We start from the raw sequence: 141847 nt of genomic DNA on the forward strand, positions 1-141847 counted from the left end.
AAAGAAGTGCACCAAAACCCAGAGCTTCCAGACTTTGTGTCACACATCAGCACTCAGCATTTATTATTGAGTCACAGACAAACCTCCTGATTATAAGAGTTCAAATGAATTGAGGCTTTTTGGTTCTAATGCTGCTCTTCAGACATTTCCTAGATGTTTTTTTCAGGAACCTGGACCTGAAGAGCCTCAGAGAGCGTACAGCAGGAGATAGTTTGCATGTAGCCACTGCGGTGGCTGCTTTGGCCGTCACTCAGATGCTCATCTACCCGTGATGGAGAGAGAAGCAACTCTGAAAATGGAAAAGGCTTCAGTCCCCTGATTCAGCCTTTAAGCTGCTTTAGAGGATTGCTGGGTATTTTTTCTCTTGCTCCCTCTGAAATAGACAGCTGATACTGGCTCTGAACCAGAACAGGAGAGGGCAGCCCGCTCAGTGCGGGGTTGCAGACTCAGAGAAGAAAGCGTCCAAGCTGCTTTGTCTTGGCTTTATTATCTGCTCCCGGGAGACACATGACAAGAGGGGCCGCTGCCCCCACTGGGGAGGCTTATTGGGCATCTGTCCTCAGCTGATTAGAGACTTTGTTTGGGTCAATCCAAACATTTCACTGAATCAGAATTTTCTGTTTTGCAGTGGCATTCTTGGCGCATATCCAACAATACCGAAGAAGAATGGAAAAGTGGATGGCATTAATGTTTTAGTCTTGCAGCAAACAGGACAGAAACTGTTTTCTGCTTTGTTGAATTCCTCATGAATGCTTTCATACCTTCTACAGGTTAAGCTTATAGCGAGAAGCAGCATCTTCAGAACATAGTAAGCTTGGTTCCAGCGAGGCTGGAGAAGCTAAGCAAAAAGCAAAATAAGAAATGATGGTGTGATTTTTTTATGCAACATGTTTAAGAACAACAATTCTTAAACATTGAGATGTGCTTACGGTTGGCCCCATCTAATAAATGACTTTGGAATATCTTATATATACTACATGTTTATTCTAAAGTGTATGTAAAAAAGATATGGGACAAATTAGCTTCACTGCAGTTTAGGTTTAAATATCTTTGTTGTTGTTTTTTTGTTTGTTTTTTTGTTTGTTTGTTTGTTTTTGTTTTATTAGTTAATCATTTTTTTCTGTTCCTGGAACTTAAAAATTAATAAGCAGGTAAAAAGCAATAATCTGGTGTCGTACATCTTTTGTCTTTGAGCTTTGTTTTTATGTACATTGCCATATACGAAGAAACAAATAATTTTATATGATCGCTTATTTAGTCTTTACTTCAGTTCAGCATTTTATATTTGACGTTTTGTTCTTTGGTTGTCTGGCAAAAATGTTACGAAATCTGTCCAATAGCGCCTGTCAGTGTACGTTTGATATTAATGCACTGTGGTATTTCACTTCTGCCTCTGAGCACAGGGTGGCGCTATTTGGAAAGACATCTGTCGCCGGAGAGTTGCGAATGACAGCGGGAAAAGCCGAAGCGGAGCCCCGGAAGCTTCGTCGTTACTGGTCACTGTCAGCCTGTTGTTTGAGCGATGTGCTCAATCTGCCGATGCTCCGCCGTGTTGTCTGCGGGTTTAATATAAATGGAAATAGAAATATACTGATAAGGAGTTCCTCGCGTATGAGGTAAAGTCGGCAAAGGTATGTAATTCAGCTGACAGTGCTGAGGTATTTGCATACAAAGCTAGCATGCTATCGTTTGTTAGCTTCTTTCAGCGGCTAGTTAGCCAGCGAGATCCAGCAGCCAGCTCGGTGTGATGAGGGGTATTGGGGCAGATGGAGACGTCTGGGCTTAGCGCGTCTGAGAGAGCCCTTTCAGTTATTATTAACTCTTAACAGGAAGGGGAAAATGCAAATTCTGCGTATGACTTATTGAACATTGCTCATACCTTTGCCACACCGACATCAGATGATATAACTGAAGGTGGTGAGTAGAGAGCTCAGGTTATCTGTCTTCTTGGTTTATTACTACAAAGGTTATTTTGACTGACAATGAAAATAAGGAGGGAATTAGACCAAACCTTTGGCAGCGACATGGTCTGTAAAACCTGAGCACACTAGTTGGGGGGAAAAAAAAGAACAAATGCAGTGTCACTTTATTACAAAAAATGATGGGCGTGTTTCCTGAGTAGTTGGCAAATCCTACATGACATCCAGAGAGGAAGTCAGGTTTCTGTAAATATCTAAAATGAAAGCGTGAGCTGACTTCTTCAGTACAACGTATAATAATGGTGTAGTTTGTGGTACTTTCTTTCTAAGATTTACTGACATATTTAGTAAACAAAAAATGCTGACAGATACACGTTGGTGTTTCAACTAGTATTTTTTACAGTAAATCTTCAACTTTTTGAAGGCATTTGCTCTGCAGTGACACATTTTCCATTCTCCGTCCTTTTCAGGTCTCAGCCAACACTCCCATCTCTGCACATGTGCTTCTTCCTTAATGGTGCTCAGCACACCACAGCGTGTTGTTGTAAAGCTCAGTAATATCAGGTATGTTGAAAGTGACATTCTCACATTCCTTAAAACCAACTAATAAATACTAGCTCTTTTTGTCTTATTTAAAAAGTGGGAAACTTGCATTCCTTACTCTTAAGTGTGGCTTAGAAAAATTAAAACATGGGTAGATGCATGATACAGTCAGAAAGAAAAGGATTATTCAAAGGTCAAGTTTTTCTTGATAAATTCTGGCTTTGGTCTCACCTGTTGATTCCAATTTTTACCTTTCCAGTTTGTCTTAAGGGTATACAATAACAAAGAAAAATTCCTGGAGGTATTTTCATGAAGGAAGTATTGTTTTTAAATTGATGGTGTTCCAAGTATCCTCATTTTGCACTTAAGCAAAATGTGTTTATTTGAGCAAAAATTAAAAAGAGTATTATATTAAGGTAAATTCTACTGTATTTGTATACGAGTTTAAAGACAAGAAATTGTGAAATTACTCAGATTTTTCATTGTTTGAATTACTGATTATCAATGAGAAATCAGGAAACTCACTAATTTAATTGGTGCATTTTCAATACTTTGATATTTTATTTCTTGATGTGACTCTTAAAAATCAGCCTCCGTTTGTATCAGAATAAAGGGAATTTTACTCGGACAATAGTCTCAGGAAAATATGTCTTTATTCTTTCTTGGACTTCAGCAAGGGTGCTTTTTTTATTTTGTATGTAGTTGGATTAAGTTAAGCTATCAATATATGATTACATTAAGTTTATTTATAAAATATCAATTTACAACAAATGTAATCTCAAGAGACTGGACAAGACAAACGAATTCAATACACAATCCATTCCAAAAGGCAGCTCTGTTACAGACATTTCAGTTCAACTCTCGTTCTATAAAAGTGCAGTAAAAATACCTTTATGATCCCAGATGATAAGCAGTTCTCTAAAAAGCCCAGCTGAAAATGGCAACAGTGGAAAGGAACAACTCCCTTTTAACAGGAAGAAACCTCCGGCAGAATAAATCACAATTATAATTGTTTTTTCTTGGTGTTGATTTCCATGTGGGCTGATGTTTAATGAAAATGTGTTATGGGCACATTGGATGTGCTGACAGCAGCGATCTATTTTGTAAGGTGGTCTTGGCCAGATGACGCTTGCTGGGTGTGTAAAGAAAATATAAGAGAGACAAATATTTTTCCCTGAGACTTGGCCGGCTAATCAGCTGGACAATCATTTGGTGGGACTCTAATTGATCCTTCTTGACTTCACTTCAAGAAAGTCAATACTGTTGTACTGCTAAAACTATCTTCTGATTCATATGTGGACAGTAAGAAGGAATTTACTGTAGTTTGTCAACTGGCCATTTTTTCCTATTACTTATTTAATAAGCAAAAAAACTAAACTCGTTTTATTTTCCGTTTCCTTTTCCAAACATCTAGAGGCTTGTCTGCAGCTCTTACACCAAGCCTGGAGCAAAAGCTGATATATGCTGCTGGGAAGTTAACGTTTCAGCATAAAATATGCAGCCCACATTAGTTACACAACTGAAAAGAAGAATCCTTAAACACTCATTCCTGTTGTTCCTCATTCAACAGGAATATACTGTATAAGTTATAATATATATAAATTATCTAAATTACAGGTAATTTTAAAACAGCGGGTGGGGTCTGATGCAGTAAAACTGGTCTCACTAAGAGAACACCCACAGTCAGGGAAGCAGGACAAAAATCTTTTGAGTCTTGCTTTCCATGTTGCAGAAGAAGTGAGTGGATGACAAGAAAGACAAACATCTGCAAGACTGCTGGCTAAAGGTTGACAGCTCTGCACCAGCCATGTCACTGGAAATGTTTCATTTACTTTAGAGAAATGAGTCACATTTTGCTGAATGTACCAGTTCACCAAACTAGAAGTTGTTTACGACTTAAACTAGTTTTTTCTACCACATCTTCGAGCAGTTATCTAAATTATCTCTAATAAAAATAGCAGGCCAACATTTACATGTTGCATTTCCCCTGAAATTTGGTGTTTAGCTAATTGAGAAAAAGTAGTTATACTGTTTTAATGATGATTTCCACTGCTCCTGTTTTCTGCTACTATGCATTATATTTGGGCAATTTTAAGTTTAAGCTGTAACTTTTTTTACAGGTTAGGTTCATTTTTTTATTTTTTTTATTGGAGAATGACAAAACATTTCTTCCCTGTTGTTTTTGACATAAATGCTAGTTTTGCTCAGATTCCAAAACAATCTGTAGCTCATATCTCTGTTCAGTTCCTAAAAACATCAGCAAATACAGACACCTGCAGTTGAGTTGTGCATATCGGTTGTGTGTAAGATGATGTCAGACTTTTAAAACCTGAGCCTAGTTTTACTGCCATGTCTAAGATTTCAAACCCTTTACCGCTTCCCAGACATGTTCTCATATTTTTGATAAAGAGTGAAATTAAAACAATGGAAAAAAAGAATCAATGTCAGTGTATGTAGCAACAGCAGCTGTGTGTTTTGAAGGTTAGTAAGGAGAAAGACTTCCCAATCTGTTCTGAATTTTGGGATTGGTTTATTTAATTATTTCTAATATTAAAACAGTCCTTATTTGGTCTTCATCCTCTCCAGTTGTGGCACATGGTTGTGAGGATAAAATATTTACAACCTCAATTGATCCATTTCAATTGTTGCTGAAGCATTGCAATTTAAAGGAGATGTGAGAGTCATTAATCTTTTAAAGGAACATTAAATATTGGGAGGGGGGGTTGGTAGAAATTGAATTGTTGGATTTTTTTTCCCCCTATTTTGTTACGGTTTGAGTTCCGATGATGTTTTAATACAGACAGGTGGATGCTTTTAGAAATGACCTCTAAGTAAATTGCATTTCGGGTTTCCTCTTTTACTCTAGAAAAACCTGAAACTCTGTTTTATTCAGTTCTATGGGTCAATAACAATCAGGCCTGGCAGCAGCAGCAGATTATTATTAGCCCATATGAACTGCAGCCTTTGGATCAGTTTTCCAAAGAGACATGGGTAGCCATTGATTGATCTTGAAGCTGTGGACTTTGTCTTCCTGTTTCTACTGAATGTTACAGGCCGACCTTGGCTTGAAAACAAAATTTAAAAGCTTTGGTGACTCATGCTTCTGACAGGGGGAGCTGCAAGCCAAACTGAGAACCAGTGACCATATTTTAAGCATTTCCTAAAAGTGTAAAATAAAATAACTGCAGACAGCAGTCAATTTCTAAATATGTCTTTCACTTAAGTAGTTTTATCTCCGTTTTAATTACGTCCTTTATAGTAATTAAAACAGAGATAAAAGTAGTAGTTTGTCAAAAATGAAGCCAGAAGACTAAAGTCAGTTTTTGTTTCTTCCACAGGGCACGATGCAGTCTTCAAACCACCGACTACGAGACATGGAGCAGCACCACCCGCTGCTGGCCGCCGGCACAGACGTAGAGGCGGGCAGCCTGGGAACCGGGGTGATAGTCGGAGGTCCAAACGCAGGGCACTCAGCAGGGAACCGCACGGTCTGGTTCATTCAGGACAGCTGCGGCATGGTGTGCGCCACCATGACCTGGTTTCTGGTCCTGTATGCAGAGTTTGTGGTGAACTTTGTCATGCTTCTGCCTGCTAAGAACTTCTGGTACTCTCTGCTGAATGGGGCCACCTTCAACTCGCTGGCTGTGCTCGCGCTGGCATCACACCTGCGCACCATGTTGACTGACCCAGTAAGGACTGTCACGCTCAGTACAATAGGAAGATATGAGATGTATTAAACACTTAGATGCAAAGGGGAGTAAAGAAAGAAGTTTCAATTAGCATATTACTGTACATGAAAAGGAAGGTATATACATTTATTCTGGTTTTTGCAGTCAGAAGAGTTTAAATTACAGCCCCGGTACAGAGCCAGTCATTTGCTGATATAATGTGGGACACCGAGCTGGGAGTCGTTTGCTGTAGGATGTTCTGTGCATAGACTCTGGAGAGTAGCTCGTTTAACCAAGACTGAGTATCAGCGCTTTAATGTAATTCAACATCAGAGTTCACATTTTCACCTGGCTGATAAATGAGGAGTTTTCCCTTCATTTCCATATGAGTTTTTAACATTTTCCAGTCAAACAGTTAATTTAATAGAACTACATTAATTTCATTACTGATGGTGCTTTTTTATTTAACTACGATTTGTATTTAGTAGAGCATTCATTCCCCTGCAAACTGAATATTTCCTCCAAAATGTTGCAAAATCTTACTTCCACTTTGTTACTGGAAATAATTTGGTCTCTTCAAGCTTTGATGACAAACCAGTTAATGTTACTCAAATAAACCAGAAGCTCCCTGGGAACTGTACTGGTGTTCTTCCTACAAAATATGCCAGTAAGCAAATCTCCACTTAAAACTATAAACCAGACTGGTTTGAAACCTCTTTATTAATATAAAGTCCTGCACAATATAACTGCACACAAAAAGCACAGCCCAGAAGTAAAAAAAAAACAAAGTTAAAAAAGAGGAATAAAAAACAAGTGAACTATTAGAAGGAGAAAAAAAAATAGTGTACAGCATAGTTTATGTCTTATACTGTGTCAAAGGCCAGAGAGAAAAGATGAGTTTATAAAGAAGAGTTACATTTAACAATTGAAGTTATAAAGCAGTTCAAACCTCAAGGGTCTGGGAATCTTTAGACATTTTCAGCTGCTTACCAGTCAGAGGGATATGATCTGATATATGTGGAGCCAGCGAACGGATGCTAATATTAGTTAGACTTGCTCTCTTTTAGTTGTACCAGTTTTAATGGAGACTTAAAATCACAATGTAATATAATAAAATTATGCATCAACTGAAGACAGTTGTCTTGCTGCCTTTGCCACCCTTTAGGGTGCAGTTCCTAAGGGCAATGCAACCAAGGAGTACATGGAGAGCCTGCAGCTGAAGCCTGGAGAAGTCATCTACAAGTGTCCAAAGTGTTGCAGCATCAAACCTGAAAGAGCACACCACTGCAGGTCAGTGTGACACAGCGGCAACTTTTGGAAAGCTGTTTATCCTTTCTTCTGCCTAGCAATGGGATGGTTTGAAGCATTAATGCTTAAAAAACTCTCACTTGTGTTTGACAGCACTCAAACTGCAGCAAATTTCCAGTGTAGTCAACAGTTTTTTAAAGACAGCAAACTTAAAACAAACTTTCAGCTGAACCAGTTGGTCTCTGAACTAGTACTACTCACACATACAAACTCTTTCGTATGTTGAAATTAAAATTGCTTAACCCAGCTTAACAGAAGACAACTCAACAATATGGATGTTTATTAAAGCTGTGTTTATGAATATATTCCTGTTTTCACAAACTAACCTGTGTCTCCTCCCTGCAGCATTTGCAAACGATGCATCCGGAAGATGGATCATCACTGTCCCTGGGTCAATAATTGCGTAGGAGAAAAGAATCAGAGATTCTTCGTTCTTTTTACTGTAAGTACACAGACGTTAAAGAAGGAAGTGGTGAATCTTGCAAGATGGTGTGGCACAGATCACCAGCTCTTTTGAAATGTTATCACTGCTGTAGTAAAGTGTGCATGTCGCTTGTTTTGTTTCTTAATTTCTAAATTAAGAAACATATTTCTGACAAATATGACTAAATTTGAAATTGTCAGAGCTTACAACATTTATGATACTATGCTTATTTTGTGGACGCAGAACCTCCCTTTCATCAGCTGAAGTTCTGAGTTCTGTGCTGTAGTGTAGAGCAGGAGCAGGCCTACATTAAATGTGCACTCGCTGCCATCTGGGACTCCCTTGATAAGATCAGCACTTTTTATGACTTCCAACGCTGACTGGATTATTCTGAAGACAGAAAAATAAAGCTGCCATCTATGGCTGGGCGTTGCAGCTTCCCCTGCCATTCACACTTTCCTTGATAGAAAATTAAGCTATAAAACAGGAACTTTGTGTGAATTGTCTTATTTTTTCATGTAGAAATTTCATGTTTCTGTTTTTTTCCCCCACTGTTTTTGCTCCACAGATGTACATAGCCTTGATTTCTGCCCATGCTCTGGGCCTCAGTGGGATGCATTTCTTCACATGTATTAAGGTGCAGTGGAATGGTAAGAACTCGTAAGATAAGTTTGCATTAAAAGATGTTTCAAAATGTGAAGGGAATTTAGAATTGCATCTTAAAATACAGAAGTGGAGATGCAGAGATCAGAGGAAATAAAGGTATTGCTCCAGCTTCTGTTCAGAGATCACCAGAATTGTTTCTCACAATCCTAATTCACTTGTTATTGCTCTTTATGCTTCACTGTGGTCTGTAGGAATGAATCAGCAATTTTTTAGTATTCAAATTACACTGCATCTCTTGGCTATGAAGAAAATGCTTTTCTTTTGCTTTGTAAACAGTCTCTGCAACCGACAAGATTGCTGCATGAGTTTTTCTACGTCTGTCAGTAGATTACCAACTCCCACTGCTTTATGAGATGAAACCTCAGGATTGTGTCTTCTTGCTATTCAGATTTACACAGCCTGCTTTAAGCATAGCAAAAATGTTCATTTGAAACTCATTTCAGTCACTCCTCTAACCTGTACAAACCTCTAATTTGTTCTTTTTTTTTTTTTTTTTTTGTCCTGTTCAGAGTGCAGTGACTTCTCACCGGGGGTGTCGGTCTTGTTGCTGATCTTCCTCTGTCTTGAAGCCATCCTCTTCCTCACTTTTACAGCTGTGATGTTCGGCACACAGATTCACTCCATCTGCAATGATGAGACGGTCAGTATTCATGCAAACTCCGTCACCTTTTGTTGCTCTTGGTTTAGATTTGTGATTTCCAAGCTGGGTAGGCGTAAAGCTGGAAGGTCGACCAAACTATTTGTACATTATGCACATATGCATAATTAGACAGACTGATAAGAAGTCTGCATGAAACTTTAATTGAATATATTACACTTGCCTTTTATAAGTCTGTTTGTAAAATTTGTGATCTACAATAATAAATAAAGCTGCTTTATAGTAGCTGTTTGGTGTAAAAAGTTAGAGTAGCATATATGCTAAACCGGTGCACACACATACAAAACAAGCTTTGGTTTTAGGTTCTCAAGTCAGAATGACTGATTTCAGGTCATACTTATTGTTCTGTTCTAGTTCCAGGTAAACAGGTATAAATAAATTAACTGAACATCTAGATGGGTAAAAGACAAGTAGGTCAGGTTTCTGTTATGCTACTGAGGTTTTGTTACGGGAACAGAAATGTTAGAAATTCACTTGAGATCATTTATTCAAAAGTCACACAATTTGAGTCTTCCTGAACTGATTTCAATGTCTTCCAGGAGATTGAACGTCTTAAAAACGAGAAGCCAACATGGGAACGTCACATGAGATGGGACGGAATGAAATCTGTTTTTGGGGGTCCGCCGTCCCTTCTGTGGTGCAACCCATTCACAGGCCTGCGTCTGCGCCGTCTGTTGGTGGTGACCCAGGGTCGCCGCGGTGGCTCCGAGTTCTCCGTCTGACAACCTGGGCAGTGATGGAGCTCACACATGTTAGCTGTCTAAAGCTGGATTTCTTGTTATGCGGGGGCTAAGATGGACCTTTTCATCCAGAGAGCCCGCCTATGGAGGGGGTGACACACAGGCTGCTACAGCAGGACCCTGGAGCATCACAACTCTTGACTCACACCGGCTGTTTAACACCCAACACTATTTGTGTTGCTCTGCACTTGTGTTCCCAATAATTGGGCTGTTAGTCCTTTTTGATTTGTTTGTGTGGATTTTGGGAAAGCATGAACAGAACTAGAGAGTTTTTATTCCTCACAATGAAAAGTAATGTTGGAGATGCAAATATGTGATTTATAGCGAGCATCTTCGTCATAAGGGAGGTGAACAGAGTATGTTTTATTGTCTCTGGAAGAAGGCAAAAGGATCTCAAGGGGAAAAATGCTCAGTACTCCTCTGGAGCCAGACATGGGAATCACAGTCCAGGAAATGCACTACATTGTTTAAAACAGCTTGTTGTGTAGAGCACAACGAACAGCAGTGATTGAACTGTGTGCTCCAACATGCATGTACAACAAACCAATCAGTCAGCCTGGAAATGGCTGCCTTTTAAAGAAACAGGCCATGGTGAACTCAAGCCTTATTTTTAGTCAAGAGGACCAAATGGCTTTTCTCCTCAAGTCGTCCTCTTCGTCTTGTAGTTTTCCTCTGAGCTGACTTTTTTGTGTGTGTGTGTGTGTGCTTACGGGAGCCTGTAAAAATATTCCATTTTTGAGTGACTGCTGACGCCTTATCACCATGACCACTCCTCCTCAGCTAACCGTGACGACTCACAGGAGATGACTACTGCTGGTCTGAGTCCACGTTTGGATTAGAAAGTCATTTTCCATGTCTATAGATTTGTCATTCATCCCTGCCTACATGCTGCTTAACGTCTCTGGAGCGTTTCTGAAACAAATGGTCAGATCACTGATATGCCTCTCTGTATTTTCATTACAAAATAATTCAGGCCCTGGATTGATTGTTACCGAGTCTGAATTGTTTTCCTTTTGGTGTATTTTTTTCTTCGTGCTGTGAACTGACGGAGACTTTAATGTCTGGTAGGATTATACAAGAACATGATAATGAGATTACATTGCATTCAAGCACTGAAAACAACCACTCAAGCTGTTCAAGACGGAGCCAAGTCTGAGACATGGCTGCTTTGCATGCTGCTTGGCAACTGTGTGGTGCTTTTTTTGTTAAACAGTTTTTCTGAAAAACTAGCACAACATTATTGGGTGACAAAACCAAGCTTTTTTTAATTTCATTACACAATCTTTAATGGTGAACCATAACTTGAGCAGCTCAACAGATTCTTTCAATGCCTTTTTTTTATTTTTTCCACTCTACAAATTTAAACCCCTATAATATCTGTCAGCAGAGCAGGAGTGTATCAGAGCATTAAAGCTGTTAAAATGATCTATCGTGTGTATGAAGATGCCCACCTTCACATTACCCTGTGGCAGGAATGATCAGCCTGTATGCACTTGAGGCCAATGCTTCCTGAATTTATAGTTAAATATTGTCTAAAAAGCTGGTGGTGCTCAAGTATTGTCAAATTAAATCTTTTAAGTCTCATATCTTCAGTTGTTGTTATTATATACTGCTGTCTGTTTTCATCTGTGGTGGTCAGGAAAGAAAAATTCCATCTGTTTACATATTAAAACCTTCGAGGACATAATGATTTTATTTTTTTAATGTTTTGTTTTTTGGAAAACGCTATCATAAGAATGTAAAAGCTACCTACGTTAGGAGCAGGGGACGAACACTGAGCACACAGTGACATCAGGGGACTTTCCTAATGCTGGCCTCTTATTTCTCCTCTAATTTAGCTGCTCTTTAGGACGATCACAGCATAATATTGGTATACTACTTGCTTATATAAAGAACTGTTCAAACAGCATGCTTAGTAAAAAATTAATAAAGCGTAAAAAAGCGTAGATTGGTAGAGATTTGACAAAAATCAGGAAATATATCGTATTTGATGGGTGCACAAATAATCAAGCAACAATCGTTGCTAAAGGACATTCAGAAGCAAAAAGGTACTGTGTCACTAATCAACACAAAGTGTTAGAAACAGTAGAGGCCAGTCAGGGCTATCAGCTAATCAAGAGTTAATATATTAACATGGCAGTTTTCATGCTCAAATAATTCTGTATGATTTAATTTTAAATGGGATCTTTGTGTGTTACTTGACTGTGGATGGTGGTTGGACATAGTGCAAAGCCATTTGTACACTATGCTGTCAAAGAGGCTTTTCCACCAAGGATGCAGGTTAAAGTTGAAACAGATTTTTTTTGAATGCAGAGACTTATTGTCATGTATAGTAGCGGGATGGATGTTTTAATACATATTTATAATTCCACCATCAACAGTTATGGGAGATTGGGTTTTCTGGTTAGAGGGAATATGTCTTCAAGAACAAAAATCCTTCAGCTTTATAAACAAAGTATAAAAGTAATTATTAACAACATAAACTGAATGTTGAGTTTTATTTTTATTTAAATTGTGTAAATTTTTTGTCATCCTTAATGTCATTTTTTTCCATAATAAACTTTAATAAAATAACTTGTGCTCTGAACTGTGACTGCTTTTTTTAAAAAAGAAAAATGATTACTTATAGGGGATGCACAGATATGAAAATTGGGCCGATATTACTGTTATCAAGGTCAATAACTTATATTTACCAACATTGTATATATTTAGCTACACTTCTGACACTGAAGGTGACCACACCACCTATATTACTTCTCTGCTTTGGTTTACACCCCATAATCCTGTGCTGCGTCATTATCACTGATGAACAAGTACCACCTGGTCAACTTCCTCTCCCTTCTGAAACACAAAAGTGGCAAAAAGATGGAAATAAACAATGATGTAAGCTCGGTTTTACTTATTGGATCAATAAGTAAAAATGACATTAGCTAATGCAGATATGTCGTGCATCCCTTAGCCACCACACTCACTGGTTTATTTCTAAACAAAAAATTCAAAGCACTTACTGTGTGTGTCAAGTAGTTATTTGATGTAGATTTTCTTGAAAACTTTTCTATGATCAGGGAAACTGGTTTTGTTTGGGAATTAAATAAAAGTTTATATGCAAGATTACTGAAATGTAACTGCTTTGAAATAAGGATTGCAGGCATGGAGAAAATCTGAATATTTAACTTCATTATAAATAATAAAAATTAACTAAAAAAGCCCTTGTTCATTTTTCACTCGAACATGTTCTCTTTCAATCACTTTAGGATATTTTACAAAATCACAAAACATGACACACAGCGTATTGGCTGGTCACACAAATATATATATATATATATATATATATACTGTTCAAAAAAATAAAGGGAACACTCAAATAACACATAACACAATAACAATAATAACACAACCTAGATCTGAATGAAAGAAATATTCTCATTGAATACTTTGTTCTGTACAAAGTTCCATTTGCACAGCAGCAGGTGACATTGATTGTCAGTGTTGCTTCCTAAGTGGACAGTTTGATTTCACAGAAGTTTGATTTACTTGGAGTTATATTGTGTTGTTTAAGTGTTCCCTTTATTTTTTTGAGCAGTATATATATATATATATATATATATATATATATATATAAATTAAATTTCTTTCTCACCCACCGTGGGTGGTTCTTATCCTCTGAGCTCGGGTCCTCTACCAGAGGCCTGGGAGCTTGAGGGTTCTGCGCAGTATCTTGGCTGTGCCAAGGACTGCACATTTCTGGACTGAGATGTCTGATGTTGTTCCTGGGATCTGTTGTAGCCATTGGTCCAGTTTGGGGGTGACTGCCCCGAGGGCCCCGATGACCACAGGCACCACTGTGGTCTTCACCTTCCAGGCCCTCTCCAGTTCCTCCCTGAGGCCCTGGTATTTCTCTAGTTTCTCGTGCTCCTTTTTCCTGATGTTGCAGTCACTTGGTATTGCTACATCTATCACAACGGCTTTCCTCTGTTGTTTATCCACTACGACAATGTCTGGTTGGTTCGCCATTACCATTTTGTCTGTCTGGATCTGGATATATTTCTCAAGTTGTGGAATTTCTCACAACTTGAGAAATATATATATATATATATATATATATATATATATATATATATATATATATATATATATATATATATATATATTAACAGCTGTATATGAAATTTAATTAATAAAATAACCCATTCAACGCCCTTCTGTGTCGAGGGTGTGTCAAAAACAGGGGCTTGGTTGTTAGCAGCAGATCACATAACGCCCTGATGAGGCGGTATAGCGCCGGAGATCACTTTACCAACCGCCATTAAAACGAAAGAAGAAGAGGAGTGGGCGCGAACATGGCAGCCAAAGAAAGTGTAAACATCGATCAAGTAGAAGTGGAGAAGGTAGTTAACCGCTGGCTGGTGGAATATTACTTTTCTCTGATGGTGGAGTTCTTCAAGAACCAACAGTATGCGGATTTTTGTGCCAGTAGAGAAGTGGTGGACGGTAAGCACCCTCTATTCTAAACTAGCTTAAACTTGCCTAGCTTCTCATGTCTGCCTGTAGTAACTTAAGCTTCAACAAAGTGAAACAACTGGTTGTTTATTAACTACACCAAATGTTTATTATGTTTGCGCTTAATGTTGTAGGACAGTTTCACGTTCTCTAGCGTTGCAGACTGAAATGTAAACCTGCTGGATTCATATTCTGAATTCAGCAAGCGCCTAACAAGAAGAGCGACATGAAACAATTGGAAAATTTATGTGAAATACTTGCTTTATTTTGCGTTGCTTTTAACTGGTCTCCTGCTATTGCAGACTTTTGTTTTTGGTCTTTTCAGCGAGCTTCCTCGTGTTTGTAAATTCCCAAATAATAATCCCTGCCACACAAGGTGTTGAGCCAACTCTAACCCGTTTATTTCAGCACCGAAACATGCATTAAATTACACTTAATACGTTACCATTTAGCCAAAGTTTGAGCTTTATCCCTTATGTTGTAATAATATGAAACTGATTCATAATTTGCCTCAAATGAACCTTAAATTAATAGAAAAAATCCTGAAGAGTAAGGGAAGGATTATAGATGTGGATTACTGAGTGTATAATTTCTGATCTCCTTAGGTGTCCTTGAACGTCCCATTGAATCTGTTGATGACATACCCTTGAAGATCAGATTGTTGCAGTTCCTGTCTCGCATAAACGAAGGAGAAAAACTTGGTGAGTTAATGTCTCCATGTTGACACAACTGCATTCATTTTAAGTGAAATGTTAAGAACAACTCTCATAGTTTTGCGTATGTTGGTTTAGTCAGTGCACTGGCAAAAATGTTTTTAATCCTGAAATATTACTTGATCTTGTCTTTCATTTCCTTCCATTCGTCCCACTGTCAGTCCTGCTGTTATGGTGATCAAGCCTTGCAGTTATTGTTAATTCTGTCCCTCAGATTTGTGGTTTGAACCCGATCAGTCCACAACGCCCCTGGAATCGGCTCTAAACTTGCTGGAAAGTATGAAGGCAAATTTCCAAATTCCTCAAGCTGATTTCGACCATGTATCCACATTACTTAAAGAGATGGTAGGTGATTTATTTTATTTTATTTATATATATACAGTATGTATATATAAACTTGTTACTGCTCTGGTTTAGTTTTTATACTTTTTAACTCAAAGACACCAAAAATCCATCTTTGCAAAGTCAGAGGCTGGAGCAGTTGTAATTGATAAGTCCAGCAAATCATCCAACCTAAGATTTTACCAGCAGGAGTAATTCTACACATTGTAGTAGATAAATACTGCTACATATTGTTGATGAAGAAATGTGCTGATCATTTCTCTAAAGTAAAAACCTGGAGATATCCTGAAAAGGCCGTTTTGATCTAGCAAATTGTTTGTTTTTATTTTTTAGATCCTGGGGATTTTCATAAAGAATGAATTATTTGATAAGGCAAAAGCTGCACTCACTTTGTACTTTCCGAGTCCAGGGAATGACAAGGTAAGTCCACCTAATCAATTTTTAACATGCTCCCATTCTGCAACTTCTAAACTAATATTGTAGATTATATGGTGTCTCTGCAGCTTCTGAGGCATAAATCAAACAATGCAAACAAAGGAATTGTGAACTGTTGTTCAGTTCCTCTGGGTCAGACAGTTCCCCTGGGTTGGAATATTTCTTGACATAAGTTGTGGTTGAGGAGCTAAATATTAGTTCAGTGATTGAAGGGAAGCAGTAAATCCGCAAGCATTTTTTCCAGTTCATTCAGTAAATGTTTGAGATTGTAGAGAAAACATCTAGAAAACATGAATTTCCTGACTATTTGTGAACAGACAATTGTTACCTTCCTTGGCTACAAATGTAAGCGGTTTCCAACTGATCTTTTGCTTGTCAACATCTGATTCTCCGTAGAGGGCCACATTCATGAGTCTCATCTGTCAGAAGAGTAACACACACAAGGTCATCGACCAAATGAACTTCCCACAGTTTAGGAAGGAGATGCTGTGTTTCTGCCAGAAGCTCTGCCCTTTTACTCTCTCTTTTATTCACCAGGTTTGCACACTGACAATTGAGTTTAAGACACCGCCTCTTGGATGTTTTGTTTTGAAGATGGTAATATCAATATGTGTGTGCTTAACAGGCTGCATTGAACCTTGTTGAGTCACGAATTGAAGTTCAACATGATGAAACACTGAGGAGCGACGAGCAAGACAAAGCCAGCTCCGAAGTAAACAACTTTCAGTTCAGATCAAGGTAAGGCCAGTTTCATCTGTTTTTATGTTCTAAAATCTTTCTAATGACCTCTGTGATTTTTTTAAAACATTTTTTATGAAGTGTTTATCTTGCCAGAGTTACTACACTCTTTAAAAGACTTTAACAATATGGAATTTAATTTGACTGGAAATTTTTCCAGACACTGGAAAGGTGTGAAATTAGAATATGATGTTATCTATATTTTCTATACATTTTATTCCATATCTTATTGTCAACATGATAAAAATTTAGATTTCTAAAAGCAACTTTTTGTGTTTTTTTAGAATTTGTGCATTCATCTGTCCATTTATTTGCCTTTGTCTATCTGTTCTATTGTCCATCTTTACTTCTGTCCATCCATCTTTTCATCCAACTGTTTCTTCCGTAATGTCTAGTTTTGCCATTTCCATAATTAGTTAGTATCTGTTCTCTAAATTCGAGATTCTTAGATTTCAGAACTTTTTTAGGAATCCTGTTGTGTGGTTTTACAACTTCTTAGTAGTTCTTTTTTTGTTGTTCTCTTCCACACCTTTCAGAAGGTATCCATTCATCCAGAAGAGCAGACTCGAAGTAGCCTACAAAGCCCTGGCTCAGTGTTTGGATGAAAAAACATTTTCTGACTTGGAGCAAGAAGTGGAGGAAGAATCTCAGGAAAGCGTGTGCCTCTGCCTGGAGAGACACACTGTTTCTATTCGAGGCACTACTCAGAGCTCAGAGCAAGAAGCCCTGTTTCAGAGAAAGTCAGTCAGCCCTCTGGAAGCTTCCCCAGCTGACCAGATGACACAGACAGGTGCAGAGCGCCAAGCAGCAGCAGGGTCCCTCTCAAAGACTCTCTACACGGTGGCCCGGTTTGTGGTCGAGCCGGACAGCCAGCCGAGCTCACAGTGCACAACAGCTGCCGAGGAGCTGGACGTCGAGACGAGGACAACGGAGTCTCCACAGATGCTGTCTGCATCAAATAAAGAGCTGCAGTGCTCAGATTCAGACAGACAACATTCGAGGCCCAAAAGAAAGCTTCCCACAGGGGGCAGCAATACAGTGAGCAGGTTAGTTTACCTCCATCTTCCTCTGTTAGTGGCTGATTTTACATTATATCCCAACATGTCTTATTTCTGCTCTTTCTTTAAGAACTGTGTGACTGAGTATGTGAGTTAAAAAAAAAAAACATTTGTTTTTCAGAGCTTCAACTAGTTTGGTTGTATACTCATCAGGCAGTGAAGAGGAATCCCCTCAGAGTGGGAAAAAAGAACTGGAGCAGCCGAATGAATCATCCAGCAAGTAAGTCCAAGTGGAGTGTCACCTCACACTGACCTGGCTTCAGGGAGTCCCAAAGATTCAGCAATATTTCAGTTTGCAGTACTATTCAGAATAACAACATCCGCAGTGGCATCTGAGTAAATTAAAATACCACTGAGAAGGTTTTATATTTCAGTTTTTCGAATACAGAATTGAAAATCATGCGTATTACAGATTTATTACACACATAATGAAATTGCTTAATTCTGATCATTTTGATGACCGTAGCTTATATATTGTGAAATCCTATTATTGAGTTTTCTGGAGAATCATTAAATGAAATCAAGTCAAAAATGTTATTGCACTGTACTGAAAAATGGATGATCTGAACAATTATGGGGAAGACCGGAGCAAACACTCACTGTCACCCTCTACAATTTCTAATAAGAAACTTTTATCAAGATTCCAAAGTTAGTTTAGAACTAAATCACTGCATGAGTTTAATCTTCTCATTGTCTGGCTGCTGTTATCTGTTAAATAGATGAATATTTTCACTCTTGTTATGCTAAAAACATTGATTTACTTTCATGGCAGAAAAGCCAACAGATCCAGAGAAGCGTCACAAAGCAAGGACGAGCAACAGGCGCAGACAAACGTCTCCAAAACTCCAAAGAAGCGACCGCTCAAACGGATATCCAAGAGTTCTAAACAATGGTGAGAGGAATCATGCTCTACATATTTTTAATGTAGTGTAAAATCTGAGTTGACTCAGGTCTGTGTGGGAAACCTTTACTTCATTTTTACCCAGTGACCCGAGCAGTGGAGAGCATGTTTGTCTGTCAGACTCTTCGTTGGATTCGTCGCCTGACGTGTTTGCTCCTCGCCCTGCTCCTCAGAAGAGCTCCACTCCTCACAAAGATGCTCAAAGAAAGATTCCCGTCATACGACTTTGGTTAGTAAAGCGGAGATAGTCAGCTGCTGTCAGTTAATGAACATAAATGTGTTTTCATCCTTATCTGAAAGTGTAAAATTACCATATTCACTTTTTTCTGTATTTATGTTAAGAATTGATATATTATAAACTGTTATGCATTAATCAATGTCTTCAGCCATGTTGTCGTTTAATCATGCATGTTTTAATTATGGGAAGTTTTTGCTTTGCCAGTAAGAGAAAAACTCAATTTCTAAAAAGCTTCTTCGTCTGTTCAGGAGAGAAGACCACAAAAATATAACGGAGGAAAAGGAGACGTGGACCGATGAGGACTCCCTTTTCCCCTCCATAAAGAACAGAGGTAATACTTCCTCAGCTATCAGAATCTAATCAATGCTAATCTGACTGTGAAAATCTAGCAATATAAATATTATCTATGCTTTTTGCTACAGGATCAGGATCAAATGAAAGCACAATCTCACATTCAGGACACAGAAGGGTAAGCAATACGTTAAAAAAACAGTCAACTAAAAAGATTCGGTGCTAACTTAGGTTTTCAGTGTTGTGTAAAAGTTATTGCCCCTTTAACAGATTTTTTCCACCTTTCATTTCTTTTGCGTATTTAAATGTTTAAACAAAATTTAAGACAAAGAAAGCTATTTAAACCAATGAGACGGGAAATAAATCCTGTTTCCGAAGCTATGTTAATTTTAGTATTGAAAGTGATTAACTCACCTTTTCTAAGTTTAGTTCTACTAGTTACACACACAGTCACACACACCTTATTGCTGCCAGATTCTCAAGAAATCTGGCAGTAATAAGATGCCAGATTTCCAAGCAGGGTCAAAAGAACCTGCTTGGAAATATGAAGTAGGTTTCTTTTGATGCCTTCAGTAAAGGAAATTGAAGATTAGACATAATGGCCTGGAAAAATAATCTAAACATATTTATTTTTGCTCAATTTTTAAATTAAACTGATTAATCATGTTTGGAACCTAAACTCTGTTTTGTTTTTATTTAGTGTTATAATGATCCAACTTGACTGGATTTGATAAAAGTGACAGTTCTCCCTAACAGATCATTTTTAACTACCAAAACATGGACCCTTTTCTTTGGCAGTTGTTTTCCCCCCACCAGGATGTTTCACATCTATATAGGCGGCATAAAATGTTCGCTAAATCAGAACAATGCCAAGTATCTAATGCGCTTCTTGTATCCTTGGGTAAAGTAATGTTTATGATCAAGGCAATTCCACCGACCTTTTTGCTCAAAGGCCTTTTTAGGTAAACTGAACATCCTTGTGATTTTGTTATCAGAGGCTTGTTGATACTCAGATTAAGCATTTAAAGAATTCCAGTTGTACTGCAGAAGCGTACTTCTTAATTTAGAATAAAAGGTTTAATCTTTTCAAAGCAGTACAAACCTGACCATCTTTTATTGTTTCCATTGCTACAGAGATGGACCGAGAGCGAAACGGAGAACTTAATTCAAGGGGTCAGAAACTTTGGCGAGGGGAGCTGGAGTAAGATAAAGGCCTACTATTCGTTCAATGATCGCTCCAATGTGAATTTGAAAGACCGATGGAGGACATTAAAAAAACAAAAATTGGTTTAACTTTATTTTGTTAATTTTTTTGGGTTTTTTTTTTTTTTGTTATTTAATTCAGTTATGTTCAGTCCAAAAAACTTTTAAAAGTTGTTTGAATCAGATGTTCCTGTTTAGTTGAGTTTTCTTTGAAACAAGCTGCAAAAAAAAACTGGATTAATTTGCCTATTTCTTGCTAAAGGAGTCATCCATGTTTAAGCAGTCCTATTTTAAAGGACTTTTGGAAAAGAATGGCAGACTACAGCCTTTTCTGTAAAGCATCTTGATTTTCACAGGTAATAAATGACCAACAAATACATAAAAAGGCCAGTGTTTTTATTACGCCTGCATTAAACTTGATTGGTAAAGGTACGAGGTCCCTGATTCATGTTAAAATCCCCAGTTTATCATAGATACAATAAAAGCGTAATCATAAAACCCCAATCACTGCAAGAGTAGGATAATTGGTTTATTAAGAGAAAAACATTTAGAAGGAAAAAAAACAGGAACACCACCTTCAATTTGGTGATTCTTAAAGGAATCTATAAAAGACTCCACATAGTCCAGGTTTGCAATATAACAATAAGTCAATAGAAACATATCGCCGTTGAGGGACTGCAGAAAAATATTCTCCTGATGTTACGGATCCCACGGCAAGAAGAAGGCAACGTCTCATCCCGCCAAGTCACAATGAAATGTCACCTGGGCAAAAAGAGCAGCTGTGAACTCCAGCTGTTCTGGATCGACATTTCTAAATGAGAAAAGAACAACTGTCCATCCAGATGCAGGGAGTTTATGTCAGCGTGTCCTCGCTCCTGATGAACTCTCCCACATCGGCCTGGTGGAACACAACAATGGACATGGGGTCTACTCGCCGACACTCCTGTGTGGACTTGGCTGCTACTCCAAAACCCTGGCAATAAAAGCAGAGAACATTCAAAGCTTTAGGTGAAACAAGAAATTGGACACATTGTCTAATTTACGAGAAAATCGTTCTACTTCTAGGACAGTTTAAATTTAGTTTAGCATGTCAGAAATTCTTAACCATTGAAAATTGAGAGTGAGGCTAAATTCAAGATCCTTCACCATTTCACTATGCTGTTTTAAAGCATCCTAAATGCTATAGATTACCTGGAGCAGCTGTTTTCATCGCTTCACACATGGAAAAACGGCAGCTCTCTGCAGCTAGTTTGCAGCAAGTCATAGTTAAAACAAATGAGCTCAGAAATGACCTGCACACAGCTCAGTGAAAGGCTCCAGGGCCACATTTAAGCAAAATTGGTTATACCTTAGCCAGATTTAGCTTAAAAATAATATTTTAATTTGATGCTCATGTTTCTTCTGACTGAAATCAATGTTGTCATCTTGGAGTGGCTCATCCAGAGTTTTGACTTAAACTGGGAAGGGAGCTAAAGATTAGGCTAATGGCAATGAGGCCTTGTAATCTACTTCATTAATCAGAAACAAGCTTCTTTGTTGAAAACAGACTAAATCTGTTTGGTCAATTTTTTTTTTCTAACTTGCTGTAAAAACAGAAGTATACAATCCCAATTAGGTTCACTGACAGGATGATAATAGAAAACTAGAAGGTTTTCAGCAATATCATATAGTGGAAAAAGTATTTTTATCTTGGACATCATTGGAGGTTTTGGCATGCCAGTGATTCTTCCCTCTCCCGATAACTCTGTCATTTCCAGCAGGAAAGCAACTTCTTGCTTAAAAATAACTTCAAATGTAGCAGTGTAACTTTGCAAAAATTGTTGTTTTTTTTTAAATGTTACTTTTTAGAAGCTACTGACAAGCCCCAAACTTCAGAGTGAGTGGCTGTTGTTACTTCTGTTACATCAATTAACAAGCATGAACTAATCCTATTGAAAGCCTTGCAATCATCTGAATGGCACTGACTTTTCTAGTCCTTCTAGAATAGGCTGAACTCTTAACTGTTCAAAGAATGCTGCCACAGAACGAGTCTGACTTTTTAAAGTCACTTCATGGTAATCCAACTGAGCCTTTCCAGTCATAATACTTTTGAAAAAGAGAATCCATAGTCAAGTATTTTAAATCCAAAACAGTGGGAGTCAGAAATAAACTTACCAAAGGTACATCAGCCATGGAGTAAACCACAACTCCCTGATACTGCATCGTGTTTTCAGTAATTCTACCAAGGCCAGACTTCAGCACATGGTTCCCGTACAAGAAAGACTGCTCTGCTCCAGGTTTCACCCACACCTTGAACTGAGCACATCATAGTTTCAGATTATGTACATCTTCTTTCAATTTTAACCAGTGTTGCCTCTGTTTTATCTCTACTCCCAACTGGCATGGGAAAGAATCGTGCAGAGAATACACACCTTTGCATAGGGAGCCAGGAAATCCAGAGCTGTGATGTGCAGGCGGAACTTCTTGGTCTTTGTGAATTTTCCAAAGCATGTTCCCACCGAAATAAGTTTGTCTCTGGAAAAGTTTGTGGCCAACTTGAGAATTTTCTCACTGTGGACAGAGAAAGTAGTTCTAAATAAGATTCTCAGTTAACCAGAGGCGGAACTGCTAGCTTTTGAAGGTGAGACAAGGAAAAGAATGGTGTTATCAAAAAAATATGAGAAAAAAGAACATTAAACTAGAAAAGCACTTTGTAACACATAAGACAAAATAGAAAAGGTGTACTGTATTTGATCATTCGATATTTAAGTCAGCTCAAAGATTGACCAAATGAAACAAACATGAAAAGAGTTTCAAAAAGATACAAATTTAACAACCATAATAGACCAGATCAAAAGATTGTGTCTTATTTAGCTGTGATTAAATCTTTTTTTCATTGTATGTATGTTGAAGAAGGTTGTTCTAGATGGTCATTTACATACTTATTTACAAAAAGTAAAAGTATATTAAATGATTTTTTAGCTCTTGGCTTTTGAAATGAATGAGAAATGATTCTCTGATATTGACAACACCTTGGAGGAAGTGCTTCGGATCAGGTACATGTGAAAAACAGGTTTTGAACAATTTGAAACATGCCATCACAAAATGCATGAACAGTACGGAGCTCCATGTGCTTATGAAATAGTTATATATTTGTATTAACCAATAATTACCTCATGTAGTACACACGGTCTTGATGTAGCCTGAAGCAATAGGTGCCATCGGGTCGGTCAACTAGAAGCTTAATGTTTTCCCCTATGCTTTTGGGAAAGAAAATACACTGATCACATGAATGCTAACAAGCATGCTAATATATATTATTGAAAGTTGCTCCCTTTCGGGCCAATAAAGATACTTCTAAGCTCACTTACTACTTTGACAGCTTCTCAAACATCGTTTTCGTCTCCTCCTCAGTTAACGGTCTCATTTTTAGGATGTAAAGCCGTCTTTTTTTTTTAGCAGGGAATGTGAGGTTTTTAGTCCGTAGAGGGATAAAAACGTGGGTACCAGCGGAAGTAGTCACACTTTAAAGCGGAACTTGTCTTACGTAAACAGTCGGCACAGTTCCGGGTTTTTTTTGGGTATTCTGCTTTCAAGTCGAGCTTGCCTTTCCCTCCGGTAAACCGACCACCTTCTGGTGAGTTTAACTTCTTAAATTTAAAATAAAACGCCTGGTGGATATTTGATATATTATTAGCAATAGACACACGGACGCTTGTTTATCTAAAACCTAGTTTTACCTTCCTATTCTTGTCTTGGTAATCGGAAATGAGCTCAGTTAGCCTAGCAGGCTAGCAGCTGTCAAGAGGAAAAAAACTCAGCTTTGGGTGCTAGCGAGGTTAGCATGTGAGCTAACCGTGGTAGCAGCTGACAGTTAACCCTAGTTTGCTGTTGACAGTCGCTCTAGCCACCAAATAAATCAAATTAGAAATAAATCTTGAATCAGCGGGAAAGAGTCGGTGTTTAAAACCTAACTGTAACTGTCACGTTTATCATTTGAAGACGGGAGTCTTTTTTTTTTTTTTTTGCCGCAGCGGCGCGTAGTTACATAACGCTCATTTGTTTGTAAATAGCAATTACTTTCAGATCACAGGCAGTAACACTTAATCCTTTAAGGATATCAGATGCAATTAGGACCAACTTTAAGCTTCTCTGTACTCGGTGTGTGTGGGCTTCTCCTACGCTCTGTCACTTCAATGTCAGCCGAGCGTGCTGTCAGCTGCAGAGTCAGTAACTCAGTTTTGGGAGAGCGACTTTGTCAGCAGACTCTTTGCATTTGAGGGAACACTTGATCCTCCCTTCACTGCCTGTTGGGCAGCAAAAACAGCTGATCCGGTTTTTTTTAAATAGATTGGCGAATAATGTGGTATTTTATACAGAAATAGCAAAGGCATCTGTTTGTAAAAGATCTGAATTAACTGAAGTTAAGTTTGACTAATGTCGGAAGAGTCATGAGGTTTGCAATGGAATATATGTTGTATTTAATCTCCCAAATATCAAGTTTAAAAAGTCACTGGCCTATCAGAGGCGAAGAGTCGCAGGAAAAAAGATAAATCCGAAACATTTATTGTAACCTCATTACCAAAAAATGTTTTTGTTCGGGAATGTTTAGCTATTTTAATCTTCTTTCCGGGTAAGGGATGTCAGGTGTAATATTTATGATGGCTCATTGCAGGCTTTTACATTTTCTGTTTGTTTTCATGAGGTCCAGGAATGTCTGATTAGCTATGAGTTGTCAAATGAGAAAGTAATCTGAAATTACACGTTTAGCCAGTTGGGGTAAAACCACTGAGTCCCTTTAGACAGCTCAAGTATTTAACATTTGAATTAGACTGCAGTGAATGAGCCCTGTAGGTTGAGACTACAGGAGTTCAATGCATCATTACGCTGTCCTTGTTGCTCTGTGTGTTTTTTCCTCATTTTCCATAGTTTGAGGAAGTCTTTCTTTCTGGAGTTTGTTGGCCTCATTCTCTTCTTAATCAACTTTCTTGGGATTTCATTAAGCACAAAGCTGTTTGTCAGTCTTATATCCTCAGTAACCCCCTAACTTTCATTCAGACTTGATAATCCAGTACAATGCATCATCTAGATGGAGCACGGTCAATTGATCACTCGTTTGTTCAAGTGTTCAAGGATGCTTTACTAAAACTATAAACTAATAAGAGCACTTAAGAACTGAAAAATGTGCTGATCGTTGTTACCAACAGTCAGAAGTTATAATGGCTAAAGTAACTCTTATTAACTCAACTGCTTATTCAGCTTGTGGGAGAGTGACTAAGATCTCAGAGCTTGAGAGTTGCTCTTTTTACATGCTTTGCTCAGGGTTGAACTTTTTATAGCACAAGATAAATGACATTTACATGGTGTTATTGTGACAATAATCCTGAAATATTCATCTAAGTGATTTTTTTTAAATATTATTTTTATGTCAAAACAAAGAGAATACAAGAATCGGTAGCAGAAAATAAGGGCGTTTTCGGCTGAATTCCCCCTACCACAGATAAGAAGCTAGTTCACGGCTAGTTGTGACACATTATCACAGTAATATCAATTTATGGTTTTTCACTCTTTACAGGTGTGTTTGCTCTCCTGTTTTTTCTGCGGAGCAGTTCTTGTGCCAACAGTTTACTCCGAAGGAACCAGCAGCCCTTCTGTCAGCAGTTTCCGGTGCGTGTTTGTGACTCTGGCAACGGCGAACAGGAAGACAGACGCTGAGAGACGTCTGAGCTGAGAGAGGAAACTGCTGCGGCTTCTTCGTCTGCCTCAGAATGACTGAGTTCTGGGTTTGTTTCAGTTGCTGCATTGCAGAGCAGCCGCAACCAGTGAGTGAGACATTTCCTCTGAAAAGTAACTGTTCCTGACTTGATGAAGCCTTTGCGTTTTAGTGGATACGTGTCATTTTTAAGAAGTTATTCAAATGTAATTTTGTGCAGTGGCCTGACATGTTGCATTTTAACATGCTGAAATAGCTTCAGATGTACTTGGGACAAAATATGCATTGCATCTAATTGAAGGAAGTAAATTGTCAAATGAAACTAAATGAACATTTGTTTACAATGACTGCAGAATAATAGTATATCTATGGAGTTGGTTGGAAACTAAGCAAAAAAAGGAAGAAATTTTGTACAACTAATGTTAAATTCTGCTTTTAGACTGAAGAGGAAACATGTGGAATTTGAATAAATTTAGACCTATTATAGTACGTTTGTGTGGCTCAACTTTTCCAGACATTTTGATTACTATGTAATTGTTAATGTTGCCACCTTCTGATTTTTAATTGTGTGCTTTTGATTAACAGACATAAATTCTTAGAACATTAGTTCATCCAAACAATTATTGTTTGGATGTTGTATTTAATGAAGTGCCAACTTTAGTCTTTCAGAGGTTTGAAAGAATATATTTGTTTACATTTTCTTCAGAAACGGCGGCGACGAATCGACCGCTCCATGATCGGGGAGCCAACAAACTTTGTTCACACCACACATGTAGGCTCGGGAGATATGGGCCTTGGATTGGCATCAGTAAGCTTCATTCACTGTTCACGGTTTAATCTACTGAACTCACCACACTGTGATCATTGGTTGCTTAACATTTCCAATCTTTTTGTAGGTAGATCTTGTTCAGGCTCAGATGAAGTCTAAAGGAGGCTACACACACGGTGGCTCAGAGGGCTCTCAATTGTAGTGAGGTGAGGTGGGTTTGCTTCCATTTATTTGAAAAAAATCAATTTATTTCAACCAGTATTTTTTTTCTTTTTGCTTGTAATTAATAGAATCTGCAGTTTAGATTCTATTAATTCTTGAGTGTTTCTTTTCGGAACAGAGCAGCATTCTTGATAGTCTGATAAGTAGGTTGCAATGTTTAATCCTGTCATCTCCTTTGAAAGCTTCCTCTGTCTCTTTTACTGCAGTGTGTAAAATAATAACTCAAATCAACAAGTCCTCTCTGCAGACTTTCTGATACCGGAGCCTTTGGGCTTTTCGGTTTAACACATGAATAAATATCTACTTTAGAGCTAAAAGTCTTGTTTCGACCCCACCCATCCTATGTCTCACCATTGACGGCACACATCTGCAAGCTGCTCTTGTGTGTGTTTATGAGGAAACTGGAGCAATGAAACACAACACATTTATGCTGTGACTGATCATATTATACTGAGAAAATACTCCCCAAATGGGAGGAAACCAGTGGACTTTCTCCCCTATTGATAAACTTTGTTTTGCTGGAAACAGCTTCAGCTTATCTTGAGACACTGACCTAGCTGTCAGTAGAATGTGTTTATGTATTTATTTAATTTTAGTATCGCGTATCAGGTTCTAAACTGTGACATATCTTTTTTGTTGATGTGGCACTCTGCCTTGTTTTTAAACTCCCATTTCACATTGCTTTAGTTGCTCCTCTCTTTTAATTAAACTGCTGTAGTTTATTCAGCTGAGCTAAGATAACAATAGCATGCTTGAGAGAGAAACTGTATTTTAACTAGAGGTCTAAAATCAGAACAAATTTAATAAAACAACTTCCAAGTTAATGTAGACATTGTCTTCCAGTGCTGCAAATCCTAATGTTTCTTTCTAATTTTTTTTCCCATAGCTCTTCAGACTTGTGAAAACTACTGTTGTTTTATGGAAGAATAAAAAAAAGAAAAGAAAAAGCAGTTCTGTCTGTAACGGACCCAGGACCAAAAAATGAAACTACTGCTTTTCCAAGATCTTGTACATATTTTTATTTTCCATTCCTCCTCTTTTTTTATGAAAGCACTGCTATCCATTTGTTGCCATAATGTTGCACTGTAAGGAGCAAATGTTAAGGATAGATTGAGGTGTTTAGAACTCATAATGTCAGTCGGTTGTATGCTTGTGTGTATGCATGAGAAAACATTTTCAGAAATATTTGCTGTTGTAGCCTACTGGATGCCTGTAATTTATTGATTTGATTTGTGAACGGACCTCATGGTGGCTGGGCCACGCTGGATATGTAGAACGTTCAGTTTCTTCTTCATTCTCAGAGGTTTATCAAACGACAGATTAAAATTAAGCGACGCAAAAAGGTTCCGATTTTTATTCTGAGAACTGCTATTGCTTTTCTGAGTCGCTTTCAGGGTTGAAGGTTGCTGGTTTTGTAATAAACTTGAAAACAAGTGGATACACTGGACTATACGTTGTACACACACACATGCTTAGGAATTTCTCTTTAGTTTCAACCATTTCTTTTTTAAATCATTCAGATTGAAGCATATAGAATTTTAATAACCTATAAACTTCCTCATCTGCCTTCCTAAGTAATGTTTATTTTTTTAAATGTTAGAAGCGCATTGCTGCAACAACCATGCTTGTAGTGTTTTATAGGGGGAAAAAATCATTTAAAAAAAAAAAAGCATTTTGTTTCCATCATTGTGCACAAACTGTAGGCAAATAATGAACCTTGGTTCAAACAGACCACAAGTGCAGACTGTTCTCTTTGGTAGGTTAGTGTTGTAGCCATTGACAGATTTAATGTAAGTTGTTCATCCGGTTAAATGTAACTGATTGTATCTTTCACCAGCACACCAAGAAATCCCAGCTTATCTGACTGGTAATCCCTGTTTTAGTTTGGCGTAATTCTGTCCCCATGAAGGTCTTGGAACGTCTTACGTGGAACTGAGCTCACACGTCTCTTAAAGTTGTCATACGTTTGTCTTTAGTTGTTTTAGTTTCTCATGTAGACTTTAATAAGTTTTCATTATTACAAGAAAGTATTATTCTCTTACCATGTAGGCACAAATTTTCTCCCACTGCTGTAGTTTTCCTTTCTCTCTGAAGGGTTTGCCTTTTCCACAAGCACACAAACTTTCCTTTAAAGGGGAAAAGTAAACAAATGCAGCTATTGTCTGACTCTGCTGGTTGTTCAGTGATCAGGGTGGATTTTACATCTTTTGTCTAACTTTTTTTTTTCTCACTTGAGATTGACCTTTTTGTTATTTCCATATCAAGAAAATTAAATCAGAAATAATAAAAAAAATTATGTAAAAATCAAGGAGGCTTTAATTTTGTAGACATCGTCGCATTTTGTTAATCCTATGATTGAATGTATTAGGTGCAGCATGCTAAAAGGTACAAAAGAACTAAAATTTTAACGTTGGTACCAGCCATTAGAAAATGCAGTGTAATTGTAAATGCAGCCTTAACTTTTCTCTTTTGGACTTATTTTATGACAGATTTAATGAAATTAAGTCAAGTCAGGTTTAGGAAATACTATTTTGACACATCAGCCTGTTTTCTTTGTATTGTCTGTGTAGTGATTCTCTGTAAAACAGACTTTTATGTAAACATTTTTTTATCCACAAAAATCTTAAACATGAAGTAGTCGAACTGGCATTTGCAGTACCTTTGTGTGACCAGCAGGCTGTGCTAGTGGACTGCTTGAATGTGACAAAATAGATCAATCGTTTTGGGATATCTTTCATGACTCGTGATGATGCTGTACATAAAATAAGTGATGTATAAAAGTGATGACTCCGTGATATATATGTATTCAAATTCATGCCTATTTTCTTTTCTGTATGCTGTTACAGGGAATGCAGAGTTGGCACAATGTTTTTCTTTTTCTCAGGACTTAACTTCATGTAGTTCCCGCTTTAAAGGGATGTTTAACTGTTTGTTTGTTATTTTTCCTTTTCTGGGCAAATAAATGTTATATGTTGTCGCACCAACTTGCAATGTCTTTGTCACTTCAGTATAAGGCATTAATCAGAAATGTTCCCAGATGGCATTAAATCAATACTGGCTTTCTCCAAATTTTCTGTTTGCATGTTTAGGCATAATATAATTAGCTCTGGCACCTTTGTTCCCTCCATGTCTGGTGTTTGACTGCAGCTTCAGTCAGATTGCATATGAATACTTAAACTCCACTTTAACTCAACATGTGGTATTGGCTTTAAGGGGCTTAGCAACATGCTGCCCCTCGTAACTCCATTCTCTGAATTATATTACGAGAGCTACTTTTCTGTAGCCAAGTAAAACAACAGCCTGGTTATGTGAGAAAAAGTGACACTTGCATGACACCTGCATGGATCGCTATTATAAAAGTCTATTCTAGTGACAGCTGTTAGGAGGAACTTGACGAGATATGCTTTCAAATCCGAGTAATAATCCTCATCACAACTTGAGCGGAACAACTCAGCGCATCTATCAGAATGCTGACAGAAATTCGGCATTTTGAGATTTGTTACAAGTGGTAATTCATCACTAAGGTGAACTACAAGCAGATTGGCTACAGGGCATGGAGTCAAGGCCAGTTCTTCAAATTTCCACCGTCCAACTCCAGGTCCGGACCTTCCAAGACAAAGATGCGGCCAAATGTTTAGAGTTTGACTAATGGTTTTGACTGTCTCCTCACCAGATTTGTGCTGCTCCATGGATGCTTTCTTTTCTTTTGTGTTTATACAGTACAGACCAAAAGTTTGGACACACCTTCTAATTCAATGGGTTTTCTTTGTTTTCATGACTTGGTAAGGCAAGAAATCCCACTTATTAACCTGACAGGGCAGGTTGACCTATGAAGTGAAAACCATTTCAGGTGACGACCTCTTGAAGCTCATCAAGAAAATGCAGAGTGTGTGTAAAGCAGTAATCACAGCATAAGGTTGCTACATTGAAGAAACTAGAATATAAGGGGTATTTTCAGTTGTTTTACACTTTTTTGTTTAGTGCATATTTCCACATGTGTTATTCATAGTTTTGATGCCTTCAGTGCGAATCTACAATGTCAATAGTCATGAAAATAAAGGAAACTCATTGAATTAAAAGGTGTGCCCAAACATTTGGTCTGTACTGTGTGTATGTATATATATATATATATATATATATATATATATGTATATATATATTTATTTATTTATTTTTTTTTTTTTCTCCCAAAAAGTTTAACATATTTGACTTTTGAAAACATGGAAAATGTAAAAATGTCCAACTTTAGTCATCACGAATAGAAGGTCTTGCAGTAGATGCAATTATGACTTCTTCATTTCAAACTATTTATTGAAACAGAATTTAACTATGATGGTGGCTATATCACAACAAACATGTCTGAGCCTCAGTAGCTTAAACCGTCAATTATTTCTTGAACATAGCATGTCAAGAAAGGCACAATAACTGATTAATGATCTAGCATCAACCTCTCACATGGTTGATACTAGATCTTGGCCCACCTGCCCACACTGTAACACAAAAAACCTTCAAAGAGTTGTCTGGTGAAAGCTCCGAGTAGTCCTATAAGGTGCTTTTTGACATTCCCAACAGTATTGGCAGGCATCATTTGATCCTTCATTTGAAACTACAGCACTGAGGTTCACTGGTTCTTCATCCAAAGCATATGTTCCCAATGACTATTCCCTCATTCAGGGGGATTATGCCTGTGTCAGGGAATGTTTTCAGGCACCTCACAGGTCATCTGGCATGTAGACCATGCCCATATCTTATTTTCCTTTTGTCTTTTCCCTTTTGGGGTTGCTACAGAGAGTCATTGGTTTCCATCCCTTTCTTCTGCATCTTCTTCTCTCACACCAACTACTTTCATGTCGTTTTTCACTCCATCTATAAATGTCCTTTTGGATCTTCCTTTAGGCCTCCTCTCTGGCATTCTATACTTGATATCCTTTTACCAATATACTCACTATCCCTACTCTGTACATGTCCAAATCATGTCAATGTATGCAGTTTTAAATTCTTTAAATGTGTCTTTACTTGAGTGAGTTTTACCATCTGGATCCATGGGGTGCTGTTCACAAGGAAGTGGGCTTTAGTATGTAATGTGGACAAAGGGTATCTACTTCTATTTTGTTATGACTGAACCTCAGTTCCTCTAAGAGTATCCTGTTTGAAGCCTTGAAATATCCAGGCACAGTTTGTTGCTATCTTGTTCTCAGGCTGTCAAATGTGAAAAGAACGAAGAAAAGGACTGTTTAATTAACATTGTCATGGAACAACCAGAACATTTGGTGCTTAAGGACAGTATGTAACTCAAAAAGTCCTGAAACATTGAGCAGCTGAACACCTGCATTCAAAATTTAAGAGAAGCTCTAATTAATTTCATCTGTAAAGAGTGTGATGCATGTAAGGCCCATTCTGAAATTTTATCAGAATGCCAAATATACCATATTTTTCTTAATTTTGAGCATTAGTATTAAAATAACTATAAAGAGCTACAAGACTGATGATAGCTGAACAAAAAATTTGTAAGAATTGACATATTCCCCATTAATTGAGATGATACATATTTTGTAAATTTGAACAGCCAACGTTTCAATAGTTACATAGCTGCTGAGGAAAGAAGCCAGTGGCTCTGTCAGGTCATGTCTGATTTGACACCTCTTCTTACTGGATAACTGTAGGGTAACTTTTGGTTACTAAAGGGGCAATTGAAAATAAATTGTTGTGACTAAGCCTTAAACTCACCAGAAGCAAAGAGCATTTGAAGCTACAAAATAAAAGACTGACAGTAGATTATAATGCTGCTCCATGTTATAAAGACCATCTTGTGTCTACTTAAAATTAGAACTCTGTTAAAGGAATTGGGAAAAGGCACATTAGCACTTGATATATGGTATAACAATGTAACTCCACACACAATAAATGTGAGTGAAGCAAAATTCAGCAGTCAAAATTATGCACAAACCATGTTTAATTTTTCATTCATAATTCACAGTAAAGGCATAAAATTGGTGGTCAAATTGACATAAAAAAAACAAAATCAGACAATTCTTCAAAACCAGCAAACAATAACAAAAAAACTCACAAAGACAAAGAACCACATTTTTTTATGCCATGCATAACAAAATGAGGCTGAACTCAATTTTCTTTGTAAAAAGAAATGAGAGCAAATTATGAATTGAGCTTAAAAACACAAACACACACATTATTATGTTTCTTGTTTTATTTTCTTGCTCTGACCTAATTGTTATTAGTAAAAACATCCAGAGACCGTCAAAAATAGGCAGGAGATCAATACCAAATCCTGCGCTTGGGTGAAATCTGAGCTGTTTACTCTGAAAGCTCTGCTGTGCAGTTGGAGTCTTTTTAATGAGTCTGAGTCATTGAACCAGAGTGAACACAAATGATGACAGCAGCACTAAAGCTTGGCTTGGAACCAGATCCTCTCATTCCAGCGTTCCCAGCACGCAGGCTGATTGACACAGCAATAACGTCTGTTGCTCCCCAGCTTTATTTCATTCAGGTTACTCATTCTGCAGTCAGCTCAACAGAAACAAGGAAACAACCAGAAGTATATAAAGGAAATTGTCATTTAAACAAATGTATGATAAATACAGAACAAAAAGAGAAGACAAACAGCTACAGCATCAGTGTTTGCTGATGTGTGGACCAGTCTGAGAGTTCTTTGATGTAGTTTGGGCCAAACAGATCACTGTAGTCCTCCGTCTGTAGAGGATACGGGTTCTCCTCACCAGCACCTGAGGAGTTCACAATATTAAAATCAGAGTGTTAGCATGGACAACTAAAGGGATCTGATTCAGTTAAACTCATCAATACGGTTGCACTGAATAAAGACATCAGGCTTGATGAAAGACGAGCTTGTCTTTTCCTAAACAGAATCAGGATCTCAAAATGAAAGTAAAATGCAAAATTGCCTTTAAACAATGCAATCATATTTTGCTTCATGAATTTATATTTCTTTAAATTTCAGCTGTTTGTTATGCATCAAAACACAAAACTTCTGTTCCAAACACAAAACTCTTTAAGAATAAATTAGTTTTTTGCGAGATTGACAAATATAAAACGCTGCCCTGCAGCATGGCAGCAACAGAGTAATGGCATCTTTCCTTTAAATAGTTATCTTATAGTTTAGAAAACAAGATAATATAACATTTGATTAAACTTGATCAGAAATATCTTAAATTAGATTTGAAGTATTTCTTTTTGACTTTTTTTAAAAAAAAACGTATTCCTTCTGACCCATTGCTGGTTTTCTCAGGTTTGAACACAGTCAAAGTACAAAATTATTAGCTACTAATTTGTGAATCTTAAAAAAGACAGTAATTAAATGTGAGAATGTGCTTGGTTGTTTGTTTCAGTAGCTCTAAAAGTGATTATTACTCACAATGCGCTTGCTGTTTGGAATTATGAAATAAAATGATAGATTTTTAATAGCAGATGGTTAATTAATTTTATTTTATTGTAGAGTTATTATTAATTAATAGCATATAGCATAATATAATCAAATTTATGAATCAATGACACTTTGTATAATAATCAAATTTTATGAACAGAATGAAACTGAGGTCAAAAGAAAAAAAAACAAGTGTAGTACATTGCGGTTGTTCCCACTGAGTGTGTGTCCTCCATCCTCTCTGCTCCCATGTCTGGTTCCAGAGGTCAGTGCTGCCTAAATGGTCCATTAGCTACAAGAGACAAAACACTCACTCAGATAAAAAAGACAAAAAACGTACAGGGGAAAAATATATAATGATATGGATCCCGGATTTATAGTAGCTTTTTCAGGCAGCTGTTGCTACTTCATCATTAGGCCCGAGCAGCAAAGCGCTGCGAAGGCCTATTGTATCTGTACTGTTTATTATTATTAGGCCCGAGCAGCAAAGCGCTGCGAAGGCCTATTGTATCTGTACTGTTTATTATTATTATTCTTACCCCCTCTTCGTGCGCCTTTTTGGGGGCTTTATCATATTCAAAAACTCACCAAACTTGGCGGAAGCGACTGGGCGGTTTAAAAATTTTGAATTTTCAGGTCGCCGCAAAAATCGCAAAAAAAATTGCTCAACGGCGGCAACTAGCAATTTTCAACAGACCCATTGCTATTCACTTACTTCATCGTAGAGACTTGAAATTCGGTACAGTTGTAGAGCTCACTAAGACGCTCAGAATTTACAAGTAATGTCATAGTGCAAGTATCACAGGAAGTCGGCCATTTTGTATTGAAGGTCCATTTTTTACCTCGAGTTTGACGTTTACAGCCTTCGTATTTGATCGAACTCCTCCTAGGGATTTCGATTGATCGGCTTCAAACTCGGTCAGTCTGATCATAAGGCATGTCTGATTTAAAGTTATCAAATTGGTGAGTTTTGGAGCATGTTGAAGGGGGGTTACCAGGGGTCAAAGTTCACCTACACGCCATGAAACAAAAACCTCTTATATTTCATATACAAAAACACATAGAGGGACCAAACTTTCAGTGATTGATCGGCATCGGGTGTCCTATAATACCATGCAGTGAAATTTTTTTTTTACGTAGGCCACGCCCCCTGAGAGCCGGAAGTGTAATGTTTTACTGTGAACGGTTGCTATCTTAGCCCTTTGACCTAATCAACATGAAACTGTGTCCAGAGACAGAAGACATGTTGGTGTGTTGTGGATTCCAACCCCGACCGGCTGCGATGAAGCAGGTGGGCGTGGCGGCGTTGCGAACGCCATCGAATTTCGTTTGGCTCTGAATTCCACAGTTTTTGGGAGAGCTGCTCCAAACTCACTAGGATGGATCCTTATACACCCGCCAACAGGAATCCATAGCGAAATTTGGTGGGCGTGGCCTAATTTCTCTACATCTCCCCCTAGAATATTTTAAAAAATCAGCCCCAAGCCATGCTTTATCCTAGAATTACGAAACTTGGTACACATGTGTATCTTGTCAGGACGTACAAAAAAGTCTCTTGGAGCCATGCTCTAAACCCAACAGGAAGTCGGCCATTTTGGATTGAAGGTCCATTTTGGACCTCGAGTTTGACGTTTACAGCCTTTGCATTTGATCGAACTCCTCCTAGGGATTTCGATTGATCGGCTTCAAACTCGGTCAGTCTGATCATAAGGCATGTCTGATTTAAAGTTATCAAATTGGTGACTGTATGAGCTTGCTGAAGGGGGGTTACCAGGGGTCAAAGTTCAGCTACTCGCCATGAAACACGAAACTCTTATATTTCCTATACAAAAACACAGAGAGGGACCAAACTTTCATTGATTGATCGTCATCGGGTGTCCTAAAATACCCTGTGGTGAAATTATTTTTTTAAGTAGGCCACGCCCCCTGAGAACAGGAAGTGTCATGTTTTACTGTGAACGGTCGCTATCTTAGCCCTTTGACCTAATCAACATGAAACTGTGTCCAGAGACAGAAGACATGTTGGTGTGTTGTGGATCCAAGCCTTGACCAGCTGCGATGAAGCAGCTGGGTGTGGCGGCGTGGCGAAGTGACCTGTAACGCCGATGCCATACGTTTGCTTCTAGATTCCACATGTTTCGACCGAGCTGCACCAAACTTGGCCTGACTCATCCTGGTGTGATACCTGACAATGCTATGTCATCATATTATGACGTCATCTAAGCCCCGCCCCCTCAGAATGAATTAGAGAGATCTTCTGTGTAATTACATAATAAACAGTCCATGTTCGTTGTTTGTAGGGCAATGCTGCCCTCTGCTGCCCACTGAAATAGTTTCATTATTTCAGTAATTCGACACCAGAGGGCAGCATTGCCCTACGGAATGACAGTTCACTGTTGTAATGGAGGAAAAAATTAAATAATTTGTAATTCTAACACAAAAACTCACAGAGACACCAAACGTTCAGTGATTGATCATAATCGAGTGTCCAATAATATCCAATGGTCAAATGATGACATCACTTAGGCCACGCCCCCTGAGAACAGGAAGTGTCATGTTTTACTGTGAACGGTCGCTATCTTAGCCCTTTGACCTAATCAACATGAAACTGTGTCCAGAGACAGAAGACATGTTGGTGTGTTGTGGATCCAAGCCCTGACCGGCTGCGATGAAGCAGCTGGGTGTGGCGGCGTGGCGAAGTGACCTGTAACGCCGATGCCATACGTTTGCTTCTAGATTCCACATGTTTCGACCGAGCTGCACCAAACTTGGCCTGACTCATCCTGGTCTGATGCCTGACAATGCTATGTCATCATATTATGACGTCATCTAAGCCCCGCCCCCTCAGAATGAATTAGAGAGATCTTCTGTGTAATTACATAATAAACAGTCCATGTTCGTTGTTTGTAGGGCAATGCTGCCCTCTGCTGCCCACTGAAATAGTTTCATTATTTCAGTAATTCGACACCAGAGGGCAGCATTGCCCTACGGAATGAAAGTTCAATGTTGTAATGGAGGAAAAAATTAAATAATTAGTAATTCTAACACAAAAACTCACAGAGACACCAAACGTTCAGTGATTGATCATAATCGAGTGTCCAATAATATCCAATGGTCAAATGATGACATCACTTAGGCCCCGCCCCCTCGGAACAGGAAGTGCTATTTTTTTACTTGGAAAGCTCTGTTTATGGCTCTCTTGACCTAATCAAGATGATTCGGATGATAAACTCTGTCAATGCTCGCTGCTGGCTGAACCGTGTGGGCGTGGCCAAATGGCGAATATCAGTCCCTCGCCATATACATACGTTTGGCTCTTATTCAGGCATAGATCATCCGATTGGCGCCAAACTGGATATGTGGATATATATGACCTTTGTTCACCTCTAAAGAGCCCGACGGGTTTGAAATGTAATTTGGCTCCACTGCGCCCCCTAAGTTAATACATGGGCCGTATCTCCTCGACGCATCGACCGATCTGCGCCAGATTTTTTGACAGTCGTCGGGGAGCGCTGCCGAACGCATTCACGCGTGTCGCCTGGTGGACGGGCGGGGAAAATGCGCGACAGCTTCTGCGGTGGCTGGCGGGCGGCGGTGCTGAAAACTGCGGCGGAGCTTCTGCGGTGGGGAGTTGGCTGCGGCTCTGGAAATTGTGCGAGACCTTCTGCGGTGGCTGGAACCCCCGCGGTGGCCAATAGGCCGGAGCGGCGCTTGCTGCGAGGGCCGCCCGAGGCTGCTTGCAGCTTTAATTAGGCCCGAGCAGCAAAGCGCTGCGAAGGCCTATTGTATCTGTACTGTTTATTATTATTATTACGATTCTTCCCACCTCTTCGTGTGCCTTTTTGGGGGCTTTATCATATTCAAAAACTCACCAAACTTGGCGGTGGCGACTAGAAAATTTAAAAATTTTGAATTTTAAGGTTGTCGCAAAAATCGCAAAAAAAATTGCTGAACGGCGGCAACTAGCAATTTTCTGTTGACACAATGGTATGAACGTACTTCATCGTAGAGACATGAAATTTGGTACACTTGTAGAGCTCACCAAAAGACTCAGAACTTACATTGAATGTTATAAGCCAACTATCACAGAAAGTCGGCCATTTTGTATTGAACGTCCATTTTTTACCTCGAGTTTGACGTTTACAGCCTTCGTATTTGATCGAACTCCTCCTAGGGATTTCGATTGATCGACTTCAAACTCGGTCAGTCTGATCATAAGGCATGTTTGATTTAAAGTTATCAAATTGGTGAGTTTTGGAGCATGCTGAAGGGGGGTTAGCAGGGGTCAAAGTTCACCTACTCGCCATGAAACACGAAACTCTTATATTTCCTATATAAAAACACATAGAGGGACCAAACTTTCACTGATTGATCGTCATCGGGTGTCCTAAAATACCCTGTGGTGAAATGATGACATCACTTAGGCCACGCCCCCTGAGAACAGGAAGTGTCATGTTTTACTGTGAACGGTCGCTATCTTAGCCCTTTGACCTCATCAACATGAAACTGTGTCCAGAGACAGAAGACATGTTGGTGTGTTGAGGATTCCAACCCCGACCGGCTTTGACATAGCAGGTGGGCGTGGCGGCGTGGCGAAGTGACCTGTAACGCCGTTGCCATACGTTTGGCTCTGAATTCCACAATTTCGGGCCCAGCTGCTCCAAACTCACTAGGATGGATCCTTATCCACCCACCGACAGGAATTCATAACAAAATTTGGTGGGCGTGGCCTAATTTCTCTATAGCGACCCCTAGAGTATTTTAAATGAACAGCCCCAAGCCATGCTTTATCCTAGAATTACGAAACTTGGTACATATGTGTATCTTGTCGGGACGTACAAAAAAGTCTCTTAGAGCCATGCTCTAAACCCAACAGGAAGTCGGCCATTTTGTATTGAAGGTCCATTGTGGACCTCGAGTTTGACGTTTACAGCCTTTGCATTTGATCGAACTCCTCCTAGGGATTTCGGTTGATCGGCTTCAAACTCGGTCAGTCTGATCATAAGGCATGTCTGATTTAAAGTTATCAAATTGGTGACTGTATGAGCTTGCTGAAGGGGGGTTACCAGGGGTCAAAGTTCACCTACTCGCCATGAAACACCAAACTCTTATATATCCTGCACAGAAACTCACAGAGACACCAAACTTTCAGTTATTGATCATCAATAGGTGTCCTAAAATACCCTGTGGTGAAATTATGACATCGCTTAGGCGACGCCCCCTGAGAACAGGAAGTGTCATGTTTTACTGTGAACGGTCGCTATCTTAGCCCTTTGACCTAATCAACATGAAACTGTGTGCAGAGACAGAAGACATGTTGGTGTGTTGTGGATTCAAGCCCTGACCGGCTGCGATGAAGCAGCTGTGTGCGGCGGCATGGCGAAGTGACCTGTAACGCCGATGCCATACGTTTGCTTCTAGATTCCACATGTTTCGACCGAGCTGCACTAAACTTGGCTTGAGTGATGCTGGTGTGATACCTGAAAATTCTATGTCATCAGATTATGACGTCATCTAAGCCCCGCCCCCTCAGAACAGGAAGTGCTATTTTTTTCCTTGGAAACATTCATCTATGGCTCTCTTGACCTAATCAAGGTGATTCTGTGTTGGATGACAGATAGGAAGTTGGTCTCGCTTGCTTTAAAGTCCCAACAGTTTTCAATGGCGGCAACGCCGTTCGTATACGTTTGCCTCTACCTTCCACATATTTTGACCGAGCTGCATCAAACTTGGCCTGAGTGATCCTGGAGGCTTGCCCGTCAATCCTACGTCATCACATTATGACGTCATCTAAGCCCCGCCCCCTCGGAACCGGAAGTGCCGTTTTTTTCCTTGGAAAGCTCTGTTTATGGCTCTCTTGACCTAATCAAGGTGATTCTGTGTTGGATGACAGATAGGACGTTGGTCTCGCTTGCTTTAAAGTGCCAAGAGTTTTCAATGGCGGCAACGCCGTTCGTATACGTTTGCCTCTACATTCCACATATTTTGACCGAGCCGCATCAAACTTGGCCTGAGTGATCCTGGTGGGAGGCCCGTCGATCCTACGTCATCATATTATGACGTCATCTAAGCCCCGCCCCCTCGGAACAGGAAGTGCCGTTTTTTTCCTTGGAAAGCTCGCCCTAAACCATGCGAGAGCTCCTGCGGTGGCCGGAACCCCCGCGGTGGCCAATAGGCCGGAGCGGCGCTTGCTGCGAGGGCCGCCCGAGGCTGCTTGCAGCTTTAATTATTATTATTATTCTTATTTTTCTGCCCCCCCAAAGAGGCGCCTTTTTGGAGGCTTTAGCATATTCAAAAACTCACCAAACTTGGCGGATGCATACGGGGAGTTTAAAAATTTCGTATTTTAAGGTCGCCGCAAAAATCGCAAACAAATTGGCTCAACGGCGCCACCTAGCAATTTTCAAAAGACCCATTGCTATTCACTTACTTCATCGTAGAGACTTGAAATTCGGTACAGTTGTAGAGCTCACTAAGACGCTCAGAATTTACAAGTAATGTCATAGTGCAAGTATCACAGGAAGTCGGCCATTTTGTATTGAAGGTCCATTTTGGACCTCGAGTTTGACGTTTACAGCCTTCGTATTTGATCGAACTCCTCCTAGGGATTTCGATTGATCGGCTTCAAACTCGGTCAGTCTGATCATAAGGCATGTCTGATTTAAAGTTATCAAATTGGTGAGTTTTGGAGCATGTTGAAGGGGGGTTAGCAGGGGTCAAAGTTCACCTACACGCCATGAAACAAAAACCTCTTATATTTCCTATACAAAAACACATAGAGGGACCAAACTTTCAGTGATTGATCGACATCGGGTGTCCTAAAATACCCTGCAGTGAAATGTTTTTTTTATGTAGGCCACGCCCCCTGAGAGCAGGAAGTGTAATGTTTTACTGTGAACGGTCGCTATCTTAGCCCTTTGACCTAATCAACATGAAACTGTGTCCAGAGACAGAAGACATGTTGGTGTGTTGTGGATTCCAACCCCGACCGGCTGCGATGAAGCAGGTGGGCGTGGCGGCGTTGCGAACGCCGTCGAATTTCGTTTGGCTCTGAATTCCACAGTTTTGGGGTGAGCTGCTCCAAACTCACTAGGATGGATCCTTATCCATCCCCGAACAGGAATCCATAGAGATATTTGGTGGGCGTGGCCTAATTTTTCTATAGCGACCCCTAGAGTATTTTAAATGAACAGCCCCAAGCCATGCTTAAACCTAGAATTACGAAACTTGGTACACATGTGTATCTTGTCGGGACGTACAAAAAAGTCTCTTAGAGCCATGCTCTAAACCCAACAGGAAGTCGGCCATTTTAGATTGAAGTTCATTTGACCTCAATTTTGACGTTTACAGCCTTCGCATTTGATCGAACTCCTCCTAGGGATTTCGATTGATCGACTTCAAACTCGGTCAGTCTGATCATAAGGCATGTTTAATTTAAAGTTATCAAATTGGTGAGTTTTGGAGCATGTTGAAGTGGGGTTAGCAAGGCTCAAAGATCCCCTGTGATTGACTGTGTAATATGTTACACAGTCAATTACAAAGGGGATTATTTTGTCATGTGTGGGGCAATGCTGCCCTCTGGTGTCGAATTACTGAAATAATTAAACTATTTCAGTAATTTCAGTAAATCGACACCAGAGGGCAGCATTGCCCTACGGAATGACAGTTCAATGTTGAATTAAAGAGGAAAAAATTAAATAATTTGTAATTCTAACACAAAAAATCACAGAGACACCAAAGTTTGAGATATTGATCATCCTCGGGTGTAGAATAATATCCAATGGTCAAATGATGACATCACGTAGGCCACGCCCTCTGACAACAGGAAGTCTCGTATTTTACTGTGAACGGTCGATAACTTCTGCACCAAACTTTGCACGAGTGACCCTGGTGGGATCCTTGACGACCCTATGTCATCATATTATGACGTCATCTAAGCCCCGCCCCCTCAGAACAGGAAGTGCCGTTTTTTTACTTGGAAAGCTCCGTTTATGGCTCTCTTGACCTAATCAAGATGATTCGGATGATAAACTCTGTCAATGCTCGCTGCTGGCTGAACCGTGTGGGCGTGGCCAAATGGCGAATATCAGTCCCTCGCCATATGCATACGTTTGGCTCTTATTCATGCATAGATCATCCGATTGGCGCCAAACTGGATATGTATGACCTTTGTTCACCTCTAAAGAGCCCGACGGGTTTGAGATGTAATTTGGCTCCACTGCGCCCCCTAAGTTAATACATGGGCCGTATCTCCTCGACGCATCGACCGATCTGCGCCAGATTTTTCGACAGTCGTCGGGCACCGCCGCCGAACGCATTCACGCGTGTCGCCCGGTGGACGGGCGGGGAAAATGCGCGACAGCTTCTGCGGCGGCTGGCGGGCGGCGGTGCTGGAAACTGCGGCGGAGCTTCCGCGGTGGGGAGCGGGCTGCGGCTCTGGAAACCGAGCGAGAGCTTCTGCGGTGGCCGGAACCCCCGCGGTGGCCAATAGGCCGGAGCGGCGCTTGCTGCGAGGGCCGCTCGAGGCTGCTTGCAGCTTTAATTTTTTTTGTTCCATTTCTGTCGGAAAAATTAGTGCTTACCTTACAGACAGCCTCACTTGGTTCCTGATCCACAGGTTTGGATTCCCACATTCCTGAAACGAAACAATATTTATGGATCTTCTTGAACTGGAGAGACTTTGCATCCTTCAATCTAGGAAAGACAAGGCACTCCAAACAGAGATATAACTTACCTTGTACTTCCGGGCTGTTAAAGCTGTGTTGTACACAGGTCTCCACCTTATGTGGTGGGTCTGTAACAGGTAGTGCTGTTATAGGCTGCCAGGTTTGCTGTGAGGTGTATGTGTCATCACTTCTGGAGTTTTCCAAATCTCTCGGCCTCTCCTGCGGCCTGTGGAACAGTCCTGCTGATGTAAAGAGGAGAGCAGGATTGAATTGAGAGGCGGGTAAGAATAACTTTTAAGAAATGAAAAGGGTGTAGCAATTTAAGTTGCTTACTTCTCCTTCGTCTGCGTGTTTGAGAGCTGGGCAGCATCCTGTAGACTCTGTAGGCGTTGCTGCCTCGCTTCCTGCTGTGCTCCCGCAGTTCACAGATGTCCGGTAGGGAATTCAAGGCACACCGGAAATTTGCTTTCCATGTCTTGGGATCTGGCTTGTCTCTGCCTGGACGGTACTTTCCTGAAACAAATGAAGATAGAGGTAAACATTAGTGAGGGGAGATTTTAGTACCCATAGATGACTACGTTTCTGCAAAACACTGATTCATCCCTCAAATTATTGTCAAAACCAATGTGAATACCTTAACTCATAAATAAACAAATCAAGAAAATTACATTTTTGTCTGTTCATAAGTATTAAGATGTATTATTTTGCTAAGATCCGGCTGGTCAGCTGCACAGGAAACCTAAGAAGTGAGGTCAGCATCATCCTGTGGAAACTGACCTAAAGGGATTTGTGCTACTTGTGCTAGCCATGGGGTGGGTAAACAACAGCATAGCTCCATAGTGATCAGTTTCTGTAGAAACTGTATTACACACCTTGAATGTATAATTACTATGAGGAAGCAATTATACGTACAGGAAGAGGTTTGCCGCACACCTGCAATCCTCTATTAATGTCTGTCTTTCCGGGTAGTTACTCATTAGGTGTTACTTTTATGTGTCATTTTATGGAATGACACAAAAAACAACATGCATGCCTTTAAAGCAAATTAGTTATTCATTTCCCTGTCAGATTTAGCTTTAAAGTAATGCATCAACATTTTATAACATTTATAACATTTTATCAACATTATCATTTATCACCAAAGATCAATGTTTATACTGTACACAACAAGACAGACAGCTGGAAAAATTTGGTTGCAAATGAGAAGAAAAGGTTTGATTGTTGTAATACTACAATGTTTTTTTTTAATTTAGTTATTGATAAAAATAAAAACAGAAAAATGTGTTAATTTTGAATCTAATCATTCTTTTAAATCTTTTTAATATGTTTTAGGAGATGTTTGTCTCACTTCTTATCAGAAACACACTTCTTACTTGAATGAAATACATTTTAAATAAGAATCTGGCAGCTTCATGAATAATTTATGGACTAAGTGTAACCACCTCTCCTCAGGCTTTGATTTATTTGACACGGCATTGGCAATTAGAAATAAAAATATTTCTATAATGAAAATAGTCTGCACTACTTTGTGGACCTTAGGATTAATAGATATAAATATGAACGAATAACGATTAATATGTCTCCATGTTGTTTTCAGAGATCTCATTTCACAGTCTCCAGTTAGCAGAGAAATGAGAGTTCATAATTTTGTTTTATTAGATCAAAATTAATAACATTTTGATCTAATAAATCAAAAGTTTAGACCTCTCCTCCATCTCTGGCACTTTTGAGTATAGTAGTAATAGACTGAAAAACTTTAGTAGGATTACTGATTGGTTGTTCAAACTGCTGTCTTTGTACATTTTGTGTGTTTATAAATCAGGTTCAAACTGAAATGGCAGCTCTGTATTGTCGGCTCCTCAAGGGTGTGTGCTAGTCACCGTTCTTTATGATCTCAGACGAAGGACCAGGTGTACTTTCTAAAGCTTGATTAACTGTCTAGTTTAATTGACGGTAGTACAAATTACAAAATGGTAAAGTGCCAAATTTCTCTTGGTAAACACAGACAGAACCGACATTATGATGTTCTCCCTGATTACATTTTAATAAGCATATATTTCAGTTTTATGACATCTTCTATACAACTGAGCAACGGAAATCTGGGTGTTGATTTTGAACAGTTCAACGCCGCTTGAGTATCATTCAAAGAAGCTGATATAAAATCTCTTTTATTGTTTAAGAAATATTTCTGAACTGAGACAGTGAGTGTGAAATGTGGAGATGATTAGACTCTCCTAGATTACTGTAATAGATTTAGCTATTTTATCAAATCAGTTTTAGATCAACTTCAGACCGTTAGGTTCTGTGATATTATCCGGTGCAAATAAAAGAGCTCACATCACTTCAGCTTTGAGTTCTCCAGGCTGTCGACTAGTTAGTCTTAGTTTTGATTTTATTTTTAATACTTGGCGCCTCCATTTCCAGGTCAAAGGGTTTTCATCGTCCCGCTCATCCTGGAGGCTCCACCTTTTGAGGCAGTAGCGTTGTTCATAGTATTTTGAAAATGTTATTTTTTTAAACATATGACTGAGGCTTTTTTTTTTTTTAAGCAGCTGAATATGTTTTTATATATACAAGTAAAGAAAAGCTCTGCAACTTTTGTTTTATTTAATTGGATATGTTTATTTTTTATTTTTGTTCTAGTGATTTTATTAATTCAATATTTGAAGCATGTTCTTTTTTTTCTTGTTTTACAGCAGTTTGTGATTTAAATCTATTCAGAGTATTAAATAAATAAACTTTATTTTATTTCTTACTTAATTCAATTCTATTTAATTTTAAATATTAATGAATGTGCAGCCTGACACTGTTAACATGGTGAATAATTTAAATATTTTTAAGGAAGCATAATTTCACAAAGAAATATATATTAAACATATAATCATCCTGACTAATGGGTCTTACGCACAAGAGGGAAAAGACGAGTAAAACTAAAAATGTGAAACCGAATGTACAGAGACTGAATCTGCGGCACATAAAAAACATTCACTAGTGCTACGATTGAACGTAACAGAACATTTCAGCGACGTTGGCCTTTCTTGGAAATTTTCTATTAATCATTTGTTTCCTTGAAAGGAACTTGTAGATGCAAACAATAAAAAAAAAATGCAAGGATTGAGAATGCCTTCAGCTCAAGCAGGAAAAACCTCCAACGGCCTGCCAGTTAAATATGCTTTGAACATACCTCCAAATATGAACAACAGTGAATGTGTGCCCAGTCTGAAAAGACTTCAACCATATTTAGGAAAATATGGATACCCACTGTGGTACTTGCAGTATATGTGTCAGAAACGAGGCTGCACCTTTGTAAAAAAAGCAGGTATTTCTACTTTTAAATGGAGCAGGAACTCTTTAGCACAGCATACATTTCCCTGAAAATATCAAATGTCATCAGCTGGCAGACCATCTATCTTGTAAAGTGAGTGCAAAGGTGAGACGAGTCCTTTCTCAAATTTAGCACCGCTGTATGGTTTGACTCGGAGTCTCACCTTAGACCTTAATTACAAGGCTTAGGAAAATAATCGCTGTGATCATCAGACTCAGGTAAATAATTGAGATACTTCTTACATTGCAACGTCAACAAATTTGAGTTCTTTCAGAAGCTACTGTTAATGTCTCCAGTCTACATTCTCATGAAAACCATTAAAGATGTACTTTGACAGCAATATGATCACCTTTCACCCTCACTGCAAGTGAACTGCAGCTTTCCCATGATGTGACGTGATGCAGATCCAAAAGAAAAAGATTTTCCCAAGACAAAGAGAAAGAAAATGTACTTAGATTTACACGTCTGTGCATGTGTATGTGTGATCTTATAAGAAAGGCAGAGTGAGAATCAACCTCGTTGACAGAGCATGACATTTTATAGATTACAAGGAAAAAAAAATCTGATTTACAGATTTTTTTTCTCTGCTTTTTGTATGCAGCAATAGTTCTGTAAGCTGAAAGTATTTTTCTTGGCTGTATACTCATGTTGGCTCTGAACTCTCAAGGGGGTCTTGGATGGATTGCACTGAGATCTAAACAAGGGACAAGTGCCTAGTTGTTTTCAAAGATAGCTAGCCATAATTATTTGCGTCGGTTGTTTATTTTGGGTCTCTATGCAGCTCTCATCAGTTATCTGGAAAAGGGATTTATGACTGGAATGTGGTTCATCAAGAAAAACTGAGCGATACAGCGACTCTTCAGTGGAAATCAAATCAAAGAGAAACGGTCAACAGGGAAAGATAATCCTGAATGCAAACACCTTTTACTACTTTTTAGCTTTTGGAGGGTGGGGGGTGTAAACTTCTTTTTTTAACAAAGTGACTGATTTTCTTTCTTTTGATGCCCAACCATTTGGAGATATCTAGATATGAAAAAAGAAACAATCTGAATCGATCTCCAGGACAATAAAAATTTGAAATGTTGAGATGAATGATTCTGTACCTGGACCTTCAGAGAGGTACACTCTTACATAGAATATAGTTATTCTCAACTTCTATTTTAGCTTCTATTGTGTTTCCTTATGGAAACCTATCTATGTCTTTTTATTCACCAATATTTTAACAGTTACAAACTTTTTGAATGCTGTTTGTGTTTCTATTTATTAATAGAACTAAAACAGGCTTAAAAAGCAAATAAGCAAAAAAAAACCAACGAACAAACAAACAAAAAAAAAACAAGTAATGTCTAGGACAAGAGAAGGGAAACCTGTGCATATATAACCAAGAACTATATAATAAGCTTGTCATATTTACCCAATGGAGCGGGAAGAAGTAAAAGCCTATTTATTTCTATCTCTTACCTCAATTTAATTAAATATACAATCTACTAACTCAGTAATTATCAGAAATGTTTGATATCTACATGCATGTTGTATTTCAGTGCTAAAGGACCAACCAATAAATATTATATAAAAAACATATGTAAAAACAAAGTGATTACAAACTAAATCTCATAACATGTAAAAGCAAATTTACAGACACATATAAATACTGCTGCTATTATTTCTAATAATAATAATAATAATAACAATAAGCCAATTTTGATATAAAATTAAATACGTAAACAGACAAGAAGTTTAATATCTGATCTTCGTTACGCAAAAAAATTAGATAAATAAATACGATTAGTATTACTTCTACCACTAACAATGATAAGAAAAATAACAATGAAACTATTAGCAACATTAATGTAACACAAAACAAAAATAAATAAAGAAAACTCTGTAGCGTACTACATAGATGCGTCATCCGCTTCGTCCCTGTACATTGTGAGTGTTATGGTTTTGTATTTATTTTTAAACTAGTCGATGTTTGGATATTGTTTTGATTCCACATTCAATCTGTTTTATAGTTTGATTCCACTTACAGAAAACCTTGTTTTTTTTGTTGGATCTTACTGTTGTGCTGCTCCAATGAAGCAGTAAAACGCACAATGTATTATCAGTTGCACAATAAAAATGAAGTCCAGGTAATATTTTGCGCTTTGGTTCAAATTTAGAAGAAAATACATAGATTCAGCATCATTTAAAACACTCAAAAACTCTGAGCTTGAATCAGAAACATTTATTTACAGCCCTGTGCAATAATTGAGCATTATATTTACAAATATTAGGGATTGTGAGGATTATTGTTTTCTTAACTAGCAACATTAGATTGTGAAATTATAGTTCATACAGCTTCAACAACAGTAACCCAACTTGTTGCAATAGGTTACATCAAAGAACATTGACATTATCTATCATGACCTTCCACTCACTGTGATGCTAAATCTGATCTTAAATGAGCCAGTAGAAGAGGAGGCAGGTGGAGAACCTGTGGTTCACTGACATGAACAGGAAGACCCAGGAGGTAGAGTAGAAGCAATTTTGAGAGTTTGTGGGTCTTACCTGTGTGCATAGCCCAACTCCTGAAGAGCGTAGCATCCCGGTCAATGCTCCAACCATGGCGAGCTGCGTGTTTCCATGGAATCTGGAAGATGCAAGCTGACTGTCGGACGAGATGAAGTCACATTTTAGTCGTCAAGTTACTTAACTTTACGTTTTGGTTAAAAAATGTGATTTCTCCCACAGGAAGCAACATGAACCCAGGTGTGCATGTACATGTCTGTGCAGGTGCAAGGAAGGAGTATTAGAGTGAGATATAGGAACATACCTGGTCCAGCCAGCTGACACCTGGATACTTCCCGGACTGAATCTGTTCCTCCAGCCAAGGTCTCAGTCTCTGCCTTACCGGTTGCTGCATACTGCAGGTCAGCGCTTCAAGTGTGCAGAAAGGTGGTTTGGAAATAGGTGTCACAAGAGACATGGGAGTCCAAGTAGTAAAATAAAAAAAAATGATGTGGGGTGATCAAATCAAGTTCTACTGGAACAACCGTCCTACTCTATCAGAATCTTCCAATCACAGGTAATTTTCATCCAGCTCCTCACACATGTAAACTTGATTCAGCTCCTCCTCCAGTTAAGTTTCCTCAAAAATGGGCTCCTCCTCTTATAGGAAATCACACTGGTTTTCTTTTCTTTTGAAGTTGTATGGAGTGGTTGGATGGGTTTAGGATTGTGTTAATGTATTTAAATAGGCTATGATTGATGTGACATTTTGAAATGGTAAGAATAAAATGATACTAATGAAGTCCTGCTGCCACTTTTAAAATTTGTTGGAATCTGATTTTTTTTTCTCTCATGAGTGTGTCATAGGTTTTCAGGTGTGAAAGCCAGAGTTAAGAGAGTTTACTGCACCTGAAGTATAACAGTGTGTGCACACAAAGAACACCAGATGGAAGCAGAACAAACATGATTCACGGCAGGCGTGTCACGTGAGCCTGCAACAGTGCTTCAGAATAAATTAGAAACACAAGAAGTGTATCCACACTGTTCATGGTATTCTAGAGGAGATTGCTGAACTATGTTCCAAAACACATATGAGGCAAGATATTACATAGTATAAATGATTTATCAGTGTAGTATGAATACAAAGACGTGTTGCCCTTTATGTTATTATGACAGTTCTTCAAATTCTGGTCTAAATCTTAATCAAGGCAAAATAGACAAACTTGCAGACTTGTATATTTACATAATTAATATGTTAACATGACCTGGATGGATGCAATGTTCTGTATTTCATGGGCTGCTTTGATGTTGTTTAAGGTTTTGGGAGAAGGGGGCACAGTGGAGTCAAACTATATTTCAATGCTATTGGGCTCTTTAGAGGTGATCAAAGTTTCTTACATATCCAGTTTGTCGCAAATCGGATGATCCATGTGTGATTTAGAGACAATCATATGCATATGGCGAGGGGTTGATATTTGCCATTTGATTTGTCCACACCCACACAGTTCAGCCAGCAGCCAGGTTTGACATAGTTCCTCATCATGTCATTTTATGTCAGTTGGCACAGGATTAAACCCATATGAAACATAAAGTAAAAGTAAGAAAGACAGTAGGAAAAACAGGTGACTTCCTGTCGGAAGTGGGTGGGGTTAAGGTGATGTTATCAATTGAACATGACAATGTGATCAGGATTGGTTTGTAGTGAGACATATGAAATCTGATGCAGCAGTGACCTTGCATGTGGACATTATTAAACCTTGATGTTTCATGGCGAATAGTCAAAGTTTGACACTTAGTCACACCACATGCTTTGATGTACAAAAAATCCTGTGGTAACTTCTGACCTTCCATGCCTGAAGACTCTCCTGAGTGATTCTGAAGTCTGTATCCCAATAGCTGTAGGAAGAGTTAGATCAGATACCACTTGTATAAAAAGGAAGAAATGGTGGCTTTGATCCAAAATGGCAGACTTCCTATTGGGTTTGGACCATGGCTCCAAGAGACTTTTTTGTTCGTCCTGACAAGATACATATGTGTGCCATGTTTCATAATTCTGGGTTAAACCATGGCTTGGGGCTGATCATTTAAAAATTCTAGGGGGCGCTGTTGAGAAATTCGGCCACGCCCACCAATGACTGTTATGGATTCCTGTTCGGGGATGGATAAGGATGCATCCCAGTGAGTTTGGTGCAGCTCGGCTCGAAACTGTGGAATTTAGAGCCAAACATAAGGCAACGGCTTTACCTGTCACTTCGCCGCGCCGCCATGGCCACGCCCTCCACGGAAAACTCTTGGCACTTTAAAGCAAGTGAGACCAATTTGTTATTTGTCATCCAACACAGAATCATCTTGATTAGGTCAAGAGAGCCAGAGATGGAGCTTTCCAAGAAAAAAAAGCACTTCTTGTTCTGAGGGGCGGGGATTAGACGACGTCAGACTATGACGATATAGGACCGTCAGGCATCCAACCAGAATCACTCATGCCAAGTTTGGTGCAGCCCGGCTCGAAAATGTGGAATTTAGAAGCAAACGTATGGCAACAGCGTGCGTGGCTTAAGTGATGTCATCATTTGACCTTTGGGTATTGTAGGACACCCGATGTTGATCAATCACTGAAAGTTTGGTGCCTTTGTGAGTTTTTGTGTAGGAGATACAACAGTTTCGTGTTTCATGGCAAGTAGGCAAACTTTGAGCCCAGGCAACCCCCTTTCAGCATGCGCAAAACTTTGATAACTTTTAATTGGCCATGCCTTATGAACAATCTGACCAATGTGGAAGCTGATCATTTGAAATCCCTAGGAGGAGTTTGATCAAATGCTGTAAACGGCCAAAATGGGGTCAAAATCAGAACTTCAATCCAAAATGGCCGACTTCCTGTTTGAGTTGCACTATGACATTAATTGTATTTTCTGTGCATCTTGGGGAGCTCTTGTCTCTACGATGAAGTAAGGTCAATACGGAGGGTTAGGGTTAATATAAAAAAGTATAAAATACGTAAATTTTACACAGGCTGTATGCGTCCGCCAAGTTTGGTGAGTTTTTTGAATATGATAAAGACCCCAAAAAGAATTGTAATAATAATAATAATAATAATAATAATAATAATAATAAACTGTATGAAAACAATAGGCCTTCGCAGCGCTGTCGCTGCTCGGGCCTAATAAAAACAATCTCCTTCAAGAGGTTTAATCTGCCTTTACAGCATAGAAAAGTGCTTCTGGAAGTGCTTCCATTAAGGACGAATCAATATTTTGTAAACTTTCTATTCTCATGCAGTCGAACGACTGAAAGTGGTGGTTTCTGCACCGTTGTCCCTGTTATCTTACAGAACAAGTTATGAAACCAGTTTGAGCTTTCTGACACCATATTAAATCGCTTGAAATCATTCTCAAATTACTATATTTTGTTGCTCTTCATAGTGTTTTCTATTTCATAGAGGCAGGGCAATTGATCAATAGCTCTTTTATATTCCATATATTTTTTCTGTAATAAACTAACATTGTGACATATAAAACTATATTTATCTCTATCTCCATATGTTCTCAGAATTGAAAGGTCTTTGCCTACTGGAATAGATGACTGAAACACATCAATGTCTCAGCACTTTTACAGTTAAAGACAGAAACAGATTCTTGTTGTTTGACATTAGATGCAAAAGAACAACATTATTATATTAAGAGATCAGAAACCTGAGACACTTTTGACATTGACCTTAGTTTTAACCATACATCAGCATGTTGTAACCTTTGCAATATCAACATGGTTTAAAATGTGTTTTAAAAAGCTAAAACTATTATAGGAATTTGTTACGTCTTGTCTAGTTTATTGCAATTATATGTGTGTGGATACATACCAAAGAAATACTCAGCCAGCTTCAAATACTCAAGCCTCAATTTAAATACACACCAAGGACAGCACATTAATCCAACAATCAAGACTACTCCCATTGGTTGCAATTTTGGATTTGAGCTTAAGATTTACTTAATTTTGCCTGTTTGTATTCATGTTTATGTGTTTTGACAGTACAATGGTAATATGCTGGTGATGAGGAGAATGAGGAAGAAATAGTTTGTTGATATGGTTCAAAGCTGTGGAGAGCTTTTACGGAGACATTTTGAGGTGTTGACTGTTACAAAACAAAACAAATATTGTCATTTTTTAATAAAACAAAGTATATATTTTTGCTAATATTTGTAAAAAATATCTGTTTATGGTTGCTGTTAACTAATTGCACTTTATAGCAGTTGTATTTTTACATCTTAAAATACTTTGAAAACACGACTGTTGGCAAACTACCAGGCAAATAAGAATTTATTATTTGTGCTTTTCAAAAGCATTTTTACTGTTAGATTTACTGCACAATCAAATCCTCACTTGTTAGTGCTGTTTTGGTTTCACTGTTGCCCACTACACTATAATCCTCTTTATTCTTATCATTGAGCATCTTTTCTTCTCCATTTGTTGTCGTAAAACATGCTCAGTAATCATGATGCATACTTCTGTGGAAATGAGTCACCAGCTCCAGAGAAGTGCAATAAGGAAGTAATTTCTTAATCCTGAACAGAACCGGCTCTGTTTTAACTGAATGTTTTAGTCACACTCCTCAGTTTTAGTGATTGTTTTTCTTTAAACGGCACAGTATTTAGATAGATTGGTCTTTACCCAGTTTTACTCACATTAGAAAGTTTATTTAAGGAACAAACAGAACACATTAAATTATACAGAAATATATTACTTGATTCTGCTTTCTTCAAGCATTTACAAAAAAAGAGATGTTGGTTCCAGACGCCGCTGGCTCATAGTTCAGAACATATATAAACGTGATATCTTCATATTTTACATTGTGAAAAACAAGCAAAAAAGTAAACAATTTCACACAGCACAAATAAAATCTCCATCACATTAGATAATACGTGGCTAAATGTGTAAGCATGTTCAACTTGTTTTTGTAGTTTTTAGTAAACTTACTAGTCAACTTATTTTATTCTCATTCATGTAAAATACAATGAAACCCTGATGGTGCTGTTTAATAGGACATGAAATCTTAAAAAAGAAGAAAAATAAACAGCTATGCTTGAAAACAACTTGACCAATGTCACCCGCTCTACAAATGACATGAAACAGACCCAACAGCTGGCATTGCTACAAACTGGTTCTTAAAGTTGAGAAGGTTTCCTGAAGCTTCCACATTTTGCCATACAAAGCCTTAGGCCAGGGCTGGTGAACTAAACACATTTATAGCCATCAACTACAATTACTGGGGCAGACTTGTCAGAAGACAGTAAGGTTAAGTGTGGTATCTGCAGCACAGAAGGACTTGGACCATTCCATTTTTTCAAATCTGGAATAAAGAATGGTTGAGGTGTCTGGAGGACTTTCTCGCCTTGAATCACATTCAAACCTTGATGGTCAATGCTTTGGTTTTCTGAAGGCAGAACACCTGGCTGCTCCACTTTGTTTGGAAATGGCTTGTAGTCGTCTGCAACTACAGGACAGTGGCGTGTCCCCGAAGGCAGACTGCTTGAAAACAGCATTTTTAAGAAGTCGGGGTTCGCTTCATCAAATCTCTTGAAGCTGGACGCATTACTGGAGTCAAACCCAGATGAGGTGGCTGTAGTGGTGCCACTGAAAGTGGAGGATAAGCTGCTGTTTTCTGAAAGAGGGGTTTGGTTGGCATCTGCTTTGCATTGCTGATATGACATGTCTACCTGCACAACAGATGAAATATCTTTTTGTGCCGAAAGCAGACCAGCAGGTATCTGTTGGTCAGGACAGTCCACAGTGTCGCTTTTGCAGGAATTTATTGAGTTGTCTGGGAATTCTACTGTAGAACTGTCCTCCTTCGACTGATCTAGGGACTTGGAAAGAGACATAAAATAGCTACGATTGACAATCCCAGAGGATACAGAACTCGGCTTTTTTGATGTGAAAAGAGGCACCATTTTATCTTGGGGACCAGGAGGCTGAAGTGGACCAGAGAAAGTAAAGTGTTTTGATAGGCATTCCAATAAAGCTTTATTTATAGTATTGGAAATGTCGTCCTTTGGCTCAAGAGGCTCCGTCTGACCATAACAAAGATCTGAAGAACCTCCACTGCTGTTGCCATTCACACTGCCATCTTCTCTCTGTTTAATTGGCAGCCTGAACATAGAGAAAGAGTTATTCAAACTGCCGATGTAATCCCACACAGACAAAAATATCAGCAAATTTGCAGTACGTACATTTGGTCGTCGTCCCTTGAAGGGAGGCTCTTAACCCAGACAGGGGAGGTGGGTTCGTGATGAGGTTTGTAAAACTGAAACAAGAAGGATTTATTAAATCAGAAAACAATGTACTGCAGCGTTTGTTTAGCGGCAGCAGAAATAATAGTTGTTTTTTACGAGGGTGATTATGTAATGCATAGGGGTGCACCAATCAATCAGACCCAGTTTCCTTAATTTTGGGTGATCGACCAAAACTAATCCACTGACTTAAACTACCTCTGCAGCAAAGGTCTGAAAATCAGCCACTGTTCCTTTTTGCTCTGCTGCAAGTCGCTATATTTAGTGACTTTTGAGACCACACTAACAATTTTGTTTGTTACAAGCTATAACACCATACAGTATCGTCTATAAAAACAAATCTTGTGCTACTTACCATAGTCTGAATCAGCAGTTCAGGCTTTTTAAAGATTGGTGATCATTCAGAAAACTACAATCTGAATGATTAGGGATGTACTAATTACTAGCATGATTAGTACATCCCTAATAATGTTATTTATTTGTCTATTGTGTATTTATTTATTTGTCATTATTTGTCATTGTTTTATGACAATGTGGTTTGTAGCATCATGGAAGTCTCAAACCAGCCAAACATTGACCACAACACGAAGAAACGCACCTGTGAGGAAAGATAGTACTTTTTCTATCATCCAGACTTTTTTGATGTCAGTCATACACTGACTGACTATTCAATCTGTTTTAAAAGCTGTGGTACTGTTGTTCCAATAAGAAAGTCTTAGACCAAAAACCAATGAAGTGGCACCACTGTAAAATACTGGCAAAATACAGTCTTTTAAGCTTTGACAATTTTATCTATTTTTCTTTTTTTTAAAATGACATTTAAATGTATCAATACTGTTGTTGTAAAGCTAGTGAGTAGAATATTTTTAAAAAACTTTGCAGATACATGACATCATTTGGTCAATGTTATGTCTCATTCAGAGTTTCTCATATTTGGAACGGTTTCCCTCCAGTAATAAAAGTGGAAACAGATCATAGAGTTTTAAGTTCTCACCTGAAACAATGTCTAGAACAAAAACAAATGTGTGAACACTGATGTATACTAACCTACTTTGTTGTGGAGAATTAGCTTTCTCAAATATACGTTTACATGTTTTTCTTGTTCATACAAAAAATCAGCATAGGTGTCTGTGCGTTTGTGTGACAGGAATTTTTAATTTTGCTGTCTTTTAATAATGGTCCAACCAAGAAATGGGTTTGGAAATTGGTCTGTGGCTAGAAAACCTATGCACAAAGCAACAGTTGCTCTGTTTTTCACATGTAACATTGTTTAATGTGCTGTCCTTGACAAAATAAATTTGAACTGAACTGGAACTCCAAATGTTTTTTGTCTAATTCGCTGAAATAAAACAGCCCAAAATGGGGTCTCACCTGTGGATTTCTGACTGGTACAAAAAGTTGTTTCGGTTCTGAGAAACTGTCCCACCACTTCTTCTTCATCCTACAAAATGGAAATGGATAAAGATAAATAAACACAGAGAGGTTAGAATACTGAGCTAACAGAAGCCTGTAATGCACCCAATGCAAATATTTTGCTAACAACATGACTTACTTTACAAAGCAGATGTAAATAGAGACTATCAAGATGACTCCAAAAATGCTAAGGGAAATGATGATCCACAGGAGAAGCGAGTTTGGTGCGCTAGCTGAGAAGTGGCAAGTGAGAAGTCGGTTAGAGAGAGAAACGCAGTTTGTTCACCAGCAGTGACATCTAGGCCTAAAGATTACTTCTGAGTTAATGGGGTCATTAAGTGAGCACAAATCTGATCATAATAAGTTTCGATCGCAGCGATAAAAGATGTCAAAGTATCTTTTACTCTTTCCCCCCCACCACATTTTTTCTCCTTATTGCACCAGTTATCTGTAAACACATTGCATGTAGGGACGCCTCATCAGGAGACTTCAGAAATATTCTGGGTCAGATTAATTAATCTGCACTAGAAAAAAAACACACACACACACACAGAGTACACAACTCTGAGGTTTTACTTAAATCAGTGATATTTGAGTCTCAGGATATATAAGATATTTTTAAATGTGCACAGCAAGTTTAAATGTAACAAATTGATTTATTTGACATTTTTTAGTTAATTATGTGACAATTTAAAAGTTTTTTTTTTTTACAGTTGAGTAAGCACCTGTCTGGTCACTTTCTATTTTTGAGCACTTAATCTTCTTGCTCTTAAATATTCCCCTTTAAATTTTTACTATGACCACTTTTTACTGAATGAATAGTTAAGACTTGATCACAACATGACAAAACTTACAGGTTTCAAATTTAAACTCTTTGCTTCTGTCGCTGAATTTATGACTGTAGCTCGTGTAGCTCCTCACGCTGACCGTGTAATTTGTATCTGGCTCCAAATCTTGACTATTTATTTGAAAACTCTGTAGTCCATGAGCTGTAGCTGGAGTGGTGTTTCTAGGAACCTGGTATGAAAAGGAAAGTATTTCAAGACAAAGTATTGTGTGGTTGGTATAGAATAACACAAAAGATACAATTAAAAACCAATGATGAGTGATGAGTACTAGGAAATTTGGTCTTACCTTCCACTGGGTTCCATTTTTGAAGATAGTCACTTCAGCGCTCATGTTATCAAGTATGTCACTCATGTGTGTCTTCCAGTAGACTGTAAAGATCCCTTCAGTTTTATCCACGGACACAATCGTTGGAGTTTTAGGCTTTACTGTGTAAAAGAAAAGGGAAACAGACTTCAGTTTTTCTAAACTACTCCTAGTCTACATTTGGCAGTGTTTTTAAGCGTTGAGAATCTCTACGTACAGCTCTCCAGGACATCGAAAGTTTTTGAATACACTTCGTTGACTCCTTCGAAGACTTTTACAGAATAAACTCCAGAGATGGGATCAAATGTCGTAGAGCAGCAGCAGAAGCAGGAGTGTTCCCTGTTACACTTCTCCAAAGAGCAATTGTATTTGCTATAGAGTACAAAATTATAAACAATATCATAAACAATGTTCTGAATCTCCGTATAAAATTAATCTGTAAATCTTAAAACAAAAAAACTCACTCATATTTATCATCCACGATCAAGGTATATTGTGAACACTCTTTCACCCCCAGTTGGCAAAATATATTATCATAGTCGTTGAAACAGTCGAGGTCTACAAAAAGTATTAGATTATAATGATGATTTTTACTTTATTTTCACAATTACATTGCCAATAAGCCGCTGAACATACATACCAATGGCAGCTTGCGCAGTCGCAAAGTATCCCAAGAGAACAAGCAGCTGGAAAGAAGCCATGCTCAAACGTGCCGAAAAGTAAAAGCCAAAAACGAGAACATTTAAACTTAGGAAAACTCTTTCTACTATTTCCAATCGACTCCTTAATCAAAACAAAACCGTCCCACGGTGTTATTTGTCGAAAATGACCCTTTCACACCGCTAGCAGAAGTGCGGAATGACCAGAAACGATCGGGGAGGATTTTTTCTGCTGCTGGTGGAAAACTGTTCCTGTATGTGTTGCGCCACGAATTCAAGGGAAGTGCGTCCCACCACTCCCATTTCCTCTGACAGCGGACACAGCAGAGCATAATCAAAACACATCTGCGCTTTTATTTTCATTTTACAACGAAATAAGGTAATATCTATTTAATAAGAGCGCAGGAGCATACAAAGGGCTGGCGAGAGAGCACCTTTAGGAAGCGCGTCGACATCTTACAATAATAAACACAGATGTCGTTATTTGTATTGCTCTCAACTAGACTAAACTATAACTTCCCGTGTTATTTGACTAAACACACTCTGTACCTTTTTGTAGAGACTTAATTCCTCATGAGCCTATTACAAAGAAATAAAGAAACGAAACGACGTATTAGCAAAGAATTAAACTTAGTTTTTGCCTAGCAGCAAAAATATGTATGGAAATATATAACAATTTCAAAAAGATGTATAAATGTGTCATTTTTTAATTCTATGAATACACTTTTGTTTTTTTTTACTACAATTGTAAAAATATTTGTCTGTAGAACACACGCCTTATGTGATCATTTTTGGTCCTTACATTTAATGTAATATGTTATAATAAACCAGGATAAATCCTGAAAAAAATATTTTCAAAGGATGATGCAGTCCTATACCTATATTCATCCTGCAGGAAGATAAAAGTAACACAGATCAACGGCTTGTTTCAGCTTAACCTTGTTTTCCCTTTCAAGTTTCACTGAATTTAACAACTTCATAAAGAGAAAGTCACAATGCTGAAGGTGGGAAGTTTGTGGCCTTAAAACCTTTGTGATCAGATTTCTGTGCACAGCTGCCTTTGACTGCAGGAAATGCATTTAAGTTTCATATAATTTGACTTGGATAAGTCAGAAAGGAGGAGATAGGATTTTTTTTATTTCTATTTCCATAGATGTAAATTAGAAGGACATCTAGACCAGTGACTGTGGCTGTGAGGAAGAGGTTGTATTCACCAATAATCCGACAAATGCAAATGCAAGATGTCAAGCAAAACAAAATTTATTTATAGAGCCTTTTTCATACAGTCAGGTGAAGCACAAAGAGCTTCATAGAGGTTAGAAATAGGACAGACTTTTACCCTCTGAAGAGGCCCATATCAAAAAAAGATCAAATCACGCAAAACAAATAATTATACTGACTGTCAAATTGTGAATTTTAAAAGTGAGATAATCAACCAATGAAGATGATCAGAAACTGTAGAAATACAATCATGTAGATTTGCAAGGAAACCTTGCATTTATATGAACATCTTTAAAGGAGAAACATTTATAACATCTATGAAGGATAAAGTTAAAGAAACACTGCATGTTTCTGAATGTAGTGAACATTCAGAAACATAAATAAAATGCATAAGGAAAATATTATTTATTTTTCAAGAATGAATACAGGTGTCACAATGAATATATTAATAATCATTATTAATAATTTAAGCCGTAGTAAAACAGTAAATACAAGTAGATACAAAAGTTTAAAGAATTAAAATTAAAAAACTATGGTAAACTATAAGAGCTTATGCATAAATATAAACTTTAACAGCCAAACCAAATAGATGCATTCTTAGTTTGTTTTTTTAAAACAGCCAATCTCTCGGCTGCCCTCTTGACTTCAGGACGGCTCTTCCACAGCTGATGGCTGCAAACAGGAGAAAGATGCTTCATCTTGTGTTCTAGTGCTCATATGTACCAACAAAAGACTTTTTTCCTGAAGATCAGAGGGGCTTTGAGTTGCTGGATGACTTCTTTCAAATATGTTGAACTAAAACCATTAAGAATGGCGAAAGCGTCACTAATCTATTCTAAAATGGACAGTTTGCCAGTGAAGAGATTTTAAATTGGTGAGCTCGCTTCTTTGACAGCATTTTAGAGACTAAATCTGAATTAGATGTAGTGGCGCCATAGTACTTTAAGAAACAACAGAAAGACGAGCAATACAGAAATCTATCCTGCAAATTGCAAAAGTATAATTTAAAGTCTGTTTTAAAAATCCGGTTGGTGAAATTTGGATTTACATGAAATATGGCATGCATGTTTTTGTTTTTTAACTTGATCTTTAGGATTCATTGCCAGCGTTCAAATTTATATGGCTGTCTCAATAACTAAATGCTTTGTTTGTCTTGATTGAGCTAACAGATATGTTACATTATCATATGTATTGTGCTACAAAAGAATCTAAGTTATAGAGTTTCCTCAAACTTGGCAACTGACATGGGTTTTTAATGTAACTGACCACATACTGATGTCTTGACTAAATTATTCTGAAATACATGAATGTCATTTTCTGAAGAAATTCCTTCCTTCCTCAAAGTACCCATGTTTCATCAAGATATATAATTAAATTGTAACATGGCACACCAAGTGATGAAACTATCACTGATATGTTATAACAGACACTACCTAATTACAATTTTAGCTTGATTTGTTCCACTAAGATCTATAGGTGTCACAATGAAATAGTGAAGAAACTCATTTTTTATTCTTAAATTGTAAAAAAAAACATGATCTGAAGTAGAACAGCAAACATCTCTATTACAATTTCATCCAAACTTAGAGAAGATAAAGTTTTGTATTTTCAAACTAAATCATTCATATATATATATATATATATATATATATATATATATATATATATATATATATATATATATATATATATATATATATATATAGTTTTTTTGTTCTGAGTTATTATTATTATAAATATAAATATTTTCTGTAATGCACATTTAACAAACAACTCAAACACAAAAATGCTGTTATAAATGTTCAGAAAAGAAAAGCCCGTGCTTTATCTAAAGAAAATCTAAAATGTATATTTATCCTTTTTTTATCATGTTTAAATATTCAGAGATGCCTCCAGAAACATTTTGAGGGGGTTGCCAGGAGTTACCAGTAGTATTGAGGTGGGACTGTAAAACCAAAGGTCAGACAGGAATTGCAGGTGTTTTACAGTGTTGTTGTATGTATAACTGGATCAACACACAAAGGACATGTGCATCAATAAACAAACAAGAAAATCCTCACCTTTAAATGTTGCATACCAAACTAACCACATGTAGTATCTGCTGTCATTGTTCTCTTTTACTCTCAAAACAAAGTTCCTCCTTAAAAAGACTCAGATTTGGGAAGTTGCGTAGAAACAACAGAACGGCATAACAAGTGGCTGCTTGTCACAACACGTCAAAAGCACAAGAAGCACTCATAATGATGCCAACTTAGCGTCAGGTTAGTCATGCCAAATATATAACTTTTTGCTAAAAGGCTTTAAGGAGTTAAAACCCATTCAACTACATATATATATATATAGCCTATATATATATATAGCCTGCCTATTCCACAGCATGATGCTGCCACAGACATGTTTTATGTTAGTTTTCCCTCAGCCATGGAGTTTGCCATATAAGTCAAAAAGTTTAATTTTTATTTTCTGTGACCAGAGCACCTTGTTCCACATGTTCAAGGAACAAGATGCCTTGAGCACCTTGTTCCTTCTTGCAGACATAACTACTTCTGACTTTTTCTCACCAATTTCACAATCTTGGCTCTCTTCCATTGAAGATAAATTTGAGGAGTGTGCAGGTTGCTCTGTAAACAGGTTCACCCACCTGAGCTAAGACCCCCAGAGTTACTGTGGCTGCTTTCCTACTTAATGCTCTCTTTGCCATCCCTGTGTAGGTATTTATATGCTTACAGGTGTTCCGTACCCTGGTGTGTTCCTTGGACTTTATGATGCTGGATTATTTCTCTTATACCTCTGTGACCTTACACAGAACACCTACACATAAATAGAGAGAGCAAATCACACACATTTGGAAGCAACAGGTTGCACTAAATATCATAAATCTAAATATCATATCATAAATATCATATATCAAAAGTATCAAAGTAAAAGAGGCTAAAATGCTCTTTAATATGTTTCTAGTTGTATTTTAATAAAATCTTAAGTCATGTTCTTTGCACTTCAAATCTAGTTTACTGCTTTTGTTGGTCTTAATTAAACCCAAATAAAATGTGCTATGTTTTTAAATCTTACCTAACAAAATGTTAATCTTAGAGGATTGTTAATACCATTGAAAGATATGATACTTGTAATATTCTTCTCCCACTGCACACAGCCATTGCAGCCAATAAAAGTGAATTTGTGTTTTATTGAACTGAACACGAATAAAACTTGTAATCTGACCTGAATGAAAAACAGCTACTATCATATTATATTTGTTGTACAAATTTTTTTTATGTATCTAGAAATACTTCTGTATCTGGAGATACATTTGTGATGAACAGCATTTAATGCAGCCTATTCATTAGGAAAACATAAATTTGATCAAGTTCTAAAATGTGTGCATTAGATATAGAATAATTCAGTCCCAGTTTTATTCAAATTGCACTGAACAAACCGGGAAACATTTTGGCTTAGAATAAAACGTTTGAGGGACCGAAAACAGAAAGTAATGGTTTTCACAAAAACCTGCCATTTTATGCATAGTCCGAAAGGTGGCAGTAATGAATTCAGTAAGTCTGTAAATAACTAGTCGAAGAAGAAATTCCAACCAAAACAGTCTGTGTCACTTATCATTTGAAAACTCTTTGTTCTTTGAACGTCCCTATTTCCTGCGTTTCTTTCTAACAGTTAACCCAATTCCGTTGAATCAGAACTTCATGTATGCTAAGGAGTTAGCTAATTGTTAGCTAACTTATCAATTCTTTTCTCCGGGTTGAACTGATGTCTATCCGCCGGGTTCTGGTGGGTTGTACGGTGTTATCTCTGCAAGATGCCTGTGTGTTTTATCCCTGCTGCAAAGGCTGCTTCTCCCGGATCGATGCTGAACAGAGAGACACCTTAAGGTACAAACAGGCAAAGATATGAATAAGTGGTTATATACTTATTCTGTGTACTTCTGTACTGCAGATATTAATCCACAGTCACGTGTCCTCTCTGTCAGGTACAGGTGCTCCAGGTGTGATTACAGGTGTCTGAAGGATCAGGTGGAGTACAGGTACCGTCTCTCACTGAGAGTGGTCCGGAATACATCCACATTTAGTGTAACAGTGTTTGGAAATAGCTTGAACTCCTTTTTTGGCATCCATGCAAGTGGATTACAGAGGTAATTTTTTTAATGTCTTATTTTGCATTCAAAGAGGGACAGTGTTGGTAGCTCTGTTGAGCTGCAGTAAAAAGGTTCTGGGTTTGAATCCCAGCCTGAGGTTTCTCTGCACACTTTGCATGTTCTCCTTGCGTTGCAGTGAGTTCTCTGTGATCACATTTTGATGGACATAATGTATTTTATGTCTTTTACATGATGATAAAGGATTAAGTATCCACTTATTAAATCCTATCCCCTCTCAACTCAAACTAAAACTGTGTCTTTGTAATCATACAATAGTATACTATTTGTTAACTTTAGTGTCTGGGTCATTAAAACATAAATCAAGTGTGTGTAATCGTGGGCAGTGAAAGTCCATCCAACAGGCCAAATACAATTACTGACATGCAGAATTTGCATTTGAAATGTACCACTCCAGCTAATATTGCATTCAAGCTGTCATTTGCAGAACTGCACACACTGGTTTTCAAATGACAACAGTGGGTTGATTTACTGTGTAGCTCAATCTAATCTAATTAATTGTCTACATTTTTGCTAGTTATTGTGAACAAGGAAATTCAAAGGAGACATTGTTAAGCAGATAACAATGGAGATGAGTCAACCGATGATGCATAATACACTAGCACTTATACTGAGAAAATCTGCTGGGTTTTCATTTTATTATCTGTAGGTTAGCTGAAAATTCGGAGGGACCTATCGGACCATCAGCAAGACCCACGTTGTTGGCGAAAGCAGTTGAAGACTGTTTCCTCGGTAGATACTTCATCTTTGGTATAAAGGTAATAGAGTTTGAATAGGGTTTTTTTTTGTTATAGAAAGTCATATTTACTAGTTTTCATTGAGGTAAAATTCACATTTGTTGTTAAAAAAAAGTGCTAGTACATTTTGATCATGGATCATGCTGTTTTTGTAACTGTGCCAGGTTTTACAAATTCTTCAGGTAACTGAAACAAATCTGACCAGTTGGTCAGGATGGCACACTGGTTGTGTTTAACGTCTAAGTCTAAATATTTATGCTGAAGTAACCTGTAAGGAAAGTAATATCCATCTACTGTATATTGGTATTCACAAGATTTCTTTATTTTTTATTATTTGTTCATTTTATATTTGAAGTGTCTTTAAGCTACAATAAAACATAATCATAAAGCTAAAACCAAAAGATAAAGGGATAGTCTCATGATCTATCCAAATCAATTTGAAGAATGAAACTTTTATCTTTACATTGACCAAACGCTTTCATATAAAAAGAAACATGAAGAGGATTCTGTATATTTCTCCGGGTTAACACATATTTAGGAGGAGCAATAAATGTAATATGAAGCAAATTTGTATTCTTTAAAGATGAACTAAATTAATGGATATCAAGCAAAAAGCAAAGGTACTACAATAATGCTGCTATAATATCTTCTGCTTAAGGCTGGTTCACATTTTGAATGTGCAGTGATTCCTCTGAATAATAAAAAAACAGGTTCTTATGTTATTATGTTCTTATTATTAATAATAATAGTTATTTATTAAATCTGGACTAATTACAAAATATTTCAAAGCCTTCTGAATTTTAAGATTAAGTATAATAAGTTTTGTAAAGGGAATTTTGTCTGTATTAATTCTAAATCAGTTCTACAGATCTTTACTTATAATTATTGCATTTTATGCACATCATAAGATATTTTATTATTGTAAAACAGAAGGAATTTTTCCTGTACTTATAAATCAGATAATCAGAAATTGTTTTCTGGATCTGCTAATCAAGTTATGTGTAATATCAGTTATTATATTTCTTTAGTTTTTTAGCTCCACATCAAAGTTTCAAGTTTCTCTCTATGTTGGATTTTAACTGGAATAAAGAGAAATGAATCAAAAGTGAAACTGTGGCCACATGGATTGACTTGGTCTCTGCTCTTTTGTCCGTCTGTGTGTTCAGGTGAGTGGAAGAGAACCGGAACCTTGGCTTGAAGAACCTGATGGAAGTGAGTCTGGCAGAGGAGGGAGAGCCCAGTTTGTTGCCAGTCAGATGATTCTTCCCCCAGCCACAGGCCTGACGGGCTGCACCGTCCTCAGTTATTATCAGCGGCTCCTACAGAGAGCTTCTGAGTATGTAGCGGAGTCTGCTGATCCCGGCAGACCGTCTGCAGCCCCCCTGCTGATGATTTCTGGTCGTTCTCCGAGCAGCACCCTCAGTGACGTCTCTCTGTATCCTTCGGGTCATCTGTCCCAAGCGCTACTTCGGTAAGAAAAGACAGAAATCATGTTTTTCCTGTGCAGAAATATTCAAGCCTCACCCTTTTAGAATCTCGTTCATTTTATTTTTAATATACAAAATTTGTACACACATAAGTAAAAGTGTTTTTGTTTCCATCCCAGTTTCCAACACCAGAACCAGTCATTTACTTCCACCCCTCCGTGGCAGCAGTCGCTTGGACTTGTGACGTCCTCAGCAGAGCAGGAGGAAAGATCCAGTCAGGATGGCGCAGATCACAGCAGCAGACTGACAGGATGCAGCGCAATGCCACTTCCTGTGCAGAGAGTTCACACGCAGAATCATCCAGGCACAGAGGAGAGACCAGCTCCTCTAAAGCTAGAGTCCAGCTTTCACAGCCATCCATCTTTTACCGGGGATTCAAACTCCTCTTGTACAGGAAGTGTTGGAAACAGCTTCAGTGTGAAAACCTGCTGTAGTCCGTCACAGCCGAGGTACAAAAGCTGCAGTTTCACTCCGAAGGAGCTTCCCATCACACATCAATCCCAAACGTTTTTATCAAGCTCGTTTGCTTGGGATGATTTGCCTTTCTCTGAAAGTCTGTCCGAATTTTTGTGCAAACAAGACAAAGATTTAAATGTTCTCGGTAAAACGACAAATTTCAATTTGCAGCATGAAAAACAAACGGAAACCTTTGCAGAAATCGCAAACCGGTCAGCTGAGCCAGCTTCTGCTTGTCTGAATGCTGCAGGGATAATCTCCACAGACCACCTCCAAGATATCACTAATACGCCAACAGTAGAGGGAGAGGGAAAACATATTTTATCTGATCGAAACTGGAAGAACTGTGGTGAACGCATGAGCAGACCTGAAGACAACATGATTCCAAGGTATGGTGAAGGTTTTTTATCTTTTGAAAAACAAGAAGAGCTAAATGAAGTGGACGGTTACAACTGTTCAGCTGACTTATTCAGTGACTCATTTGTACACCCAGCAACATACACAACTCAGACACACACCGAGAGATCACCTTCAGATGCCTGTTTCCGGTTCGCTGAGATGAATGTTCAGCACGTAAAGAATGAAGCCTCGAGTGTGTCACATTCAACGCCTGACAAACGGGAACTAAAAAGCAATCTGTGCACTAAAAGGGATTTTACAGATCTACAAGATTTTGACTTTGTTCCTCCTTCTCAGTCCACTCCCATTGTAAAAGTAGGTGGAATGACACGCTCACCTGCAGTCACTTCCTGCAGAAGTTTGAAAGATGAGACATCAAAAGAAAATTTAAGGTGGAGTATAAGATCCAGGAGGCGGAAGAACAAAATCACTCCAGGAAGGAGATTCAGAAAGGATGAGAAATGTAAAGAAAGACATCCAGTGGGGCAGCAGGTAGCGCGGCAAAGAGGAGCAACTAGCTTTGAATCATCCAGTCCAACCAGTCAGAAACATGACTCTGAAGCGAGCAATGTGACTTTTTGTGATTATGACAATGCAGATGGAGTTGTTCCTCCTATTCCTGCTCATAAAATGCTCTTGAGTGTCTTCTTCAGAGAAAAATGGCAGACGGAAAATGGCCACAGGGATTCAGGTTGTAACAGGAGACGATCTCCAGGAGACGGAGGAAATGATAGCAGAGATCTCTGGGATCAGACTCAGACAGTATTTCATGCTAATGAGACAGAAGGTGAGAGAGATCTTGATGGATCTAAGGATCACCTCACTGAGCCTGGAAGCCTTGCGTGTGACTGGTCAAGGGATTTATTTTCAGACTCTTATCTGATTTCATAACTCTGCAAAGACAAAAAGAAGAACTTATGTGTTAAAAATTTAAGATGGATCAGCTGCTGTCACCTTTTTTTTTTTTTCCTCTTTTAATGAGCTAATTAAATATTTATTTCACTTCGACATGCTTTTTATTGCATGCTCTAAAGATCAGCTCACATTTTATAAAAATGCTTTTAAAAGTCCATTAATAACCTACATGTAAGCATTTTTTGTTTCTTACAAGTTATATTTAAAAATCAAATGGGTTTTCTTTGTTGAAATATGTCGAACAGATTAGGTTTTTCAGTTCTTTTTGTTTGCCCCATCATAATTATTTTTTAAATATTAATTAATAATACTATTACATCGTAGTTATTTAATAAATGTTAACTAATAATAAGTATCCAAAATATGCATATTGGTAGATCCATTTGTGATGATGTATTTGCTGCTGAGAGGGAGGAGATAGCAATTTAGTAGAGGGGTCAAATACATAACATACTGTAGGTCCTCTTTTAGAAAACCAATAATTTGGACATCTGTTCATCACCGGATCAATTAACACTGTAGTGTTAAATGAGTCCTGCCCTTCTTGGCAGCACAGAGACCCTGTGAGCAGACCTGCTGTTCCGGGTTCCTGTGTGTATGTGTGCAGGGTCAGTTATGTAGGGACGAGTGTGGACAATGCCGTGCCAGAGAGCTAAGATTAGCTGTCACGATGGCTATGTTCTGGATGTCTGAGTAAAACAAAATGGGAGCAAGACGAAGATGATGTTACATGTGTAAAAGTGGAAACTGGACAGCCAGTCCACAGCTGGAGTCCCGCGCTGGACTGTGTGTGCTGGGACTGGTATGTGCTCATTGCTCAGCTGAGTGTGTTTGTTTGCTTTTATTTGTTATGGGTCAGGGGCATTAAGTGATGGATTCTTCAAATTTAGTAAATGCTACAGAAATGTAGCTTTTATAGTGACACAATTGTTGGTTCAGACGGAAATGGTTCTTACTTGTACTGTAAGTAGAGGGCCTTTGTATTTGTCCAAAAAGCACATTTTCTCCAAAGGATAAAGACTGCAGACGTAGTTGGTCTTATTTTTTTGTTGGCAACAGAAATGTTGTCATAAAAATTTCACTCAAACATTTGTGATCAGTTCTGTATCCAAATGAAAATCTTTGGTGCAGTTATTTGGTTTACATATGCAAAATGTGAGTGTAATCACAGAACTAATAACATTTGCTCTATTTTTCAGAATGTGAATAATTAGGACAACGTTGGTAAATTTGGCAATAAAATTCAGTTACAGTAAAAATATCAGGTTCACAAACTCTAAAATTGTGTTTGGTCATAATTGGAAGAACTTGAATGCTGCAGTGACTTGCAAAAATATTTGTACTGTTTGAAATGTTTCCAGTTTGTCCCAGTACAATCAGAAACTTTTATATACTTTATTGTGATTTTATGTGATTGATGGCACATAATAGTAAGTAATTATAAAATGCAAGTTTTTTTTGTTTTTTTTTAAAATATTTTCCAAATACAAATCTGAGGTTTCTTTTGGATTCAGTTCCTTTAACCCAGCAGGCAGTGCTGCATACAGTGTGCATGTTCACCTCAGTATAAATCCAGCTGAAGGCCTCAGAAGTTTGTTAGAAAATATTTCAATATATCTGACAACAGAGAGTTAACGGGTGTAGTGGACTTGTATTACTAGTTTTATTTTTTGCTACGCTTCCTTATTAATTTTGTTCCCCAAGTTGTGCTGATACTAAACTCTTGCACTGTACTGATCCAGAATATGTTGTTTCCAGAAGCTGCAGCTCTTCTGTACCCCACTGGTACAGTACGTGAGCTATGTCACTGCACACTCAGTGAATGGAAACACTTGGAAGCCAGTATGTGTTGAGCTTACAGTCTGGGAGAGAGGGCACATTGCTCTGACCCTTAAATCAATGCACCGGCCTCCTGCTAAATACGTTGTACTCAAAGACCTTCTCGGAGAATGTGAATGTCTCAGTCTTGGCTTGTAACTTACAGCCTGTAGGATTTCTCAGATGATCTGCAGTCCCTGCTGCTGGACCTGGAGATCAAACTACACCTCAGCAAATTGCCCTGAGGCAAATTGCCAACTACTTGAATGCATTTCTTTGGAGGAGCAGATCCGTTAATTGGAGGAGCAGATTAAAGGATCTGCTCCTCCAAAGAAATGCATTCAAGTAGATGATCTGCAGGGACTGCAGATCATCTGAGGAGCAGATCCTTTAATTGTGATCAACATGCTGTTTTAGTTATTTGATACTTTAAAACTAAAATCTATTTTCAGTAGTCTAATATTGTATATATTTGCTTGGTAATATTATTATTTGTGTTTTTATCTCAGATTACAATCGGTTTTCTATTTATTTTCTCTCGTTTTTATCTTCTAAAGCTAATTTTCTCTGACGTTGATTCCTTGATCATATGAAAATATTAAATATTTCATGATATGAAAATATAAACATTGTCATACAAAAAGGGAAGATTGTTGCTGAAATTGTTTTATCATTTTATGTTATAGAGGAGAAATGTGTATGGTATAAGCTTTAATTATTTTTTCCTTTTCTTTATTACAGAATGAGAGAGCGTTCTGAACTAGATTAAATATTTCTCATTCTGAAATACTTGGATGAACATCATATGTGTCCTGAAAAGTAAATTTGCATTTTGATTTTAAATAACTGCATTCCCTTTTTTTTTTACATTTCTGTTGCATGCTTTGCAATATGAACAATTAAAATAATAATTAACAAAACATCCACTGTGAGACTCTAAATAATCCAGCTGAAAACAGAGATAGTGTAAAATGAAAAAAAAAACAGTCATTTACGGATCATTTAAATCATACATAGCTGTTTAACTGGCTAAAAAAAGTGAAATGCAAACTATTATAGATGATCTTGATCAGTCTGATGTAGTAATGACTGAGAATTAGATTAACCAAGCACTGTTTCTCTCTAATCTTAAAAACAGCTGACAGTAATGTTTTGCATCCACAAACAAAAAATTACAATGAAGTTTTCTGCAATGTGTCACAGTCTCTCATTGTCGTCAAACTGCTGGATCAAAATTACAACTGATTTTGCTTCATTTGTTTAATCGACTTATTGCACATTAAACAGGCAACATCATCACTTGATGCATATTTCATGTGCTGATAAATATGTTGTATTATCTCATCTACGTGAGCCACAAGACACACTATTTAGATGTGTCACAATGCAATGCAGCTCAGTGTACTGCAGTAGTATTTCCATTGCACAGTTGTCAGGGAAAATGCACTGCAGGCCTGTGGATAGCAGGAGGTGTGGCTGTAACATTAGAGTGGGGGAGGGATTAAAAGCCGCGACCAGCACGTGGTCAAAGGGTGGAGAAATGGCTTTGTATGGGGTTGTCAACAAAAACGTCAGCTGAAGGGAAACCGGCTCGTGACACTGGAGAAGCTTCTGTGTGCAGAAGTGAACTAGATAGAAATCGTCCTAAGAATCGCCAGTGCTATCTAAGGTGGCCGAACTTGCAAAATACAGAATAAGATCTTAGGAAAGAATGTGAAATAAGTAGATTTGATCTTTGCAACAAATACTAAAAAATAATCACAGGATATTCTATGACTCACCTTTGACCTCAATCCAACACAAACAGGTTTAATATTTCTGGGTTTGAGCTCTTTTTGGGGCACTATGATTCAAATATAGACAAAATGACCCTAAAGAGCCACCATATATCTATATAGTTTAAATAAAAAGGACGTCCTGCAGTGCTTTTGTGGTGCAAGCAGGAAAACTGGTTCTACTTGCTCCAGTTCTGTGGCTGCTTCCCTGCAGGATGGTGTCAGCCCCTCTCTATAACAGGACATGGAGAGCTTGACATCACAGGCCAGCACTCCTTATAAGCACCTGAGCATCCACGTCATGGCTCACCCCAATATGAAAAGCGTGTGATTGTTTTCCACATGAGACCCAGTGCAGATAAAGTAGGGTGGGACTATATAGCCGCAATGAAGACTCTTTTCTCACTTTAACCGAAAGCAAGGCAGACAGTGATTGTTGTCCGTCTTCCGGTATATCATGAAGGTAAGGATTTTTAATTTTGAAATTCACTTTTAACCAGTCTGTACTGCTACTAGGTCTTCACTAATATCTTGCATGTAAAAGTTATGAAAGCTTTGGTTTGCATAATGCTGGAGTTTAACACTTTTATTTAATGTGGTTATTTTACTCTCTAACTACACCTGCTTATTTGTGCTTATTGGCTGAGAGTCTTACTTCATTATCAAGAATGACTAACAAATTGTGTGAACATTGAAGCGTGTGAGAGATATCGCTTTTATCCACCCAAATTATTGGAGAAAAATAGAGCACTAATTAATGTATTGTTAAAAACAGATTTATCATGCAAGTTTCCCCTTTCTACATGGTTTCATGTTACTTTTTTACTTTTAAAAGATCTAAATATGCTGGCTGACTATTTTCATAGCTCATCCATTGATTTCTGTGACTTGCAAATAAGAATCATTTGGTGACATATTTCACTTTTACTGAGCCACTGGCATTTTTCAGATAACATTATGCACCAACTCTTGACCGATATTATTGCTCACCGAAACTTTAGTCTTTCCCTTTATTTTTAACTTCTGGAGCTTTAGGTTTTCAGATCACCCATCACATTCATGTTCAGGTGCATAGAAGACATAATCTTGCAATATAACATCTATTGATAAGTAATGATACTTACAGTTTTCATTGTATTTTTTTCATTATTATATGAAGAACAATTTACACATAATAATATAGATGTTGATTTGTTAATTCTACACAGCTGCAATGATAATGATTTTCTCTCATCAATATAGTGATGGTACTGAAATCTGTTTTTCTTCAAGCCTTTTCTTCAGGCGACATCGTCTCCACAGGACGTCACCCATGCAGCATCACTGCTGGCATATCTGAACCATCAGAGAGATCAAGGCATATTCTGTGACTGTGTGCTCAGGCAGGGGCAGAACTCAGATCAGCTTTACCATGCACACAGGTGAGCATCGTATTACTATACACAAATACAGCAATATTTTCAAAAGGCCAAAAATATTCAGAGATATCTGTCAAAAGATTATGAAAGAGTAAACGCCCCTTACAGATGTTTTTTGTTTTAGATTTTTTTTTGGTTGCACTTAAATGTTTCAGATCATCACACCAATTGCAAGACCAGAGGAAGAAAACAAAGCAGTTTTCAAAGGATAGAGTGAGAGAGAGAGAATACTATCCTGTCACCCAGGTCCTGTTTGACAAAGTCACACCTCTCTAAGCATAATAATTGCTTATGCCACCATTTGCAGCAATAACAATTTATGGCATTACTTTTTATAAACATGAAGAATTTGTAACAGTGAGAATTGGGTCTTTTACTTCACTGTGGAGGAATTTTGTCCCACTCGTCTTTTTTGTTTGTTTTTCAGCCAAATTTAAAGATTTTTGATAATGAACAGTCAGTTTCAGCTCATTCATTACGCCGCTGCGACTGAATCATTCTGGCCTTTGACTTTGACTAGAACATTTCAAAACCCTTTATTGTTTGTCTTTTCCCTCAAGCCATTGAGAAGTGGGGTTGGTGTTATGCTTTATATGATTGTTGTGCTGCAAAACCCGAGTAGTTTTGAACTCAATACCACAAACTGACTTTTCTAGTAGAAAATCCTTGCAGAATTTATGGTTCCATCAATTAAGGCACCATGAGGGGTTTTGGTAGTCCAGAAGTAGCATATCAACTCCAGACAACCGGATTACCACCATCAAGTTGAACTGTCAGTGAGCTTCAGATTATAATCTGGCTTTATTTGTGAGATTCCATATAAATTGGTAGGCCACCGGTAGCAAGGTTTTCCATAGTTACATACTTGCTTCATTTGTGGATAATAGCTGTCATTGTGATAAGATCCAACACCTTAAAGAACCTTTACAGACATCTAGGTCTCAAGGAATGTGTTTCTTTTTCTTTTTAAAATTTCTTTAGATGGAGTAGAGGATAATATGTTGGTTTTGAGATGTTTTTGTCTACTTTGTGTTCTTGCAGAGATTCTATTTAATTGATTGCTTCATTTATTTTCAGAATTCATATTGAAAAATACTTTTTTAATCCCAGAAATCACATTTTGTTGTGATTTCTGCGTTTTTCATTTTTGCTTTAGATGATGATAGCTTTCGGAAGAAAGGATCCTGTAACGGTCTGTATTACAGTCTCTGACTGAAGACACTCTGGTTTTATAGCAGTCTCATGAAAAGGATGCTCAGGGTTGTCCATAATTTTCTTAATTTAATGAAGACTCTTGTGCACAATAATCATAATAATGATTATGATTATATATATTATGATCATAATAATGATTATTGTGCACCAGCCTTCTTTATCGGCCTTTATAAATCCATTGCTCTGTTGTTGCTACCCAAACAGATGATGGCAGAGATATTCTCCACAACAGATTTGCACAATATATGCAGCATCTTGTTACTGAACACATAGACTGTTACTTCTACTTGCCTGGCTATAATTAGGCATCTTCTTGGCTTGTAAATTAAATTCAGCTTTCCTAAAACATGACTTATCACAACTGATTCATGATTTAACAATTGGCACTTCTATTTCTTCTGTGCCCTTAGTGAATGTAATCATGGTTGAAAAATGGCTTTTTGTATTTAATCAGGGTCTCATATTAAGAGTTGTTTGATGATCTGAAAATTATTTTAAATATATTCAAACACTTTGTGATAAAAATGCAAAGCTAGATGGGGGCAAATACATCTTTACAGCACTAAGCTAACTTTGACTCTTTGCTCTGCAAGGTGTATCCTGGCAGCCTCCAGCCCAGTGTTGGCATCCATTCTGTCCTCTTCTGGTGCCCTGGTGGAACTACATGATCCAAGTCTCTCGGACTCTGTGCTACCTTCCCTTTTGGACTACATTTACACTGGGGTTCTTCCACACCCTCTCAGCAAACAGGAATATTACAGACTGCTCTCTGCTGCCTGCCAAATGCAGATGAAAGAACTGCAGGATGCTCTGAGAGCTAACTGGCTGCAGATCCAAGGGAATGCTAAGGATGGTAAAAATCCTCCTGTTATAGTTGAAATGTACTCATTTAAAGAGACAGAAGATTCTTATAAAATTGATTTTGAGACCTTCAAACACCTTCCATCATCAACCACAACATATAATTTTCAAAGCCATGAAACAACCAGACAGCCATTACCTAATGAGATGTTTCAAGAACCCTGGATCACTCCAGGAAGCACCGATGCCAGTCCTGAAAATGATGAAAGAAAAATAAAAAATCAATATGTAAATGGTCACACAAGAACTGATTTAGCTTCTTTAAATGATTTAAATACTTTCAGTATTCTTGGAAGTATTGACAAAGACATTGCAGGTGACCGCAGACAGGTAACATCGCTGACCCAACGGGAAACGTTGAGGTCCAAAGATGACAAAGCTCAGATGCATAACTTACCTGGAGTAGATGTGCATCATTCACCAAACTTTGTAAAACCAGACATGAGACAGAGAACCCCAGAGGAAGACCTACTCGGAAAATCTAAGGAAAGAAAGAGTTGCTCTTCATCTCCGTCATCATCGCCACCCCCATGCTCTGAGGCGGTGCCTGTCATTTGTCACAGTAGCAGAGCGGCTGTCCTGCAGCAGTCAGAAGTCTCTGTGTGGCCTCACAATCAAGCATCTGAGTCTTTTGTCCAGCCTCCCTCCAAAATCGCCCACTTCTCACTCTCATTAGGCATAGGCAATGACAACACTGTTGAAGCAATTACCACTGAGTGCAAAGATCAAAATGGAGTACAAAGTCAGGACCCCAGAAGCACTATAAGGCACACTAGCTGTGCTACTGACCACAAGGTGGACAAGGATTACAACAGCAACAATTTGCATCTATTTAAATTCAGTGACACCTGCAAGAATGCATCAAATAATATGAACAATAACAATCAGACTGCCCATCTGGATTCTCTGCAAAGTCACACAGAATACTATGGAGAGTATCTGGTCCAGAATAATGTCTCAAGAAGAGATTTAAAGCACCAAATTGAACGGGATTATGATCCTGTTCCCTCCAAAAATCAACACTTTGATTGTTTTCAATGTCAGAGAACATTGTTGACAACTTCAACACAAGATCAATCGAAACACCAGGGAGCTGCAGTTTCACTTCTCATGGAGGTTGAAGATACAGGAAGTGCTTCTCAGTGCGAAGAATGTCTTGAGGTGGAAGTGAAAAGGGGACACCATTACTCCAGTGTGTGTCTTGATGTAACAGATATAAAGAAAAATCACTGTAAGACATCTGGACCTATAACAGACTGGTACACAAACATCCACAAAGATGACAAAAGCGGAAAGGATATGTCTAACAAAATTAGTAGCACACAAACCAAATTCAGATTTATAACATCACTATCTGGATTGACTAATGTCACTGACAGTTTCTCTGCTTCTAAATGTGACAAAGTGCTGGAAAGTAGAGAAAACCCATCCCCTGAAAACACGGAGCCATGTTGCTTTTTATCAGCACCCCTGGACCACAACTTGTCTGGCACTACAAGATGCTCTGGTCAGCCAAATCATTGGCATCTTCCTCATCAGGGTGAACCATGTGACGATGCATCACTTCAAGATTCAAATCACAAACCCTTGAAGCCTGGCTTGTCTCCTGACTCAGATGAGTTAGGTGAAGAGGTTAATACTCCTTTTTCAGGTAAAAGATCACTGAGTCAACACTTTTTTATAGAGTTAGAAGACCAGCCGGATATAAACACCAAACATGATGAGCTACCTGTGTCCTGTCAACAGTTTGTTGTAATGGATACAGCTGCAATCCTGAGTCACGATGATACACAAGCAAATCAGGACTCCTCTGTAGCCAGAGCTGAGAGGTTAGATGAGGCTGTTGGACAGAGAGACATCAAAGAAGGAAACCCATTTGATATAAAACCATCCCAAACAGGAGATTGCATCACACAAAACATTGGTGTGATGGAGGTTTCCACACCTGAAGAGCATGAAACTAAGAGCGGCTCCACTATAGTTTGCTCACCTCTTTGTGAACCAGACTGTGATCGAGCCTCAAAGCCATCAACTGTATCTGTCTGCATACCTTCCACCTTTCCAGCCAGCATGCCAACAGATAGGTCAGCTCATCTGTCATCTCCCAATCACCAGCCTTTCCAGTGCTCTTTGTGTGATCGCTCCTTCAGCCAGAGAGGTTCTCTGAACAGACATGTGCGGAGCCACCTTGGCGTACGGCCCTTCCCCTGCCCCTGCTGCCCAATGACCTTCTCACGCCAATATCGTGTCACAGAGCACATGCGTGTTCATCAGCGATCTGCCCTTGGAAATGGCTTACAAAAGTCCTCTGTTATAAAGGATTAAAGGTCGCAAAACTAGAATTGATTAACATTTTTACAGTAAATTAGAATGGTAAGAAGGAAAATTGATAACTTATTTGTGGATGATGGACTCCTGTCAGATTGTGAAGGTTTTGACTTTTCTCAGTTTGTGGCATTCTTTGGAATCCAGTGTAAAAATGTAGCAGCAAAGGCATTTTTAGCCACTTTTTATTGTGATCTTCCCCAGCAGCTGATGAAGAATAAATCTGTCCTGTTGCATTTTTAATTTATATTTCTACTATTACAATTATTTTTGGCAGCTATTTTCCTTTGAAGTCCTCTGACATCCATAAGAATGCATTTGTTACCTGACATGGAACTGCAGAGAGATGTTGTAAGCCATTACATGTAGAACAGATGCTGGGAAATTGGCAGCTTCAAATTTTTATTTTCCTGATCCTAAACTAAAGCTACCAATTCAGCAGCAATGTTTGTTTCTGCAGTGTGTTTAAGACTTTAATGTTCTCATGAGATAACAAAATATGCCTACAAAGTGTTCCTAGCTTCCCCATTCATGAAGAACATAAAAGTTGCTTCCACTTCGCAAAATTTTGTGGCTATTACCAGAAAGTTTTTTGTTTTGTTTTGTTTTTTTTGCACAGCAATTGCTTCAAAATCTAAGAAATGACATGGCGGCTTAGTCAAGTAACAGTTTTAGCATTTTATTTTAGATTTTCACACAGATGTTTGTATGTATGCAGCTGAATCCATATAAAAGACTATGTTAACAAACATACAATGTTAATTTAGCACAAACAAGGTGATGCTTATTAGCTCAAAATCCAAGTCAGTGTAGAATATGAACTGACTCATGATGCATCTTGCAGTCTGTTTCATGTCTTGGGATATTTCTCCCTTAAAAAAAAAACATAAAAGGAAAACTTCAGATCGTGTTGTTTTTGGGGAGTGGAGAAAGGAGTGTTGCTTAAAAACAAGTTTATTCCTGCACCTTCTGCCAGTACCCTTCTGTTTATCTTCTGGTTCCCTACCTGCCTTATTTCTGAAGCACATACAGAAACCTATGTAGTCATGATCAGTTACTGACATGCATAAATAAAATTGTCTCAAGGAATAGCTTTATAGACCCCCTGGAAACCTCAAAGGAGAATTGATCATGGCCATTTTCTGATTTCTTGAAAGAAAAATTTAAAGAAAGTAGAGGGAGTTTAAAACCTCTAAGATTTATCCTTTTTTTCTTCGGCACATACTGGAAATTTAAAGGTATTCCCAGGATACCTCGGAATTTCACAGGAAAGACCAAGTGAGCCCTTTGTCTGTCCTGGAGTCTCCTCCCAGTGGGAAGTGCCTAGAAGAGCTCCAAAGGAGAGATAAGGTGGTAGCTAATTCTTGAAATTACAAATCTATTCCTAGGAGCTCTACTGTGATCTATTAGTCCATTTTACTGAGAAATATGTGATAAAGTCTTTTTATGCATTCTGTTTCTGTTAGTCCAGTGTGATGCATATCTCTGCATTTGTGCTGCTGGTTTGCTGTGAAACGTCACCTAAAGAAACAAAAGAGTCTTGAGTACAATCCAGAATTTCCAGAATGTTCTGTCTTGTGTATGCCAAGTTTATTATAATAGGTTTCTTCAAAGTTAACTTGTGGAATTACAATTTTTTTTATGATTTAAGTTTAAATAAAAAAAACTCACATACATGTAAAATGATAATGTTTCTACAAATGACCACAATATGAACAATGCCCCACTGACCTTTTATCCTACTTTGAGGCATTCCACTTACGACTTAAAAAAACCCAACTTTTTAGATTTATTTGTTTTTTGGGGGGGAAGAGGATGAGGGTTGTTGTCCTATCCTACTGTTAAGGACAACACAAAATTTCATTTCATAACATTCTAAATTAAAGAAGCACATAATTAACTTCACAATGAAATGACTTTGAAAAGCATTGATTGGAATTATTAGCAGCTTTAAGAATAATAGTCTACCTGCCTGGTTTTCTTTCTGCAACTTTATTTCTTTTGATTGTTATAGGACTCATACTTCCCACTGTACTTGTATTCTATGCCATTCACTGAGTATCTGACCTTGTCTAGTTATAGGATTTTTTACAGACAACATGACTCAAGTCCTGAACTGTCAATAAAATGATGACACTTTCTGACATGGGAATGTGTTTACTTAGCATCTAGAACATCAGGTCGCAAAAATATGTCAACACCGGGTGCATTGTCATGACTACTATGACTAAGTATGCTTAAAGTTGTTGACTTTGGAGTTACAGATCTGAACATAATTCATGCCCATTGCCAAATCCAGATACGGCAACTTGATACTAAACATCTGGTTGAGGTTCCATTGACATTGGGAACAAGTATTTCTGAAGAAAATATTTGCATGCAGCAGTAACTGTTTATTAAGACCTAATTTCCCAAGAAATGTTACCAAATTAGTTTCGTGGTAGGATGGTATCTTTCTTCCCTGTGTCATCTGTTGTGAAACCTGTAGTGCATTGTAACATCTGAGGTTAGTAGCCACTTATATCCGTTTTTTTTCTAAGTATGTTGCATCATTGGAAACATATGGTTGCAATGATAACTGCTTGTTTGCATTTTTGTATATTTTGCAATTAATTGGAGGTACACTCTGGTGCAATAATATACATTTACACACTGAAACATTGTAAGGGTTACGCTGCAAACTGATGGGGTTCCCTGAACTTCCTATGTGACTTTGAAAAGTATGGCCTCATAATTTGAGGGTTTCAAAGAGACAGGGGTGCTTAAGCACAAAACTCCTTTTCATTTCACATAGCATCTCAGGTTCCTGAACATTTTCATAGATACAGCATAAAATCTTGAAACAAATCAGGTTACTAAACAGGAGAGCGAAACAATACTAATAAATAGTCACCGTAGCCGATGTATTATTTGTAAATGATCTATGAATTACAGATTAAGTTGTTACCACTTGGAAATAATAAGTACTATGCATTTTTCTGTGTCTTGTTCACAGTGCTGACATTGTCCACACAGATTGACTGTTGCAACCATTGGTTTAGCTGGTTCAGATGACACAAAAATAAGATGAAGTGAAAAGTCAACTCCAGTCTGCAGCTCGGTGCAGCAGTTTGCTACCACTGCTGAGTGGCAAAGCTCAGTGTTTTTATTTTGATGACAGTGGCTTACAGTTTCTGGCAGTAAGACCCAGGACTGGTCATACCACACATTAGTTGGATTATTTGTATTGTGTTGTTTCCAACTACAACTACTGTCACAGAGAGAGCGCAATATTTGAACATCTATTAATAGATGAGAGATTCTTTGCTGCCTGATTTGCAAAAGTTTGGACCTTCTTCACTTTTCATTCAACTGGCGCTTCAGCTGCCGTCGTCGTCATCACTACAATGGCCTAAACAGAAGAGAAAGAATGCTTGATTTAATGGAAATTAATGGTCTACCTATGTTTTTAGTAAGACAGACCCTTCTCAGGTCATACATTAAGTAAATGTAATCAGTGATCAAGTATTATATCATTATATCAGTGTCATAATCTGATTGTAATGCTTAATCGCCAAATAAAATCTGTCTGAAGGATGATTTTTTTTTCAGCCTTTAAACCAATTATACCACACATTTATAGAGGCAAAACATATTTTATCAGTTTACAATGATTAAAGTTTATTTAGGGATCATAACAAAACCACTGTGAACTGGAAGTTATTGCAATCAAAAACCTACTATATTAATCAACCCAAATTGTATTAATGCTTATGTAAAAAGGGGAACTAAAAGAAATTATGATTAATATCAAAATGCTAAATAGATTCTTTTCTATAAACTGTTTATTAAACCTGAAACACCAAATTGTTTAAATGGAAAACAAATATAATCAGAGTTCTACCTAAGCTGATTAAAAAATACACTTTTTTCAGAAACATAGACTAACTCCTTAGGAGTCTAGCAAAAGAACAAACATGACACAAAAAGAAATTTAACTCCAAGGAATAAACCTGAAAACAAATAATCAAAATACAAATGAAAGCCAATAGCACAAACACCTAAAATATTCAGATTTTGCAGATGCCAGTACATCTTAGTGTAGGATTAGGAGGTAGTTTTAGCTATTTCTAAAATTTCTAAAAAATATATACTTTGAAGAGACTTAGTGGAATATAGCTCAAATAAAGTGAAATATAAAATTTGACTTGTTTTGTGCACTACAGTGATCAACACATGCTCACACCTCGGCAAAATCCCTAACAGCCATGAGATGAAAGGCAAGACAGTTAAATGAGACAAAACAAAGACAAGCAGCAGCAGTACAGAATGCAATAGGGCAGCATTATGGAGCACTTAATTTAATTTGTTCACAGATCTGTCAAAGCTCTGTCTCAGTTGTTGTACCTGAGTCTTTGTTGAACGGAGAGCAGCTCCTGCCAGCACTGACATGGTGATAAAGATAATTGTACCAACGAAGCTGTACAACAAAAAGACTGCCTCCAAGGTCAGTCCCATAACCTAGAAAAACAAAGCAAAACGCTCAAAAATACATGTCAACACAAAAAACATTCATTCTTAAATAATGATAATAACAAAAATTGACAACAGACACATTTTGACTGAGCCTGACATTTATCCAAGACAGTTACTTAATCATACATGCAACTTTTGTTTGGGCTTTGTTTTAAAGAAACACAAAGCTAAACATTTGGACATAAACATCTGTAACTGTCCTCAAACTAAAAGACACAATGATAAATAAGAGATAATAAATTAGAATCTAGTGTAGATTTGGAGTTAAAATTTTAGAATAACAAGCAAGCAAAAACACATTTTGGAAACAATAATTACTTCTATATGAGACGTCCATGGTATTTCATTGGCAATGTCGGTATCATTGCTGTGTTCCTCATCACTACTATATGCATAGTAGATGTGGAAGTTAATGAGCATGACGAGAATTGTCCAAAAACCCCCGAGCGTCGACACAATGCTGAGAGCAAATGATATGGTTACCTGAGCACAGAAATGATGAACAAGGTAACAAAAACATCTAGTGCAAACTTCCTTAACAAGGAGGCTCAGCTAAGCCCACTGGTAATTTAGGAAAACTTACAGTTTTCTTGGTGGGTCTGTGCTGTGTCACAATATATAAAATCCCACAGATGGTGAGCTATAAGAGGCATGAGAGACAATTAGTCAATTGTAAAACCCGATGCTTACAGCTTCTTCAGAACAAGGTCGTTTTTAGAAAGCTACCAACCAATATTCCCATGCAAATCTCTGGAGGAATGACCATCCACATGTGGAGAATGTCGACGTCTGAGTGGGTGGCAATGGCAACAATCACAGAGGATGCCCCAATGACCAGCATAACCGTCTAAAAGAAATTCACACACACAACCTCTGAAGAGTGACTCTTTCAGTCATCTTCTACCAAAAAGTAATCTGAAGTGTGTGTGTGTGTGTGTGTTCTCCTTACCCCAATGACCTTGGGTTGACACCTTAGGAAGCGGTGTAAAGGCTTATTCCCTCCCAGTGTGAAATCCTGAGTGGTTTCATTATTCCCATCTGGTTCACTCACAGGGCAAAGTTCAACAGACATCTAGGGAGAATAAAATACATTAAAATGTGGCAGTCTGTCTGAAGTCTGTTTGAAAATATTCATCTATATTAGAGATCCATGCTGCAAAAAAAATTTACTTTTTATTATTTTCAGTAAAATAATAAAATAACATTTTGTCATAAAAAAAATATTGCTGTGGTTGGAGGGTGACGGTGGTAGAGTCCAGTAACAGAAGTCAATATTTTCACCAAATTCAAGTTGTAAGACAAGCAACTGAACTAGTACATACATTCCCATGGATCTTACTTTTTGCTTTTGCTTAAGTATAAAATTTGTGAAGTGTTGCTTCTCTTGAGTTTAATTTCTGGATATTCAACCCAACATGAGTAACTGCACTGATTGCAGAACAATCTCGTTTTAGCCGAACACTAATAAAGGTATTTATTTTAAAAAATATATTATTGAGAGTAGTAATTGGACATTTATTTGCAATAATTATTATTATAAATACCAGAATTTACATTTCTCTCTGTTTTAAATATAATTAAATGGCGTGATTAGTTCCTTTTTCTTTTTTGTTTCAAAACTTCTGTTTAACTCTTACATTTCTCGGACGCTTGCGTTTTACTTTTGCTTAATCTTACTTGAGTAGTTCATTTCTGGGTATTCTGCCCATCTCTGGCTGTAACAAAGGAAACTCCCACCAAGTTCTCATGCTCGTGTGATTACACTGCTGTGAGATTTTAACCACGTCCTAAAACATGACAGCTCGATCGCTCACACACACACACACACACGCACACACACACACACACACACACACACACACACGCACGCACGCACGCACGCACGCACGCACGCACGCACGCACGCACGCACGCACACACACACACACACACACACACACACACACACACACACAAAACGTTTCACCGCGCAAACTCGGCTTTTGACCGCAAGGATACATAATCCCTCCTATTCGGAAAAAAAATTTCTCTTACGGTAAAATAACGAACATAAACTAAGACTAGAAAATCAAACATGGGAAGCTGTCTACTTTGAAGGACAGAGTAGTCAACAGTTAGCTAAGTAAAGCTAAAACATAACAGGAGAAAAGCCAGACCGTGTGCAGATGTGGGCTCAGTGCTGCGGGTTGGACTTCTTGTTCCAAATCAGGATAACATCTGGAGTAGTTGTGTTACATCAATGGGCGGTCTGTGGCTCAGTCTGAACTCTGCACCCCGTGGTCGCCACTGTTTATCGTCCGGTAATTGTTGCCCGCATATTAAATGTCACCATGTTAGATGCCCCTTTGCATTAGTATTCATACCTCTCAAACCTTTTCTCCCTCTGATGTGGCTTATATACTGTATACACTCCATGTATACTTATATATGTACATATAAGTTTGATATATTTGTGTGTCTGTTGGTTCATTCTGTATCAAGTCAGTCAAGTTAGTTTAGAGCTTATTTCTGCAAAAATGCAGAACTAAAGGAGAAAGTGATGAAATAGTCTGTGAGAGTACAAAGCAACAAGAGACGATTTCCTGTTTTTGTAAAACTGATACATCTGTTCACTCTGGAGGTTCTCTACTCATGAGGCGTAAAGAAATGCTAATGCACACAAAAGTAGTGTGGGAAAGAAAAAGCACCAGAGGCGAGGGGCTTTAAAGAGGATAGTACTGATTTAGAAGAATGTGCTGTTTCCAGGCATGAACCAGATGTTTCTTTTTCTCTTAAGTCTACATAATGCATTTGCAGAAACATCATACTTTGCTTCTTAGCGCTGATTAATGCAGATTTGAGTTATATGAATCCAGGAAAAGTGAGGAATCCTCTGTTAAGAAGGTAAAAAGAAACAAAGCATATTCATGCTTAAATAAATCACACAAATTGGAACTATAGTTTTCTGAAAATTGTTTATTCTACATTTTAGACTGGATTGCAAAGAACAGTTTTCACGAAACACTGAGTAAAACTGCTGTTTCCTTTAAAAACTGCAATCTTTACATGTGATCAAGTTAACTGGGAATAAAGAGAGACCGAAAAGGTGTTTTAAGTATATTTAAATAATCTTTCACAGAAAGAATTAAAACATGACAATTACAGAATAATTTGAGAAGACGTTGTAATCACTGATTTAATTAAGTTTTTCCACTTCCTAAACGTAAAGCAGATCTCTAAAATGTGATTATTATTTGATCTTTAACAATCCAACAGCTCATACAACATATGAGCTGTTGATACTTAATATCTCATTTAACTTAAAGGGTAAATTCCTGATTAATACAGCGCCAGACCTAAAGCAGCTCATACAATTACTAAACTACAACACAACATAATCATGATCAGCTGGGAGGCCCATTGGATCCTTTCTAGTCTTTTACTAAACAATAGTAATAAATGTAAAAGCAAAAAAAATATATACTGTGATTCTTTTTATAAAGTTGATTTATAAAGGAAGGTAAAAGAAATATGCTGGGACATTTCAGTCAACCAAATGTATAACTAGAGGCCAGAGGAACTAATTGGAAATGTCAAAACATTTGTTAAAACACTGCAGCTTTACTCAAAAATGGCTTCAACATTGTACTAAATAGCTGCTTTTGAATGAGAACCAGTTAAAAGACAAACATACAATAAAAGGAAAAATGCTGCATGGTGCACAACATCTCAAAATCTTTTTTAACTTTGTCTACCAAACAACATTTACATTATTTACAGTGGTTTTCTCCCCGTTAGAGCTACACACGAAGCAAGGCTTCTGCATCACATAAATACAAAATAAAGAACGGAAAAGAAATGTTGACACAAAAATATACACAGTTTTTTGTTTTTACAATAACAGGATGGGTAAGCGTCATACATGGTTTTACTCATCTGCCTATGTACAGAGCATTACAAAACTCTGCATTTACTCAGTCCTACATAAACATAAAAAATTGCATTGATCAACATTAGTTATTAGAATATTGTGTAATTTATATATTACATTCTCACAAGTTACCACGTTGCACAACATTGTTTGCATTGTCCTGCATTTATCTTGAACACAATAACAGAAAACTAGACAAATTTGTCATAGTAGCACGGTCAAAATACCACAAATATTTTGTCGCACTTGCAGAGGAATTTGTTGTCATAGAAAACAATACCTGGGTTCTTTTTTTTTTTTTTTTTTTTTTTTTGCATAACGTGGATGGCTGTCATGTAATGCTGTGTTTAAGAGATCTAGAAGATTCACATGTGCATGAGATCATACTAAACTGCATTTTGTGTCTGCATAACATTTGGTGGTAAGTTGCCAGTGTTGAGTAGAAATATCAAAATTCTTTCCTGAAGAAGACATAGAAATAGATACTGCATAAAAACCTAAAGTTACGTATTACATTATAAATAGGAAATGTAGTTTTATTATTCAGCTGTATTGGTTGTTGCTGTTAGTCTAAATGAAAAGGTCTGTGGGGCTGAAAAAAAGAGCAGGGAAACATTTTCCTGCAGTGTGGTGTATGTGTGGGATGGTACACTTTTACATATGTGCTTTAAACCATGTGTTAATTTTACTTTATGAGGAAATCTCAACCTTTTGTTGAAATGTATCAGGTTCATTTTTCTGTCTTTTTTTCCCAAAACTTTCCTTTTCCACAATTATTTTTCCTGAAAATGAGTCCCTCTTCCGTTAATTATTATTTCCACTTTGTACTTATTTAGTTATTCTGTTTACATGGTTATACATACATTCATTTATTTTACACGAGAAGTCACAATTACCTATTTAAAGGTAACCTTTTAGCGGAGGACCTGTTTTCATCGTCCATTTTTAGAGACACATCCTCAGGCCGGTTTCCATCTCAGTTTTTGGTAGCATAATGTTCACCTCTGAGCTCAGATGTGAACCTGTGATACTGTCATCATGAACAGGACAAGCCAAAGCTGCAGTCTTGAAGATTCTTTATCCAATGTTTTTTTTCTTCTTCAGTTTGCCTCAATAGGCTGGGATTCATCCTCCTCATGACTACTACTATCAGGCAACTGTTTCCTCCAGTCAGTGTTTTGATCAAAACTGTCAGAGGAGGGGATGTCTGCTTCCTCATTTTGAAGCAGGACTGGGAACACGTGGTCGACCATCTCACACAGGCGTCCAAATCTTAAAGAAACAAAGACGTAGCCATAAAAACAAGATTTCTTTTTAAAGCTTAAAACTGTAAGAGTGCTTTCAGTGAAATCACATGAATGGAAATTAGAAATAAACAGTGGGTATTACTTACGAGGAAATGTTTGTTTTGGCATGCTCCTGTATTAGCTCTCCTTTTGGGTTGACAGTGAAAATCCTGTTCAAAGGAATGCCGACTTCCTTGTACGAATACACATCCTGGAATCAAACATTCACATTCAGCACCAAAACATCTATTCCTTTTGTCAAAATACAAAAACTAACAAAATTTGCTTTCATTGTGCTTGTCTAATATTTTAAAAGTTGAAACTTGACTCAAAGCTGACATCAAGGGGTCTCAGTGTAATCAGAAAATCGTTGTACACAGTTTGTGATAGTGTGTGTTCAGGTTTGTTACCGTGGCTCTGTTCCCAAAGGCGGCATAAAAAGGTTCAGTGTTCGGGTAGAAAAGATGCTTGATGTCCGTCAGACACTCAATCTTGAACAATTCTGGTTTCTTTTCAATAATCTCCCTGAAAACACAGAGTTTTGATGGAATATTGTATTTCAAATACTTTCCCGATACTGTCTAGCCTTACTATAAACTGTACATATTCAATAAATTACATGTTACATTCTGATGGACTGGGTTACCTTTAAAAGACAACAATTATTAGGCAGGTATTAAACATGCTTTTCATAAAGACTACGTTACTGTATATTTTTTATTGGTCTGATGTAATATTCTAATCTTAAATGTTGCGTTTTCATTACCTGTAAGCGGAAAATCATCATAATTAACAGCAATGAAGGCTTGAACACACCACTCTGTGTAATTATTCTAGGCAAGGCAAGTTTATTTGTAGAGCACATTTTAGCAACATGCTAATTCAAAGTGCTGCGCATGATGAAAATAGTGTATTGTGTTTCAGGGGATTGAGCCACTGAATAATAACAATATATATTAAATATGACTGAACATTTTGCTGATTACTTAAGTCTAATCATGTGTGTGTAACTGACCTGTGAAAGGCAGAGAAGAGGCTGCTGGGGCTGAGCAGAACCGGGCCCAGAGGCAGCATGGTTCCTCTTTCATTAACCCAGTGCAGGTAGCCCCTCGTCATCCCAGCCATGCCAATCGCTCTAGCTGAGCAATACATAAATTTATACCCGTTTCTGTGACAGAAAAAGATGTTTCAGTTACAAAACACAGTATTAAGTAAAAAACAACAACAACAAAAAACTCTTTATATAAAAATATTAAACGGGAGGTATTTTATATATACCAGCACATAGTGGCACTTTATAGCACAATCAAGTAACTATGTTATCTATAGTTGTTATAAAATTGCTGCGTATATCAAAAATATCTTAAAAGAAATTTTACTTTGCATCATTGTGATGCCTTGAAATTTGCCTCCTTCTCCTTAAGAAACTCCCTTTCCAAGCATGTCATCACAACTGTGCTTCTCCATCATGCCGTTTACAAGCATTCTTAGGAGTTTTGGATTGAGAAATAGTTGATATAAGTTCAGTAGAGTTGCTCTTCCACCAGGTGTTTGCTAAGTGCTGTTGCCACTAGTCTGAAGGAGCTGAGCAAGTTAGATTCAAGGACTTCTCAAACATGCAGGAATGCGTCAAAACAACTGCAGGTGTGTGTTTGTTGAGGGAGTAATATTATTACATGGATTAAAACTCAAAAAAGACAATTTTACATAATACTCCACCTTAAACAAAGTGTTTACATTTCAGGTCTAGTGTTTCTTTTTACTATATACTTAAAAATCTATGGTGAACAAACAAAAATCTTAATCACTGATTATTCCCATCTTTGAAATTTCCCATATTAAAGATCAGAGATGGAATGAAGTAATTGTTTTGCAAGACACAAGTACACCTGAAGTTTTTCTATCTATGTCATGAGCCAAGACCCAAGTAAACACATTAGAGTCCCAAATTGGTTCCAAAGTAAAGACATGCAAGTCCTAACTTGAGTCTAAACTTTTATTTTCAAGTCTTAGATAAGTGATTTACTAAATATGCCACCGAATCACAGAGTAATAATTAGCAAGTTTGAGATTTTTCAATTATTTTTAAAGATGTTTTTGTTTGCCAGTTCAAGCAGTAAGTGAACCGGAACTTAAAAATTAAGAACAAAAAAAATTGGGAGACGTATTTATGACAATAATAATGAAAAAAATTATTTCTATGCAAAATAAAGATTATCTCCCAGTTAATCACTTGCCATCTGTTTTTACAATATTGAGTATCAGATCATTAGAACAGCAAGTAGAATTATTTAAACAAGTAAACTTTCTGATCAAGTTCATTAGACATGATTATTGCTGCTGAATGGACTGACTTTGGTTCAGGCTCACAGTGCAGTGACATGCAGTGAAGTTAACAACATGGCAAATGAAGCGTGCTAGTGGCAGGAACAGGAGGAGGAAATATTGGCAGATGACCAGAGAGGCACTGCAGCAGGATTGTGTGCCAGGCGTTCCATTGTAGCACACCAGGTGCAATTCCATGTAACAGTTTGTGTTTGGCATTCAGTATTTTCTAGTGAAATGGCTCATGTCCAAGCTGAAGTCATAACCAACGGTTATAGAGGTTTGAGTCAAGTTCAAAGTCCTTTTTGAGTTCATCAAGTCGAACATCATTACATTTGTGACTGAAGTCTCATTCAATTCCAAGTCACATGACTTAAGCGCACACCTAACGGCAAAACGGACAATTGTTAGGCAAGACTCACAGGCTGACTCTGTGGTAGAGCCGTGCAATACCCTGGTGGGTCCAGTCTTTACCCAGAGTGGGAAGGATGTGGCCAAGAGTGTCAGACCTGAAGCACATTGTGACAGACACAACAGTGATTAAACTCAAACTTTGCACACCAAACTAATCTCAACAGAGAAAAAACTCATGGAAAACCTGCCATCTACTGGTAATAAGCTGGAAATGACTATTGATGGCAGATAATCTGCTGTGTCTTACCTGGTGATGGTTCCATCTATATCTGAGATGATAATCTTGTGATCCCAGCTCCAAAGATAGATTGTGCCATGACAGCGGCACGTGCCTTGATACTGAGTGGTTACGCTAAACACCACTTCATTGGGCCCTTCCTTTAGCTGCAGGCTAACCTATAAAAACAAATGCACCACAATTCAGGAAGTTATGCAAAGCACAGGATAAAGAGTTGTAAATGGATTTCTAGAAATAATTTATTTAGTGTTATGTCCTCTGCATAGGGATCCCAAACATTTAGCACAATCGAGGTCCTAAACTTGGAGCTCCAGAGATGGATATTTGCAGGGGGCCTTCAGGACTGACTGTACAACTTTGGCCAATAATTATTTTAAAACAAGCAGCGTTTTAAATAGCGGCTCAATTTTGAAGTCTTTCCACTAGCAAATCACACTGATGCAGGAAAAATATTTTCTTCAGAAGGTCGTAAACTGCATGGTTTTACTTAAAATTTACTTTAAATATTTAACCTGCAGTTCATTGCTTTTTGGTAAAATTGTATTATTCTCTTTGTTATAAAACCTTATATATATATATAAATTTAATCTCATAACTTCAGGAACAAAAATGGTCATATGGGTTATAAAGACTGCTGAACCCTGAACTTGGTTTGTCTGACTATACAGCAAAATTACTGTACACAGAATTACTGTGTTCAAAGTAAACATTTTAGCACTGAATGTTAAAAACTTCTGTTTCACTTGTGCTAAAGCATTGGCCTGATATGCTCTTAGCCATACAGCTTTATAGCATTAGCATTGATTAGCAATGATTAAAGTCAGATGTAGGAATAAATACTGTACCAGCTGGTCTGAAGTAAGCCGTAGAGTCTTCTTATAACACACACCGGCGGCGGAGTTTAAAACAGGCTCCGGCTGAAAGGATTCTGACATCTGATTGCATGATGTGTGGTCCTCATCGCTTGAAGAGGAGTCATCTTTCAAACTAGGATATTCAAGGCACTGAGTTGGTAAAACAGGAAAACTGATTTTAACGTGAGAGAAAAAAGTGATGATGTCATTAGATGGGAAAAATCACCCGTTCTCTGAGGTCAAAGTAAGCGAGCCATCTTCTCTGTCTCCCATTTCTGCAGCTGTTTCCTGAAGGGCAAAGAGATCAGACCTAATTCAGTAAGCTGAAATATTATATCCTCTGATCCTGTTGACATTATTTCCCCAAAACTAATTAGAAAAGAATAATGTGTCTGTCTGCAGACTGACCGACTTAGAGTCACTGTTCCTCCGTCTCCATGAAAACCACCAGCGTCCTCCTTTCTTAGGCATCTTTTCCTTCATGATATTCTCCACTGAGGCCTGAGGAAAATGATGCCATACAACTCAAAAATGACTGGAAATGTAACTCAGAACTAACAAGCATAGGAATGGCAGCAAGAAAAGAAAGAAAGAAATAGGAAAGAGATAACTTATCCCCAACTATTCCGCACTAACACACAGCCATGCAAGGAGAAAAGAAAAGTTCGGAAAACAGAATCAGACAAGAAAAGACATGCTCTGATCAACAGCCAGGAAACAGCAGAAATTCGTACAGGCTCTGAAGTGGTGGAGCCAAACAGACCGGGGAAGCAGTATGAGAAGAGGCCAAAAACAGAAAAAACATAACTCAGACACCAGCACTTGGTGAACACAAATGCCAATTTGATGGAAAGTGAATAAATTGTGTAAATGAAGAGGAAAAAAGAAGGAGCATAAAGACATGGCGTTATTTCAGTGCTAGGACAACAGATTTAAAGCAATATTATACTGCTGTATACAGATTACTGATGTGACCTTCTAATAATAGTTCAAAGCACTTGGGGTAATGCCAGATATTTAAAACCAAATGATTCACATCAACTACCTAGAACTGATGTCACTAGAGATGAAATCACTGTATATGAGAGCCAGAAATGACTGCAAGGCATGCGTTAAATTTTAGTTTTTATACTGATAATATCCGAAGCAAAAGCAAAAAGTTTTATATTCAGAGGCAAAATGTTGGGCGTACACAGGGGACATGTAATGCAGAGGGTTGCAACACAATTTGTACAAAATGACCCAAACTAGCAAAATAACTAACTGATGCTATGACAGAAGCAAACATACTTTATACCACTGAGACTACATCTTAATAAAATTATATGTAATACTTTCCTTAGCATTTACAATGCTAAATAAATGGGGTATCTTGTTTTTCTAACCTTGTGTTGCTCTTACCTGTGGCAGGGGTTTCTGGTAGACCTGCATAGCCAGCATAACAGGAGCAGCCGTGGTCCAGTTGTAGTACCTATAACACACCACAGAGGGCGATAAAGAGCATTTCAAAAATCTTACTTAGTTTAGGTAAAAAAAAAAATATGCTCAGGATATTAAATAATTGGGTTATAACTTCTGAAAATCCCAATTCACAGTTAAGAGTTACACTTGGTATTCAAAATACATTACTATTTTTTTTAATTACTAGCTATGGATATTTATTTAAAGACGTCAGAAATATTAACACACTTTTGAAAAATAGTGCCTCCCAGATATGATGGCTGACTATTTCGACATCTTTATTCATGTTTACCCAAAAGAAACATAAAGCCAGTGCTTGTCAAATAAAAACATTTGTAAGTTGAAATACTTGTTGAAAGAACAATGCATACTTGTTTCCAACTTTGACCACCAGGTTAGGATCATCTATAATAGACGGGTTCTCTGAGAACTGCTGGTAAGAAACTGCTCTATCCAGGAATTGCTCTGTGGTTTTAAAAACACACACAATATAGGAAGAGGATAAACTGATGAACAGAAACAGGGTTAAGACAAAGTAATTAACACGAGAATTTTTTTCTGCAAAAAGCATACAGAATATTCTCAACTTCAGTTGAACATTTCTAAATGTCACCTTATGTTTTGAAAGAAACGTGATGAACAGACAATGTTAATTTTTCTACCTTTCGTGATCTCCTTGTTGTCTGACAGTCCTCCGCACAAAGAGATGGCAACATGAGGCAGGTCGGCTATCTGGTCCAACAAACTGTCCACTCCGCTGTCCACGCCGCTGCTGCCCACTGACTGAGGAGACTGGTTGGTGCTCCTCACGTGCATCATAATCTCTGTGTCCCCCCTTATAGAGCTGCCTCCTCCATCACTGACGAGAAAGACACATGCAGTCTCAGCAGTTATTCTAAATGATTTTTCTGTAAAACTATTGTTAAGTTGATTATAGTATTCTCATCATACTACTATATAGTCTACAAGATTGAGAGTAAAAAAATGGAATTCACAACAATAATTTCTTAGCAAAATGTGTTAATAATGCAAACATGTAGAAATGTGAAGTCCTATTGCTAAAAAATTATACTTAAGTTTACCGAACACTGAAACAAGAGAGTCAAAAATGAAATAGGTTGGATATTGGATCAGCACCTGAAGAAAATTTACCTTTTTGGGAAGTAGAGTGCAGCAACTTCAGGCTCCAGGTCCGTAATGTCATCCAGATAAACACCATCAGCCCCCAGATGCTGGCTTCTTTTTTCTAAAAAAGACAAGATTTTGTTTTTTTTATTTATAGCACCCATAAAAATATGGTATTTGAATTGTTAATGGCAGTGCAAAAGGCAGCCACTACCTTTCCTCTTCGATGGCGAATCAGTATTTCTGACAGGACTTTCTCTGTAACTTTCTTCAGTTAGATGACCGGGGAGAGACTTTAGAGACATCGAACAAGCTGTCTCCACCTCCATAGATGACGGGCCAACATTCTCAGCCTCTTTGACTACATGGGAAAAACAGCAGACACCAACTGAAGGATGAAAACAAGCAAATGAAACTATATTTACCAAAAACCTACATAACTATGACTACTAATACCATCGCAGGCCAATGACAGAAACTTTCTAAAAGTTAGCACTGAGGTTTTTGATCCAACATTTTTTTCCCCAAACTAGCATTTTACAATCACAACCCCATAAAGATGAGAACAACAAGCCGCAAATTTTCAAACACACCAGAATGAATGACTAATTATGTACATATATATGTAAACAAATTCTAATTTTACTCTTGGCATCCAATGGACATACTACATAACGAGGTATAAGACAGCCACTAGAGGTCAGTAAAGTTTAAATTGAGTTTACACCTAAATAATAAAATAAAAGCATATATATTTCACTTTTGAAATGTTTTACATGGCACCATTTGACTGCTTCAATTCAAAGAAGTCAGATGTAACCAAAACATTACAATCATTTCAAAGGTTTAATCACTGACATAATTATTTTTGTCCCATTGAATACCAACTTTTTGTTTACCATTTTCTTCTCCAGAGTTCTGCTCAGATGTAATCTGTAACTTCAGCCATGGCTCACAGCTGTTTCCTTCTATGTCCATTGTCCCGTCAGCAGCAGTGGTCTGGGCCGACTCTAAGCCACAGGGACCCTCCGGGGCTGACCCCGTGTCCGTGATGGCTCTGAAGTGGCTGCTTGCAGTCAGTGGGATGGAGACGGCTGCAGCTGAGTCCTGCTTCTGGTGAGAAGCAAGGAAGGATGGCTGGAAGGAAAGAAGAAAAGAAGATTTTTCACTCTGGAGTTTGTGGTGGTGGGGGGGGGGGTTGTTCCCAGTTTCATTTTACTGCATGCTCTCTAAAGCCCAAACTTGTAAGTGCAATCAGTGTAGAGACAAACTGTTCCTACTGAGTAGCTGTAACTTTCTTATTGCTGATTATCTGATAATCCCTATTTGTATCTATTTAAAACTGAATTTGTTTGTAGAAATACTCAAGAAAGCTGTTCAGAGTTAAAGCTTGAGTTTAAATAAAGCAAGTAAGCAAAAATATATAGTTCTGCTCACTGGTTCCTGGAATTTTAGTGCTATGAATACACCACTGATGCTGTAGATATGCGGTTTAAGATTATTCACATCCTTGGCTGATTTAGACTTAAAATGATTTCTATTCAAGCAGGACATTTGATTTTGACAGGAAATAAGACAATATCTCTGAAAAACAATACAACAATGTAAAGGGAGTGTAAAAACAATTATTCAAAATGGCATTCTGAACTTAATTCATATTTTTTTAAATTAAATATATATATATATATATATATATATATATATATATATATATATATATATATATATATATGTATATTTCATGATGAGCTCCAAATGTTTAATCTAACCTTTTGCTTCCTCCACAGATACACTTTAAAACTGTATTATTGGATGTCAATAAAGTAACTAAAACTTTTAAAGTCTAAATCTGACATGGTATATTTTTTTCTGTGAATATAGATAAATTAAAAAAACATATCGGGGTGTGTATACCTGTGCAGCCTGTGGCAGCTCCCCCCAGGTCCACAGCATTTCAGGATTCGTCTGATTGGTCAGTTCTGAGTCACTCTTCGGTGTTGATGATGCCGAGTCATCTGGACTGCTGTAGAAGTACATTTCACAAGACACAAAATTAAGACCAAGCATAATATACTGCTGTATATTATGTATATTAAGGAAACAGCATATTCTTCAAATCTGTACAAAAGCTGATTTATTGTGTCAATTTCAATATTTTCATTTCTTAATTGAATGCTCTATTCAGTAAGTGAAAAACTCGAAGAAGATACCCCGCAAGGGAAGAACAGCGAGACGTGCTCTGAGGACAAGAGATGGACAGACCAAAGGATGGATGGATGGAGAGAGTCTTCTTAATCACATTACTTCATTAGGGGGGATGTAAAACACACAAAAAAATGAAAAAGGAAATGAGAATCAGAAAAGCTAAAGCAAACTGAGGCTAAACATAAATGCTGTCAACAAAGAAAAACTGCTGGAACGAAGCATAAAAGGGTGGGACATACATAAAATGTGGATGCCTGGGAGATTTGTGTCAAAGTGATACCTCTGTGATTCAGTCCACTCGGTCATGTGGTATGAATTGCTGTTGGTTGTAGGATCCAGATCATTGTAAGCTGGTCTGATCACAAACACACACACACACACACACGCACACACACCCATGCAGGAATTAGTGCCCAAACTGATTTGTTCCACAAATGTTTCAAGAGATCCAGAGCTATCATCACTACAAGTAATATTATTGTGTTTTTACTCAGAAAATCAAACTGGTCTTGTTTAACTGAATCCATGCATTTAAAAACTGCAATGAGTGACTTTAAGTCAGAGGAGAAGTAAACCATTAATACACATTCCTTCATGTCTTTAAGGGATTTGGGAATTTTCCCAACTCACAGTTGTGGTTGGACTTTCTAAAAATGGCCTCAGATCATTACAGTAAGGGCGGCCAGTGACCACAATGTAAAAGAGACGGAGAATATCGTGAGAGCAGGACTAATCCTTGGAGTGAATTCAATAAATTCAGATGCTTCAAAAAAATGTCTAAAGTAAACACTGGCAGGTGCAGGCTTGAAGTCTTACAAGTTAAGTCTATAATTACTCTTAAATGACTTGTTCTGTAGAAATGATGACAGCAGGCGGCAACAACAAAAGGTATTATTCTTTACAGATTTAATGACTACTTCTTTATATAAAAGATATGAAAGCTAAAACTGTTCAAGGGAATTTTCTTTAGATCAGTGTTAAAAAACATGTTGAAAATTTTAATCCTTCTTTTCTTGATCTTAAAGGGCGTTTTGTACGAGCACATTTCAAAATCTTTAAAGCAAAGTGAAAACTGCTGGTTTAATGGGAATTTGTGTCTGAACCAAGAGAGCATAACTGATCGACAGCGATCTCGTGATTAGACATGGCTGGACTCCATGTCCCCACACACACCTGCTGCTGTCCCCGTCTTTCTCCTCATCCGAACTCAGATCAATAGTAAACATGTCTTCATCCTCTGAGAACTCCTCCCCGCTGTCCTCTCTTCTCCCCCCTGCTCCCCCTCCTCCTTCTGGCCTTGCCTTCCTCCTCCTCCTCCTCCTTTTCTTCGATGTCGCTCCATCTTGCGGCCCCAGGCTCTGGACAGGAAGTGTGCTGCAGGGGGTGTTGTCTGTGTGATAAAAGAGAGCAGCATAAATATTTTCTTTTCTCAAAATGACAAATTCCACCATTTATTTTTAGCCAAGCGTACCATGATGGTGAGAAGCACCCCTGCCCAGTTCGGTCTGCATTAACTCCTCCCCCACTGTCATGATGGGTGAAGTTGCAAGGTAGGCTGGTACCACTTCCTGTTGACAGGAGGCATGCCTTTATCATTTGAGGTCTTCGATTCGATAGCTAACAGAGACTGATGAGGTGTTAAAACTGTACAATGAATGGGCAGCAATATAAGTGAAACTGCAAATGTTTGAAATTGTTCTGGAACTCTATTTTATAGCCAATGTGATTTTTGTCATATGGTGAAAGAACCGGAGATGGGCAGAAGCTTTCACCCATTGATGAGACAGAGACGTTTTTTCACCACCGGATTTGACATAATCCGGCGAGATTTAGCGTTTGAGCCAAGATTAGCTAAATCATGGTGGTAGTGGTGATGGGGGGGGGTTAGATAAATAGGGAACACGAAGTGCAGACTGTCACATGCTTGGCTGCACACATGCCGTAGTGCAGACTAACTCATTTAGTTGGGAAAGGAAAAGAAGCAATAGTGCTCTGAATGCACACAATGCAAGGATAAAACACATCTGGACTGACATCTGTCCTTCCTGGGAGCATCCAGTCCAGATCCAGTTTGAATTCAGACTTTTTATTCACTTCTAATTTTCCGTCCTCAAAGCTTTACTACCTTTCTTCCAAAGGCAGCTGAAATTTTACTAACAAGAAACTTGATTTAAATGAAGCTAAATAATAGTGATAGTTTAAGCTAATTAAATAGGTTTTTCATATAAGTCAATGACATATAATATAAATACTTAAGAAAATGACTATGAACATAGAGAGATACATTCAATTATGTTTTTTTTTTGTTTGTTTTCACTTTGCACTACAGGAATGTAGCAGTGTTTCACAAGAGGAACCTACATTATTTGTAAATGCATAAGTCCTGACAAGTCCTGAAGTTTAACTTTACACCCTGGGGAGTAGATAAAGGGAGAGAGAGAGAAGGTAGGAGTGAAAAAGACGTCTGGGGTTGATTCCACATAGTTATTTAAAAAAAAAAAGTTTTTTCCTTCAACATGTGAAACTTTAGATTTGAACTGGGGGAAAGGGCAGAACAAAGACACATAAAATATGTAAATTTAAAAAGTTCCTCAAGCTGTCCCCTAAGGTCCTCCTAAACCTGTTCAACTAACAGAAAGCTATGATCCGCTTTTAGATTACGTACAGTACATCTGTCTGATCCTCTGTCCCCCTGTCTGTCCTGTCTGCACAGATCAGTGACCAGCGAATTTCTGTGTGTGTGAACACACAAGGCACAGAGAGTGAATTGGTCAGAACTATAAATAGGTCTCTGGCAGTTTTCCACTCTGGAATGGGAGGGCTGAGTGAAGGAGAGGATTTAAAGCTACATCCAATCAGAATAGTATAGTTTATTTACAGAGAAGTTCAAACTCACTTCCTATATACACCTATGTACAGAAAACTTACGTTTTAGAAGAGTTTAGTCACTCTGAATGTGAATGAGATCGGCATTTGCTGCACATCCCCTCTAATAGTTGCCTATTCCAAATCATTCTGCATTCAGGAAAGCAGACAACTCTTCTCATGGTGCCACTAATGTAATTGTGACTGCTCACATTTGTTTATCCCATTAGTAGAGTTGGGCTGGCTTTTTTCTTTCCTCCAGAAAAGCTGTAGCCACTCCTCTTCACTGCCCCTCTGCCAAACGCCACCTCCAGTGCTCCTCTCAAATCTCTAGGGCTTCTTGTCTTTTACTCAAAACTTATTTCAAAGTAAACACAAGTGCCTCCAGCTTAGTCTATTTCCTGTTAAGCCAGAATTACAGCCGCAAATACCTCCATGTAACAGGATTCCCTTGTGATAGTGTGCCTAAAATGTTTTTAAGCTAGAGTATTTCTTCTGTTGTGTTATTCCACATAACTGAAAGCGAAGTGGATAAGTGCCAACGTGTTCTCAGTGGAATCTGTTTTGGGGTTTTTTTCGCAATAAGCCCTGCTTACATTTCCAGACACATTCTCTCTTTATCAAAGGCAGACCCGGGTCTGTGTGGAACCGGGCCCTATGCAACGTTTACGTTTGGACACCACTGTCCAAAAGACAAAATTTTACTAATTGCCAGGGCATCAATTTGTTTAATTATATGCGCATCGTGTATTTAGGAAATATTTTAAAGTTAACAACTCAGGCAATATTTGTCTATTAATTAAATATTATAAATTACACTTATGATCATATTTTTAGGATATAAATGATGTAAAGAAAAACTGTAGAATTTATTCAAGTCAGCTAAAATCAAAGCATTACACTGTGACACTCCCAATGTAAAACTGCATGTTTACACACAGTACGTGTCAGTTCTTTAAAAATCTAAACAAGTTATATGTTTTGGTGAATCATCAGAATTAGTTAGAAATATAGAATTCTTTTAAATCTAATATTTTGAAGAAAAAAAATAAGCACAAAAGTTTCTTTTTTCACAAAATATGTTCTGTTATTTTTACTGTGTGATAATTCAAAGGCTCTCAGTCGCCCCCTGCTGGCCCGGTGGCCCCAGGCAGTGGCTTTGTTCTCTTATGCATCTGGCCTGCCCTGGTCACAAAGCTGCTGACTAAAGCTTTTGGGTGTGTGATGCTAACATCGCAGTGACTCATCGACTATGTTTTTATTTCAAACACTTATTTTGCTCATTTTATATACATATGTAAAAATAGATGTGTTTGAGGCTGATATAATAATTTTCTTGATATTCATATGGTAAATAAAACTAAAGATAAGACATGTGACATGTATTGAGGAAGCATAAAGATTGATTGTAGCAGGGTGACACCTTAAAACATTTTGGATTGTTTCAAGGGTGTTTTTAGATAAACCAGTTTGACTGAGTTGTTGATTCTTTCTTACTAGTTAGTCATTTTTTCCAGGAAGATAATATCAAAAAAGCCAAAATGACACCAGAAATCTCAAAATATCTGCTCAGTATGCTTGTGGATTTATGTCTCATCTGATATTCAAAAGCACCATCTAAACTAATGAGTAAGCAATATAATATTATTGTTGTCACTTGGGCTAAAGGCCCTTTGGTGTGCTTCTGATACCATATTCAAAACTTTACCATATTTGAGCAAAACAAACCATGCCAAAGATTTCAGAATAATCAAATGAAAAGATGTTAAATAGTTTTTGATAGGATTTCCCTTCTCTGACAGCTTCATGTAGACAACAAAATGCCCAAGGATGCATTTCTGGATCTTCCAGGCTTGTCTAGGCAGGAATGGCAGTTAAAACAACAAGTTGTAGCTACAGATCAAACAGTGAATTGTAAAACCAGCAGGAGTTAAAACTGTAAAAGGTGGCAGGAACTAATCACACTCGTCTGTATGTTATTTCAGGCAGTGAAAACCTACGTCTACAAGTTACGCTATGTTCTGCGCTATAATTGCATGTGTTTATTGAACTGCAGTGATGAATCCGTCAGTCATCACTCACCAGCGTGTCCTCAGTCTCTGTGACGAAGAAAGCCTCTCCATTCTCTCCCAGCTTCATGTGCAAACTAACCGGCTCTCCATTAATCTCTATGTCCACCTATGAGAAACAAAAGTGTTGACCCTTATCAGCCTGTTACCAAACAACAAATTTACTTTGCTCCTATGGAAATCTAAAAATTTTAGCCGAGGTGTGATGCAACCATTATAATGTAATGTTTGCGTTTGTGGCGTACTCCATTTTGGAATAATGGATTGTTTTCAGAAATGTCCAAAGATCTTGTTTTATAACTTAATCCTGCTTTAAACTTTTCTACAACTGTTTTCCTCGCCTGGCTGGTGTCTTTCTTGGCCTTTACTATGTTGTTTTTTCGCCAATGCACAAAAAAACCCCTAAGACTTTCAAAGAATAGTTGGACGTAGAATGAAATTAAAATACTCACTGGCGGATTTTTTAATTTGGTGACTTACACACACAATTGGCACTTGACAGTAATGAATTTTATTTTGGGGGAAGGAGAAAGGTGAGGGATTTAACACAAATGTGTCACCGTCTTTTCAAATTTATATTTTCAAAAAGGGTTATATGTATCATTAATATCCAACTTCACAACTGTGCACTACTTAGTATAGGTCTGTCACATTAAATTTCAATAAAATATATTGAAGTTTATCTTTGTAAAATTAGAATTGAAAATAATAAATAAGTGAAAGTAATCCAGCGGGGAATTTGTTAATGAATCGCTTGATAAATTGGTACTAGAAATGTACCTTTACACAGGAAAAAATGTCAAAGTTGTTTTTACATTTTATACTGCAAATGTTGTGAAAATAAAAGAAATTATAAAATAAACATAAGAATACTGTTGTTTGTCATGTTTGTTTTGTTGGCTTTGTCATTTTTTTTATCCTGTGACATTACTTGTACCTATACACACCACCTCTAACAAGCAGCATACAGAAAACACAACTAGAGGTGAATGTAAAACAGGGAGACTCTTACCACTTTCTCACGGGACCGCAGCACACCCATCTTTCCGAAGCGGACGTGAAACGGGGAGCACTGCAGCGAGCCGTCAGGCTGCTGGACCACAATGACATCAATGCATCCAGACAGCGTTGCAGGGTTGAGCCCCCTGTACAGCTCCTTGACCTGCACAAACACCTGGCCCGCCAGCTGACCCACATAGTTCATGGTCTGTAGCTGGAAATAAAGATATGTATAAATAATCCTTTGATTTTTACTCAGTAGAGTTTATCAATATGCTAATAATCTACGTCTAAGTCAGTTCCTGCCTACAAAAAAACAATGTTTTCCAATCCATTTCTTCATTCTTGGGATGCTGCTTTGTGAGGAGTATGTTTATTCAACTGACTGATGTCTGATGATGCATGAAAATATTGTTTCTAGATGTTCTTGCCTTACAATAAAGATGCTAAAAATGAAATTGTCAAATGGCTTCTTCACGGTCAATCAGGGACAAGATTATTTCTAAGAGACTGTAGATGCCTTATTGTTCTAGAATCTTAAAATCTTTGAAAATTGCTAAAGCTTTGCTGCAGATGCAAGCAAAGACATAAACATGCAATATGCAGTTTTTGGGTTGTTTTTTCTTTAGAAATTAGAGCAACAGAGAGCATTTAAAATTTTTTTTTACTGTGTACAATAAGACATAATAAAACTTGATTGTAGGACATTTTCTTCAACTCAAAGTGTAAATTGCAACATTCCCTTAAAATATTCAGATTTAATAAAAAGAAAAATGTTAGATATTTTTTACTTATCAGTCTAGAACAAAAGAATCTATCACAATGTATCCTGAAATACATAAATAACACCAAACACCCACACAGGAAACAAAGACAAAGCAAAAAAGAGCTGAGTGAAATGTATTATGTATAATGTAACAAAGGGAGAATGGAGAGAGCTGTCATAAGAACAGAGAATATGTGATATCTGTGGTAGGTGTGTGGTAGGTGTGCTGACTCAGATGCTGTTGCATGTACATAAACATCCACAGACAGTCCAGCATGTCTAATGGAACAGATGGGATCATGTTTCTAGTAGACACAAAGAAAGACTTATGATGAAGATGACTTTTTTCAACTAGAATCAAAGTTTGAGGAACTTCTGCTGACTAGCAGACCAACAAGTTACTCATCACAGATTGTTATAATAAGGCAACTGTGATAAAATCCTGGCAAAGAAAAAACAATGAACAGCTGAGTCATGAGTATTGTAAGTTTTCATCAAGTTAAAGTCAAAATGGAAAGAAAGTTAGTTCTAATATTTTACAAAAATACGATGTTTTTGAGGCATGAGATGCTGCACTAGTGTGGAAAAGAAATGCTTTTTTGTTATCTGGATAAACATGTTGATATGTTGGGTATGACTGATCGCTCAACAATTGGGAGTGGATTTGGCACTGATTGTGTAACTGACCGTTTGCCTCACTGTCACTTCCTGGTCCATTTAGTGTCTTTGTCTCTGCAGCAACAACCTGATAATGTGTCCATTCATGTATGCACAGCTTTCACTGTCAACATTGCCCAATAAGTGCACATGCATGTAAACACAATCTTGCACAGCTATTGGAGTGGTGAACTGCCTTTCAGATCCTCATAAGGTTCAACTCTAACTGCAATCAGTTCAAGGCTAACTGAGACTTTAACTACACCACTGACTATACTCCCTTTATTTACTTCCTGTCTTGTTACAAATTGTAGTCCTGACAAAACTAGTATTTGTTTCTGTAGTAATGTGAATAAGCGTTCTGCCTAAAATGACAATTGTTTGTCATTTTAGACAAACAACTGTTCCTGTCTGTCTAAAATGTTTCTGTCAACGCATTTCAGCTTTGGACAAAGAAAATCTGCATAAATACACCACATATTGTCTTAAAGATAATTGAATTTTTTAAGAAAAAAAAAAACTCATTTAGTATCACGTTGAAAAGTAAACACTCCCTTTGTTAAATCATAAACTACGAGTAAAAAAACCCAACATATTTTTAGAAAGAGGTTGGTTAGCTATCCCAAGAGCTATTTTCTGTGTTTTCTGTAGAATCAATAAATCAGGACCCATCTGATCTATTGGCTAAATGATCTCAAAAGCAATTCCCCATACTGTGATCTAAAGAAATACAAGAGCAGCATAACAACAGAGTCATTTCCAGTTTTCTGTTTTAGAAGAGTTGCAATTCCATTTTGAAGTGTTTGTGGCAACAATGTGGCGAGAGATATGATCCACATGGAACAAGTCTAGTTCGTCTTGGTTAAGGGCAACGATCATGATCCAGCAACAGAAAGAGAGACAGGCAAAAATAACATCCATCAGAGAGTTCAAAGGTCAAGAGTTGGAACTGTTGGAAGGTTTTCCTCCTATGACATTAGCATAAAACTAACAGAATTCCAGAAAAAGAGCACCATATGGCACGGAGGTGGCTGTATGATGGTCCAGGCTACTTCCAGACATGGTAAACATGCCTTATTGATGTAACAATAAATTGTCCTCTTGATCACAAATCATCCACTGATGACCTTAAGCTCTAGTGTCCTTGGTTTATACAGTAAAACAATGGTCCAAAGCACAACAGGAAGTTCACCTCTGAATGGCTCTAAAGACAGCTGTGTTTTGGAGTGGCCTAGTTAAAGTCTGGACTTGAATGAGTCCCAGATGACGTGGCAGACTTTTCATATTGGAAAAGTCTCCAATAGCACAAATTAAAACAATTCTCTTGGCCAAATTTTCCCCACAATGAAACACAACAATCAAACCCAGCTATCCCACAAGCTTGATGGTAGTTGTTACCAAAGATGGCACAACTAGTTAGTCAGTTTTGAAGCTGATTACCATTTCACATAGGCTCTGGTTTGTTTGAAAAATCTTGTTTTCTACCTTAAAAAACAAAATAAGCATTTAAAAAGTGCATTATCCATATTCTCTCGTTATCTTGCATGATGCTAACATTTCTTTGATTATCTGAAACATCTAAGTGCAAAATAAAAGCAAAGGGAAAAAACAATCTGTGAGGGGTCAAATTGTTTTTTCAAAGCATTGTCCACAGCCAGACCCTTGGCCACTCTTCCAGGACACCCCTCTTCCACAGCCAATCAAAGTGTCCCTCTGTTATGTAATAGGCAATCACAGGATATGTCTTTATCCTGCAGAATGCTTTAAAAAGATCTTTACAAAAATTTAACATAATTTAAATTCACCTTCACAGCATAGTCACGATAAACCGAGGACGGACTCTTTCTTCTCTAAAGCTTAAGATGAAGTCATACATTTCACCACTATTAACAGTGAGGTGAGAAAGAGGTCACTGAGAAGCTGGACGGATGATGAGCTCCTGAATTGCACCAATTGGTGCTGCAGTCTGACGCTCCAAAATGACTCTGCAAATAGAATAATTATCAATTACTTTCAGCGAGGAATGTAACACTCTTGTTAGGATTTTAATGTTTTAAAACGGTCGTCACACAACACAATTAGCTATGAACCTAAAAGGTGCGCAGAGAGGGGGGAAAAACGCACGTTGCATCTACACGGGGTTGGTGAGTAATGCAGTGTGATGCGTGGCCAGAGTGTCGAAATGTAAATATCAGCGCAAACAAACACACACCGATAGAAGAGATTCTGCAACCTGCAGTCATTTTAGCTGCCTTCAATTCAGCTGAGAAGCTCTGCTCCGAGGAAGCTGCGATGCAGAACAGTGAAATATGTGGGGTGTAAACATCCCACAATAGCCATCCTTTCTCTGCTTACATTATTTATTGACGCAGCTCTGCGCTCCCGGATCTTCCTGCCATTCAATCCTCCCACTCTGTCATCAGCGTTAATGCGCGTCAGTGTCCGGATCAAACATCATCGGTAACGTTCTGCATCATTCAGTTTCCCTGACATCTGATCGTAGATCCTCTCTGTCTGCTGAAGGTTGCTTCTGAAGGCTGAAATATTCCTCCCTCCGCCTCGGAGCGGAGAGCACGGAGGGAGCTGATTGGTGGAGCTGCGGGTGATGTCATATATTATTGTTTATGGAATATTCCCCATTTAGAAACCACTCTGGTAATTTATTGGTTGTTTATTATAATTCAGGACAAGATTAAATCGTATTTTGGTCTGATTAAACACAAATTCTCTGCAGGGATAGTGTTACATGGCTTATGGTTAAATCATTGTATGCAATTGTGTGTAATGTGCAGTGTGTGTAAAGAGGACAAATGCAGAAGTGCATCGCATGATATTTTTACTTTTAATCGGAGGAAAGAGAAACATTTTTTTCTATCACTAAAAAATCTGATATACTGATATCACTATATAGAATATTTATACATTGTTATTGTGATTTTGATACAACACTCAAGCAGATTGTGTAATACATATATTAATTCCCTTATAACTTTTTTCTAAAAAATAAAAAATACATTTACCGTACATATGGCCCCCTGATGAGATTGTATGCATGTTTTATTTTTTTTTTTTTTACATTTACAGCTTTTCCAAAAGCCTAGCACCAGATGATTAGCCAGGCTTTCTGCTTGGGTAGACCCTACAATGTTCTGCTAATCATATGTCTCTTTTAAATTGTCATTTGTGGTTATAAAATAGTTTTGTCTCAATTATGGTGGCTTCATGTTTCCATGATAGTCCACAGAATGACTATCAGTGTTTTTTGCAAGTGGAAAATGTTCCCAATGGTCCAAATGGTTTCTATAAGCAAGGAGAAAGCTTTGGAGTCTACTTTAAGTCATTTAGTTGGTGGAAGGAGAAGAGCAGCAGCAACATGTTACTCTTCTCCCCATGTAATTCACAGAGAAATCTACTCACTCCAGTTCTTCTTGTGACATTTCATTAAGATGAAAGCATGGGAATGGTATGATGAAACATTTTAGAGGTTTTGAAACAATAATAAAATTGGAAGCTTTTTTTTAAACTTTTGAGCAGCAATGGCGAAAGCTTCTCAGAGGTGACACATGATTGTACACTAATAAATTATTAACCCTGAATGATGTGTTTATTGCTGCCAGGTTATATCAGTATCAGTGTTTCATTACTAAGGACACTTAATGGCAATAATAAATATAAACCTTCAAAAACACAGGCGGTACATGCTAAATGTAAACTTGAGAGAGGAGTGAGGTCATGTTACCACTAAGAAGAAACATAAGTTTAGTATGTGGCTGTGGAGACAAGAATAGCGTTGACATTCGCGCAGCCCGAAGGCATCAACAGTCATGCAAAAGAGCCGGTGGGTCTTCAGTGAAACTATTGACTTGCAAACAGTCAAAAGGCAAAAGGGTAAAAGTTAATATAGTTTGTGCTTTAGCACATTTTACTCTCCCCTGTTTTAAAATTAATGCATTTAATAATTGAAAGTTCATTTGTTTAGCTTCATTTTCCTGTTACAGGTTTCTAGCATCTTTTGAATTCGTTACCCTGGTTAATTATAACCATTCAGGTTTACTTTTCATTCCTTTCTTCAAAGTTTTTTTAGCGTAGATATGTGTTATTTTTTTCTTTCATTGTGTTATTCTTTCGTCCTCAGCTTCCCTCATATTGTTTAATGCATTTGATGTTTATTTTTTTTGTGGTATGTTTCATATATATTTTTTAGGTCAGTTTCAAACCTTTTGTTTATGTTTTTTCTGCGCCACCCACATATTTTTGTTCCTGTTCCCACGTCAGTCTATGCGATTTTGCCTGTTCATTTGCTTCCGTTTCTATTTTAATAGCCATCTTGTCTCATCCGTTGTCCCCTTTACTTAAGTTTGTCAGTATCATTCATGCCCTGCTGGATTCTTCTGTTATCTTTGTGTGTCCTGTGTAAGATGTTTGTGTTCTTGTTTCATGATCAGTTCATCATTTGTAAGTTTTGCCTCCTCTCAAAAGTTAGTTTCTGCGCTTTAATCCATTAATCTGATCTATGATAGCCAGAGAATTTGAAATAAACCAAAAAATCTGACCTCTTTCAAAGGTTTTTTTTTTTTTTTGGTAATTAAATGTAGAACTCTGCTAATAAAATGGGAGAAAATTACCTCATTTTTACTGTTAGTATATACTTTTGAAATCATGCTGTAATAAAACACTTGAAGAAAGATAATCCAAAGTTTTTATCCTTAGAGTCTCCTTCAGTTTAGTCTTGTTTCTCTTTTTGTTGTTGCTTAAAGTTTCTAAGAATCACCTCCCTGAACTTACACTCAGTTATTTGGGTCTGGTTCTTCTTGGTATTCTGGGCCTTAACGCATTGGACTCAGATTGTGTGTGCGTGGGGGTGTGGGTGTGTGTGTGGAAACAGCTCCAGAGCCAACACATGAGAGTTAATGACTGTATTGATCAAACTTTGCTGTCACTGCACACATACCTTGCATTGCGTAACTGTGGATCATGTGACCATTCACTTTGGCCTGGCGCCTGCTGAACATACAGTTCATACACACACACACACACACACACACACACACACACACACGCGCACACACACACACACACACACACACACACACACACACACACACACACACACACACACACACACACACACACACACACACACACACACACACACACACACACACACACACCCCAATGGACTCTCAGAACCAGGCAGGAAAACAAGGAAACTTGCTGGGCTTTCTAGGAACTGTCCCATTCAACAGGAAGGAACAAAGAAAGAGGGGGAGAGAAGGGATGGAGGAAAACATGACGGTCAGGGAAAAATGCTGGATTTGTAAGAGATTCAGGACTTTAAGGGCTTAGCTAAGTGCTAGCTAAGGCTTATACTGCAAAATGGTCAAGAAGCTGGAGTCAGCTTCTTTAAGCACAACTCTGATGACAGCAGGAGTTGGACTTGTGGTAGTTCACCACAAGTCTATTGTGATATGAGTTTTCCTTACATACATTCGGCAAAAAAATGTTACGTTTAAAATCTTTATAAAATCTCAAACTACTTTCCATTCTCAAAGAATCATCATGAGATCAGTATTAAATGGTGTCGATCATAAAGCGATCACAATTTTTTGCTCATCAGTACAGAAGACGACTGACATAAAAAGCCTTTTTTTTTAAATAGCAAAAGTCCAAGCATGGCATTAATGCTTGTGAAAGGAAATATCAGTATACATTAGATGTATCCTACATCTTGGTGTATGATCAGGGTATTTATGTTTGTGTGAGTGCTCTGATACGTTCTCAGCTACAGGGTAACCTCGTGTCAAACACGTGAGAGCTGGGGGCCAAAACAGGGTTTGTTTTGCTGAGAAGGAACTTGCCTTCTCTCTCCCAGGCACTAACCCTATGAGGTCAACAATGCATTCATTTCATCACTGCAGAGACGGTGGGCGTCTGCTCTGGGGATGGGTGGTTGGAGCCAATTAGAAAGCTGCCTGAGACACACACCACAACCAAGCTACTGAACCGCAAGACTTGAAAAATATTGGATTAGCTTGTCTTCAATGCCAGGCACACACACTGTTAAAACCAGCACTACTCAGACAGCAACAACAGAGCACAGCGAATGTCTGTGGTGTGATTTGTGAATGTCATAATAAACAGCTGGAGTATATATAAAACAATTCTTATTTGTAGCTCTCTTAGTTCTACAAGGTTTGCCTGTTTGTCTATCTCAAGATATTTTGATGTAGTTTTTAGCACAAATTACATTACTGCATTTAATCTGTAAGCAGTATCTTGCATATGCTGATGTAAAAAGTTATAGGACACCATATTACTGTATGCTTGCTTTTTTAATGATATTTAAATATAGGCATATTTATTATCAACCATTACAATACTAATATAAGAAAGCAAAAAATGTAAATAGATGTAGAAACTTTCTGAGGTAAAAACAGTCAACAAAGGCATTGAATGATGACAGCAGGTTGTTATTATGCAGTACCTTTTCTGTTTGACCGTATCAGGCCACAGAGGTGTACCTGTGTTGGCTCAACAAGAGCTGCATCTATCAGGCGCTTGGATCTAAACGTAGACAAGTTCAGTGACATAATCTGCACAAGCAGGGTACACACTGAGAACAGCATGTGACGTTTGTTTGTACCAGTGAGTGTCAAGTGGTTACCACACAAATACAACTCCACATATAGGGGCTATCAAAAGTTTAAACCCTGCTGTTATGATGTCAGTTATTTTAACTATGAAAAAATAACATAAATCATTTTCAACATTTATCCTATGCAATTTAACAAATAAACAAATGGGTTAAAAAAGCTGCTATAACCTGGATACATAAGAACTCATCCACTCAAACTAATACTTGGTTGAAACAACCACTTGTTTTAATTTCAGAACTCGGTGTTTCTTGGTACACACCTGACATCAATTATAGTTTATCTGATAAATCTAAAATACATTTTTAGACATTATGTGAAAATTTTATGAAGTCTGCTTATTTTATTTGTTTACTTAAGCCATAGTTTTCTAAATTACTTCTCTGAAACTTCATGCAAAATTATCAGTCAGGAAAACTGTTTGAGAGATAAAGCCTTAGTTGAAATTTTGAATATTGTGGATTAGGAGAGTTGCTTTCCAAATAACAGAGGATAAAATATCAGTAAGGTGTCATGTGGTGTGTTGACAGGTTCCTACCAAAGAAGAATGAATGTTGAAATTGAGTTAAATGGTGATTAAGGATGTGGGAACTTATGCCTCCAGATTTTTACACTTACTTTATTTTTGAATATAAACTTTTTCCCTTTAAACTGATTTGTTTTCCAATTGATTGTAGATTATATACGTTATGTTAAAAGTACAGGAAAGATTTATTGTGGTCTCATTTTCTACATCATAAAAGCATTTAAAAGGGTGTGTGTACACCTTTAAGAGCCACAGTACAAAGCGAAAATCACACTGGGAAGTTTTTCTTGGAAAGTAACTGAGGGTCTTTTGACCGGACATTAAAGTCCCTGTCCTAACAGCAACATCTCTACAGATTTCCATATAGCCAGGTTACAGCTCATTTCTTGGAGCCATAACTATAATTTCTCTTAGAAATTCTTTAAGCTATGGCTGATTAAGTCTAGCTCTAACATTTTATAATTCTCACATATGCAGTCTTGATGCACCCTTGTTTGTATATTTAATCAAAAAATGAAGTAAACATCTTTAGCTCTCTGGTCTCTTCAAGACAGTAATCTTATGTTGAGTCTGTTTTGTAGTAAGTGACATTGTTTTAGAGTCTTACCCAAGACCAGCTGTCAGAGAGGCTGTCAGTCTCATTGGGGCAATTATAGTCTTGCTCCTCCACACTGGTCATGTCTCCATTTCTTGATTTGCAGATAGAAACGGCTGCTTTACCACCTTAAAGAAGTATTGACTGAAGAACCCTCTAAAAACGCAAGAAATGTCTCAAAAAGCTTCTGAAAAAATGCCCCGCTGGTCTTCTGAGGTGTTCAAAATGTCTTTGTTCACCGTTTCATGGTCAAATTCCTTACAAAACTGTCAAATATCACAGTTTCTTTAGAGGTTTTTTTCATATGGAGTGAGTGCTCTTGTATGAGATGCCCAGCTCTAAAATCTGTGTGATGTGTTTTTAAGTAAGCAGCTTGAGCCTGTGTGACAAGTGTTTTACACTAAATTTATCAACACGTCTTCTGGGAATGTAGTTCTAGGAGGAAATCTGAGAGTCCTGACAGTTCGCAGACTCACTGCAGACTTAGGTTCTTGTCTTCTGCTACATAACAGAACCACTTTTACTGCCCCTGACAAGACAGTTTAATATTCTAGTTAATCTTTTTGAGGTAATAGACCTGTATCTCACATAAAGACCACAGAAATTCAATCTGAGGACTGAGAATGGGAAACAGACCTGAAAATAAAGAGCAAACGCTGAACTTTTGAACTAGATTGATACTTCACTACACAATCAAACACACCAAGTTTAAAATATATGTGAATTTATGCAAATTGTGTATAAAAATGTACATAGTTAAAAAGCTGCAGAGAAATGGCACGTTTATGTTCCTTTCAGGTATAAAAGTTATAAAAAAAAATTGTACCAGCACAGATACAGAGCGGCAGTGTTACCTTTTGTACACAAAGAAAATAATTTTTTACATGCTCTACATCTAAAAATATATAATTTCTAATGTTTTTTGTTCAAAAAAGAAAAAAAGAAAGTCTGAAAAACATGCATCTAAAAAAAAAAACTAAATAAAAAGTTTGCCAGAAATGGGCTGACATTGCACACAAATGATTGTGCCTTCCCTGTTTCCACCTTTTTGTTTTGCATTCATCTACACAGGAAGCTTGTTCACCCTGATAATACACAGCAAAAAGTGTCTGAAACGTCGGTGTTTTAAAAGCTTCATTATCTTTTTACTAAAATATGTGCTTAACAGATCTGTAAATGTAGAAAACTGAAATTTCTTCACCAAGGCATCAAAAGATAGATCTAAGTTGAACCAAGAACAAAATGTAAAACCTTCTGTTTCCTCTCATCAAGTGATCAAACAACAGTTTCCCAGATAGCAAGTAAATAATCAATGTCCTGCTGTGAGCGGTTAAAAGACAAAAAAAAAAAAAAAAAACACCCCACTGAATTTCTTGTGACCGACTCTTTGCCGCTCCTTTTGACCATTTGTTTCAGTCAGATATGTTTTCCAGTCAGGAAGAATAGCGGCCGGTCCTCTTTGGCGTTGGCAGTCTGGAACTCGTCGCTGAGCCTGAACCTCCACTGCTCCTCCAGCTCCAGCCTGCCCACAGTCTGCCTCAGTGAGCTGCGATCTGCACTGATTACACACAGGGTTGCACCTACACAGAGGCAGGCAACAGGGACAGACATTGTGAAGATGAGAGAAGTCCTTTTTTTTTAATAGGTCGCAGGCAGGAAGCATGAAGAACGAATCTACACAAAGTTCATGTCCTATGTTGAATTTATTTTTGAAAGTATGATATTTTGTACAGGCCACAATCACAGAGGGACATTCTGACATTAAAAGCAATACCTTAGATGTGATTCACACTACGATCTGCTGAGTGTTTTTGTTTATAAAATGCATTTTTTCCTATGGGCCACTGCCAACAATGCAGCACTTTCCAGTATGTTTGTGGTCTGCTGCTGTACCTTTGAGAAAGGTGAACTTCTTGAGGAACCCAGAGGTCACAAATGTGTCAGGAAAACAGAGAAGAAGGCCACTGAACAGCAGACCAGCGGTGCTGATGTTGATACAGTGAGGTCTGGAACTGATAAAACACACTGTCACCTGTAGAAGGAGAGCAATTTGTTTAAATGTATCCGCTTCCACTACGGCACAATTTGTACCTGAAATCACATTCGAATTTGCATACACTTTATAAAGAGAAACAAACTTTTTCCTCAGTGTCAGACATTAAACCGGGCTAAACTTTCTCTGATTTAGGTCAGCTATAGGGCTGCCAAAATTATTGCCATTTGTTAAATGTTTTTCATTTCAAAAATTTATATCTATTTTCTTGATTTTTGGTAGAATTGGCTTTGCTATTGCCACTCTAAAATATTAACTTTTTTATTCTTAAGACACAGTAACTAATTTTCTTGTATGGGTTGAGTCTTTGTTGATTTGAAATGCCTATTTGTACCAAAATTTTTACTTCCTCAATGACATCTTGAGATGTTATTTCTCCATTTACACATAGTGTCCTTGTCAGTGTGTTTGAGGTGCTGCTTTAAGATATATCTATACATTTGGATTTTCCCACATCGCTTAAAATTATAGTACTCTTAGTGTACGTAAACTTTTGGATTCAAAGAAAGCTATACCAATTTTTTTTTTTTTACAAATCATCATTGTCATTATTCTGGCATTTAATGTGACAGGTTGTTATTATTATGTGCGTGTATGGGTGGGTGAGTGTTTTTATACCTCAGGTCCCAGGTTGAGGTAACAATCCACAGACAGAACAGGGTGAGTGTAGTTCTTGGTGCTGAGAGGAAACAGTTTCTGGCTGGTGTGTTGGAGGTATTTTTCCAGGAGAAGCTGAGCTGGTGAAGCCAGGAAGAGATGCTTGCTGTCTGGGGCACAGATGTACTGTGAGGGCCCCACTGAGGTGGAAGCGTCTGTCATCTGAATAAGAGCCAACAGTTTTGGATGTTATTTAAAATTATTTTATACTGTTATTTATTAAGAAGGGTAAATACAGCAGCTAATGTGCACAAAGCTGTAAACAGGGAAAGGTTTTTTCCCCATTACAGATTTCTTCTCTGAGTTTTTCTTCAAGATGTTTCAAATCATGAAATAAGTTTTAAAAAATTACTCCAAGGCAGAACTGACTACTCGACCATGAAGTTACAAAAACATCCTGAACCTAAATTAGAATCAGTTATCGCTAGTATTCATGATTCAACAGAAATAAGGAAAGACGACCTAAACACACAAGTGTGATGAAAAAAGAGACAAAATACTTTTTAATGACACTGTATCAGAGTTGTTTAAAATGTAAATAAACATTTTAAACAACTCAGTATGCTGACTCTCCAGTCAAAACAATTATTAATTAAAAACATTAAAATATAATTTTTGATTTGTGGCTCTGACAAGGCTTCATGAACTGTGCAGTGTTCTAGAAAAACTATTGGCTCAGTTTGAATTATGTATTAGTGTCTACCTTGGTCTTGATAATGAATGTCCGGTAACCTCCAATGGCAATCTGCTTTTTCATCACGCTGAAGTTGTTGAACCTGCAGACAAGGAGCCCGGCGCTGTGCAGCCTCAGGGTGAAGTCCACATCGTGACAGGTGAAGCGGTTCTGGTCGTATTGGACGTTCTGACTCCGGTCAACATTGAGGAGGAGGAAGTCATGAACGTGACCTCTGGAGAACGGCTCCCACTGTTTGATACCTGATTCAACAGCAAAGCATTGCAGGATGAAATTAATGGAACATGCCGCTTTACCTTTTATAAAACAAAATGTTGATTTGAGTTAAAGTGGTTAAAATGATTGAAAAATAATGAAAATATTTAGGGTTTTTTTGGGCTTGGTATAATATTCTAATCTTAAATGCATTTTCATTTGATGTAAGTAAATTATCATAATTAGCAGAAATGAAAACTTGAAACATCCATCTATTAATCTCTATATTGTCATTCACTCATAAATTGAGTTATTGAAATAAATAAACTTTTTAATAATATTGCAATACAAATTAGATCTTGAAACTGACAATACATATCTTTAGTGCATAAGAAGATGGCAGTTACATGTTAAATTCAGAAAAGATTTTAAAACTTTTCTTCCTAAATATAAAACTCAAAATAATCACAGAATGGATGCAGATAACAGTAGGTACACCTGACTCTGAGTTTATCTGTTTAGCTTTATTTCTCTTTAGGACAACACATTAGGGGACAGAGCTGTTGCTGCCATGGACTATATCTACTCAGCTTTTCTTTTGCTGAAGAACATCCTCCTGGATCTGTGCTACCATGTTTTGTCTTTATCTGTTCTCCATCCTCTCAAGTCCTGACAGGTGATGGAAAATTGAAGTTCATATTGAACTAGGTTAAAAGCAAGTGGTTCCTCTTCACGGTTGCTGCATGCTTAATGAAGGACTGATGCTGAGTCAGTGAGTTTGATTTGTATTTTTATTTATTTGTAAAGGGTCAATTCATATGAAAGAACAAAATGTAAATGTGCAAGATTGTGGCCAGGGCAAATTTTCATCTACAGTTCCTTGGTTGGGAAAGCCAATAACAAAACAACATTGTACAACAATAAAAAAACAACAGTAAAATACTTTAATTTAAAAACGTTAAGAACAACATAATTTCTGGCTATAATGTAGTCAGGAAAATTAACAAAGCTACAATTTTCTGAATCAAAATTCATGAAAAATGTATATTTATATAAACTAATAATGTGTTTAATTGAATTAGATGCTGCAAACAGCCAGGCTTCTTTGAACAGTTAATGTACAATTAGATGCAAAGGGGATTTGGCTATAATGCACTGTAGTTGGGATTGCTTTTGACTAATTGTTACTACATCTGACCAAGTGTTCAAATTGGATTTATGTGAGTAAGTATAGATTTCTTTCATATGAGGATGTGAATTTAACTTATTTGTCAAGCAAAGTATCATTAAATAACATCTGCTGTAATTTTTTAACAAATAAACTAAAAGGAAGGAATCTATAAGGTTTTGGAGTTTTTTGGATTAAAAGTTTTTTTTCGTAATCATTTTGTTATTCAACCTGAAACTTTCTTTTCTCCCTGACATTGTGTTTTCTCACCTGTTATTCCTCGGCTGTTCCACTTCCTTATACCACACAGGCCATACTGGGCAAGGTCTGGGCAGGCCTCCATATGCTGCAAGACTTGTTTTAGTGACACAGCACGTTCAGCAGGACAACTATGAGAACAACGAAAAGTAAACATGGACTGCGTTAAACCCAGCAACTTTTCCATAAGATCTTCTTTGTCAAACAACAGCATACGGTTTTCTTTCACCTCAGTTTATCGTTGTCTACTGCGTTCCACATAACACAGGAGTCATCAGCAAGGATGATGAAGGGCCAGACATCAACCGATGGGCTACCTCCTTCCACCTGCCGACTGCGCTCCAACTCCAAGTTGTGATAAGAAAGCTCCTTTATCAGAAAGTGAGCAGCACCTAAACATACATCAAGATATGATCATAAAAGTGATTTAATCTGAAAAGAAAGTTAAATCCAAACAAAAACAATAACTATGAAACAGAAGAATAACAGAGTTAATCAGAGCCACATACCGATGCCCGCTCCATTGAAGACAGTGGGCAGCACCAGCATGATGTGGTTGGGCCAGTACTTCTTGTAGACAGCCATCTCATACTCTTTAACAACAAGGATGTGTAGATGTGAGGCTCCATCCATCGCATGGTACAGGTTGAACAGACCGTGCTCGTGGCGACCGGTGGTTGGGGTGAAGATTGGACTCTTAATGCAGTCTGGGCTCTGCAAAAGTACAACAAAATAGTAAAATGCAGACATTTTTGTCATTTTATTAATTCAAGATAGCGCTATATGACAAAGAATTAAAAAAAAGAAAAGATGATAAAATTATTTAGCATTTCTGGCAAAACATGAATTGACTGTGCTTTTGTATATTTACTCAAATATTTAACAATTCCACCCCCTGGTGGAGAAATGTTTTAACTGCAACCAATCCTTGAATAAAGTCCCCTTAAATTAATTTCTCTTTATTAAAACTACAACATGATAAATGTTTATATGTAAAAAAAAAAAAAAAAACTAATACACTCTTCAAAGCTAATCTAAGGAAAATATTCAACAATCGAATGGTCCCTCTGGGAATCGGCACTGACAAATTCTGTAGAAAAATGTAAAATACAAAGAACATACCCAGTCAGAAGTGAGCGGCAGCCGCATGCTCTCCAGCTGGCCTCCTGGCTGGCTGAAACTGAAGTAGTGTTCCTTAGACTTTGGGATGATGAAATAGAGCTGGATGTCTTCTCCGAGCAGAAGATGGGTGAATGTGAAGGCATGCAGCGTTGACTCATACATCTGGAATTTGATTAGAGATAACTACAAATTATATTTTAGAGCTAGCTTGAATGTTATTTCTCACACTGTCTTCTATCATTTTGTGTGTAAGTAGGTGTGTAACTTGCAGACCTGGTATCTGGGGTTAAAGCCAAGGTACTGATGACACTGCTCACAGTGATGATAGGTATTGTACGCTGCGTACTTGGACAGCTTTATCCGAGATGTCCGTCTGCGCAGGTACACATCCTCCTGGCGGACAGGGTTTCCTTAGCAACACAACAGAGGAGAGAGGAGGGAATAATATTGCAAGATGAATGATTGGATACCTGGACTACATTTGGAAATTAAAAAATAAACTGCCAAGAGAAAGACTATTTGCAGACTTCATACCATCAGCTCGTGGTTTAAATCCAGGACAGTATACAATGCTGATGTCATCATACTTTGGGTCATAGATGGTGTAGTCGAAGGGCATTGTCTTTATAACTTCTGTGTTTGGCCAGGGAGCATTGGGTGGGTGGTACTGCACACCTTCTACCTCGGCTGCTGAAAATGTAATGCACATTCCTTATGAGTGACAGAACTAAGAGAATAACATAATGAAGACATGTCTTGACAAATGAAGGTATGATTACATGATCTTTACATTAGAATTTGAAGAAAAATAGTTTTTTATATAGCGATGTAAGTGAGAACTTACTGCAGTGGATGTCCTCTTCATCATAGATATCCACCTCCATTAGCCTGATCAGCATGCGAGACAGGAGGCCCAGAAAATGAAGATATGCCCCCGTTTTCCCCACCTGACCACGAAAACGAACAATAAGACTTCTGAATAGAAGAAAACTAATAAAATGAATGGAAGAAAGTCAACCAGACTGACACTACCTGTGGGGGACCACTAAGCAACAGCCTACGTGGGTGAAAATTGTCAGTTCGTCCTTCAGTGCGATTGCTGCTGTCCATGTGGTAGGACCGAGGAACTGTCCACTGGCGATAATAGAGCGACTGCTCTGTGCATGTCATCATTTTGCTAAGCAGAGGTCTGAGGAAAAAAAACAATAAAAACTCATTTCAAAATACAGGCCATTTTGATTTCATCTACACCCAAGACTATGTTTACAGTTGTTTCCACCATTTCCCACGCTTCTGCTGTTTGTACATCTTTTAGGATTGTGCAAATCAACTTATAGCTGATGGCTCTTACAGCTTACTTTTGAAATGAATCTATCTTCTTCTTCAATTGTTTGCTTTTTGTAAACTAATGGAGTTTCTTAATTTCAGGGAAAAAAGAAAAGAAAAATACAGTGCCTTAGAAAAAAAATGGTAAAATTAGTTTATTTCCAAGGACAGCTAAGTAATAACTGAACTCCACCTATGTGTAATTTAATCTCAGTATAAATTCAGCTGTTCTGTGAAGGCCTCAGATGTTTGTTAGAGAACATTACTGAAGAAACTACATCACGAAGACCAAGGAACACAAAAGACAGGACAGATATAAAGTACTTGAGCATGAAACATTGTTCAGCCACTAAACCTGGAAAAGACATGTAGTCATGCAGTTGCTTTCACTTTTCAACATGCACAACCTTTTCAATAAAGATATTAGAGTTTGTAGTTTTAGGAGTAGTGTATTCTTAAAATTTATCCTAAACACATTACATTAGGACAGTGCTACAGATAACCAACAAATCAATTTTATTATAGAGAAATAAGAGTTTCTGTTACCTAAAACTGCTTGCCCACGCAACAGATATGTGTGGCAGGAATGAAGTACACCGTGGAAGGCCACTGCTGTCACTGGCTGTAATAATGTCATAGAGAGCACGGGGGAGGAGCACAGATGGGGGACGACTCAGTCCTCTCGCCCAGGAGCAGCTCAGATTAGGAGAGGAGGCCCGTGGAGATGAGGAGTCCGAAGATGCAGATTTGGAGGGAATTTGAGGTTGAGAAACAGGTTGCTGCTGAATGGCTGTTTGATTGTAGGACTGAACATTTGTTTGAGATGCTGACTGACTTTGACCTTGGAGCTGTGCCTGCTGCTGGGAGATCAGCTGGACCTGAGGATAACCTTGAACTTGGGGTTGGCTTTGGAAGTTGGGGGTAATTTGAAAATATGACTGAGAGGAGGTCTGGGGCTGAAGCTGAACCTGGGCTTTTGAGGGAGACTGTACGTTGTCCAGGGTTTCTTTTGGAACATTTGGAGAGGTGGTAATTCGAGATGGGAGGGGATCTACAGTTTTACCATCAGGGCATGGCTGGAGAGAGGATTGTAAAGGAGAGTCTCCTGGAAATGACCCCAAATGACAAGAGAGGGTTTTAAATGAATAAAAAATTCAGGTCATTTGCAAACGTTGACTGATTTAATTTCTCATCATACCGTTCTCCTGTCCCTCCTCTTCTTCATTGTCAGTGCTGCTGAGTTTCTCAGCATCGCTTTCGATCAAGTCACTTCCTGGTCCAGGGTTGTGTGGTGGCCGTGACTCTGCTTTCACCAGGTAAGCAGCTAGTCCCAACTCCTGTTCCAGAGTGGTCCGTTGAAGGTATGAGCAGCTTATCACTCTGAGGTCGCAATACTTCAATGACCTTGTACAAGAAAATAAGACAAATTTATCTGCTTGTGGCCTTTATTGAAGCTTACTAATTTTCATCAGAAACGCAATCTAAAGTCAGCAGTCGAAGCTCAGCGAGTACCTCGGTAATGATTCTCCAAGCGGTTCGGCTCCTGACAAGATCAGGATGCACGGCAGAGCCTCCAGCTCTAAGTAGGTATGAGGAACCCATTCAGCATCCTGGATCTTTAACCAAATCTGTAGTGTATTAACACACATATCAATATATATTGTTTACAGTATGATAACGCTTTGCATTTCTAATAACATTTGTGTCAAACTGAATCCTATCAACAACCAACACCGTACCTTGATCTGATCAGTGAAAGTCTGTCCAATCGTCAAAGCTTGGCTAGGATTCCCCAGAATGATTTCGAAACTGTCCTCCATACCCAGCTGCCTCCTCACTCTGGACAGCCGTCGGTGGGCCCAAGCTGCCAGAGCCAGAGAGGGGATCCGCAGCAGGACCATGTGACCATGATGGGTGGGACACTGCTGAACAGCGGTGAGCAGAGACTGTACAATTTCCATGGTTTCCACAGAGGTGTGTTTGTGGAGATTGTGAGAGCTGCTGATCTTGCCAGATGCAGCCATCAGAGCAACACAGTATTGTTGGACTAAAACTGTAGTCCGTATTACAGCGCTGTGGAGTTTGGGAAATCTGAAAACACCAAGAAGAAACAGTGAACTTCTACTATGACTTGGTTTTAAACTTTATTAGAGTTTAGCTGATAAAGGATGGTGTATGTGGGTGTTGAACCTCTCTTCGAGGGTTGATGTCATGCTCTCAAAGGAGGAATCATATCGCATCAGTGGGAGGCTGCTTCCTGAACGGGTCGACTCTAAAAGCTCTGACACACCAAAGTACCGTGTCCTCTCATGATACAGGTCCACATCCTACACACAAGCAAAAGCTGACATTCAGACTAACAACCAGACCACTGTCTCACCAAATGTCCATCCCAAACAGAGCTTAAACTCACATTGCTGAACGCAGATGGCCAGTGAATCTCATTGTAAGGGCTGATGCGAGTGCACTGTGTTTGCAAAGCAAAGGGGAATGAGGTGACGTGCAGAATCAAGATGTTTGTGGCGTCTTTCACCTGCCGGGAGTTTAACAACCGATCCACGAGACCCAGATTGCCGTCTGTGCTGCTGTAAAATGTGCTGATTGGGACAGGAGTCACATAAATACAATGAATGACCTCATCTTTGTTGCATTGTTTCATTGATTTAAGCTTTCCTAATCCAAACCTGCTAATATCCCAATGGGCATGGTCATGAACCAAGATGTAGAGCGTGTAGGAGTTGCTCTGTGCTTCCTGGAGAAGCTTGTCAATTCGTGACTGAGCGCTCTGATCCATCTTCACCACATAGCGCTCTGCCTCTCTCTGAGACGCAAATTCCTGCTCTGAACTCCCAAGCTCCTGAAGAACACCTAGAAAATACAAAAGAATGAATAATTTAAATCAGTAGTAATATATAAAAAATTAAAAACACTTCCTCTTCGCTTATGACTATTGTTGAACTAAAAACTTGTCCGATATATACAGGTTAAGAGACAAAGACTACTAACCAGAGCTCCAGAGATGAAGAACAGTCTGCTGAAATGAGACCTCGGAAGGCGGGACAAGGATGAGGAAGCTGACCCGGTTAAAGGAACCGAGGTCCAGATTCTGTGTGCTGGAGTCTGCAATGGCACAAACATGTGACAGCAGTTTTCTAGCCACCGCCAGCTGTATGGGACGAACCTCACGCCACTCTACTCTGTATTCTGCAAGCACAAAGATGGACACTGAGATTATAACATACAAAATGTAAATAAAGTTGACATTGTAACAGAAATTTGAAACTCAAAATTTTTAAATAAAACCTGATTTTTCAATGGTTGCTTGTTTGAAGAGCAAATCTTATCTAAGGTATTTTTCTAAGGCCCTTTCTGAATTGGACAACCTTCTAATGCAGATGTAAAAAAGAATTACATTTCTTCAAGGACGTGAACATTAATGCAAGTGCCACTATAAATGGTTAACACTCAACCCCAAAGAGCCTTCTTCTTACCTAAACAAGGGGTTTTGGGGCTTGAAGCTGTCTCCTTAGGGCTGGGCGTATCTTTAAAACTGGATGTTTGTGAATCTTTTGGACTAGGTCTATCTTTGGGGCTATTATTGGCTTTGGGAGTCTTCTCTTCAGCTAACGTCTGACTACTGGATGGGGGTGATGCTTCGTGCTCCACACTGGCACTGTCCAGAAGGAAATCCATATTACCATCTGAGAAACAGAAAGCCACATAAATATTTTAGAAAATTCTGACAAAATTTTCAATAGCAAATGAACAAGCCAAAGATAGAGACTTGCCCTGTCCGAGGGAATTGCAATAGTGGACAAGTTCCTGGGCAGCTCCTGTGTGGAGTTGGTGGCTGATTTCTTTCAGTCCCTCAGTGGGAGAAAACATGCTTTCTGCCAAGGCACGACACTGATGTTTACCTGAAACAGATCCACAGTTAAATTCAATCTCCTGTCCACTTTTACCATGGCATCACTATTTTTATTACACCGCAACTCTCACCTGTTACCACCACACAGGACTGAGTTTCTTGTCCCGGTGAAGTGACGATGATGACGACATAGTTTGTGTTTTCAAGTCGTCCATCCACCAACCTACTGAACATTTGCAGAAGCCCCTGAGCCAAGGATTTGACATCTTCCCCCAGCACCACCACACCCTCCCCACAGGATGAGGCAGCCAGCTGGGCGAGCCAGGGAAGCTGACTGGGGGTGAGGGGCTGCTGACTTTGAGGAGGTAAAGAGAGATGCTGGGGGAGGCCAGGCAAGCTAGCGGGTACCTGAGGATGATCAAATTGAATCATTTATTAATGTATATTATTTTATCAGTGTTGCTTATGTAAATTTGATTTTAAAAAAATCACAATGCTGATACTTTTCTTGCAACGTCTGACCTCTATGCCATAGTGTCTCCCTTGGGTTCCTTGTGTCTGTGACTGCTGAAACTGTCTGATCTCACTGAGGTGAGATTCCCTCCATGACCTCATGAATATCTGCTCCAAGTCCTCAATGAGGGGTACCTGCTCAGTGCCTGAGAGAGAACAAAGCTGCAGTCATACTTTTTACGATCTTACCATTTATGATGGTATATAAAAAATATGTTGCACAGGTTTATGACTGAAGAAAGGAAGAGCAATTTGTAAAAAAAAAATGAAATTCTGTACCCTCTGAAAAATGTAAGTGGCTGTTTTGTATGGGTCATGTGTACTGGGATGAAAGGAACAACAAATTCACTGTTGTTCCACATCAGGTTTGAATATGTTACTTTGCTAACATCTTGGACTTAAACTTTATTGTTTTATTAGTTCTCCCCACTGATTAGTGACTATTAGCTGAAATAATTCAATAACATGACAAACTGCTATAAGTTAAACAGTTGAGCACATGGAGGTGAGTGAATCTTACACTGTGCAGACCGAGCATCTGCATTGCACACAATGCGGTAATGCAATACTTTAAGTAAGATATTGCTACAACACTTAAATGTTATGGCAGTGGAGAGTGTGTGCAGTATATATATGATGTTAAAGAAAGGCAAGACCATAACCAACAATGTAATAGCTGTATTTAAAAAGTCAAATTACTGTAGCTCATGGTTTGAAGATTACATTGTGTTCAAAAGCCTTTTGCACTAACCTAGCTGAACGAGGTAGTAAACGGTGAGCAGAATCTGCATCTCAGCAGAGAGAGGTTGAATAGGTGATGGTCCGTAATGTTGGTAAACCCTGGGGAGTGTTTGTGAGCTCAGGTAACAACTCTGTAGGAGAGAACTGATGAGTACGTCACTTGTGTTGCCTGTAAGTTGAGGAAGAGTGCCATGACCTGGAGAAATAGGAAATGTACAGAAGAAAAAAAAAACATGGGAGTAAGTCAGAATAAATTGAACAACGTCAGTTTTGGGATTTTAGCAGTTTGTTAAATTAATTCGTCCTTTTTCATATTACAGCAAGATATACTAGAAATTGCAGTTGTAGTGACACAAAACAGTGGAAAATACTAAGCCTTGATATCTGTGAAGAATACACTCAACATGTAATATGCCGTTGGCCGCAGAGAGAGAGAGTAAGACTGACTTTAAATTCCTAAAATGACTCTGAGTGGGTTGGAACAAAAAAAGTCAAGTGGTAGACCCCCCACAAAAAATGCTGAGCTTAGAGATCAAGTGTAAAGATACAAGTAGATCTTCCACCAAAATAAATGACTGCAGCACAATAACCATAAAAGCCATCTGAGAAACGTGTTAAGGAACAAAAAATATTAAAGGCCCCTCATTCTTTTATATCATGATCTTGTGTAAATGAGCACCAGACAACAGATATAAAAAATTGTTTTTTTAAAAATCAAGAAATCTTTATTTTATCAAGAGAAAAAATATATTCTCATGGTCCTGATGGCTTCCATTGTTGTTGACATAACAGAAAGATCTCTTTAGAGTAGTTCCATCATAGAAGCTTTTTCCACTAATGAAACAGTGGAGCTCGGTCTTGTGAAGCTGAATTAAACCTCAAGTGGTTTTGAGGAGATGTTACAGCAGGCATCCCACCCAAGTGGCGATCACACAGTGTTTCAACGGGAAATGCTACAGTTTACAATGCCTGTTTAACAAAGATATTTTCCATCCTGCCTGTTTCCCTGATATAAACCAGAGTGAAAACATTTTTGGACAGATGCCAAGGGAGGTTTATAAAAACAGATGTCAGTTCCAGACAATAGATCACATCACATTACAACAATCCCAGAAGTGTCCTGGCAACACTCACATCTAGAATGTCTAAAATAATCAAACAAAAGCAGTGAAGCTACTTATCAAAATTATTTTTGTCGGTATTTTTAGTTTTGTTTTGGGTGTGTGTGTGTTTTTGTCCAACGGTCTTACACTTGGCTGATGTTTGAGTTTTGGTTTTCTATTTTTTTACCTCCTATTTCTTTTAGGTAGAGATGTTGTTAAACATCTCTTCTGGATGTTTAACAATCCAGAATAATAAAATAAAAATGGTTGTAACCTTGTTTCCAATACTAAGCATATTGATAAATTACCTAGAAGACACACTGGCACTGGACACTGCAGAACTCCTTTTCTGTCACATCTTTTAGCACCAATGTAATTTTTTAAGAACAACGTTCTCTAGCAAGCAAAAATGATTGGAAACAGAAGTGTAGAACAGAATAGTAGATGCTTTAAAGGGGGAACAATATTGACAGAAAAAACTTAAAAGATGATTTGTGTTAGGTATTTCTCAATATATATGAAGATGATTTAGCCACACAGGGTGCTGGAAATTCCTCCGACTTTCAAATGACACACATAGCTGACCCTCTTACCTTTAAATATGACAGGCTGCAGCCTGCAGGTGTGTAGCAGCCGATCAGGCACTGTTACAGACACTTCAGGGGCCGAAAGTTGACTTGTTGATCCTCGTGATGAACTCTGTATGGCTGTAGTCTCTGGCACAAAAGGAAAACAAACACAGAAAGGTATTTACATTTAGCACACAGTTCCAATGAGGCTAATTAGCTTGATAACAAAAACACACAGTGCCTCCAAAAACCTATTTGTACCTGATCTTGCTCCATTGGTGATGACAGAAGTCACTGATAATGTTGATAAAGTTAATGACGATTGTGCAGACTTCCCAGCACTCTCTGTCAAACTATTGGCGGATGAATCAGGTGACCAGCCTTTGTGTCTCTTTTTTGGGGGACCAGCATTTGTAGGTGGAACTGCCAGGTTAAAAAAAAATAATAATCAGGATATATTTAGATTAAGTATTTTGTCCTATCTTGTGTTTTATTCCAGTGATTTAGAGTCTTTGAGACTGACAAACTGAGGGACACAGAAGTCACTTTTCCCATCCCAACACCTCACAAATTAACACATTTACTACAAGATGCCAGGGAGACTTTTGTAGATACTGTAATGCAAAACAGTTGTATTTTAGTCATGCATTTATCTGTCTTTTCTTCTCAAGTATCTGTTAAAATGCTGCAATAATGGAAACACATAAAAGATGCGCTTGTTAAAAGGGCAATGAAAAAAACCAACACCACCAGGAAGGAAGTGTTTCATTCAGATATAATGCAGGAGGAAAAAGATGAGACAGAGAGAGAGGGAATTTTACAACCTGGGTTTATGGAGGAGGCAGGGCGAGAGACAGGGAGTGAGAAGGACAGAGAGGCAAACAGAGGAGAAAAGAGAGGTAGATGTTTAGTGCTCTGATGACTGCCAAATCAAAGCAGGGAAAACAAAGGACCCTCCTCCCCCGCCCCTGACATAAAAAGTAGCTGCTGGGCTCCTGTGAAGCAGACGAACAGAAAGGGGAGGGGCTTAAAGACAACTTCTCGTTTGCATATAAACAAGAAGTAGTGTTATACAAGCAGACATGGCCTGCATGGATTCTACGTAGGATAGTGTATGCCATTCTGGGAAATTACACTATTGTCATACACATCCTAGAAAGAACTAAAAAGCTGAAAAACCCATTAAGGGGAATCTGTACCAGTAACTGATGGTCTCCCAGGTCCCGACTGATTTAAAGGTGGCTGGGCAATGGAGGAAGCTGCTGTGTGGTTTCCATTTATCAGCGTGGTGGGAACATCAGCTGTCTGAGGCTCCACGTGCGATCCTTAAAAATAAAATAAAAAAAGATGACAAAGATTTATTAGAGACAATTATGTTTTAGAAGACAACAAGGAAATGACCAGAATCAGTAATATGTCTTTGTGTCATTTTTAACCTGTGGCACTGCCTGGTGTGTGTGACGAGTGAGCCAAAGCCGGGTTCGATGGCCGTTCATCTAATGTCAGGTGGCCCTCTGAGAGACTGGTTCTGATCTGTCTTATCCTGACATCTGAAAGACATATCAAATTGGTTGTCTACAAACAGAGACAAATTAAATCTCTTTCACATTAACACTTTGAGAATGGGCATGCCTGTGAGAAGGAGCGCATACTTTGAAGTGTGAGGGTTTGAACACCAGAAACTAAACTCTGACCAATCACAAAAGTTAAGCACATAAGACAATTAGAGATGAGCTGAACTAAATAAAGCCTTGTCATAAAGAAGACAAATGCCAAAAAATAACTAAATCCACTTCGGTTCTAGAGACACATTTGCATACCATCTTTGAAATGGTATGTGAAACCTATCAGCAGGATTCACCTAACATCCTGAGGAAATGTCCAGAAGACCAAAGGTTGAGTTTTGTGCAAACACTGCAGCAAATTCTCCAAAATCTGATTCTGAAAGTTGTTGCATCATCCTGTTATATTCTGAAATGCATGCAGGTTCAAATTGTGTGTGCAAATAATCAAAGTCTGGATAAAGACATAATTAAAAAGCCTCATTGCATAAATTTCAGAGCATATTATACGTAATGTTTTGCCTTTGGTTGCTCTAAGCTGGAGTTCCACTTCGTATTCTTCTTCTGATTTCAAGATCTATCAACAAGTGTCACTAGTCTGAAATTCCAGAATAAGATTAGAGAATACAACAGGAAGTGACTGGTGACACACATGGAAGGAATTCAGAACTGATTAAATGTTTTCAGTGAACGCTACTTTTGCTTGAATCTGCAAGAACCATCAAATTTTTCTCTGGAGATAAATCTTAACACAAAAACATGGTATTGTTTTCTTTTTGGAGGAGCAAAGCAAAGAAAAAAATAATAAAACAGGACTCCAGAAACTTGCCAATAATGTCAGCCTTATGCACAGGATTCACCTCTGGTTTTGTTTGTATTTTGGGTTGTTAGTCCAGCTCGTATGTAACCAAACCCTTTTCAGGAAATAAGCCTAGAATTCCTTTGTGTTAAATTCCAGCCTCTCAACACCTACACCCAAGCGAAAAAGCAGATTAGGAGAAAATCCGACATCTTTCTATCAACTCCTAAATATCACACTTTCAGTTCCAAACAACTAAGTTGAAACAATTACCAAATGAGCTAAAACATCCAAAAACAGTAGGGGTATACCCCATTAAGACTCTATAAACAGTCTTTACACTTATAAACACAACTGCTTTCTCCACCTAATGTCCATTTTCACTATGACCTTCAGGCTGCTGCTTTTGTGCACTCTCTAACATCTCACCTTTGACCCCCCTAAGACCCTGTTTGACCAGTCCATCTGGTCACACCCACACATTCACATCTTTGCAATCAAAAATGCAGCTTCATCCAATTTTCAGAGTATGAAAAACATCTGACATGCGTTTTAAAAGCAGTTGTGAATATGAGTTGTTTTTATTGATATAGTACAAACATTTTGTACCATGATTACCGTCTGCCAATTTTAAAAGCATTTTTACAGGTGACTGTGTTGATGTTTTTGAAAAACTAGGCATTCATGTAACTGCTTCAGGTAAAATGTCTTATATCATACTTGCTGTCTCGCAAAGTATGAGAAGCTCTTCGGCTTCAGTGCTGGTAATCCAAGCTGGCTACAAGTTAAACAGACAACCCAGATCATCCTCAACAACACAAGCATCTGGCTAAAGGTTAATTTTGTGACTGGTGTTTTGTTGCATGCGTTTAAAACAAAAAACATCTCCAGTAAGCATTCGTTGTAGAGTTATAAAGTTCAAAATACAGCTAAATGACAACTAAGGCTCTCCAGTGGTTAAAATCGCAGTGCTTTACTTTTGCGATTTACCATCTTATACATTCAATATGATGTGTATGATGGAGAAACATCATCAAGTCAATTCTTAAAACTGGTATCACCCCTACTTATGTTTGATTAAATAAATTACACAGTATAAAAGAGTTAACAACATCCTTATAGTGAAATTGTACAATTCCTCAAGTGGAACATCAAAAGAAAAATCTACATTTCTTGTAAAAGCAGTAGCTCCATCTTTTACCATTTCCCCTCCAGCAAATGGGAGCACCCTTAACCAGCATGCCCTGGTTGTTGCGGTAGAGATGAAACTTCAAGTGCTTCTGTTTCTTGGGCTGGGTGCTGAGCTTCAGGTTAATGTGGTTGGAAAACTCTGTGAAGTAACGGAAACCTTTCTCTCCACAGCCCAAGCAGTTTCCCGAGAAACCTAAAAGAGGATTAAGCAAACGGATCACATTATGTATAATGATTATGTGGATAATATCACCAATGCACTCAGATGCAAAAAAACCCAAAGATTTTTGGACTGAACTTTACTTACATATTCTAATCTTTTCAACAGAAAATTATGTCACATTGTCCTGAGAAAGTCTTCTGTCTTACCAAGCAGGGCGTTTCGACCCCGTTCATCTGGCAGAAAGCGTCGGTCCACAGCGCAAACCAGCAGGTTGTCAGGGAGGGAGGGGGATTTTACCCCAACTGGCATGAACCCAGGAGGAACATCCAAGTTTTCTGACGCAAGCGAGGACAAACGCAAATCTTTGCCAGCCTGACAGAAACCTGTTAGGAAGAGAAGGAAAGAAATGTTTTCACTAAATATTCCAAGTAGATCCATGAGATTAGCCATTTTAACAACACAAATACATGAGATATTAAATTATTTTATCAAGTATTTGTCCACTTACCCATTTCTTTAGTTTTTGTTTATTTGTCTACATGTTTGAGATCACTAACCTATTTTATGATCAGGAAAAATAATCTCAGGAACTCTTCAAATTGGGACTTCATTTATTAAGAAAAATGGTTTACAAACCAATCTGGATCTATGGAAAATTAATATCTGGTTGTACCACCCTGGCAGAATGTGTCTTATTGCTGTGGATCGATTTTAGATCACTTTTTAAAATCATTTTCATTGTGTCCCATTAATTGACAACACTGACATTTTAAAATAAAATCCCCATGTGGCACACTTTGACCACAACAGATTCAAAATACGTCTGTCATAAACTGCTTTTCTGTATTTTTGTCACCACATGTATAAACTTGTACATGCCATCTGTGGTGCAGCATCCTTCAGGTGGAGGTTTCATCTGATAGGGTATCGGTGGGCTGTTAGACTCAGAGCCATCTTCATCCTCTTCGTCATCATTGAATGTTCGACCTAGTTAGAATACGAATACATTGTTTTATTTCAGGGCAAATTGATAGTAAAAATTTAAATGATGATTAAAACAAATGTTTCAGACTTAAGACTAAAGATGGTGAACATCCTAAACCTGGACTCGCTGCTGCTTCACCTGAATATTTCTTCAACCCACCATCCTGCATAAACAGCTGCTCTGTCTCAAGATACAGCTGTGAGAAGACGGGCCGAGGCACCACAGTGTTTGACCTCAAGGATGCCTCGATGGAGTTGTGGAGGACCTCCTCGAAGCGTGTGGACCGCAGCTGGCCTGCATAAGAGTTCCCCATCCTGGAAGTACACACAGCAAGCCCAGACTGAACTGAAAAGTCTTTTGGTTGTTTTTGTTTGCTCTAAAGTGATCACAAGAAGCTGAAGGTGAACCAAACACAGATATAGTTTTGGTCAAATAACACAAACTCCGATGTTTCAATGATTATAAAAATTTAAATAATCCTATTTTATGTTTATATGTTTTAAAATCTCTCTGGGATCAATTTTAAAAAAGTCTTTGCTTAGTTATGTGAGCAGAGTCACAGACACATCCACACTTGTGCTAAATAATTTAACATCAGAAGCACATCTGCTCTCACTGACACATACAGATCCAACAGGGGCTTAAAATGTGGCTGTGGGTGCAGGGCGTTTTACCAAAGAGCATAATATAAAATCAGCTGCGCTGACAGTCAGAACACCCTGACCTAGACACAACTCCCTCCCTCTGTTTTTCTACTTTCTCTCCAAGAGCATTTCTCTAACTCCTTCTCTCCATGGTGTAGCTCAGCGCTAACCTTAAACAAATCATTTACACAAATAAATGTAACAAACTCAGATTTTTAGGAGGACAAATATGTTGTAGTTGTTAATTGAAAGAATAAAACCTGACTCTGAGCATGAACCTAATCCCTCTGCGTTAAACTCTGGCAGTTCCCAAGCTGGCTGACAAATTCACACAACTGACTTAAAAGCACTCATCGCATGTTTTCAATAAGAAGCTGCATCTATCAATGTCCTACAATGACGTGTTGCTTTGCAAAACCATATTCTGTATTATGAGACAAACAAAAAACAATAAAAACTAAATATCTACATTCAAAATGCAAGATGTTTTATGAGCCCTCTTAATCCATCTTCTAGATGGCAACATTTTTCACAGAAACACGCCAGACAAAAATCCGCACCTAGACAGATTCATATAGAGACTAATTATTTTCATTTAATGGCTATTTTTGTTTCTGGTAGGAAATGAGACAGAGACATTTTAGAACATAATAAAGCAATGTAAAAGTAGTGTCATTAAAAATGCACAAGATATAAAAAATTAGCATTTTAAAAATAAATATACACTACATTATGTGTGGAAAACTCTTCATGGTTATTACAGCAATAACTGCTCTTATAGTTGCTGACCAGCTTTGCCACTGGTATTTTGATGATTGGTCTTTGGTAATGAGTTCCCAAGTCTTAGAGGCTGGAAAACCACATTGCCATTTCCTAATATTTAAGTCCAGATCATTAATATTACTTACAGTAAAAAAAAATTATGCCAATAAAAATAAAAGCTTACTTTAAAGCTACATCTGCAGGGGGATTACAATATTTTAGGGCTGAGCTGTGGACAGATGTATGATCCCCTATCAGCCTTAACAATCGCTCCTAATTTTCTCTGATTGGTGATTGAAAGATTATACACTGAAGAAAATTTATCGCCAAAGATAAAACCAAGAATCTGAAATTTGATGCAGTTTTTGCAGTTAGAATTTATAAAAGGGTAAAATCTTCTAGTTCCAATATCCGTTTTTGGTGGATTCAAAACTACTAAGCGAGCCCGTAGCAACTTTTTATACTTCTACTTGTCATACTACAAAAAAAAGTCAAGTCAGGTCACACCTCTAAAAAATGTCAAAATCAGCGTCAGATTAGTGCATCTCTAAACGTTATTAATTCCAATACAATCTTCATTTACCTTGCAAAGAAACTGCCAGAGTACAACTTCAGTAACAGATGTCTCTTCTACAATCATTTTCAACATTGACATGTTATTGGGTCAACTGTTGCGAGACTTCCAGCTTTACATTCACCTCACACATTTAGACTGAAGATGGTTGCAGTGACACATTCCTGACCACCTCCTGCTCCCACATTTTGAAAGGAGCAGCGCAGGCTTTTTGGGGCCTTGCACCACCTTGCAGAGAGACGAAGTGATTGGGAGACAAAAAGCCCAGTCACCACCACACAGCCAGTGCTGACAGGAAGTAATCACACCTTCTACCAAAGAGGATGCTGCTCATTTTACGACCACAGACTGGAGTGGTGGGGGGAGGGGGGGCAGTCTAAAACCCTGAGCTTACAGTCAAAGCTTTTCTTTCTGTAGGTGTAAAACCCAATTTAATTTTCTTTGGTGAAAAATCCATAGAATAACAAACTAATATCAATAATAATAATAATAATGCATAATTTCAAATAAAATTCTTCTTGTTAATGTTTCAATTAATTTGGCACAAAGGAACCTTCAGGAAGGATTATAATTTATTCTGAAGTTCTATCTTTCATCTGTTTCAACTTGTGCTCTTGCTTTGTCATGGATTCAGTATTTATTGCAGAAAACTTTATGCAGAAGAGATGACACCAATAAGCCGCAAGTAAAACTTTTAAGGCTGCTTTGTTGATATTTTCTCTTCCCACCTCCCCCTTCTTTCCTCTTTCCTTGACATGGAAGTGGGAGATCCTTTTATCTCCACCTCTACTTTTTTTTTTCCCTTCGGCCTCTTTTTCACCCTAGGGAGAGAGACACTATTGTGGTGTTTTATGACCCCTTGAACCCTATTCCCATTACTACATTTTCGCACACGCACACACACAGTTGCAGTTACGATCCTTTAAAAAGAAATTCAAACACTATACCACCAAGCAAATACGATTTTACTTAGAAATTAATACTGTAACTGATTTTTAATGATATTCTTTATTTACATATTAAACTAGATGTAAGTATTATATGTATATAATTTTATAAATGTGTAATTTAAACTCACTTTGAAGAAAAAATATTTAATAGCATTGTGTAGTTTACACCAAAGCTTAGACTCAACTACAGTATCAGGTGAATGTTAAAACAAAAATCCTAGCTACCACACTACAAAGATGTTTTTAAAAGTTTGCAATTAGAGCTTTATTTCCATTGTTGCAAAAGTCAGCTAACATATGCAAACACACATATATCATCTGTGCTGTGAGGGCATGGCTGAATTAGTTTGAGGGATGTCTCATGACCACAAGGTCAAAGGTGAGCCGAGATAACAATGTTTAAGTAAAGCTTTGATGTGAGCTATACTTCTTGCACAAGTGCACCCCCACACGCACACACACATGCACAAACACAGGGACTCCCCACCTCCCACCCCAGACACGCTCTCCCAGGGTCTCTAGCTAAGCGGACACAAAAGGCTTGTCTTAGGGAGGGGTGAAGGGTCATGGTGAGAGAGGTCAAATAAAGACCCCTGGCTTTTTTCTCTCTCAGTCCAGCCCACATACCAGTCACACAGACACACACACCCACACACACATAAAAAAAACATGCAGCAATACCAAGACTTTTATTTCTTTCTGTGCACTTCGACACGTGGGGTCTCCACTTACTCACATTCCCAGTATACAGCTGAGGAGATAATAGTGGACAAGATTTATGCAGTTAAACTATTACCAGAAACTGCACAGAGACAGTTTGTGACTCATATGTGTTGTTCATACTGCATAGGAACACCAAGTATTCACTTAATTTTATGACAAATGAGGTAATTTAGGGAAAGGTCAGTGGGAATAAGTCTTCACAGACTGGGAGACTATTTTTACTGTGTGTGCTTTTGTGCCTTTGTATTCAAAACAGATAAGATAATGTAGCTGAGGATCATCCAGCATCTTTTTCTGTCCTGGGTTGCAGAATTTAAACAATGAAAAATAAAAATAAAAAATCTGGTTTTACATAAACTCTGACACTGACGGCATGTACAGCATCTGAAGTGGATATTCAAATGGGAGCATCTCCAAGCAGTGACCCACAGCAAACACTTCAGTTCACAGTTTGCTCAAACACACTGCATGGATTACCAATTTGCCAACTGGTCAAACATCTCCATGCACTGATCCACTCTTGTAATAGCCAGCAAATCACCGATATCTATAAAAAATACTTCAATCACTAAATCCCTACAAGTTTCTCCCACTCAAATGCTCTATTTACCTGCATGAACAGGAAAATTATTTATAATGTCAGCAGATAACTATACAAAATGGTTATGCAAGTTACAGGTTATTGTCAGTGTATATTTTACACCATAAATCTGCTCCTCCCTGAAAGTTTGGTGGCTGAACTGTTGCTGTTGCTTTGCTATCTCAGAGAATGTCCTTGAGCAGATTTTGTTTCTTCTGCTCTGTTCTGCTTATGTAACTTCAGGGATACTTGTATTGTCTAGATGCTTGCACATCTGGCTTAATATGTGCTTTGGTTTGGCTTTATATTTTTATGATGCAGAATGCCTTTAAAATCACAAATAAATAAAAAAAAACAGGCAGATGTGTAAAATGTTAATGAAGACAAGATTGCATCAACTTATAAACTTTATATAACTGTATTAAAATGATACATCACAAAGAAATTATTAAAACTTTTTAAAGCTTATTTGATGACAATAAACACAAAACAGTCTCTCTAACTGGAGGAATGTCTTATGCATTTAACGTGGCAAATAAAATAATTAAAGATATAAAATAATTGTTTAAATGCAGATAAAAGTAGATTAGTCCATAATAGTAATACAATTAGTCATATCTTGTTTTTTAAACAAAGGTGGAGTAAATTCAAAGTCTTAATTAATTCATATTTAACTTTAGAGTTGTATGCAATTTCACAAAGCTGTTAAAACATTTCGGTACGAGGTTTTGAAATGAGGTAAAAAAAAAAACTAAATGAGTAAAATGTTAAAAGATAAAGAAACCGTGTGGTATTCCAAAATACTACATAGTGGTAACGATTTGTTATTAAACGTCACCAACAACTGAGTTTGCTAAGAGATAGATAGTTTTATTTTTTACCATTTTGAAGCCAGCTCCTGCAATAACTAAAGCTAAACAGACACAAGATGCAGGGTGGACTTACCTCTACACTCCAGCGCCAGAATCCGAAAAACTACTTTTCTCACAAAGCGAATAGATTGATCCCGCGTGCTGTCACCATGTCACCGGCGCGAGACCTGCAGCGGGACTGGCTTTAGTGTCGCGCGTGTCATCACCTCTGATCCGCCGCGAGGCCCCGCCCCTTTCTTCCGGAACTGTGTTACGGTCAGTCTCCTCAGTTTGTGTTAAAAAGCTGTGTAAAAAAAGTCAGACCACGAAATAATGACGCAGAACAATAAATAGATGGTAAAGGAAAAACAAACAAATAAATTGACAAAAACAAAACTGATTAAAGAATCTTTGCTAAATTTAATATGTTTATAAGTTTTATTGGTGTTACTGGTTATTGGTGTTAATCTTATACTACGGTATTAAACGTAACCATGTCATGGCGCAATTAAATGTAAGGATTAAAACTGCATTTAAACAACTTTTCTTGTTTTTCTTTTAACATATCCATCTTAAAGAAAAAAAAACTAAATGCAAAACTTTCTGTGTCCTGCTGACATTTTCCATGGAAATTACTCAAACGCACATTGGGTATTTGAACTGTACCACTCCCATCACATTAGTCAAAATTAAAAAGTGTCAGCAACAGCATAAACTAAGAAAATCAGCAACAAATGGGTTACTTGTGCTTTATTCTTTATCAACTTACAAGTTCTAACTAAAATCTTTCCCTCCAAAGAGAGAAGTTTTTATTAAACTACTTCCACCTACTAATTATGATATCAAATGCCAAAAGAGCTAACGGTCCTAGTTTCCTACAGATGGAAATCTTGGAATAAAAACTCTTTCGGAGGTTAAACCGACTCATAAAACACTTCAGACGTCCAAAAGATGTATGTCGCTCTCTACTGGACAAAAGACTGCCTTACAGCGACAGCAAGGGAATTAAAGAAGTAAGCAACACCTTGACAAAATACTTCAGGACAATGTCTGCTCAGTGGCGATACAAAATCAAATTTTTGAGCAGAGGGTTTTTACAGATTAAGGTAGAATTAAGGAGGATTAACAGACGCTGACTTGTTAACAGTGTGCTAATAATAAACAGAAGTAATCTTTTTTGACTATTTGAACTAATAGTCATGACTTCTTTTAATATGTCAGGTTATCAGAACAGTGAACAGTTTTCTATTTGTGATCAGAACAACTTCCACAAGCTCAAAGACCCCCATGTGCTAAGTGTTCCTGCACCCTCAACCACAAAACCAACAGGCGAGTTAATTTTCATGCCACACTACACACATTGAAGGTATAATTGGTTTAATTATCAAAGTACTTTATTGTGATTGATACACACCTATTTTGTACATATCAAATATTCATTTCCATGTAAAAATGTCATGCATGTTCCACATTCAAGACACCTTTTTCAGTATGAAATAATTAATGTTTTTCAAGCTCAGCATATATAGATTTTCAGTTAAAACATAAATGAGTTTCAGTTTTACTCTACAGATTATTTCTTGGACTTTGGTATTAATTTAACAGCCAGGTTAAGAAAATGTAAAATCTCTGCTTTTCACAAGCCTGTGACAGATAAAATGAGGGCTGTCTTTTATATATATTTTCTATTTATACATATAGAAATATACATTTCTATTTATATATATTTTCTATATTTCTAAATATACATAAATATATTAATATATATTTATATAACTATTGTATTAAATATTTCTATACAATATTTTATATACATTGTCTTTTATATATATTTTCTGTATTTTATATATATTTTCTATATTTGGAAACATATTTACCAAAAAAGATGTTGCCAAAACAGCAAAGATTGAAAGAAAGTGTTTTGTTCAGAATAAATCACAACTGAACATTTTGACCAAAACGCAAAGCATTTTGAGCGCTGGTATACTCACACTAGACATCACCCTGAAAGCATCAACCCCACTTTAAAACATGGTAGTGGCAGCATTATACTGTGGGGATGTGATTCATCTGCATGGACAGGAAGCAGATGGAAAAAATGGTTGCAGCTAAATGCTGGGCAATTTGTGACCAGGATTTAGTTTATTTTATCACCTTTTTATAACATGATAAAATGTGAAAAGTTTCACATTCTCCTGAAGGCCACTTTAACTGTAAAATGGGATAAAATATTTGCAAATATACAATAATTAAACAAGAAATTGTTAAAAGAAATCCAAATGCCATTTAACTTAAAGCACAAAGGGAGACTTGAATAAGATAATACTTGATGCATTAATTACAGGTGCAACCACAAAAGAGGAAATTACATAAAATAAAATGATACTGCTAATATTTCAGATTAAAAACCTTTGATTATTTACATAAGGCCTAACCATTTCTGACTCCAGTCCCCCTCCTAATTACAGCTTACATTTTGTCACTGGGAATCCCATACTTCATCCTTTCTGCTGTCCCAACTGGGCAGTGCCAATCTGTACAGTGGCACAGCCATGCCACGCCAACACAACATCCCCTGATGGGAGAACAGGTGTTGGACAGGGTCCAGTGGAGCAGAGAGGAGCGGGCTGCCATGATATATCAGATGAACCGGCCAGCACCAACTCCCCTGGCCCGAGGGAGGGGGACCCAGCCATTTATTAAGTGAGTGAGTGTGTGAGCATGTGCGTGTAAGTTCCGGGGGTTGGGATGGGGTTTTGGGGGGAGCAGCAGCAGGACAACAATGAACCCTAACAAAACTGATTGGGACTGAAAGACCCAACAGGGAGGTGAGCTAATCTAAGAAATCCCCAAACATAAACCACATATGCCCAACAGAAACAGAACAACAAAAACAGAACATCAGCTTTGATGTTTTCATTTAAAAAAAAAATATTACACTAAAAGATTGCAGATTTTTTTTCAGACATTACTTTTTTGCTTAAGAATAATTTCGTCCTATTTTACTATCACTAAACTGAAAGAAAAACACTTTGTGTGTGGCCTTAAAGCAAGACTTTCCTTGACCAATTCTTGTTCTGTGATTCAGAGCCTAAAACAGACACAAATTAAGATTTGAGATTAGTTTCTTAAGCCTCTTTACTGCTAATTTTACAGGCAAATGACATTGAATATGGTGATTTTCTAAGCCACAGTGGAGACATATTGGCCTAGGCAAGGCTTGTAGATCCTGTTAATGGCTTGAATATAATATTTTATGTCCCGTTGCTATAGCCACGGTGCTTAACTTGAGATGTAAAAATAGTCCGGCCCATTCATTTTAGTATAAATACCTCACATCATTTCAAGACACAGACTGAGGTGTATGTAAAACATGTCTATTTGAATGTGCCCTGGCAGAGGAAAAGGTATTGCTACTTTAAACATAATGACGGGCCAGGTCGTTTGGCTGAGAATAATGGTGGTTTCGCTTTAAAGCATATCACTCTCATTAGGTTTTTACACACTAGTCGTACGTAACTAAAGATGCACTTGTCTGGACACACACTCAACACACAGACAGACATGCCTGCACACGCACCTTGCACCCACACACACAAACATGCACATACTCATATCCACCTCTAAAGTCGTTAAGGCCCTTTGAAAAGAGGCCTCATTTGAGAGAAGCAATAAAATTTTTAATCATTTTATTACCAAAAGAGTATTTAACAAGTGGATAATGAAACGCCAAAGGCAGGTTAGCTGAGTTTAACCTTCATAGAGGAAGCCATGTATCACATGCTGCCCCCAGGCATGTTGGGACAGAAATGTCATCCTCCATTATCCACCATACCTGAAGTGTGGCGTTGTTCGGCTGGCAGGCAGGCAGGCGTCTCGCTCTGGAAGGCCAGGCTGACGGGAAATTAGGGGGGAATTCAATTAATGGACGTTTTTTACGCGCCATGGAGAGGGCACTGCTGCACACACACCACAACGTGTGATGCACACTCTGGGTAACGAATGTAACGCACACATACCTCAAAGCATATCCTCCACATCTCACACTGTGCGGGGCTGCTGACGGGACAGGAGATCAGGGGGAACACATGTTCTTTCCCCTGTTAACAGCCATTGTCTTGCTTTTAACTTTCTCCTCTAAACTTTTTTTTCCCCTTCCCTGTTCCAGTGGACAGCCAGCTTTGTCGAGTCCTCTGCTCTCTAAATATTTCTCCCTGATATGATAGTGGAACAGGGTTGCTCTGCTTTTTCTCCTCAGTTGGTCAATTAAGGAGAAAATGAGACAGAAAGGGGCACTCTGAGTGTGCCACCATGAAAGAACCGTACCTAACCGCCTGCTTTCCAATTGCTCATTTAATATACTTTTAAATTGCTATGCAGTGTACTGCAAATGGAAGTGCTGTGCATGTAATAGAAAGTGAGAATACCAAAGTAAAGGAAAACAAAAAAAAAGCCTGGGGGATGGACATCATATAGTATAGAGAATGTAATAAAAGTGGTTTCATAGAAAAGCAATCACCAAGTTTTCAACAGATGAGAATTACACCTGCCACCTCTGGCAGCACCAAAAACAGGTCCATACATTATATCCTGTAATTCCTTTGTCACAGACAGCAATAATTTATGCCTGATAACAAAAAAAATACTTTATTTTCAATAACAAGGTCCTGTGGTACTTAGAGGGACTGGCCCCCAAAGTTAATTGAAAAGTGTCCTGGCTCTCATTTGCATAAGAAACACATTTAAAGGTGAAAAATTATAAATAAATACATGGCCACCTGTGAAATATGGCTTTTGGCCTGCTGGTCATTTATAACTATGCCTTTAATTACGTGACAGGCTGGGCTTCTGTAGCTGTAATGAGAGGCTGGAGTGATGGAGAGGAGTGTGTGAGAGACAGGGGGCTATAGGTCATTCACTGTATGATCAGACACACATGCCTGCAGATGCTTCCTGATAGACAGACTCACAGGCAGCATAGTGTTATATATGTATGAAACACCCAAACCTGCCCTGTGTGCATCTAAGTGCACATATACAGAAGGTGACTTTGGATGAACATGGTCACTTTTGTGAAAAGCAATTCTGCTTATGCCTGACCTTTTGTTTTATTTTAAGCTTACTGACAGGTCACATAGAAATTTATTTTGGAAATAATCATTTCAATACACAACTCAAAGTTTCAACTGAAACATCAAGATCAAGTTTAAGATGAATGTTTTTACCATGGTGATCATTTTGATTACTTTTAATCAATTACTTCAGCTTTTTAAGAAGGAATTCATGGAGAGTTTAGCAGCAGTCAGTATCTTACCTGCAGTGTGAGCTTCTTTGCACTAGCCTAGTAAAACCTAGCCCCTTGTCTTGCGTAATTTGCTTCACACAGTGGGTCTGGGCTCTCAGCTATTGAGAAATGATTGTATCCTGTAGGCATGGACTCTCTTGAAGTTTTAAATTTGAACAAATTTCAAACATTTGTCCATGATGTGTGTAATGCACCATTTTGATGCTACGGAAGCTTACTAGAAATTGCTTGCACTGTAAACAACCACCCTCCACTGCGAAGAGAGAAGTGCCAGTCTGAATGAGGCGGCTGTTAATTTTAAATTAACATTTGGAAGTGTAGAAAATACGGTCTGAACAGGATTACAATTCTAAAACTTCTCCTTCGCTGATTGGCCCGGTTAAAAATCGACCAGACAATCTGAATCAAGGAGAGAAATCCCAGAAGTGAGAAGCAGTGGCGGCTGGTGGTGATATTTGAAGGGTGGATTATATATCCTGTATATATTCTTTTTTAAATTCTTTTTTCTAATTCCGATGAGAGACCCATTCATTTTGACAAATAAAAAGAAAACCTGCTATAGACAACCATAAAAACAAAACAAAACATGGAAACATACCAAAGACCAATTGCATAGAGCCTCTGCAGTTGTCCAAGTTAATTCCCCTGCATTAATTCCCCAACACTGGACACAATCACACTGATCAAATGAAACAAGATACAATATGTTTTTAAATGATACCTACCTTATCCAACGACTTTTCTGGGGCAAAAAGGCTAAATAATCCACCTTGTTTATGCTAACATTGCTCGCCATCGCTCTTTCTCAGTCTACGGCAAGCCACGTCCATACACGCTCGAGGAAAGTCCATCCTGATTGGATGAATCCTGTGGCCGCGGGCTGACAAAAATTAGCCCTAATGAGCCGCAGACCGAGGGGGCGTGGCTAGACGCCCGTCAATCAGCTAGTCAGAAATTAGCCCTTCGGAAAGACACCGGGATCTTCCCCAGGCGGTTTGACACCAGGTTTGTTGAAAATTTAACAACATGTGATACATTATTTATAAAATGTATTTATTTTTAGGTAGTTATTTATTGTAAATAGTGATGGGTAAATGAGGCGTCATGTATCGTTTCGACCCATAGCAAAACTTTATTGATACTGCGTCACTGAATACTGACACCTGCTGGACATTAAAAATCCCTACAGGCAACGTAGTTAGACTGATTTGATGACCTAGTCTATACAATAAGATTTAAGTCATTGTATTTTATTGTATATTATATATTGTATTAAGTCATATCTTCAGTTAAATTCAAAATATATTTGATATTCTTCGATACAGTCAATAAATAATGTGAACATGTACCAAGTGATGAAAATGAAAGTGAGCATGTTTGGAATGAGGATGCTTGTGGGCTGTTTTTTTTTTTTCTCACAAATTTTCATTTAACAAAAAAACGTTTTTCCAACATTTTGAAATTTAGTCTGTTCCATTTTTTTGACAACTTCTGCGGTAGAAAAAAATGAAGTAAACAATACATTTATATGAAATAATTTATAAAAAGCAACGGAGTAATTTGTAGAATGGCTGTATACCTGAGTTTATCCTGGGTGTATCTGCGACTTCATTCTGATGCCTGGTGAATTTATTTAAATAAAACAGATTTTAGTGACACTGTATATTGTTCATATAAATTTATTTTTTTCTTTTATATTTATTTTGTACGCATTTCTTTATGGATGCGTTTTGCTGGAAATGTCTTTTTTATTTATTTATAGCGGGGTTGTCTTTATTTTCCTTTTTTCTGTCTAAAGATTTTTATTTATGGAGGGTAATTTAAGAATAAAA

At 37.9% G+C, this 141847-nt stretch overlaps 11 protein-coding genes across 16 annotated transcripts; 5 read left to right on the forward strand and 6 right to left on the reverse strand.

Moving 5' to 3' along the window:
• The first annotated feature begins 1359 nt into the window (after positions 1-1359).
• Positions 1360-11510, forward strand: zdhhc7 (zinc finger DHHC-type containing 7). The gene is made up of 8 exons (XM_014473224.2): positions 1360-1631; positions 2390-2483; positions 5801-6151; positions 7296-7420; positions 7784-7880; positions 8431-8512; positions 9038-9168; positions 9726-11510. Exons 3-8 carry the CDS (start codon positions 5807-5809, stop codon positions 9906-9908), a joined length of 963 nt encoding a protein of 320 aa, XP_014328710.1. The 5' UTR covers positions 1360-1631; positions 2390-2483; positions 5801-5806; the 3' UTR covers positions 9909-11510.
• A 2735-nt stretch (positions 11511-14245) lies between these two features.
• terf2 (telomeric repeat binding factor 2) lies at positions 14246-20775 on the forward strand. The gene is made up of 13 exons (XM_023332451.1): positions 14246-14417; positions 15032-15127; positions 15354-15484; positions 15815-15901; positions 16313-16453; positions 16542-16654; positions 17191-17700; positions 17834-17932; positions 18485-18604; positions 18699-18842; positions 19100-19182; positions 19274-19320; positions 20277-20775. Exons 1-13 carry the CDS (start codon positions 14267-14269, stop codon positions 20433-20435), a joined length of 1881 nt encoding a protein of 626 aa, XP_023188219.1. The 5' UTR covers positions 14246-14266; the 3' UTR covers positions 20436-20775.
• A 78-nt stretch (positions 20776-20853) lies between these two features.
• nip7 (NIP7, nucleolar pre-rRNA processing protein) lies at positions 20854-23845 on the reverse strand. The gene is made up of 5 exons (XM_005796172.3): positions 23696-23845; positions 23498-23584; positions 22757-22895; positions 22500-22640; positions 20854-21318 (listed from the first exon to the last, which is right to left on the reverse strand). The coding sequence occupies exons 1-5, from the start codon at positions 23749-23751 to the stop codon at positions 21199-21201; spliced, it is 543 nt and encodes a 180-aa protein (XP_005796229.1). The 5' UTR covers positions 23752-23845; the 3' UTR covers positions 20854-21198.
• A 24-nt stretch (positions 23846-23869) lies between these two features.
• On the forward strand, positions 23870-30008 carry cdc42se2 (CDC42 small effector 2). Of its 2 annotated transcripts, none has more exons than XM_005796175.3 (5): positions 23870-23961; positions 25900-26146; positions 26744-26845; positions 26934-27017; positions 27915-30008. In XM_005796175.3, exons 2-4 carry the CDS (start codon positions 26093-26095, stop codon positions 27006-27008), a joined length of 231 nt encoding a protein of 76 aa, XP_005796232.1. In that variant the 5' UTR covers positions 23870-23961; positions 25900-26092; the 3' UTR covers positions 27009-27017; positions 27915-30008. The 2 variants fall into 2 exon arrangements, with proteins under 2 accessions (XP_005796232.1, XP_005796231.1); XM_005796174.3 differs by having other exon boundaries at positions 23871-23961; positions 26934-27012.
• Positions 30009-32984: 2976 nt separating this feature from the next.
• On the reverse strand, positions 32985-49704 carry LOC102230779 (interferon regulatory factor 1-like). 2 transcript variants are annotated; one of them, XM_023332779.1, is made up of 7 exons: positions 49228-49704; positions 48963-49062; positions 43424-43603; positions 43159-43329; positions 43007-43059; positions 34626-34716; positions 32985-33768 (listed from the first exon to the last, which is right to left on the reverse strand). In XM_023332779.1, the coding sequence occupies exons 1-7, from the start codon at positions 49378-49380 to the stop codon at positions 33650-33652; spliced, it is 867 nt and encodes a 288-aa protein (XP_023188547.1). In that variant the 5' UTR covers positions 49381-49704; the 3' UTR covers positions 32985-33649. The 2 variants fall into 2 exon arrangements, with proteins under 2 accessions (XP_023188547.1, XP_014328755.1); XM_014473269.2 differs by having other exon boundaries at positions 43159-43332.
• A 3864-nt stretch (positions 49705-53568) lies between these two features.
• LOC111608325 lies at positions 53569-58678 on the reverse strand. The gene is made up of 9 exons (XM_023331694.1): positions 58389-58678; positions 58213-58306; positions 57966-58120; positions 57731-57870; positions 57451-57613; positions 56736-56829; positions 56555-56624; positions 55124-55197; positions 53569-55043 (listed from the first exon to the last, which is right to left on the reverse strand). The coding sequence occupies exons 1-9, from the start codon at positions 58447-58449 to the stop codon at positions 54128-54130; spliced, it is 1767 nt and encodes a 588-aa protein (XP_023187462.1). The 5' UTR covers positions 58450-58678; the 3' UTR covers positions 53569-54127.
• A 4123-nt stretch (positions 58679-62801) lies between these two features.
• On the forward strand, positions 62802-70445 carry ddias (DNA damage induced apoptosis suppressor). Of its 2 annotated transcripts, none has more exons than XM_023331710.1 (5): positions 62802-63509; positions 63614-63769; positions 64440-64548; positions 65694-65998; positions 66134-70445. In XM_023331710.1, exons 1-5 carry the CDS (start codon positions 63388-63390, stop codon positions 67758-67760), a joined length of 2319 nt encoding a protein of 772 aa, XP_023187478.1. In that variant the 5' UTR covers positions 62802-63387; the 3' UTR covers positions 67761-70445. The 2 variants fall into 2 exon arrangements, with proteins under 2 accessions (XP_023187478.1, XP_023187477.1); XM_023331709.1 differs by having other exon boundaries at positions 62803-63509; positions 63608-63769.
• Positions 70446-71698: 1253 nt separating this feature from the next.
• LOC111608327 lies at positions 71699-77714 on the forward strand. The gene is made up of 3 exons (XM_023331705.1): positions 71699-71840; positions 72650-72798; positions 74604-77714. Exons 1-3 carry the CDS (start codon positions 71835-71837, stop codon positions 77194-77196), a joined length of 2748 nt encoding a protein of 915 aa, XP_023187473.1. The 5' UTR covers positions 71699-71834; the 3' UTR covers positions 77197-77714.
• Positions 77715-77850: 136 nt separating this feature from the next.
• On the reverse strand, positions 77851-83937 carry LOC111608328. Its single transcript, XM_023331706.1, has 7 exons — positions 83868-83937; positions 82661-82783; positions 82442-82558; positions 82295-82351; positions 82030-82194; positions 81583-81696; positions 77851-80587 (listed from the first exon to the last, which is right to left on the reverse strand). The coding sequence occupies exons 2-7, from the start codon at positions 82781-82783 to the stop codon at positions 80540-80542; spliced, it is 624 nt and encodes a 207-aa protein (XP_023187474.1). The 5' UTR covers positions 83868-83937; the 3' UTR covers positions 77851-80539.
• Positions 83938-84651: 714 nt separating this feature from the next.
• Positions 84652-105436, reverse strand: LOC102221099 (phosphatidate phosphatase LPIN1-like). 3 transcript variants are annotated; one of them, XM_023332239.1, is made up of 24 exons: positions 105241-105436; positions 101476-101676; positions 100477-100572; positions 97001-97097; positions 96703-96919; positions 95810-95884; positions 95535-95627; positions 95239-95347; positions 94224-94461; positions 93539-93685; positions 93352-93445; positions 92862-93058; positions 92571-92664; positions 92140-92209; positions 91473-91559; positions 91147-91239; positions 90965-91026; positions 90730-90871; positions 89894-90042; positions 89655-89741; positions 87923-88075; positions 87318-87432; positions 87015-87118; positions 84652-86893 (listed from the first exon to the last, which is right to left on the reverse strand). In XM_023332239.1, the coding sequence occupies exons 2-24, from the start codon at positions 101665-101667 to the stop codon at positions 86722-86724; spliced, it is 2883 nt and encodes a 960-aa protein (XP_023188007.1). In that variant the 5' UTR covers positions 101668-101676; positions 105241-105436; the 3' UTR covers positions 84652-86721. The 3 variants fall into 3 exon arrangements, with proteins under 3 accessions (XP_023188007.1, XP_014328579.1, XP_023188008.1); XM_014473093.2 differs by lacking the exon at positions 95535-95627; XM_023332240.1 differs by lacking the exon at positions 91473-91559 and having other exon boundaries at positions 105241-105435.
• A 5958-nt stretch (positions 105437-111394) lies between these two features.
• Positions 111395-134891, reverse strand: greb1 (growth regulation by estrogen in breast cancer 1). The gene is made up of 34 exons (XM_023331937.1): positions 134805-134891; positions 129786-129940; positions 129521-129628; positions 128848-129024; positions 128489-128671; positions 126363-126476; positions 126126-126251; positions 125188-125349; positions 124951-125073; positions 123265-123450; positions 122523-122659; positions 122132-122408; positions 121921-122049; positions 121624-121833; positions 121139-121336; positions 120817-121000; positions 120546-120729; positions 120323-120459; positions 119872-120223; positions 119645-119760; positions 119331-119536; positions 118679-119237; positions 117839-117995; positions 117651-117753; positions 117341-117496; positions 117080-117216; positions 116807-116968; positions 116194-116398; positions 115914-116076; positions 115697-115815; positions 114073-114305; positions 113331-113531; positions 112553-112691; positions 111395-112239 (listed from the first exon to the last, which is right to left on the reverse strand). The coding sequence occupies exons 2-34, from the start codon at positions 129937-129939 to the stop codon at positions 112076-112078; spliced, it is 5961 nt and encodes a 1986-aa protein (XP_023187705.1). The 5' UTR covers position 129940; positions 134805-134891; the 3' UTR covers positions 111395-112075.
• Between the last annotated feature and the right edge of the window lie 6956 nt (positions 134892-141847).

This window comes from Xiphophorus maculatus, chromosome 4, assembly GCF_002775205.1.
Source record: "Xiphophorus maculatus strain JP 163 A chromosome 4, X_maculatus-5.0-male, whole genome shotgun sequence".
Classification (NCBI taxonomy): domain Eukaryota; kingdom Metazoa; phylum Chordata; class Actinopteri; order Cyprinodontiformes; family Poeciliidae; genus Xiphophorus; species Xiphophorus maculatus.

What these genes read in the sequence shown, in the direction of transcription:
- LOC111608327 (XM_023331705.1), top strand. An exon ending in CAGCTTTACCATGCACACAG is followed by an intron (nt 72,799 to 74,603) that starts GTGAGCATCGTA and finishes TTGCTCTGCAAG; the next exon opens with GTGTATCCTGGCAGCCTCCA.
- zdhhc7 (XM_014473224.2), top strand. Translation starts at nt 5,807, where the DNA reads ATGCAGTCTTCAAACCACCGACTACGAGACATGGAGCAGCACCACCCG. An exon ending in GATTCTTCGTTCTTTTTACT is followed by an intron (nt 7,881 to 8,430) that starts GTAAGTACACAG and finishes TTTGCTCCACAG; the next exon opens with ATGTACATAGCCTTGATTTC. An exon ending in CCATCTGCAATGATGAGACG is followed by an intron (nt 9,169 to 9,725) that starts GTCAGTATTCAT and finishes AATGTCTTCCAG; the next exon opens with GAGATTGAACGTCTTAAAAA.
- nip7 (XM_005796172.3), bottom strand. Translation starts at nt 23,751, where the DNA reads ATGAGACCGTTAACTGAGGAGGAGACGAAAACGATGTTTGAGAAGCTG. An exon ending in TCCTGGCTCCCTATGCAAAG is followed by an intron (nt 22,641 to 22,756) that starts GTGTGTATTCTC and finishes TGATGTGCTCAG; the next exon opens with TTCAAGGTGTGGGTGAAACC. An exon ending in CCATGGCTGATGTACCTTTG is followed by an intron (nt 21,319 to 22,499) that starts GTAAGTTTATTT and finishes TTTTATTGCCAG; the next exon opens with GGTTTTGGAGTAGCAGCCAA.
- greb1 (XM_023331937.1), bottom strand. Translation starts at nt 129,939, where the DNA reads ATGGGGAACTCTTATGCAGGCCAGCTGCGGTCCACACGCTTCGAGGAG. An exon ending in AGGATGCTGCACCACAGATG is followed by an intron (nt 129,025 to 129,520) that starts GCATGTACAAGT and finishes TCTTCCTAACAG; the next exon opens with GTTTCTGTCAGGCTGGCAAA. An exon ending in ATTTAAACCACGAGCTGATG is followed by an intron (nt 117,217 to 117,340) that starts GTATGAAGTCTG and finishes TGTGTTGCTAAG; the next exon opens with GAAACCCTGTCCGCCAGGAG.
- LOC102230779 (XM_014473269.2), bottom strand. Translation starts at nt 49,380, where the DNA reads ATGTCTCTTGTGACACCTATTTCCAAACCACCTTTCTGCACACTTGAA. An exon ending in GAGTTGGGCTATGCACACAG is followed by an intron (nt 43,604 to 48,962) that starts GTAAGACCCACA and finishes CATTTGTTTCAG; the next exon opens with GAAAGTACCGTCCAGGCAGA. An exon ending in CAAGTGAGGCTGTCTGTAAG is followed by an intron (nt 34,717 to 43,006) that starts GTAAGCACTAAT and finishes TGTCTCTTGTAG; the next exon opens with CTAATGGACCATTTAGGCAG.
- ddias (XM_023331709.1), top strand. Translation starts at nt 63,388, where the DNA reads ATGTCTATCCGCCGGGTTCTGGTGGGTTGTACGGTGTTATCTCTGCAA. An exon ending in GAACAGAGAGACACCTTAAG is followed by an intron (nt 63,510 to 63,607) that starts GTACAAACAGGC and finishes CCTCTCTGTCAG; the next exon opens with GTACAGGTGCTCCAGGTGTG. An exon ending in CATGCAAGTGGATTACAGAG is followed by an intron (nt 63,770 to 64,439) that starts GTAATTTTTTTA and finishes TATTATCTGTAG; the next exon opens with GTTAGCTGAAAATTCGGAGG.
- LOC111608325 (XM_023331694.1), bottom strand. Translation starts at nt 58,449, where the DNA reads ATGGCTTCTTTCCAGCTGCTTGTTCTCTTGGGATACTTTGCGACTGCG. An exon ending in AAAATGGAACCCAGTGGAAG is followed by an intron (nt 57,614 to 57,730) that starts GTAAGACCAAAT and finishes TTTTCATACCAG; the next exon opens with GTTCCTAGAAACACCACTCC. An exon ending in TCAAGGGACGACGACCAAAT is followed by an intron (nt 55,044 to 55,123) that starts GTACGTACTGCA and finishes CTCTATGTTCAG; the next exon opens with GCTGCCAATTAAACAGAGAG.
- LOC102221099 (XM_023332239.1), bottom strand. Translation starts at nt 101,667, where the DNA reads ATGAACTATGTGGGTCAGCTGGCGGGCCAGGTGTTTGTGCAGGTCAAG. An exon ending in GGGTGCTTCTCACCATCATG is followed by an intron (nt 96,920 to 97,000) that starts GTACGCTTGGCT and finishes TTTATCACACAG; the next exon opens with ACAACACCCCCTGCAGCACA. An exon ending in GAGTGGACTGAATCACAGAG is followed by an intron (nt 95,628 to 95,809) that starts GTATCACTTTGA and finishes CCCCTAATGAAG; the next exon opens with TAATGTGATTAAGAAGACTC.
- LOC111608328 (XM_023331706.1), bottom strand. Translation starts at nt 82,783, where the DNA reads ATGTCTGTTGAACTTTGCCCTGTGAGTGAACCAGATGGGAATAATGAA. An exon ending in GTCAACCCAAGGTCATTGGG is followed by an intron (nt 82,559 to 82,660) that starts GTAAGGAGAACA and finishes AATTTCTTTTAG; the next exon opens with ACGGTTATGCTGGTCATTGG. An exon ending in AGATTTGCATGGGAATATTG is followed by an intron (nt 82,352 to 82,441) that starts GTTGGTAGCTTT and finishes TGCCTCTTATAG; the next exon opens with CTCACCATCTGTGGGATTTT.
- cdc42se2 (XM_005796175.3), top strand. Translation starts at nt 26,093, where the DNA reads ATGACTGAGTTCTGGGTTTGTTTCAGTTGCTGCATTGCAGAGCAGCCG. An exon ending in TTGCAGAGCAGCCGCAACCA is followed by an intron (nt 26,147 to 26,743) that starts GTGAGTGAGACA and finishes CATTTTCTTCAG; the next exon opens with AAACGGCGGCGACGAATCGA. An exon ending in TGGGCCTTGGATTGGCATCA is followed by an intron (nt 26,846 to 26,933) that starts GTAAGCTTCATT and finishes ATCTTTTTGTAG; the next exon opens with GTAGATCTTGTTCAGGCTCA.
- terf2 (XM_023332451.1), top strand. Translation starts at nt 14,267, where the DNA reads ATGGCAGCCAAAGAAAGTGTAAACATCGATCAAGTAGAAGTGGAGAAG. An exon ending in CTCTCTCTTTTATTCACCAG is followed by an intron (nt 16,454 to 16,541) that starts GTTTGCACACTG and finishes TGTGCTTAACAG; the next exon opens with GCTGCATTGAACCTTGTTGA. An exon ending in AACTTTCAGTTCAGATCAAG is followed by an intron (nt 16,655 to 17,190) that starts GTAAGGCCAGTT and finishes CACACCTTTCAG; the next exon opens with AAGGTATCCATTCATCCAGA.